This window comes from Emydura macquarii, unplaced genomic scaffold (genome assembly GCF_026122565.2).
Source record: "Emydura macquarii macquarii isolate MOO-44397 ecotype Brisbane River unplaced genomic scaffold, CSIRO-AGI_Emac_v2 contig_306, whole genome shotgun sequence".
Taxonomy (NCBI): Eukaryota; Metazoa; Chordata; order Testudines; family Chelidae; genus Emydura; species Emydura macquarii.
Genome location: NW_027130443.1, coordinates 7903529 through 8029594, shown reverse-complemented (window position 1 = coordinate 8029594; position 126066 = coordinate 7903529). Strand labels below are relative to the sequence as shown.

Sequence of the window (126066 nt, the reverse complement as noted above, 5' to 3'; positions counted from 1 at the left end):
GAGAGGGCGGTGCTGACACGCTGGGGGATGCGGGTGTGCATGTGTGTGGCTCCGTGTGGCTGGCGGGTGCGATTCTGTGCAGCAGTGCGGCTGGCACCTTGCTCAGCTGTGACCATCGCTGTGCAGACTGGGAGTCACTCTTGGAGCCTGTTCCTGTACGGCTGGGTGTTCTGCACAGGAAAGCCCGTATGCACCAGGCCTGGCTGGCACGGTGTACAGTGTGTGTTGTGTCTGCCCCAGCGTAGCCCATCGCTGTGTGTAGCCAAGGTGATTTGATGTAGCACAGGGTGGCTGTAGCTGCGTGCAAGGAGAAAGGGAATCTGTATACCTAGTGGGGGCGATTCAGTACCCTGGTATGACTTCCCATATGTGTGCAGGGAAGGAATAGGGAGGGGGGTGATTCTATGCACGGGTGTATCTGTCCCCTGTGTGGCCTGGTGCAACAGGATGTGACCTGGTGCAACAGCCTGGCTGTTGCTGTGCAGAGTGAGTGTGAGTCAATGCAGGGGCACGCTTGCCCCGTGCACAGTGGGGATGATGCTGTGTAGCCGTGTGTGTCTGCTCACTGCTCAGCTAAGATGTCATTTCCAGGTGCCCTAGTTCCGGGTGCTGTCTTTGGTCACTGAACCACAGGTAGCTAAATGAGGCCGCGCGCTGTGGTCTGCCTTGAAGGCTGCGTCTGTGAGCTGGAGCAGGAGCGCAAGGGCTGATGCTGATGGGGAGATGTGGGGGTGTTTACGCTTCTTGGTTCCTTTTGTCCCATCAGCTGCTGTGCGGCTCTCTCTCTCTCTCACCGTTGCCATTGCTGGTCTCTGGGGAGTAAATCTAGAAAAGTCGGCTGGCGGAGTGGTGGGGAAATGCCTCCAGCACAGCCTCTCCCATCCGGGGACGCTCTAGAGAATGGGATGGCGCCTTGGCTGTGAGGGCAGCTCCCAGTGTTACCAGTTGCAGTTGCTATAGGACTCAGTTTGGGAACATTAGCTGTACGGTAGCTTGTGTCTACTGCAGTGCCAGCTTATTCCAGCAGGAGGTGCTGTAGGGACTTTGCGAGGGGGAGGGGGAAGTAGGAGTGCTGAAATCCTAAAGATCCTTGATCTTTCCTCCTCCCCAAACTTCAGGGGGTTGGGACGGGCAAGGAGAAGGGGAGAATGGTCATGTGGTTCAGGCATGGGACTAGAAGCCAGGACTCCTGGGTTCCATTCCAGCTGAGACGGAGCCAGTCTGCTGGTCAATCAAAAGTAAAAAAAGCTAACAGAATATTAGGAAGTGTTAGGAAAGGGATAGATATTGAGACAGAAAATATCATGCCACTCGTTAAATCCCTGCTACCCACACACCTTGAATACTGAGTGCAGTTCTGGTTGCCCCATCTCAAAGATATATCAGAACTGGAAAAAGTACAGAGAAGGGCAACAAAAATAATGAGAAGTGTGGAACAGCTTCCATGGGAGGAGAGATTAAAAACGTGGGACTGTTCATCTTAGAAAAGAGATGCCTGAGGGGAGATATGACAGCGGTCTATAAGGTCATGACTGGGGTGAAGAAAGTGAATAAGGGAAGGTTATTTACCCCTTCACATAACACTAGAACCCCAGTGAAATTACAATGAAATTACTAGGCAGCAGAAACAAACAAAAGGAAGTACTACTTCACACAATGCACAGTTAACCTGTGGAACTCCTTGCCAGGGGATGCTATGAAGGCCAAAACAATAGCTGAGTTCAAAAAAGAATTACATAAGTTCATAGAGGACAGGTCCATCGATGGCAATTACCCAAGATAGTCGGGGACACAACCCCATGCTCTGCATATCCCTAAACCTCTGACTGCCAGAAGCTGAGACTGGATAACAGAGGATAGATCACTTGATAAATTGCCCCGTTCTGTTCGTTCCCTCTGTTCATTCAACACCGGCCACTGTTGGAAGACAGGATCCTGGGCTACAGGGACTATTGATCTGACCCACTATGGCCCTTCTTGTGGTCAGAACACTGGTCTGGGAGTCAGGACTCCTGGGCTCTGTTTTTGGCTCTGCTGCTGAGTCACTGGGTGACCTGGGTTGATTGCTGCTCTGTGCCTCAGTTTCCCCATCTGTAAAATGGGGATTATACCCACCTTACCCCATTAAAGTGCCTTGAGCTCTAGGCTGTCATTACTGCAGATGATGGGCCTGACTGGCGACACTCTGACTCTTTGCACCCCCGCAAAGCAGGTCACACTGGTGCTGGCGGAGCCTGTGGCAGGAAGCTGTCTCAGTCACTGCATAGCGCAGAGAGGTGGGGACAGGAGTTAGGAGACGTGCTGTTAGGAGGGTCAGTCAGAGCCTTAGCGACCGGTGCTGGAGACACCCAGAGAGCTGGCTGAGCCGCGCTGCAATGGGGAGGCTGGGGGGGGTTCTCCTTCTGTTGCTTTTAGCAGGTGAGTGCATGGTGCTATCACAGCTCCTGATGTTTGGGGCTAAGGTTTGCCTGATCCCGGAGAGCATGCAGGGTCTGCTTTTTAGGGGGGCTGGGCACCCGCAACTCCAGATGGAGTTAGTGGGAACTAGGGTGCTCGGCGCTGTGTGAAAATCAGGCCCCAGCTGTCTCCCATTGGGCCCCCCAGATGAGCTGAGCGAGGGGTGGCTGCTGCGGTGGCTAGAGATGGCCCAGGCAGTGTGTGCCTCTCTCTGCAAAGAGGGGCCGGTTGGACTCAGCTGTTGGGGTGCAGGCTGGTACCAGTAGAATAGGTGTTCAGGGAGGATTGGGGAGATATCAGCATCTGGTGTGAGAGGGCCTGTGTTCTACCAGGCTAGAGAGTCGGCGGGGGTAGGACCAGGACCCAGTGAGTGAGCCTCAGATGGTACCAAGCGAAGCTGTGACGAATCCCTGACTCCAGGAAGGTGCATAGCTGCTCCTGGCCACTTCCTGCCTCTTGTTTCTCTGGAGCTCGGCCCCTGGGATCCTTCGAAACCACCTAGGGTCGAGCTAGCTGAGGCATCCTGGCTGGGTCAACTGGAGATGGCTGCAGCGTGAAGGGAAGGCCTGAATACAGGCAAGGGAGCAGGGAGTGACACCCACAGCAGAGAACAGGGGGCCCCCTGCTGCTGCCGCGCTCAGCAGCAGCGTTTAGTCTCGGCTTCTCCCTGAGGATAATTTATGGTGCCCCCATCTCCCGCCCCTCCCCTGGCCTGCCTAGCAACCTTTGTCCCAGTGTGGCCCTTTTGTTCTTGCTGCTCTGCTAGAATCCATTGCCCCCAGGATTGTCCGGCTGTCGGAGTGTCCCTTCCCTCCCTCTGTGAATTGAAGCTGGGTAACTTGGGGATGTTATAAAAGACAACTCCCCCTCCCCCCATTTGCTCTAGGACTCGTGCAAAACCTATAGGGCTAAACTTACACAGGGATGCTGAAATCTCTGTGTTGTCCAAGACTGTGCAGCTGCCAATATTCCATGCCTTCAGTGCAGCCGGCGTGTTAGTATTAATTATGTCTATTACGGCAGGGCCCAGGAATCAGCCAAGATCGGGGCCCACTGTGGGTGCGAGGGGGGTGGTGGTGAACAAACAGTGGATTAGACAGTTCTCCCAAAGTGCTCACAATCTAGGCAAGACGGACCCAGGGTCAGGGAACATTCGCATTCCTTGGGTTTCCACATGACACTGCTGGGGAATCTCTGACCTTTTGGCACCTTCTGAAAATGTGGGGGCGTTTCTGACGCTTTTGGGCCAATTTTTGAACATTTCTGCCATTTTGTCCTCAATTCGGGGGGAGGGAAGCAGCGTTTCCAACATTTTTCCTGTCTGTTTCGTGTGGAAGATCTTCCCCCTACCAACTGATGAGATACAAAACGTGCAGTGAAAATGACCCTCTGGGGCTGCTTGACCCGTGGCAGCCCCAACAGTGGGCGGGCGGACCACAGTGCCTGTGCAGAACCCGGCTGGAATCAATGTCCGAGCACTGCCAGTCGCGGGATGGGGGCCACACGCTGTGCATGCTCCGGCCCTGATCAGTCATTCAGGGACTTGCCCGTGTCCTTGGAGCCCAAGTCATAGACTTGGCCCCAATTGTGCCTGGTGCTGCCCAAACACGGAACACAAAGTAGGATGTGAACAGTCTTTGCCGAATCGGAAGTTCAGGCTGTGACCCGTCCGGTCCTAGGGTAACCCGCCTGAAAATGCCAAGGTCAGGACAAGCTGAAAAAGGAGAGCAGATTCAGTCAAACTGATGGCTAACACACCAGTCACAAACAGGGCTTCTGATCCCCTACGCTGATTATCAAGAAGCTAAAAAGTTACACAGCCTCCTTTATTGCATTTCAGTCTCTGGCCTCCAATTAGCAACTACAGTCGGGAAAGAGACAAGTTATTAAAACTCTATTCCCTTTCTCCTGATCCCCAAAGGGTCACCACATTGTCAGATCAATGTAAGTTTGGATCTTACCCAAAATACCACGCTGCCAGCCAATCCTTTAGTAACTAAAAGTAAAGGTTTATTATAAAAGGAAATAAACAAGTAAGAAGGGAGATGTTAAATGGTCAAAACAATCAGATACATACAAATTATTTTAAAGCCCATATATATCAGATTCTCTGCAGAACTGTGGCGTTTGCAGGCTTGTACAGTTCCTGTGGTGTACAGCCAGTACCCGGATGGGTCTCAATCCTTTGTTTCGCAGCTTCAGTTGTAGATGAGTTGCTCCAGAGGTTGGAAGCAGGAATGAAGACAAGGTGGAGATGGTGGTTGCCTTTTATCTCCCTTTGCCATGTGGCTTGTCCCAAACAGCCACCCAGCACAATATGGCATGGAAAAGCCTCAGAGCAGAGTCCCGTGTCCATAGTGTTCTTATATACTCTGGTGACTCATAAGGCAGCCCCTGGGTTCTTTCACTTGATTCATGCACATTGGACTTCCCTTGATGGGCCATTAAGCAGACTCAGGGCTGCTGCCATCCTGCCTGGGGGTGTCACCCAGAAACACAGCACAAATTTGAAATAAAGATATACCAGACACAGCTAGAACTTTACAATACAAAACCGATACATCCCTATCAACGTGCTTATCAGTCTTAGCACATCACATCTTTTCCATCAGTTCCTTGCATGGCATATCCTGATGAGGTTCAGCAAGGACAAGTGCAGAGTCCTGCACTTAGGACGGGAGAATCCCATGCACTGCTACAGACCGGGGACCAGCTGGCTAGGCAGCAGGCCTGTAGAAAAGGACGTGGCGGTTACAGTGGACAAAACGCTGGATATGAGTCAGCAGCGTTTGCTTGTTGTCAAGAAGGCTAATGGCATATTGGGCTGCATTAGTGGAGCATTGTCAGCAGATCAAGGGAAGTGATTATTCCCCTCTATTCAGCACGGGTGAGGCCATATCTGGAGTAGTGTGTCCAGTTTTGGAGTCCCTCCCCCACTACAGAAAGGATGTGGACAAATTGGAGAGAGTCCAGCGGAGGGCAATGCAAATGGTTAGGGGGCTGGAGCATGTGACTTATGAGGAGTGGCTGAGGGATCTGGGCTTATTTAGTCTGTAGAAGAGAAGAGTGAGGGGGGATTTGATAACAGCCTTTAACTACCTGAAAGGGGGTTCCAGGGAGGATGGAGCTAGGCTGTTCTCAGTGGTGGCAGGTGACAGAACAAGGAGCAATGGTCTCAAGTTGCAGTGGGGAAGGTCTATGTTGGATATTAGGAAAATGTTTTTCCCTAGGAGGGTGATGAAGCACTGGAATGGGTTACCTAGGGAGGTGGTGGAATCTCCATCTTTAGAGGTTTTTAAGGCCCGGCTTGACAAAGCCCTGGCTGGGATGATTTAGTTGGGGTTGGTCCTGCTTTGAGCGGGGTTGAACTAGTTACCTCTTGAGATCCCTTCCAACCCTCATCTTCTCTGATCCTATACAATATTTATTGCAATTCTGTAATACTGGTATCAGTAATATTATAAATGGTCACTCATATGCCAGACAGTGTCACACAGGCTTTGCAGGATCAGGGCCTCCCCAGCAGGCAGGAGCACCCAGGAGTGTTTAGGGGTTTTGCAAAATCTCTAGTCCTCTCTTTTAGGGTTTCGTCTTTAATATAATTTAACCCTCCCCCAACAAATTCATTTCTAACTACCCCTAAACCCGGGCTAAGCAACCACTCCAGGGCTGAATTCTGCCCTCAACAATGCATCGTGCCAGCGTAACACATACAGCAGAACCTGACCCACCGATCCGAGCCCGAAAGTCGTCCCTGCTCTGCTTCTGGGTGAGAGCAACACGAGAGCTGGTTTGAGCTGCAGAGATAGGATCAAGCTTTCAAACGACTGGGGCCTGAAGCGATGCACCGGCAGGGCCTGTTCTCCAGGAGAAGGAGTGGGGCAACTGCCATGTCCTGAGAAGGAAGGGGACCTGGGACCAGGATGGCTGGTCTGGGGTTCAATCAGGCTTGGAGCTGTTCTGATGGGGTCTCAAAGGCCGCAGATGGGATTTCAGAACTGGTGCCTTTGAGTGAAGGACTTCAGTCCCAAGGCAGTGTTATCTAGTGGTTAGAGCAGGAGGCGAGCCATCAGGACTCCAGGGGTCCATGCCTGGTTCTGGGAGTGTGTGGTCTAGTGGTTAGGGCAGGGAGGTGGGTTCTATTCCAGCTGTCTCTGCTTGTGTATGTCACGTCCTGCCTCTGTGCCTCAGTTTCCCTGTCTGTAAAATGCGGGTGGTAAAACCCATCTTAGGGAGGCACTTCGAGATCCCTGGTGGAAGCGTCTCTATTCTGCTGTACTTGGTGAGGTTTCTGTCTCCTGTCTCATCCCACTCATCCTTTCTTCTTGCAGCCAAGGAGGAAGCTGGCACTCTGCAGGTGTGGCAGTTTCCGGCCCAGATCCAGGCCCCGCTGGGGGGCTCGGTGGAGCTGCACTGCCGGATCGATGTTGCCCAGCACTGGGAGCGGCTCCGTGTGGAGTGGTGGCACAGCACCTCAGGGCCTCTCTGCCAGGTCCTGCTGAACAATGCCAGTGTCTCCAACTGCTGCAGGGGTGTGGAGGACTGTGACACCCACCCCCGCTTCAGCTGGGACCCCCCCAACTTCACCCTGAGGATGGACAACTTCCGCGAAGGTGACGTGGGGTTGTACGAGTGCGTGGCCACCGTGGAGATCCCGGTGCATCTGGAGGCCAGGGGCAACGGGACGATGCTCAATGCCTCAGGTAAGGGGGCAGGGGCATTGCCAGGGCAAAGCGGGGGGCACAGCTGCAGCTCCCAGTGGGGCCAGGAATCAGCACCAAACAGAGCCAGTGTGTGTGTGTGTGGGGGGGGGGGGGGGGATCTGGCTCTGGATGGATGGAGCAGCATCTCCATCTATTCTTCTTTACAGCCCTTCTTACTGGGGGTGCCCTTCCCCTCCGCCCAGCTGCTCCCCAGTGTGCTGGGCGGGGGTCCCTCCATCCCCCTCGCCGGCAGGATGGCGGGTTTCTCACTTCCCATCAGGGGCTGCTCTTCCGTTCTCATGTGCCACCCACGTGCTGAAACCACAACGCGAGCTGCCCGGGGCCCTGCATCCTGCACCCCCCCAGCTGCCTCTCTCCTCCCCGTGGCAGGCGGCTCTGCATCCTGCCTACTGCCAGAATCACCCCCTTCTCAGCTCCCTGTAGACCTTGTGGCTCTGTGCACGCTGCAGGCTGTCTGCATGCCTCCTGCGAGCCCATGTGGCCAGCCCCGACCGCCCCCACCTCACCCAATACCCCGCACCTCACCTTATGCCCCCTTCTTCCCCTGTGCCCTAACCCTATGCCCTGGGATGCCTGCTGCCCCCTGCATTCTTCCCCCTGCCCACCACGTGTTCTGCCCCCGCGCCCCTGCCCCTCAGTTGCTCCCATTGCTGTTGTTGGGGTTTCGCCCATAGTCCGAGGTCTCTGTGGCCTCCAGGCTCATCCGCTCCAGATGTGGTAGATGTAACAGGGGCTCTTTCCCTGCCTGTTTCCCGGCCAGGGGTCCCTGAACAAACAGGCTCTGGGTCCATGGGGGGAGCGGCTGTGGCTCCCGGTTCGGGGAGCAGATTGGGGCCCCTTGGGGCTGCCGTGAGCCCTGCAGACAGAATTCCCCAGCGGGACACCCACTGGTTAATTAGCGATGGACACAAATGGCCTGTGTGGTAATTGCTGGCTGGTCCCTAACGAGCTCCCTACAGCTGGTTGGACCCATCCCCAGCTGCCCTGCGCTCGGAGCATCCTGGAGGGTGGGAGGCGAACCCAGAAGAGCTGTTCTGGCAGCACCCCATGCTCAGCTTTGGGGAGGGGGTTGACGTCAGCCCTGCCCATGAGCTGGGCTCTTGCAATGCATGGCATCGGATGGTGCTGCTGGCAAGGCACGTCGCCATGGTAAAGGAGGTGACCTAGCAGCTTGCGATGAATTTCCCTCTCGTATCACATGGTTGCCACGGAAATAGCTGATGTCGTGTTCCCATCCAAAGCCAATCTGGCTAATCTCATCCACATGCCTCCTGAGCCCATCGCTGTGGCACGTAGCTGCCCTGGCCATGGTTCAGGAGTAAGGCCTCTTTAAACCCCGGGATGATCTTCAAATAATTGCAGCTGGGTTGCGGACGAGACATGGAAAATTGTGGAAAAGTAATAATGGATAGCGGGAATTTGGAGAAGACAGAGCAGACCTGTTTGTTTAAGAAAAATTTGCTGGACTGGATGTAAACACTCGATGTAAAGTATTATGTGATGCCTGTTAAGTTTTTTTGACCATTTTGCATTCATTAAAAAAACAAAACAAAAAAGGCTGGTGCGATATAAAATTCAGAAGACTAAAGGTCTTAACACAACTGCTGGAGAAATCAAGCCCAGTCTTCCCAGCCTTTTACATTGTGCAGGCATCGAATGCTTGTGCAGTACGAATTGCACACTCAAAACGCAGGCCAAACGGTGGACTGTGCAAAGGGAGCTAATTAGCATCAGAATTGCAGGGGAAGCCGAATAGGGCGGGATCCGCAATTTCTGTCGCATTGTGAATGAAGCAGGGCCTTATTCAGGAGCACGGCGACCAAGGTAGCCTCCTGCCCCAGGACGCAGAGCAGAGAGGCGCCTGCACTGAAGGGGGCTGGGGAAGTTGCCCAGTGTCCTGAGGTGTGTTTATGTCTCTTTACAGCAGCAGGAGGAGGAGGAGGTTGGCTGAGGAATCTCAGCAAAGGTGAGAGGAGTTAAACCTGCGGGATAACACCAGTCACACCCACGCTGGCTTCCCTGCCCTGGGGCCCCAGGGTCGCGCCCATCTAGACCTCCCCCACCTTAGCCCCTCCAGGGGACCCGGGTGACATGCACCCAGACCTCTCCAGATCTCTCATTGGGCCCAGGGGCAGCTAATGATGAGCCCTTGAAATTGATTCTGGGACATCACGTTGGCTTCCAAAGCTGGGAGACCCCTGCCTCGCCCCCTCTGCCCACGTCTGGCCCAGCCCTGCGTGTTCCCCCGGCAGCAAGCTCTGGCTTCATCACAGAACATGGTACCTCCACAGGGAGCCTGGAGCAGAAGGGGTCACTGCCCCAGACTCCGGGGTGAGTAGCAGCAGGAGGCGTAGCAAGCACTTCTCCTAGAAGAGGGCTGCCAGCCTGCAGTAGGAGGGTGCTGGGGACAGTGCAGGGCGGGGTGCCCCACCCGAGGTAAGGTGGGAGGCAGGATTTCACAGCTGATGGCGCGGTCCTGCCGTTTCAGGTCCCGAGTTCTGGCTGGGCCTGGCTGGGGTGCTGGCTGTCGTCGTGCTGCTGGTTGCCGTGACCGTGATCTGCTGCTACAAATGCAGGTGCAGAGATCCAGGTAACAGAGCCCCCGTGGCGGCCCACATCCTTAGGGATGGAGCAGGGCCCCTGCACCGAGCAGTGGCTAGCTGGCTGAGACCGCCGGCCTTGGGGAAGGATGGCGATGGCCCCCTGGGATCTGTGACCTGATGCAGGTCATTTACAAATGACAGACACAGGAATTGCGTTCTCCTGCCCCCTGGAATGTGACCCATTCTGGGGCAGGACATGGCAGTTGTTTAACAGCCACACTGCACAGCTGCTTAGGACAGGAAATGAAAAAGAGTCCTGTGTCTGGATGAGACAACAGGGGGAATTTTCAAGAGGCAGAATGGAACCCAGAGCAGAGAACCCAGCTGTTCTTCCTGCACCTGGCTAAGCAATGCTGCCCTCCAGTGGCTGCAGGGACTTAAAAAAAAGCCGTGTCTAGGGGACACATAGAAACAAGGGGACGTGTGGATAAAATTCCTCCTCCCCCCAACCCCCACGTATGGGACGCGGGGGGGAGCTTCAGAACCACTAGCTGGGAGGCTGCTGCACCGGCCTCTGTACAACAGCGCCTGTTTTGGTGCATGAGCTCCCTGCATTCCCACCTCTCTGAGCTGCTCAGCTGGTGCAAACTAAGCAGGGGTGAGCTGGGTTCGGTTGCTGCTCTTCCACGCGGCAGTATCTCAGTGTGATGCTGGGGGCACATTGCTGCTAGAGGTGACGCCCTTCCTGACAGCTCCTGGTTATTAAAGGCTGCCTGGTGTATTTTGCCAGCGGTGGAAGCCGTTAGCTCCGGGTATCCTGTGCCGATTTCATTCTGCCTCTTGAAAATTCCCCCTGTTGTCTCATCCAGACACACGACTCTTTTTCATTTCCTGTCCTAAGCAGCTGTGCAGTGTGGCTGTTAAACAGCCTCCATGTCCTGCCCCAGAATGGGTCGCATTCCAAGGGGCAGGAGAATGCAATTCCTGTGTATGTCATTTGTAAATAACTCTGAGACTCCTTCAGGAGGAAAAAACCTTGGGGAAATGGAAAATCATTTCTGCTGTGTGAATTGCCCCTTTGGCCTGAGTGCGGCCTGGCTGGGCCGTTTCCAGTAGGAGGAGAGATGGATGTTATGAGACAGATATTTCTTTGGGGAAAGCCTGTTTATTACAAAGAATGTCCACAAAGTCCTGTTTCCCTGAACGCAGTAGGAACAAACAACAACAGGCAGGTTGCTTGCTCATAATTGCCAAGCCTGCCTTTCCAAGGAGCTGTACCCTGTACCCCAAGGAGCTCTGTCTCTGCCTCCCAGTGCCATGCTCACAATGGCTTCTCTTGCCTCTCTCACATGCACAGCTTTTCTGCCTCTCTCACATGCACAGCTTGCCAAGCAATCCCCTCATCCCTGCATCTACAACCAGTCCCAGGGAAACCACTTGGGCCACACAGCTGAGCTCTGCACAGGTGTTGCCACGTAGCTGATTGCCTTGGGCAGTGGCTTCTGTTGTCTCCCGCTATCTCACTCCACAAAAGGGGTTAATTGCTCCTTCCTCTGGCCCAGTCTGTGATTGCCCATGCTTGACAGCAGCCATTAACGCTTTCCAGCATAACATCTGTTTGAAATCCAGGGCAGATGGCGATCTACGTGAATGTACTGTACCGCAAAAAGGAAGCAGCCAAGAAAGGTGATGCCCAAGCCAATGATGAAAAGAAGCATAACAGCATCTACAACCTGGAGTTTGAGAGAAGGGGGCACAGCAGGAAGCCTCCCGTTCCAGAACGGAGCCCTGGCCCCACGAAAGCTTCCAGGTAGACCTGTTCCTTCAAGCAGAGGGCAACAGAAAGGCCATAGGCGGACGGGCTGCCGGACGACTTGTCCATGGCGAGCAGTGAAGAAAATGGCAAGAAAATGCAGCAAACGCTTCTCCGGACTGTTAATATGGAAGCAGAGTCGCAGTTTCAGGGTAACTGCCCCTGTATCCCCCTCTGTGGTCCCTTAAGGACACCCACTTAAGGTTTCCGGTTCCCCACGGTTACCATTCTTGGGCAGAGACCCATGTCTCTCGCCCTCCTGACTGGGATTTTAAGGCATCCCAGCTCCCTGTTGTACACTGGGATATCCCAGCAAGCTGGTCTGCCTGAAAGCCAGCGCCTGGCCTTTGCTTTCTCTGCGGGTGCTATAATCAGGATTGCCAGCAGTTACACAGCACCCCCCACCTTTAAGCAAGCACCTTAATTCTTAGAGCAAAACCATTACAGAGGAAACCTCGAGAAACGCTAGACGGTGGTAGGCACATGCTAAATGCTCCCCAGTGGTCGCCCCTCAGGCTTAGGGGGCCCTGGGAGGCCAAGGTCTTTCCAACCCTTCCGCAGGGGTTGGGGTCCTAGGACAGATGCTCCCGTCCATTGGCTGGTTCAGAGACAAGGTCCTGAGGCTGTTTAAACCCAGCCTCTGTTATATCCAAAGCCCTTTCTTTGTGTATTGATTTCTGGAAAAAGCCATTTGAGCCAGTCTATGCAAACCTCCCCAGGGCAGGGGCAGTACGACTCCGGAGGTGTTTATAACCTATGTGATTCCCCTTAAGCACCTTCCGCCACTTTCTGGTGCTGGCAGAACTGTGGGAACTCCCCTCCCCTGCATACATATTCCTGGAGGTTTTGTCACATGATGTAAACTTTAATTAAAGATTGATTTTTGATTCCTGGAGACACCAGGACAATCCTGGGGGGTTGGCAACCCTAATTTACATTTGCATGCTCCGGCCCACAGTGGTACATGCACCATTCATACGCGTAACACAAGAGGGCCTCCAAAGACAGTGTATGCAGCTGCAATAGCTGTCACACACTGTATGTAGCCATATGTAATAAGCATGTAGCAAGGCAACCTTCTCTAGCGGTTAGAGCAGTGGACTTGGCTTGGAATCCTGGCTGTGTCACTAACTCACTGTGTGAGCTCGGATATATCACCTTCACTGTCCGTGCCTCGGTTTCCCCATCTGTAATGTGGGTATAATTCCTACCCACTTTCCTAAAGTGCTTTGAGATCCTTGGATGAAAGATGCTTTTGTAAATTCAGTGTTTTATTATTATTATCTATATTATTTATATTTTTTCCTCTCAATGGATTCTGTAAAATGGACTGTAAAAGGAAGCTATATGAATGCCACACATTCCTTTTGAAGCTGTCATCTCTTGGAATCTCTGCAAACATGTTCAGATGCAGGCGAGCTTTGGTGGCCTTTTCTCGTGTGTGTCTAAAATGTGTATTGTTAAAATAAAAGCAGGAATGTTGATCAAACAAGCAAAGCTGTGTGTGGTTTTAGAGGGTAGGGATTGGGTTTCATGCTTTTTTTTTTGCCACTTATGATGTATAAAGAGGACCTGAACGTTGAGCTGGGTGAATAATGGATTTTTCTGTTCACTGGTAATTTTGGGGAAATTTTTTTTTCAGATCAAAATAATAACATTTTTCAACATTTTTCAGCAAATCAAAAAGTTGAAGAAAATTTTGAATTGAAGTGAAACGTTTTGGCAAATAAAATATTTGTCTGAAATATTTTGCCCAGCTCTACCTGACAGGTTTATTTAAAGAGCAAATTTTTCCTGTTTCTTGCTTACAGCAGGCATTGAATTCTGTCTTTCTTATTTCCTGGAAACCTCTGTGTAGAAAAAGACGGATGAGAGAATCAGAGCTACCAGGGAAGTGACATTTGATTAACTGAGGAAGGAAGTGATTTCCTTTTTCCAGGCTGTTAAAAAAACTTTGGTTTTTGTTTAATTTTTGTTAACTTATTTAACTCAAATGCCTAATGAACAGTTGGGTGGAAAACTCTCTGTGTTAGTCAATGTCCCATCTGTTCAATTACAGACAACGAAAGCTTTCAGATGCATTTCCAGATCTTCTCAGAAGTCCTCCAGCAACACTAGGGAAGATCAGACTTAACATTTGTAAGATTAAAAACAAGCTCAAACAAACAAATAAAACATTCAAATAAAACATGCAGGCTTTAGAAAGGGGCACTGCTCCATTTTCCCTCTCTGTGGGACTCCGTTAGCATCAGAATGAACTTGTGTCAGGGTCTCAGGATTTATCTAAGCTCCTCTGAGCACCGTGTCTTTTGAAGTGTAAAGCCACAGTTTTATAAGAGGGCAGCTAAGCTTTGAGACAGAGGGGCCAGAAGAAGAAGAGTCTCTCTCTACAGTGGTTGTAATACTGAGATTTATTCTACCTGTGAGGGATTCTTACCTACAGCAGATTGTCTGGCCATCAGTCCAGTGATGACAGATTCTTAACCTGCATGGAAGGGAAAACCCAGGAATGTCTGGCTAACATGGCTCCTGGATTCCTGCCAGCCCCGCCTTGGATCCAATCAGTGCTCAGTCAGGCCCAGAGGAGCACTGCCAGCCAATTACTGAGTTCTCTCTGCTGGGCTGGCTGATAAAAACTAGTCCTGCTGGGTGGAGCTGGCTGGCAAGGGGGAAGGGAGCAGAGAAGGCCTAGCAGGGAGAACCCTGAGGTAGGGCTGAAGAGGGGGAGGGAGACAGGGTAAGTCTTTGGTAAGTTTCTTCCTGACCTCTTCAGTTCAAGGCGGCCTTATGCCCTGAAGCATGACGGTTTATGTCCTTCTCTTACCTGCAGCGTCCTTTCTCCTGCTTCTCTTTGGGCACTGGTTGGATAAATGTTCTGGCCTTCCACAGGTAAAGTGCGGTATATTCTCTATTGGAACAAATATAATGCAGCCAGTTTTACAGGAGATGCTAAAAGGATCAAGACAGTTTGGGTCAGATCCTCAGCTGCTGAAAATTTATGCAGTTTCAGCAGAGCTCTGCTGCTTTACACGAGCTGGGGAGCTTGCTCCAAAAGGATTCTAAGAAAGGCCTGGAAACAATGTCACTTATATTAAAAAAACATCAACAACACAGTTTAGAAAATCAGTCCAGCTTTTGTAGTCTCACACCAGCAAAAATAAAGCTCCCTAAATAAGCCCATTGAATAGTTCAGTCTATGAAGCCAGGATACATTTTACATTAAAGGATTATTAACAGCAGCTTGTGATGTGTTTTTAAGTGCAGCCCTTGGATCAAATCCCGGCTCTGTGTTGGAGGAGTTGTTCTGCCGTGTATCATTCATGATATTTTATTGCTGTTTTTGAAAAAAAATGAAGCTGCTGGTCAGAATCTGACCACAGAACACAGGTGCCAGGCCGTGTTTGCATGGATACAGCACTCAGGATGCTGCACTGATTGACCTGACCTCAGACATGAAACAGAAAATATCTGTTGCCCAGCATAGACTGCGTCAGAGCCAGAAAAAAAACCCCAAATCCACCAGTCTGGCAGCAGAGCGCTGTGACCTGCCAATGCCGGCCAGAGGTGGCAGGGACAAGGGGGTTGCACTCCTGGCTACGCTCCCAGTGCAGACGAGGCCTGGGACGGGCCCTCGTGCTCACCACGTTCCAGCTCAGCTCACACCCACGCCCAGCTGGGATCTTGCGATCCCTGCGGCAGGATCCAGGCCTGGGCTAGCTTCCAGGCACGTGTCCCCTGCTCTGCAGCACCATAGTCCGAGCAGCCAGGGAAGGTCGGGCTTGCCGGGCCACTGGTCGGCGCCAGGGTTCAAAGGGAAGTTGGGACGGCGCAGAGCAGGACGGGGAGCTGCCTCCCCGCCACGTTTGTCCGGCCCTCCAGGTGAGGGCATCTTGCCGGCAGAGGGGCTCATGCCCTGCTCCAGAACCCACCATACGCCCACGGACGTGGGGCTGGCAGTCACCCCGACCCCCAACCGTGCCCACGGATTACGAGGGAGGGCAGCTTCGTGGGGCGCTTTGAAGGCAGCCCTCTCCCCTCCTGGCAGCTGGCAGCCAGCGTCACGCCCCCCCTGCCCCTGGTGCAGCCTGACAAGGTTTCTCTGCAGCTGCTGGAATCTGCCTCCCCGTCCTGCCAGCTGTCCCCACTCCTCCTCCGGGGCCAACCTCCCCTCCTTCAACCCCGGCCAACGCCATGCACCCGCGCCAGCCGTGCCTCTCCTCCGGGGTCGCCCCCTCCTGGCCTCAGACTGGCTCCAGCACCCCACTCCTTCTAAACGCCCCCAGCCACCTTTCCCTCCCACCCCAACCCCCGAACCTCTCCACTGCCTCAGACTGCCCCCCCACCAGTGCCTCCCCTCCTCATCCTGCCATCTCCAGGCTCCCACACCACCCTCCACCCAGGCAGCCGGGTGGCCAGAAGCTTTCCCAAGGTCTCAACCCAGGCGGCCAGCAGCGTCCCCCAGGGCCACCGGTCTCAGGCGTAACCAGGTCACAGAGGGGGCAAAACTCCCCTCATTCGCTCCGGGTTGCTCTCCATAGCCCGTCCCTCGGGAGTCCCAGGGGGCATTGGCCCAGACTCCGAGAGCTAAGGCAAGCAGTACAGGGACAGGCCCTGGCTGGCGTTCGGTGCCCGTTGCCCTGCCCCGATGGGCCTCTGGCAGCCGCACACCCTAGCAGCTCCATCACTTGCTAAACCCATGGGTGCTGCTGGCGCAGTGCCTGGCTTTGCCCGGGGAGGGCGCTCTGAGCCCACAGACCAGCTCCGGCACTGCAGTGCACCCTGGCCTGGGTGGCAGGGTGGTGTGAGAGTCCCTGCCTGGCCCGACCGTCCTCAGTCGCTGGCTCTCTCGCTTTCCGCTTCTTCTGATCTTTTCTTCCTTCCTCTTCGCCGGGGACGAGGGAGTGACAGCCCCGGCCATGTCAGTCCCAGCTCCATGGCCTGGCCCAGTCACCCCTCGGTGTGGTGCAAGCCCCTCAGCCTCCTGAGCTGCTGGTAGAAGATGCCAGAGGGGATGGGGGGCCAGGAGCCCGGTGAGGGGGGTTGCAGGGCTCCGTTGCTCTTGCCCTGCCTGGACCCAGCCCCAGAGCCGGTGGACTTGGTGCAGAGGGGCTCATGGCTGATCTCGGCTGGGGCAGTCAATAGGCAGATGTGGGTGTATGGACCGTGCACAGGTGCCCAGGGGTGGGTGTGCTGCAGTGTGTGTGTGTGTGTCCCTAGGTAGGAGCGTGCATGGCGCAGGTTGTATGTGTGTGTTGCTGCTGCTAGCGGGAGCGGGCTGACCCCTGTGTAACCCCGTTGCTTTCACAGGGCTGGCACAGCATGCCCAGAAGCAGTTCTGCCTCCTCCCTCCTCCCCGTGGTCCAGGTTTTAGCGTGTGTGTTTCCTGCCTGCTTTTTCCACAGATCTGGCCCCTCCACGTCCCCATGGGGCCCTGCTCTTCCTGATGAGGATGAATTTTAAAGGAAGCAATGGAACAACTAATGGGCCAGCGCTGGCCTGCGCGTGAGGGGCTCCCGAGGTGCGGATCCCTGCGACGTGCTGCCTTCCCGTCCTTGGACCAGGCAGCGGGAGCTCACAGGCCTGATTCATCTTGATTAGCAGAGCACTTTGCAGCTCGTTTTTCAAACAGCGCTGATCAATGGAGCTTGCAAGCTGTGCATGCTAATGGCGCGGGGAGGTGGGGAGACGGAGCAGCTGCTGCCGTGGCTGGGTGAGGAGGTTTTGGGGTTCGGGGGGGGGTGTTGGGCAGATGCCTGTGGGGGCCTGGTGGGCGTGGCTGCTGCAGGTTGGGGGAAGGCTGCCCAGTATGAGCATTGGGGGGGGGGGGGTGCATGGTAGGGGTGATGGGGCAGGGCTGCATGGTCTGAGGACGTGCGTGGCTGGCCGTTGAAGGGATGCACGGGTGTAAATATAATAGAAACGGGTGAGCAATACACACAAACACACACAGAGCGCTGTGATTAGAGCCATTAATGACGTGGGATGTAGACACATGGGCGTGATTACTGGCCTGTTGCACATGTACGTGGGTGTGATTCTAGGTGTGAATGACTGTGCCAGACATTCCAGTGACTCTGGGTGTGACTAAGTATGCACATGGGTGTGATCCTACCTGGGCGTAACTGGAGTGCATGCACGCAGGTGGGCTCCTGGGGGTGAACAGGTTTGGTGTGTACATACAGTGTGATCCTCGGTGGGCCTGACTATTGTGTGTATATACAGGTGTGATTCTAGCTGTGCGTGAACGTTGTATGTAGACATGGGTGGGATTTCAGGTAGGAATGGCTGTTGTGCGTGCACACGCGTGTGATGCTAGATGGAAATGCCGGCTGTCTGTCCACATGGGTGTGATTCTGGATGTGCATGATTGGGGTGTATACCCAGGGGTGTAAATCACCCGGCTCAATTCTACCCCGCCCCCGTCTCCTCTCGCTGAGCGGTATCCATGACAGACGGGCCTGACCCCTGCCCACCTGGGAGCCCCATCAGGCAGGCGACGCTGGGGGGGGCGGGAGGACAGGCAGGAGATGAGCCTCTTTTCTGCATTGTGCCCCGCTCCCCCTCCCCTGCCTCCACCCGCCTGCCAGCGGTTCTGATGCACTAATTGGATTCCTAATGGCAGTAATTAATTGGGAAACTTCATTAGGGGCTCGTGCGACACATCTCTGTGAGGAGCTGGCGGGGGGGTTGGGAGGCGCGGGAGCCGAGGCGGCGGCTGAATGAGTGGCACAGATGGAGATAGGCGAGACAATGCAGCCGGCTGGTCGGCGCCGTTATCGCCCGCCACGCCGTTCTCCCAGCATCCTGAGCCTGTCGCTGCTGATAACGGGCCTTCGTGGCACACCAGGTCACGCCCCGGAGACAGAGCATTCCCCCACTTGTCTCTCTCTGAGCAGCACGGCCGGGGGGGGAGGCCCCTGCGATGCCCCGGGGCCCAGCACGGGGCTGTTCCAGCCGGCGCATTCCCCGGGGCGGTGTCCAGTGTGAGGTGTTGCCCTGGAGTGGTTCCAGCCCCGCGGAACGGCCGTCACAAAGGGCCACGGCCGGCTCCCGGGGTGATTGGCTGGGCCTGAAGCACCCCTGCCTTGGTGTGAATCAGGAGCCGGTCGATTGCAGCTGGCAGGGTTTGGCCCCTCTGGAAATCAGGCCCCAGGGGTCTCCGGCTGGGCAGCCAAACTTCAGCTCCCGAAAATCAGTGGCCTCTTTAAGCCTGAGTGATTTGGCTGGAGCCACAGAGCTGCAAATAGAACCCAGGCGTCCTGACTCTCACCCCTCCCGCCAGGGGTGTGCAACCATTTTTAAACACTGGGGCAACCCAGAGACCCCCCCCCCCACCCCAGATCTGATGCCTCCCCCACAGGGGTCCACTGGGGGGAGGAGAGCGACTCAGCACTAAGATTCCAGATGCTTGGGCCAAATGTGAGCAGCTGGGGAGCCCCCCCAGCAACTGGGGAGAGGGGCAGTGAACTGAGACAAGCCCCCCAGAGCACACAGCCTCCCTCCCCCCCACATGGCCTATGGGGGCAGAGGGTAAGATTCGGGTGGGGGAGGTTTGGGGCCTTGGAGGTGGAGTCTGGAGATCGGGGCGGTCTGGGGGTGTAGTGAGGAAGGAGTTGGGTTGGGGGGGGGGCTGGGGAAGGAAGTGGGGGCAGAGGGGGCGTTGGGAAGGGCAGTAAGTCGATAGCTCCCAAAAACATACAACTGATGGGGGGCAGAGAGTAAAGAGGGGGAGATTTGGAGTCCTGGGGCTGCAATGGAGGAAAATCTGGGGGCCAGGGTGAGTGGTCTGACAGGGAGTTGCCCAGGATGATGGGTACAAGGGGGAACAGGACAGGGGCATGGAAGACAAGGTGGCATCTGGCTGCAGGGTGGGGCATAGGTCACCTACCAGAGAATGAAACCAGCGCCACCCTCTATCTTCAGTCCCATGGGACTGGCTGGGCTGGGCTCCCTGCTCCAGTCAGGATTGGCCAGGCCAAATTTGAGTCAGTGGCATTGCCAGTGGCTGCAGGGGGTCACAGTGCCACACTCTGAAATTTGGCCTGGCCAGCCCTCATCACCCGGAGAGCAACTGGGCCGAACCGGAGCACCGCGGCAACCCTGCGCACCAGGTCGCAACCCGCAGCGGGGAGCCGGGCCCAGCCACCCTTCGGCACATTGACCCACGGCTTGCTCCAGCCCACGCTCCTGCCCAGAGGTAGGAGCGGAACCCAGGAGTCCTGGCTGCTAGTCCCCTACTCCAACCACTAGTTCACACTCCCTCCTCCGGCTGGGGATAGAACCCAGGAGTCCTGTCTCTGGTGCTGGACAGGGGCCGTGCAGAGAGGGGTCACCTGAGGCCATCCATGCCCACTGCCTGCCTTGCCCAAGCCTGACGTGTTGCCCCTGGAAAGGCGCCCACTGACCTCAAGGGACTCCAGTTGTAGCCCCCAGACTGAGGCCCTGAAGTACAAACCAGAGCAGAGGACAGAGCTGCTTCCCCGCTCCCTGCGGGAGCCCTTCCCACGCTGCCCTCTGCTTCCTGATCCAGGACGGCCATAGGCTCTGAACTCAGCAACCAGCAGCGGGGCGGTGTGGCTGGGCCGGGGCTGACACAGAGGCTGGCAGCTGAGTGGGGGAATCCAGCGTTGGGAGGGGGCAAAGCAGGACCCAGTTATCCAACAGCTGCCTCAGTTACAAGGGTCCCAGAATCCTCCCCACGCCCCCCCTGCTTCGCAAGCCATGCAGGAGCAAAATCTACCCGGCTCCAGGTGGGGGGCAGGGGGTCTCTGGGCATCCCACCCTCCTGGCATCGAACCCCTCCAATAGCCAGTCTCCTGCAGCATCCCTCGGCATTCCTCCCTGCCCCCCATCAGCCCCAGGCACCAGCACGGCCAAAGGGAGTTCAGTGTCAGGACCCGGGCAGTTTACATTTGCAGTTTGCATTCTGGTTGCATTCAGTTTGCATTCTCGGACTCCTTCCCTGACAACTTTGATTAGACCAGCTGTTCGTTAGCAGCTTTAATCCCCGGTGGGAAGGGGGAGAATCCTTTTGTGCAACGGAAAACGCTCCTCTGATTTCTCCTCCGCGAAGGGGCCGCGGCTCTTTGTTACTGATCAGGGCACAGCCGGCTTCCCCAGCCGCAGCCCTCTGGCAGCTGGCACGTGGGCTGGCACCGGGCACAGGGTGTGTGTTGGGAGGGGGAGGGGAAAGCGGGCTAGAGAAGGGGGATTCGTTCCATGCCCCCCAAGCAGGTTACAAATGAGATTGCCACGCCCACTTGCATCCAGCTAATGAACTGCTGTGAAGTGGGGTCTCTGGGGATCTGCCCCATGGTGCTGCTGCATGCCAGGCCTAGCTCCCCAGGTGCCCCCCACACCTCTGTACTAGCCGTCAGCCTCCAGCTAATTATCCTGGGTCCGGCTTGGCTGAGCCTGGCGAGGGAGATGGCTGCTCTTCTGGCTCCTTTCAGCCCATGCAAGCTTTGAGTGAATGATTATTTCCCCCCCTAGTGGCTGCACAGACCCTAGCAAGGATAAAGGGCCTACTACTACTGCTACAAGCAAAGGGGGATTCTCCTTCAGCTCAAAGGTGGGAGGCTGGTGGGTCCAGCTGGGAAGAAGGCAGGTTCTAGTCCCAGTGCCATGCGCTGGGGTGAGCAAGCGAGCGAGCAATCACATGTGTGAGCACAGCCTCTCTGGACCAGTCTGCGAGCTGCTGCCTGACTTTCACAGATCAGGGACGGTCTAGTTCATCAAGCCAGACACTGCTGACCCCAAATCCCATGGGGAGATGGGGTTCTGTCCCCACCCTGGGGGAAGGAGGGGGGCTATTTAAAGCAGGTGGATGGGGAATCAGGTTCTGTTTCCTGCTCAGCCATGCAACCTTGAGCAAATCAGTTGACCTCTGCAAGACTCACTTTCCCCTTCTCTAAAATAAGGCTGGTCACCCCAACGCACCTCACGTGCAGAGCTAGCGTTCTCCTAGGTTCGAGCATTTTGAGATCCCAGGAGAGAAAACCATCCTTCCTGGAGAGGCAGAAAGACTCCTGGTGAGGGGAGGAGGAGAGGGGACAGTCGGGAGAGGAGGTGGAGGAGAGAAAGGCAGAGGAAGCGGAGGCCAAAGCTTTCAGAGCTGTGCACCCCTAGGCAGGGACGGCTAATTGTTACAGACAGCCAGGCCCCTGAGTGCCATCAATAATTCAGCCCCGGGAAGTGCCAGAGCATGTCGGCTTAATAATGAATCAGCTCCCCCAGCCCCGCGAGTGGGGCCCGTACTAAAAATACCCCGCACTCACGCTGATGCCTGCTGACTGCCTTTCAGCTCCAGTTAGTCGACAGACGGTTCCCCCAGCAGGGGCCACGGGCCGGGTGTGGGGCGTCGTGGGCTCGGTGCAGGTAATAAAGGGGAAACGGACCTGATGGGGCGGGATGTGTGTGTGTCTGGCTGCATTGCAACTGCAAGGGGAGGGGCAGCTCAGAAAGGGGAGGCTGATCCGATTTGATTTCCCCCAAACTGGCTGCAATTGACACCTCCGACCTGGCGTCCCGGGGGAAGGGGATGGGCCCAGGGGCCCCCCATCTGCCAGGGCAGTGACCCCCTCATCTCTTGCCCTTCCTGGGGAGTGTGGGGAGCTCCAGGAGGTGCCAGCTCAAACAAAACTGGCTGTGAACCTCACCCCTCTGGAGCACCGTGCGCTGGACCCTGAGATACAAGCTGTGGCCTGGATCCCAGACCCATGGCACTGTGCCCTGGGGTCATGATGCCACGGCCCAGATCGCAGAGCCACAGGCCTGTGGCCTTGAGCCCACGCTCAGGGGACCACAGCCCAGAGCCACAGAAGCATGGCCCGGTCTGGATCCCAGAGTCACCCCTCTCCAGTGCTGGCCCCTTGGACCCAGCCGCCCACGTACCCAGCCAGCCCCCCAACCCCGCCTTACAGGCTGACAGCTATGGAGTGCCATGACTCAGACGGCGTCGCTGTGCCCGGCTGCCATCGCAGAGTGGGCACCCAGGCTAGCGGAAGGAGAAAGGAGTCCTGGAGAGGGGGGAGTCGAGGAAGTGAGGGCCTGACTCTGATGCAACCACCGTTCCCAGGTGGTCTGCAGGGGCTGCTGCCTGCCCTCGGCCACACACACACCTGGGGCAGCAGTGGGATGCATTATATACAGCGTCCACTGAGACATCCCCTCCTTCCGAGGCAGCTCATCCCGCTGCAGACAGAATGGCAGGCAGGGGAGGCAGCTGCCTCCCCCCGCCTCCTTCCACCCCTCTGGCTGCTTCCTCGCCTACCTCCCGACCCTGAATACACCGAGATCCTGCCCCTCACAGTGTCCCCCTGCCCCTCCCTCCCGTCTCCGCCCGCGTTAGTTCTGTAAACGCTGAGTCGGCAAGCCGTGGTGATGGGAAACTCTCTTTCCACTGCAGGAAATCAATCTCTGCCCCCCTCCCCAATCCCTGGTGCGGTGGGCGCCTGCGCTGCCCCCCACCTCAGGCCCTCCTGCCCCCGATCCGCATCTTTGTCTCACACACACTGACAGCAGCTCTCCACAGGGCTCTGGGTCTGTCCCATTGCAAACATTCACACAAAAACCCTGTTTTCTCGGGAGTTTTTTCCTAAGATATTTCCCCCCCAGAAATTTTCATTTTTTCATTAAAATGAAAAGAAGACGACAGTGTGGCGTTGTTCTTCACTCAGGGAGCCAGGGATCAGGCCGCCTGGGGATCTGGCTCCCATCACAACAGTATCTGAAACCGGCTCTTCCAAGTCTTTAGCGTCCAAACATCCATTGATTTCAATCCCTTTGTGGTGCTGGGCCCGAACACGTCACAGCCTTTCATGTACTCAGCCCCCGTCACGAAGGGAACGGCCCCGTTTTACAGGTGGAGGGACTATGGCGCAGACAGGCTGTGGGATTTGCCCAAGGAAGCCTGCAGCAGAGCAAGGTCCTGACCCCCCAGAACCCCCGAGTCCTAGCTCAGGGCCCACCCACCCCTCTGGACCTTGCTGTTTTGGGTGCGAAAGGGAGGGAAGGAAAATCTGACATTTCTGCTCCGATGGCAAGAAATGGGTTCGCACCGATGGCCAAGTACATGTTCATAGCGATGCTTCTTTTAAAAAAAAGGTGTCGATGGCGGTGTTGGGCCCAAAGCCATTCTGCTGTGGTGAGAAACTTTTGGATGAAATAAATGTTAACCAGCTCCGGTCTCAAGCACTTTTTTACCCTTAGAGCTGACGCAGCAGCAGCAGCCCATGCTACCAGTGGGGAAACTGAGGTATAGACAGGGCGCCGTGGCCCACAGGGCGATTCAGCAGGGGTGAGCTGGGAATAGAACCCAGGGGTCCTGCCTCCTAGCACCACGCCTCATCCTACAGCTCAGGTACCCACCCCCCAATATGCTGATCCCCCCTCCCCAGCCCCCAGCCCATTGCTTCTTAAATGAGAGGCTCTTTGGTCCATGACGGAGGCCACAATGTTGCTAAGAGAAGCCAAAGCTCTCAACACGGCAGCCCAGAGGACTGGCACGGGGTCTGCGCCGCTGTCAGCTCAGGGAGGAGGGCGGTGTGCGGCTGGCGAGATGATCAAGGCTGCTGCTGCTGCTGCCGTCAGTGGCACGGCCCCCTGTGCCCCACTGTGCAGAGAGCCAGGCTGTGCAGCACGGGCACGGGGGTCTTATTCGGTGTGGGGGGAAGGCCAGGCACCCACACGCAGCTGCTGCAGCTCTCTGGTGCCGGCACTAGCCCACTGAGCCCGTGCTCCCTGGCCATGCCCTTCGGGGAGGTGGAAGGGGGGGCGCGTCGACCTGGCAAGGAACCAGCCGCCGTCAGGTCGGGGCGGAGGGAGCCAGGCCGCCCGGCTGCCATTGTTCTGCGCCAGGCATCGTTCACCTTGAAGTGACAGGAGCTGCGATTGGCGGGTGGCTCCCGTTTCTATGGAGACAGGTGTCCTGCTGGAGCCGGGATGCGGGGCTGGACCTGGCACGGATGAGAAACGAGCGACAGACAGAGGCAGGCGGACAGACGGCGGACAGGAAGAGCGACGCAATGGCAGGCGCTAGGAAAAGGGGTGGCAACGGCTTCTGGCCCCTCCACCCCCCGCTGACGGGAAGGGTGCTGGCTGCATCCCCCCCTCCCTGCTTTGGGTGCCTGGGAATTAATCAGAACCCCCCCCCCCACACACACACACACACACCCTGCCACGGTGCAGCTCCGGAGTGTGAAGGATTTAAAGCAGAGCCAGGCTAGGCAGGGGCCAGACCCGTGTCAGGAGCTTGGGGGCGGGCGGGGGTGTTGTGCCAGGACACGAGTATTTACACACATCCCCATGTCATGCAGTGTCACGGACATGCCTGTATTGATGCTGGTGTACCCCTGTGTGTGTGTGTGTCCTGGAGTCAGCCTGTCACACAGCGCTGTGCATCGGCTGGGTCTGTGTGTGTGTGTGTGTGTATCTGCCCAGCTGTGTGTGTCTGCCCAGCCGTGTGTATCTGCCCAGCTGTGTGTGTGCCTGTGTATCTGCCCAGCTGTATGTGTGTCTGCCCAGCTGTGTGTGGGTGTGCGTGCCCGTGTATTTGCCCAGCCACGTGTGTGTGTGTGTGCCTCTGTGTGTCTGCCCAGCTCTGTGTGTGTGTGTGTGTGTGTGTGTGTGTGTGTGTGTGTGTGTGTGTGCGCGCCCCTGTGTGTCTGCCCAGCTGTGTGTACGCTGTGCAGGGGGGAGGGGCGGGGAAGGAGGGCTGTACAGACCCAGCGATTGGTGAGTCTGTTTGCAAGGCGCAGTGGCCCCGACTGCCATGGAGGGAAGGGCCGGGGGGAGCAGGTATGGGGGGAGCATGTTAGCTGAGCAGAGCCCTTGGCATCTCTCTCTCTCCATCTCTGTGTCCTGGAGGCTTCCCCCATCCTCGCTCCATCAGGAGTGGTAGCCGCAGAGCCCGCGGTGTGGGGGAATCTCACCAGCCGGACATGACACCCCCCACCTGCGCCGCTTATCGCCTCTGCCCCGACACCTCCTGCCCTCAGGGGCCTCGGCTGGGCTCCTGAATCATGAGGTGCTTTGGCAAATGTCGAGAGCGGCTCATCGTCCCCTTGTGAATCACGCACAGAGCCTGGGGGGCCTGGCGGGACCCCTGCGCAGCCGGGCAGTGACAGACGGACGGGAGGGGACCGAGTCTGGACTACGGCGTTTAATTGAAACCTAGTTGCCAAGGCAGCACGAGCACAGCATGGATACGGCAGCAGCACAGAGCACACACGGCGCGACAGAACCGCGCACACACGCCGGGGAAACGGGGCGAGGGGGGGATGCCCGGTTGTGGGCCGAGCTGGTTCGAGCGAGACGACACCGGGGGCGGTAAACCAGAGGGGAGGGACGACGAACAGTGACATGAACCTACTGTCTCTACAGTTACTCTGCTCAGGGTGCAACGGAGGAGGGCGTGTCCCAGGGCAGGACGGTGGGGGTCCAGGACAGGCCCGGCTAGAAAATCCCCTCCCACGGTGGCAGCTCCCAGGGCTCCACAAAGGAAGGGGGATTCTGGAATCAAACCTGCCCAGAGGGGCACAAAGGGGGTATTGGTTGGGCGGGGGTGCAGGGGGGAAGTAACTTAGGAGTGGTTCTCAGGGCAGGATGAGGTGGGGGGGCTCTGGGACAGACCCCCCCAGAGCAAAGCAGAGGAGATTTTCAAGGGCAGGGTATAGCAGGGCCTTGGGACCGGCTGCATCCTGGAGCAGGAGAGACCAAAGTGGGGGGCCGAGGGGAAAGGGAAGTGGGAAGGACAACAGGACCACCTCCGGGACAAACAGCCACCAAGCAGGAGCTCCCAGGTGTGGAGCGAAGGGCTGACAGGCTAACTCCTTCCCCGCGTGGGACCTCCCAGGAGAGAGGCCATTACCCGGAGAAGGACCCAGGGGTTGGACCAGCGGGCGGGCGTTGGATGCAGCGCGGCAGCCAGAGTGACCTGATATTGCTGTTTGGGAGCACGAGTCCCTGGTGCTGAAAGCGCCGTTCGTCCATTGGGGGGGGACCTGCTCTCCATGGACCTGCCCTTCCCCTCGGCCGGAGACCTCCTTCAACCCAATCGCTGAGCCACTGGCTTTGGACAGGTTGCTTCTGGGGTCAGGCAGCGTGGGAGCTGCCACTGTCTTGCGCGGTCAGCAAGCATCCAGCACCCCCCGGTGTCAGAGGGTCTGCACGGCGACGGGGTAGAACAGCGAGAGGTGCTCGGCCCCCTTGACGGGCAGCTCCCGTGCCGTGTAGTAGTGGATGACCTCGGGGATGCTGTCGAAGGGGGCACTGTTCTGGCCCAGCACGTACTTGCTCTCCCTGGTCCTGGTGAACTTCATGTGCATGAAGCCCTGGCTGCTCCTGGGGACGGAGGCAAAGGGGAAAGATCGTTAGCAAGGGGCAGCCCCTCACACTGGAGCTCCAGGAGCAACCCCCTTGGCCGCGAGCACATAGTGGGCGCTTGTCCTTGCTGCGGCCAGCCACTAGAGGGAGAAATGGTCAGGCTAGGCAGAATTGCCCAGCTGTGTGTCATTGGGCCTATACTGCAAGCTGTTGCTGGGGATGCTCCCTTATATCAAGCAGCAACAGCCTGTGGTTTTGGAGCAGAAGGCACTGAGCTCTAGCCCAAGTGGCCACGGTCCTCAGCATCACGATAGCCACGTGGTCACGGGTGGCCACGGGATCTGCCACGATAGCTTCCTCCTCACGGCACAGTAGCAGAATCTGAGGCCCCAGAGAAGGGGAAGCCACTGGCGCACAGTCACAGCAAGTCAGCACCCGCAGCACAACCCAGGCGTCCCGCTACCCCCGCTTGTGTTTTCATCACTAGGCCACACTCCCCATCTTGCTGGGTCTCTCAAAGGAAGTGGTGGAAGAGGCAGGAGGAGTCCCTGCAGCGCATGCCGTGTGGGCCAGCTCTGCCCCGGCAGGACGTGGTGGACTCCCTCCAGGGCTAGGAGTGACGCCTGGCCGCTTTGTCCTGGGATCGGAGCAGGGGCCCTGCAATGCCTCCAGACCCGCGGATCCCAGCGCAGGAATGCTGGTGGCTGTGGGACCCCAGCCAGGCCAGCCAGGAGCGGGGCTGCTCGGCTATTCTGAGCCAGGCTGTGGGGCTACCTCGGAGATGCCTGGGTGGAGAGAGAGCCAACGCCAGCCCCCCATCCCTGCGTGGGGAGAAACCTTTCAAAGCATGCGGCGGGGGGAGCAAGGCCTGGGGCTCCTGCCGGGGATCAGAGCATGCTGCCGCGATTAACCTGATGAAATATTCATGCCGGCTGCTCCCCAAGCCGTGCGGCTCACTCTGTGCACAGGCAGCCGACAAAGCGCTGCCGGCCCGGCCCTTTGATGTGCATGTCGGCCGCTAATAAGAAGCAGATGTTCCAGGCAGAGAGTTCACGGGCGGCTATTTGTCAAGGGGATTGCGCCTGTGTGCGGGGGAAGGGCCTGGAGTATCCTGGGGAGAGGGGAATGGGCCTCGGGCCCCTCCCCAGCCAAGGATCTCCAAGCCCTTTACACTCAGGAATGACTTACATACTTACCCACCCCATTAGAGAAGCTTAAGGGCCTGAGCTTACAAGATGCTGACTCCCATTCCCCTGCTCTGACCACTGGATCCCACTCTCCTCCCGGAGCTGGGAACAGGAGCCTTCCCAAGACAAGAGAGGTCTCTGGGCCCGGTCCTCTCCTGTGCTAACCCATCAGACCATATATCCAGCCAGGAGCTGGGAACAGAACCCAGGAGTCTGGACACCCGTCTTCCTGCATAACCCACTAGCCTATCCTTAAGCAGACATGGGGTAACAGGAACAGTTCTCTCCTGGATCAGTAACTGGTTAAAAGAGAGGAAACAAAGGGTAGGAATGAATGGTCAGTTTTCAGAATGGAGAGAGGTAAATAGTGGTGTCCCCCAGGGGTCTGTATCGGGGCCAGTGCTGTTCAACATATTCATAAATGATCTGGAAAAAGGGGTGAACAGTGAGGTGGCAAAATTTGCAGATGATACAAAACTACTCAAAACAGTTAAGTCCAAAGCAGACTGCGAAGCGTTACAAAAGCATCTCACAGAACTGAGTGGCTGGGCAACAAAATGGCAGATGAAACTCAATGGTGATAAATGCAAAGTAATTTATCAGAAAACATAATCCCAACTATATATACAAAATGATGGGGTCTAAATGAACTGTTACCACTCAAGGAAGAGATCTTGGAGTCGCTGAAAGTTCTCTGAAAACAGCTGCTCAAAATGCAGCGTCAGCCAAAAAAGCTAACCCTGTTGGGAATCACTAGGAAAGGGATAGATAATAAGACAGAAAATATCATATTGCCTCTTTATAAATCCATGGTACACCCACATCTTGAATACTGCGTGCAGATCTGGTCTTCCCATCTCAAAAAGATATATTAGAATTGGAAAAGGTAGAGAGATGGGCAACAAAAATGATTAGGGGGATGGAACAGCTGCCATATGACAAGAGATTAAAGAGACTGGGATTGGTCAGCTTGGAAAAGAGACGACTAAGGGGGGGATATGACAGAGGTTACAAAATCATGAAAGGTGTGGAGAAAATGAATAAGGAAGTGTTATTTACTCCTTCACATAACACAAGAACCTGGGGTCACCCAATGAAATTAATAGGCAGCAGGTTTAAAACAAACAAAGGGAGGTATTTCTTCACACAACACACAGCCAACCTGTGGAACTCCTTGCCAGGGGATGCTGTGAAGGCCAAAAGTATAGCTGGGTTCAAAAACGAATTAGGTGAGTTCATGGAGGATAGATCCATCAATGGCTACTTGCCAGGATGGTCCGGGATGGAACCCCATGCTCTACACCCAACTCTGCCAATATATCACCACTGGGGACCAGACCATCCCTGCGCCATGCCTCAGTTTCCCCACTGGTGAAACATTGGGCTAACAGTTCCCCCTGGTGGGGTGCCAGGTTAATTAACGACCACCCACCTGGGAAGCTCCAGGTGCATGGATCATAGAGACGCAGCCCATTGCAGACAATCCCCTAGCAGAGCAGCTCTCAGCAGAAGCTGGGAGGGCTGGGGGGAAGGAGGAGAGACCGGGTGTCTCACCTGAGCGACAGGGAGTAGTCATGGTGGCTGGTTTCGCTGTTCCGCACCAGGTAGCTGCCTTCCTTGCACAGAGTCAGCAGGGTCTCGGCGTCCGCCCTGCTGATGGAGCCATGGTACCACCTGGGACAGGGGGAGAGGGAGAGGATCAGTGCTCATGATTTCACATCAGCCTTGCGATACCTACTGCTTTTAGGAACATAGCACACCGGACTAGTCAGGAGCTCCTGGGTCTTTGGGCCAGTCCCCTGCTATCCCAGGCCGCCCCATCATACCATCCCGCCGTAAACCTAGCAAGCTCCATCTTCAAACTAGCTGGCTGGTTTCCCCCACTACTCCTATTGGGAGGCTGCTCCAGAACCTCCTTCCTCACAAACCTTCGTTTCATTTCCTGCCTTTTCTCAAATCCCCAGCTACTGGAGTCATGGGAATGCATGAGACTGGTTGGCCTCTCTGCAGGCAAGGTCTGTGTTATCATGGCAAATGTATGACCCCTTGTCCTGTCCTGTCCTGTCTCGTCCCACCCTGAAGCTTCTTCTCCTTCGCCCTGGATCTCATGGAGAGTGGGAGCAACGTGCTACCCGATCCATTGCCCTGGTGTGAGCGACCACCCGAGACCTAGGGCAACAGACAGTGGGGCCTGTTGCTGCAATCAGCTGGGCTGCAGGATATGCAAGCCAGGCCTATCTGCACGTGACACCCTGGTATAGCTTAAATACCTGCCCCATGTGGGTCCTGGCCTTGCATTCAGGTGTGTTAGCAGCCGTGCCTTCTAGCCACGCATCCCAGAACGCCCAGCAGCGCTCCGATCTGCAGCGCACTGTGGGCAATTGCAAACGAGCCTCTGGGAGGAGAGGGTCAAACTCCCAGAATCCCTCCAGGGCCCCGATGTCTCCAACATTTTCCATGGCGTGTGACGGCGCCAGTGGCTCAAAGCTCCTGGGCTCAGCACCGCGGTCTGACCGATAACCCCCACGCACGCCTTGCCCCAGGGCACCTTGGGATGAATTCATTACGGGCTCAGAGCTCCGGCTGCAACTGCACCCAGCGTGGCTGGCTTGGGGGGTGGTACGGCCGCAGCGCCCATCCTGGCATTGGAGTGGGCAGGGAACCATGGAGCCAATGGACGCTACTGCCCAGCCAGCTGCCTGGCCCGCCCGCCCCGGGGGACTTACACCTGCTTCTCCAGGGGCAGCGAGGGGTCCACGCGCTCGGCCACGGGGGGGCTGCGCTCCGGGCTCTGCGATCGGCCGTGCTTGGTGCCTGCTGTCAGGGGCTTTGGCGGCCGCCGGTTCTCTTTGTGCAGGGAGGAGGGACGCTCCCAGTCCGGGCTCTCAAACTGCACTGCTGGGCAGGAGGAAGGATTCGTTATGCAGGGAGGGAGAGGGGCCAGGCTGCTCCTGGCTGGGCCGTGGCCTCCCACGGCTCCGAGTCCCCCTGGCAGAGGGGTGCTGGCCCCACCCTCTGCTCCCCGGGAGCCCATAGCTCCACCAGCCCAGCAGCAGCCGTGGGCCCCATGCCCGGGTCAGCTGGAGGACACTGCTCCCATCTCTCGCCTGTATCATTGCCCCAGGACCAAAGGAGGGTGAACTCCTGCCCCACAAATGCCATCCCCCGCCCCATGCCCAGCCTGGTGGGCAGAGCTCCCTCCATCGGCTCTGTCCCACAGCCCCTTTAACTCCACTGAGTCACCCAGTCTCTGCACCGGTCCATCCCCATGGCTCAGCTCCGGTGCCTGTTGTGCCTCAGGAAGACCTGGCCCCGCCTCAGATTCCTCTTAGCTCCAGCCCGCCTCCCCCTGGTGCCCGTCTGCCCAGGCACCCACCCAGCCGGGGGACCCTGAGCGCCAGGGAACCCAAACTAACAGCGGCAGACGCTGGATCCAAACTCTGCCCTCAGCCCTCTTCTCTGTGCCTGTTCCCAGTGCCCCTCTGCCGTGCGGGACGCCGCATCCGTCTCCCAGTTCAATTACTTTGCTCCTTCGGCTCCTTGGGCCGGGCTCGGTGTCCACTGAAGCCCATGGGAAGACTGCAGAGGCCACGGGTTCTGGCCCCTGACTTCTCTGCAGCAGGGGTCTTTACCCCCCCAGAGCTCGGGTCCCCTCCATGTGTTCCAGCAGCGCCCCGTGTCTCTGGCGCTGTCCCCGCTCCCCTTCCCACCGGGCCTGGCCCTTCACTGGGGCTCTCCCGGCTCAGCGGGACGGGCTGGCACACACCTGCGAAGGCCCGGGAGATGTGGTCCTTCTTCCACTCCCAGGGCTGATCATACTCGTCCGCTGGCCGCTCGTCGTCTTGGGGCAGGCGGCTCTCGCGGGCCGGGCTGCCCTCGGGGGCTGGCTCCTGCTCCTCATAGGGGGTGTCGTAAAGCTGCAGCCCCTGCTGGGACGCCTTCACCCGCCGGCCCTCCCAGTCGCCTTTGCCCTGGAAATCTGGGAGCCGGGTGAAAGGGAATTAGTTGGGCAGGGGCCGGGACAGGGCAAGGCTGGGCAGCAGGGGCCAGTGTATAGACAAGTGGGACAGGGCAGACAGCAGGTGGCCGTGTGCAGACACAGAGCGGGTGGGGAGGGCGGATCGGTGCCAGGTGCCCACATGCAAAGCGGGAGATTGGACGTCCTGCCGCCCACCCCGGGGAGTTGATAACAGCCTTGTCCTGCCGCGTGGGCACAGGCCCCCGAGTGGGAGCGAGAAGCAGCGTCAGCATCCCAGAGCCCTGCCCAGCCCTCGCGTGCAGTCGCAAATAGGAGCTGCTCTGCACCCAGCCCCGTGCGGCACAGCCTCCAGGCCCACCCATCCCGAGACAGCTGCCGCCCTGGCGTCTCTCACCTGCCACCACCCGCTGGGCGTCGTAGGGCTCCATGTAGCCATTGTTCTCCGGCGCCGTCCCCTCGGCGTCCCCTGGCTGCTCCTGGTGGGCGTCGAAGGGGTCGGAGTACTCGCCCTCACCATTGCTCTGCGGGCAGGAGGGGCTACGCTCAGCACAGAAAGGCAGGGCCGTGCCCGGCGGCAACCAAACACCCCCAGCTGCAGGCCCCACGGTGACCTCCCCATGCACCGCAGGGAGCAGTGGCCCTTTCTCCTCTCAGCAGGTCCTTTCCAGGGGCAAACACCCCTTCCCCTAGAGCCCTGGTACAGGTTACCCTCCTGCGGTCCGGGGGCAGCTGTGTCTGCACAGCCCTCCCATCCTCCTGGAGCGTAATCGCAGCCGCCGCATGGATGCACCACTTCTCGGGGAGCCTGGTGCCGCAAGGCACTGAGCGCTCAGCAAACAGGGAGACTTCCCCAGTGCCCCAGGAGCCCCAGCACGTGGGAGTCATTTTGCCTTGTACCCCACAAAGGCAGGGAATGCAGCGTGGGCTCCGTCTTCTCTGTCACCCTCCCCGATTGCCCTAGCCAGCTGGGTAGACATATCCTGAGGGTCTGACTGACACATGCCTCTTTCTGGATCTAGGCTAGGCCAGCCCATGCCGCACCAGCTCAGAGAGTCACTGCCTTTCCTTTAGGGGAGCAGAGGACGGCGCAGGTCGGAGGGTGCTGAGGGGAGACCCGCCAGCCGTGCCTACACTTGGGATGAGATCTCCCAGGCAGAGGAGGCGCACTGATCAGCTAGGCCAGCAGGAGTCCCACTCCCCCACCCGCAGACGGGTGGGAATTAAAAGATGAGGCAAGGGGAATTCGCTGGGTCAACACGGATGGAAGGTTTGCAAAACCGGACCTGTGAGGAAAGGTTAGAAAAACTGGGCATGCTTAGTGCTGAGAAAGGAAAACGGAGGGGGGAGTGGAGAACAGTCTTTGCGTCTGTGACAGGCTGTTCTACAGAGGACGGTGACCAATCGTTCTCCATGGCCGCTGAAGGCAGGACAAGAAATAATGGGCTCAGTCTGCAGCAAGGGAGATTTGGGTTCGCTGCTAGGAAAAGGGGAGCGAAGCTCCGCAATGGGCTTCCCAGGGAGGCTGCGGGGTCTCCGTAACGGGAGGTTTCTAAGACCGGGGGCTGTTGAGGTCCCTTCCAGGCCGACCGTTCTATGGTTTCTCCAAGGACATGGGAGTTTCTGAGGGTAGCAGCCCTAACCTAGCTCGAGGCACCCAGCAACCTCATCTCATCAGAGGCCAGGTGAAGAGGAGAGGTGGTGGGAGCCTAGAACACCTGGAGACCTACTTCCAGCTTTGACACCAACTCTCTGCATGATCCCAGGCAAGTCCCTGCCCCGCTCTACGCCTCAGTTTCCCCATCTGTGACACAGGACGAGTGACACCCGCCTGCCTCCCACGCACTTCTGCGAGGCTTCACTGGGGAATCTTTGCATGGTGTGATGCAGATGGAAGGCACTGAGACCCAGATCCTCCCACTGGGAGTTAGGCACCTAAATACCTCTGGGGATCTGGGCTAAGCCTCAGACCCACGGCTCGGAAGGCAGAGAGGCAGCAAGCGGGCTCAAGTCTGAGCCTGGTGTATGGCTGCAGAGACGGGCAGTGTTAGGGGCTGGGTAGAGAAGCGATGGAAAGCAAATAAATCAGTGGGACTGTGTGGCCATGCGGCTTTAGAGCCTTTCACCTCTGGGGCTCTGATCTGAATCCAGGCTGGGATTGAGAGAAATTGCCAGCCAATGGCTGCTCAGTGCAGGGAGTTATTTGGTCCCAGGGTGATCTCTAAGCGGACAGAGCATATTTAATGCTAACTTCGCTGCCTGTCTCAGCAGAACAGAGTCTGTTCTCCCGTCTCCTCCAAGCCGGGGTAGAGGCATGGAGGCTGAACAGCGTGTGTGTCGCGTGCGCATGCCTGTGGCTACCTGGCCTGCACCCATTCTGTGGATAAAGAAAACATCAGCCTGCAGCGCTGTCAATCCACCTCATTTCCCAGCACTCAATTCATAGACACAAAAGGGGAGAAATAGGGTAATTGCTTCGAGGAGCGGCTGAGAGGCAATTTCCATGTGCCTGTCTCATCTGCCTGCAGCTCTCAAAACATTTCCTGGTTGCGGGCTGTTTGAACGTGTCTAACACACCGTCGGGGGGCAGCGATCAGCGTGCCGGGGGACAAGACCTGACAGACAAAAGACCAGAGATGGGGGGAGCTCTCCAATTGGCACGGGGACGGGCTGTATATACGCTCCAGGACCTGGGAATGCGCTGGGGTGGGGTGTGGGCACCGAAATCCATGCTGCCACGGCTTCCCTGCTCTTAGTACCTAAGCTAGCTAGATCACAGAGGGCTCCATCAGTAAAGTGGGGTGTCAATCATGTAAACATCCTATCATTCCTGTAGTGCTGAGAGATCCCCACCAAGATCAGGGCCCCACTGCGTTGGGTGCTGCACGGACATACGGTGAGAGACGCCCCCTGCCCAGAAAAGCGTCTGATCTAAATAGATAGGACGGATGGGGCACCAGACGGGAAGGGACTTGCCCAAGGTCACGTAACAGGTCAGTGGCAGAGCCAGGAATAAACCACCACCCCCAGGGGGGTCGTAGCTCTCTGCCCTCTCCACTAGACCACACTGTTGCTAAACTCATATTTAAAAACTTGACAGGGAGATTCTTGCGGTGGATTAGCTACCCTTATAAACCAAACGGGAGCCTTTTTCATTCGTGCAACCTCCTAAAGGAATGCAATTCTATGCACCTTTCCCCCCACCCCCACCCTTTGGCTGTATGTTACCCAGGAGGGTCAGAATCTCATGCAGTCAAGGTCATGCCTAGGTTCTTTCTGCCTGTAGAGCAGATTGCGTTCCTCACGGCCTGTGGCACAACCTGCAGCTGCCATCCAGCCCAAGCCCTCCTGCAGGATAGCCGTGTTACAGCTATGATTAGGATGTCGCTTAGCTGAGCTGGAAATCTGTCACCGACGACCTGAATCAATAAACCGGCAACAGCTTCCCCCCAGCTCCTCCCGCCCCCTGATCTCGTTCGGAAATCCTCCGGCTCCTGGCATGGGCTGGCTGGAGTTTGGTCCCCGCAGTACTTTTGCTCCAGTATTAAACGCTGCCCACCTCTCCTCACCAATGAATTAACCAGCAAAGGCAGAGGCAAGAGATGTGAAGTTATGGCTGACGTTTGAATGTCCATGAGGAGGCAGAGCGGGAAGGTGGCCCGGGCCAGAGGAGTGGGGAGACGGGGACTCTAATCCCTGATCTGCCGCTGTCGCGCTATCACTGCCTCTTCTCCCTGGGCCTCACTGTCCGCCCCCCCGGGGAGAGTGACACTGAGCTGGCTTACAGCGGGGCTCATTAGCGATGGCTGGGCATTCTGGGATGGGCTAGAGAGATGCAGGCTGACACGGCGAAGCACAGGCCCTGGGAACGCAGAGGGTGCATACGGGAGAGAGGCGTGAAAATCCCTCCGGGCCATTCTCACCTCTGCCTGTCTGGCGTCACTGCTAATCAGGCGGAGCGCAGGGGTGCTAATGAGCGCAGGAACGCGCCAGATAGGAGCGGCAGCGGCGTGGAGCTGAGTCTGCCGACAGCCTCGTGCTGTGATCTGGGTTTCACACCATGAGCCTCTCCCCACCCCACTCACCGATGCCCCGACGACCCCCTGGCCTGCCGCACCTGCCCCACGTCACAGCCAGTCCATCCTGCGGCCGAGGGCTCTCCAGACCCATCTCCGCCCCCTGTGACCCGGACTGAGCGGGCAGCGCTGAAGCTCTCCCTTGCCAGCACTCCCGCCTGTTGAGAGCTGAGTCAGTGGCAGGAAGAGAACCCAGGCGTGCTCCAGAGAGACCCACTGAGTGCAGCAAGTTGCGACCTTATTGATCCAGGCCCGTGACAGGCTGGGCCCATCTCACCCTGGACATGCCCTGGTTGTACAGAACGGGCCACGGATGAGTGATTGCTGGACAGCCCCAGGAATACCCCGAGCAACTCTCCAAAGAGTCCCCCCCTCCCGCCTCCCCACCGCTCAGCATGCTCTCTGCGTAGGCAGCTCTGGAGGACGAGCAGGGAGGGGGCAGGGGTGGAGAGATGAGGCTCAGTGACTGTCAGAGGAACAATACTGAAAATGCCATTTCCAACCATTGGGAAAGTGTTACACAGCATTGCTATTAATGACCGGTACGCCAGGAGGACCGAGATGCCCCAGATGAGACCGGGCCCCATTGCACTAGGCATTGTACTTACGCGTAGTGAGTCCTAACTAGATGAGACAGACACAAGTGGGGGGCAAAGGAAGGCGTTTTAGCTCCATGTTCCAGATGGAAAACTGAGGCCCGAAGAGGGAAAGTGACTTGCACAAGGTCACACTGGGCACTAGTGGCCGAGCTGGGAATCCAATCCCAGATCTCCTGGGCCCTAATCCAGGTCCCAGGCTTCCTCTCCATAGCTATGAAACCAGTAAGCTGGCGCTTTCCCTGATGCTGTCGGGAAGGATCATGTATTGCAGGTTTCCTGCTGGAGGGTGAAAAGCATGGCCACAGCTTGAAATCTTTCACTGCTTCCATGGAGCCCCATGACAGATGCTCCCAGGATATGGTCTTCCCCTCCCCTCCCTCCAATTCACATGTATATCCCACAGTACTTCGCAAACGCTCCCCTTGGGAGTAATTTCACACACCACCAAAATGCAGCCACCTCTGGGGCACAACCAGCAGCTGCTTAGGCATAACAGCTCACCGCAAAACACTTTAGGACAGGAAGTGAAGAACACTGCATCTAACAGAAACATCAGGGTGCAATCAGGGAAGCCCAGTGTCACCAACCAGCGTGGGAACCTGGCCAGGATGCTGGGCAGTACACGCCAGCTCTTACAGAAAGCATTCAGGGTCAGTCGGACATCTCCCACGGCACAGCGCACCCTACCACCGCCAGAACAGCGGTGACTCAGAAAGCAGAGCACCAGTTACCTAGTCACCCCACATCACTGTATGCAGCACCTTCGAAGACCCCATCAAAGCACCAACATGACCCATCATTGCTTAGCATGAGAGATCAGATGTGATCACAGGCTGAGGGGGTACGGCCTGAGCATCATCAGACCCCTGGAGGATACCTGCTCAGTAAATCCCCTTGCCCGCAGCACCTACCTGTTCTTGCCTGCCTTTCAGCTCCGTCGCCAACAGAGCTTTGCTCCTGTTCAGGTCGGTGGACTCTACCTTGATAAGCCTGTGTTTCGGGGAGGTGTATTTCCCCTCCGCGCAGCCACCAGCAGCTGCCGTGTTTAGGGAGCCTGACCCCCCAGGATCCGGCTCCAGTTTATTGTCACTGTCTTCATAGGGGTCCTCAAAATCCAGGCTCTTCTGTGCTCTGTAAGCCTTTAAGATTTCACTCTCCGTGTAGTCGGGCTTGGGGGGCTGTGGAGGAGACCTCCTGCTCCCAAAGCTCAAGTAATCTTTCAGCCACTTGGCCATTTGTCCCAGCCTGACAAAAAACGCTGACCCCTCTGGGCAGAACAAGTGGGTTGGAAAGAATTCTCAAGCTGCCATCAGATAATCCTTAGTGGGTCCCCATGATTTATAATCCAAATTGGGTGTCATTCATCTTCCTTTCAGGAGACCCAGAGCAACAGAGAGGTCTCCAATGTTTATGTCTCAGCCTGATGTCTTATCCCAGAGCGAGCCGCTCCAGGAGTTGGAAATGAAATTTCCTCTCCCCCTTTAATAGAAGAGGGTTTCAAATGTGTTTAACAGAAAACAAAAAGCAACCCACTCCTGTCTACAGATCCTATAGAACCTATGAAATAAAATACTTACATCAAACCAGATCTCTGTGCGGGGGTTGGATCAAGAAAGGTTTTCACAATCTATTACCAGTTCAAATACAATGGAGAATTGAGGGGAGAAAAAGGCTTTTAAAAAAAAATTCATCTCCCTGCACTAAGCTTCAAAAAATAGACACACATCCAAAAAACTGTCTCAAATGAGAGCTCCAGAGTGTCTTTCCAAGAGATCGGTTTTAATCCCTAAAACGGATTTACGATCCCGAGCATTTACAAAGCATTAGCGCTTTTAAAGGAGAAAGAAAGAGAGAGAAAAGAAATTTACCAGTTCATTATGGAACAATCAGATCTAAGCAACAATAGAGCACCCCGCAAAGACAATTTTTTCTGTGGTCTGGAAAGAAACATCTTTTTTTTTTAAGACAACCCTAGACAATGAACACCTCACCAATTCAAACACCGTCCAGGCACATTCATTTCCATTTTAAAACGGCCTTGGCAAAGTTCACCTTAAATATATAAATATACAACCAACAGTTCTCTTAATTCTTTCTCTATCCAGTTAGAATGCTTTAAGAGATCCAGGGGACGGAATCGTATCCCAGCTACATTCTTTTTTCAGATACAAATCTGTATATATATTTATTTCCCATCGCCACAAAAAACTTCCTTGGGTTACAGTTAAGGTTGCTGAAGTGTCAAACGTACACACGCAATTCCTGGAAAAACAAGAAAATCTCCAGTACACACTGGCACACATCCATCATTCAGTTTTTATTTCTGGTGGGAGGAAAGACATTGATTTATTCCAAACCCCCAAATAAAACAGGGATCTTACAGGAAAAAAAAAATCTAACCTCCTCCCTCTTAAGAGACATTCACAAAAGCAGGACTGGAAAACTTTAGCAAAAGTCTGGCTTGGAAGGGTCCAGTTACAGCTTTCTTCTCCTTTGTTAGAATTTGAGAGGGTTGTTATGCTTCTCTTTAGCGAGTCTCCTTTACATGATTCGGGAAAGTAACTGCAAACACAACACACAGCTCAAACAACAGCTACAATGATCTCCAAACACCAGTAGCTTTTTGCAAGGCAACTGCACAAAGAAAAGGAGGGGGAGGAAAGAGACTTTTTTCAGCCTTTTGCATCCATCATTTCTGTCCTGTTTTCAAGGACCTGAGAGCTACTTTTCTTAGGAAGGATGGAAGGAGCTGCAGCTTCAGGAAGCCAGTCATATTTTTGATGTGGCTGGTGGGGATGATTTGGGGAAAGGCGGGAGATAAAAAAAAAATCGGTGAAAGTCCTTGTGGCTGGAAGGTCTGGAAGCCTCTTTGCAATCGCTGTTCCTGATACGCTAAGGGTTTTTTTTCGCCTCCTCCTCCTGTGACCCTAAGGTTTTTGCATGCACAGCTCCCTCTAGTTTGCAAAGGTTACAGAGACCTTCAGCAAGAAGCAAAGCAGCAGCTGGAGAGGGACAGGCATCTATCACCCACCATGCCAGACTCCCAAAGAAGTGTCATTTCCCTGCAACATGAAAAGGGAGGAAAGAGGGAAAATACCCCCTTCTCCAGGTCCCTGCCCACTGAAGCATCAATGGATTCAATTCCCCCTAGAGGATTGAGCCTAGTGAAATTGACCAGGGAAGGGGAGGGATAAAATCAGCTGAAATTGAGCAGGAGAAAGAAAGTTGCATGTGTGCAGGGAGGGGAGGTTAAATCTCTTCCTTTTTTAGCCTTCTCCATCCCATCTTCCCTGGCTAGACATGCCGGCTGCTCCATGGCGCCCTGCCCAACCCTAGGTGTGAAATTGCAAACTGTCTCTCCTTGCCAGAGAGAAGGTGGCTGTAAATAAAGAACAGAGAGCTGGAGGAGAGAGGAAAAGTGGAGGGAGGGGGGAATTAAAGGCGAGAGCAGCTGGAGGGGGTGGAGTGGGGAGAGAAATTGAGCCGATAGGAATTAAGGAAAAACAAACACAACAATGAGGCTGGCCCGATGATAAGAAGACAGATCTGCATGGACAGATTAGCAGGAGATGCAATCAGTCTGTGAAAGTGGCGGCTGGTTGCTCCATGGGGAGGGGACGAGCATCTGCTTCTCCCAGTGTTGCCAGGGCTATTTTGGGTGGTGGGGGGAGGAAATACTGTGCAAGCCCAATTTCACCTGTGAGGCCACCTTAAATTTTCTGCCTGGATGATCTCAGCGCTAGTCACAGCAGCGGGAGGAATTCAAGGCTCAGTGGTTAGAGCAGTGAACCAGCTGGGAAGTCAGGAGAGCTGGGCTCAAATCCGACCTCTGCCACTGACCTACTGCATGCTCTTGGGGGAGTCACTCAGACTGTGAGCCCTTTTGGGCAGGGACTGTCTCTCACTCTATCTCTGTACAGCACCTAGCACAATGAGGCCATGATTTCAGAGCAGGTCTATGCTGCAATCAAAGGTGTGCCACACAGGCATACCACTGCTAGCTTTAATCTAGCTGGCAAGGCTACAAACAGCAGTGAAGAGGCAGGTGTCAGGTCTAGCAATACATGTCCCAGCTAGCAGGAGGGATGGTACAGCTGGTGCTGAAGTCCAGACCACCATGTCTTCACTGCTCTTTTCAGCCATGCTAGCTAGATGAAAGCTAATGTGGGTTTGTCTATCTGAGCTCAATCACACACACACACAAACACATCCCCATTGCAGTTCAGTTGTAGGGTAGAGATACCCTTAGCGGGGGCTTCTAAGTGCGACTGTAATAGAAATACATTAACAACAATGTATGTAGCTTTTAAAAATATCCATATACAGATCCTTTGGGCTAGGTGGGGGTGTGTGTGCCTGGATGTTACAAGCCCTGGGGTCACAGGGGTGGTGTATGGAAAACTATTGAAATGGTAAAGCTATCAATGTAAACGCTATGGGGTTTCCTGGTCCTGCAGGCAGAGGACTCTGTAGGGAAGCATGAACACAGCAACCAGTTTGCAGCCAGCCAGCCAAGAGTAACAAGGCGGGGTGAGTTGAACGTACCTCTCTCTGTTTTTATCATTCTGAATTCTGCAAAACAAAGCAGTGCTACCTTGCAACCTTCCAGCAAGACTTATTTCAGGTTTTTTGTCTCATTTCTCTATTTGTATACCATGAAACAGAACAACAGGGATGAAAAACAGGCTCTTACTTTAGAGCCGGTTGGAAAATACTGAAGCAAGCTGAACCACCACCTCATTTCTCAATTAGTTCTCTTCCTAATTAAGGCTCAGTCCTGCAAGTTCTTCCATGCGGGACTGATACCAGTTGGTTTCAATAGATTTCTGCACAGACACCGATCTAAATTGCAGGATTGAGGTCCTTACCTGGTGTCCTTTGAAGCTAAGAGGGCAAGTGCACAAGGGGTCTTAAGAGTTACTAGCACTCAATGTGCTGCACGGAAGCTAGGCATGGCTCCTGCAACCCTAGTCCTGAAGTACCTGCTGAAGACAAGGCAGCTCTGTGTGGAAACAAGAGTCCATCTACCCAGAGCAGGAGCAGGGCCTTATTGCGAGAGCCTCAAAGATATTTAGGTGCCTAACTCCCAGTGGTTGCTAGTGCTCTGTGCTTGCTTTGTTTCTTGATGTATAAAGACCTAACACTTATAATCCGATCTTGTCTCCTGTCTTTCCTGGAGAACTCTATGGACAACTGGAAAACTAAGGGGATTACACAACCACATAGCAACCAATGAAGTGAAATTTGAGCCATCGAGGGAGGGTTTTTTCAGTCAGACTGATCAAAGATCTGTGCTTGTTTGTTTGTGTTAACATTTATTTAACTCACAGATCCAACAGACAGGCAGGAGAAAAGTTGTCTTTAAAGATTCTTCCCCACTTCAGTTAAGGGTGGAGAACGTTCTCTCTCCAGTTCTCTTTCTTGTCCTCCAAGGAGACACCCAGCAAAAACCAGGCAAGACCAGATTTAATCTTCCTGATTTTTCTAAGGTTAAATAAAATCTCTTTTTTTGGAGAAGAAAATGAAACCTTTCAAGTCTTCTTCGTTCATCATCAAGCAGTCAAAAAGGGCACAGCCTCATTGTTTTTTCTTTAAGGCAGAGATTTTGTCCTTTCAGCCGGAGCCCTGAACTCTCCACGGCTTCCCTTTGAATGTTCTGCCTTTGGTACATTGTAGTCCTGACCTCAATGTAGCTTTTTGTATTAGTATTCATAAAAACTGTACAGTTCTTTGCCACCTCCTGGGACACTAATCTATTCCTCTGTTTCAGAACAAAGAACTCTCCCCCCGCTTCCCAATCAGCAATTGAGAAGTAGCCTAAATGTGTTTCAAAGGGGAATAAGTGTAAAAGGCAGATAATTGTCCTGTTTAATGTGCTTGGCTGAAAAAATTCTGTCTAGCAGAACAGTTGTTGACAGATCTCATCAAATATAAATACCAGAGCCATATATAAATATCCAGCATCTGAAGTATTAATATTTGAAGAGGCTGCTAATTATAATTCATGTGCCAGGAATGTTAATTGTTCTAGTGACAGAAGAATCAAGAGGAAAATCTGATTTAGCCTTTTATGTTTATTCCCTTTAAATGCAGGGGTTAACATTTTTTCTGTCTTATTCCCCCAAGCGAGCGTATGCACCCAAAATAATCTGGGTTTGTTACATCCGTGCTGAAATAGGTTCCTGTTTGCAGTGTTTTTAAACGAGGGTTAATTAGTGAAATCCTGTTCATTAATTAGGGCTGGGTGCCTGGAGCTGGAAATACAAGGCCCGATCCCAAATCTGGGCAAATCACTAGACAGACGTCCATTGATTTCAGAGAGCTTTGGATCAGACCCATAGAACTGAGGCTGGAATTTCAGCAGTGGAAGTAGAGGCCATTAGCTTCAATGGGATCAGAAGGTGCAAAGAACCGCTCAGCAGCTGGCAGGATCAGGCCCTCCATAGGGGCTTCTGAAAGTAACATGGAGACCGAACGAGGGTCATGTCCTTGCTGGCAATTTGCCCCAATCAGTCATTGGTCGCCAACCAACCACTGCAAAACACACCCCCCCCCCCCCCCAACCAGTGCAGGCAGGCAAAGCTGCTCCTGGCACAGCCGGGGCTCACCTCTGCTTGGCACCAGGATGTGCCACAAGTTTCAGCACAGGCTAGCCCTGTAGTAACTACCCCTGGTCCCAGCTGTGCGTGTACAGCCTGCACTGAAGTGTGTGCTGCCCTGGCTTCACTGCTCCAGTCCCTGCGCTAGCTAGATGAAAGCTAGCTTGGGTCTACACACGCTGCAACTACACCCCCTGACAGCAGCACACACCTACCTGAAAGCAGCTGGGATGCTGAAGCGCTTGGCTTGGAAACTTGGAATCTGGCAAGGAGATTAGGCTGAAAATCCAGGACCAGCACCTGGAAATCCAGCGAGACACGCCACCCAGGCTGGACATTTTAAGCAGAGCCCAAGTGGCGAAAAATCAACGGGTGTCTCAGCCCACACCTGCCTTGGATATTTTGCAAAGAAAGAGAAGTGAACTCCCTGAACCGACTGCGTTTGGCACAGGCGGCCCCTTGACTGGGATAATGGGCAGGATTTGGAAGTGTCTGGCCCAGAACTGACCTCTCCACAATGGTGAATTCTCCCCCAGCCTTCATTAGCTGAAACCCCATCACCAGCGGGGGGGCCAGAGAGGAAAATGGAGACTGTGGAATGGTGTCTCCAGAGACACAGGGGAAGCTGCATCGATTGAGTCATTCTAAACTGGACAAAGCGCTGGAGATTGCACTCCAGGGAACAGCCCGGCTACAGTGGCAGCTGAGGGATGGATCAGACGCAGCTTAATGGGGATCTTTCATCTCCCTCCGATTTGCTGGAATGCTGTGAAAATGCTCCCCTAAAGAGGGAGGGGGGGGAATAATGAGACCGTTCCCCCATCTGCTCCCCAAACAGACCCAACCATCCCCACCTCCACCCCCCGAAAGCATCACCGGCACTCGCAATTCCCGTTTGCTTCCCCCAGCGCCGTTGGAAGACAGAGACAGAGGAGATCAATTGCTGCTCTGGGTAATGAAAGGAGATGAAGAAGCAAACAGCTCTGACACATCCAATTTATTACCCCAGGCCCAGCCATTTTTAACAGGGAGTAATGTGATTGTGCTGGCAAAATCAAAAGCCTCCATACGGGTTCATTACACGGCGCGCTAAGCCATGGGGAGCTGCTAACCTGGTCGAGGCTGAGCTGGGGTGGGCAGGTAATAGGCTGGAGCAAGGTTCCACGAGGCACAGCAATCATGAAGAGAGCTTCGGGGGGTGGGGGGTAGACAGGGGGTAAAGAGGGACACCACTGCACCGTACACAGGATCTTCTCAGCCACAGACTCTTCACGAGCATTGCCTGAGATGGAGAATGCAGTGGGAACACGGGTCCTGCCACACGCCTGCTCCCATTCCAATGAATGGCAGCTCTGCAGGCGGAGAGGCCTGTTGGGGGAGGGGGGGGAGGAAGAGGGGGAGCCTGCAGCCCTGCTTTTCAGATCCAGGCTCAGAGCTGATCACGTGTGTGTCGTGCACGGACAGTAACCAGCGGGACCTTGGCTCGTATTTCTGTACAGCTATCTCTGCACCGGGCACTCTCCACATTTCATTGCATAGATCAAAAGGCCAGAAGGGACCATCATGAACATCTGCGCTGAGTCCCTGCCTAACACACAGGGGTCAATAACCTTCAGGCCCCCTCGTCAAGGGCCAGCGTCCACATTACCAGCCAACCCCCGAGGGAAGAGGGGCTGGAACAATCCTGCATTGGCCAAGGGCTGAACTAAATTATTTAACTGGGCCTTGCTTTGCCATTGGGTAAATCTAGTCTGCCCAGAACCACCCTCTCCACCGCGCCGCAACCCTCCGCTGACCGTGTACCAGGGAGGCAGCAAGGTACCCAGATGGCCGCTTTGCAGGACTGAGCCTTCACGTGCAACTGTAAGGGCTTGTCCACACCGCGCCGCAGTGCAGACTTCCGGGGGTGTGAGCTGAGGGATGCACTAATGTATTGCACGCACTCTGAGAGCCCCGTGTGGACGCTGCTGGCACAAACTAAAAAGTACCTAGCTGGCGTGGATGTAGTGCTGTTTCAAAGAACACTGCGGTTTCAGTTCGCACCAGCTGGGGCAGTTCGAGCGCAACCCATTAGAGCACACCCCTGCCGCCCACACCACAGCGCTGACAAACCACAAACCCAAAGGCCTGGAGGCTCAAAGGGTATTTAAGGTTCCCGCTTTCCATTGATTTCAAAACCTTTGAGGATGGCCCTAAATCATTTGCACTGGGTTTCCGCTTCGTTACAATACACTCCTGTTACGGCTGCCTACCATTTTTTTCTTTGACATTGCCAATCTCTTAACGTTGTGCAGGACACTCTACAAACATTCACTGACCAAGCGTCACACTCGCTCTGTCTGGCAGGTCAGGCTAGCCTTTACCCAGACAAGGAAACTGAGGCACAGAGCAGGCCAGTGGCTTGCCTACAGTCAGTGGCAGAGCCAGGGAGAGAACCCACAGCACCCAGGCCTGTACCTTACCACAAACCCACACGCTATACTCCCTGCCATTGCTGTCACTGCCTCCCTCTTGCCTCATGGAAAAATAATCAGGGATTCAGAACAATCCATAATCGATGCAGGTTTCAGCCCGTTCCATCCAATTTCCTGTGACCTGGGGCTTATGGCTGAGATGGAAGGAGGCATCTATCTCAGCCGCTGCTGGGAGACTCTTCCAACCACAGCTGGGACACCTGGGCAAATGGGAGCATGATGGACGTCAGCTCAGATAAGGTTTGACAAGTGCTGCCTGCAGAGGATGATGAAGATCAAGGAGGACAGACGGTGAAGAATGAAACGATTGGGGTGGCAGAGGCAGAGATGGCTCCTGCGGAACAGGCAGTGGAATGGAAAGTCCCTAGGAGCATGCGCTCAGATGAGGAAGGAGGGGGAGGGGGAGATGTAAGAGACCATGACGGGGCAGATGACCCTGTGGAGTGAGGAGTGGTGAAGGCATGTGGGAAAGATTCACTGAAGGCAAAGAACTGCAGCAGGCAGGCAGGCTCACTGGAGGGGAGGGCTCCAAGGCCTCCCATTGAAAACCGGGCTAACTGGCTCTCCTGTTCACCTGGAACGAACTGAGCCTCTCACCGCCGGGCAGCCACGCGGAGCATCTAGGCTACGCTAGAAGCAAACTGAAGGGATAAGGACACTTCTCTCTCTAGTACATGGCAGCAAGATGCATGGGCTTGCGGAGAAGGCCCTCCTCTTCCCCGTCGTGAGACTCTGGAGAGCTGGGTTCCAATCCCCGTTCCTGCAGACTGCCTGGGTGATCTCAGGAAGTAAGTTACGGGCGCTCTGGGCTACTTGCCCCTCTGTGGAAGAGGCAATAATAGCCTTTCCCCCACCCTTGCATGCTCTTTGGGGCAGGGACATCCCCTCTGTAGGGATATGTACAGCTGCTAGCACAATGGGACCTTGATCTCGCTTGGGGCCTCCAGGTGCTCTTGTGATCCAAATAAAGGTGAGTTGCGGGGGCTAGACGTGGGATCTTAGGGGGGCAGCCTGGGGATTTCCAGGCGTGGAGAGGTCACTCCAAACTTCATTTTCTTTTCAAAGTGTCACCCGGCGGCTGGTGCCACGTGCGCTCGATGTCACGGCCCAGGTCTAACCCGCCGCCGCGCGGGAGCCTGATCCCAGACATGCTGGTGACGTCGTGATGCAAGCAAACCAGCCCTGCCAAAGGCCCCGGCGCTCCTCCAGCAGCGGCAATGTGGCACGTGCCTCTTGCCAGGCAGAGCACGAGGCCTCCCCATTGTCACCACAAAGGACGAGGCAGAGGCCCAAAAGAAATGGGATTCAGCCGAGACAGAGTAATTCCATTGATCTCCGTGAGTGAACCGGAGCCGCAGAGCAACAGGTCTGGCGGATGCAGACTGGCCTTGGCGTGGTACTGTGAGGCCAGCAAGCCCATCAGCACCTTCCTTGGCTCCCCCAGTGGTATTTTCTCACCCTTTTTAGATGTATCTCATGAGCAGAGTCCTGAAGCCCTTGAAGGTCTCTCAGCGGAGTCAGTGTCTCCTGGCACCCGGCCTGGCTTAGTGCATCCCCAAACGCACCATGCGGTTCAGACACGGGCAGTACAGCGGGGCAGCCCGGCCCTTGCCTTTCCAAAGGAGGGTTGGTTTTAAGGGGGTCAGCTCCTTTCCCCCGCCAGGCCCCCCTCCCAGAAATGAGGCAGGGGAGAGAAAAGGCAGCAGGACTCCAGCCAGATCAGGCTGCCTAGCCCCTTGATTCCTCTCCCTGCAGCTGTTGGTTTAACCTTTATAAGCCTGGCGGGAGTGCAGAGCACTGCTCCTGTGCACAGCTTGCCCCTCCTCGGGGGCCAGGGCTTAAGCCTGCCATTGATCAGACAAGCACGAGTCCAGGCTGAGCTCTGCACCCGAGCAGCCTTTGCAAAGACAGTCTCTGGCTTTGCACACCACTAACTGCAATGCCTCTAGCTAGCAGATGCCTACACTTGTAACCTCCTAGTCCTCTTTGCAGGGGTTGTTGGTTTCAGTAGCGCTACAGCTGAGCAGCTTCACCCTCCCTCCAGCGACAGAGAGGGGGTGGCCAGAGGCCACATGGGGGACACTCAAGGCTGCATTTAGCTCTTGTGGTCACTCTCGCAGCTGCCTGCCCCCGAGCGTTCAGGTAAGAAGCTGACAGCGCCGTGACTGGGTGCGCGGGCCCATGCCATAGTTAGGAATTACTTGAGACAAAGAGGTTATTGCCTGAGTATTGGCAAGTCGTTTGATCTCGTGACTCCTCCAGGGAGATAGGATGGAGGGGAAGGCTCAAACCCCCCCCACTAATACTTAAAGCGAAAGGCATAGCATGTTGCAGGAGCCTGGAGAACCCAGGGAAAGTACGTTACACACAGCTAGAGAAGGACTTGGGGAAACAGAGGAACCACACGGAGGTTTTGGTTTTTTTCTCACTCTGCTGAGATAACTGAAGGGGCTGCTGGACGCTGGTAATCCATGGGGGGTTTTCATCTTCCTCTGCAGCATAGGGCATTTGCAGGTTACAATGAGTGTAAAAGGTGGATTCTCTGTACCTTGAAGTCTATCAACCATGATTTGAGAACTTCAGTAACTCAGCCAGAGGTTGGGGGTCTATTACAGGAGTGGGTGGGTGAGGTCCTGTGGCCTGCGATGTGCAGGTCAGACAAGATGATCATGAGATCCCTTCTGACCTTAAAAGTCTATGAATCGACGAGCTAAGGACACTCAGCAATAGTATGAAGCGAGCACACTGTTGCTGAAGTCAGTTTCATGCTCTGTGTATTCTGGTGGCACAGGTTTTATCTAGGACTTTAAATCTTTTCCATCCCTCACTCTAGTGCTCCTGTGAATTAATTAATCCATCCACAACACATTCCTGTGAAGCAGATATTAGACCACAAGCGGTTTAGTGGCTCCCTGCTTCTCAACTAAAAAGGTCACACACGGAACAAGCAAGTGAAGCCAGAAGTCTTGACTCCCAATCTCCTACCCTAACCACTAGGCAACACCATCTGAAGATTGCTTTACAAAGAATGACAGGGAAAGGGAGAAATGCTCTTCAGAATCCTTTATTACATTTGAAGTTAAACAACTCAGTTAAAAATTGCATGGTCCTCACGGGAAATAGGAGGCACTAGTGCCTCTGACTTGGATTAGTAGCACAGGCTTCATGTAGCAATGTGGGGGAGGACACAAGAGAAGAGCAAAAAAAGTTTTAAACCATGGCCCCCTGCCAAGATTTCAGAGACATGGGAAAAGTTAACAGAGGGGTCTGGAGACAGACTGGACTTTACAGGAACTCCAGGAGACTGTTGCGTGGTGAGAGAACTGCTGGTATATAGAACCACACACTTCATTACTGTCCATTTAGCTGCTGATGACAAGGCTTTTGATAAACACGGCATGATGGATTCCAGCCACAGTCGGTGACCTCCTGCCCTCAGCTCCTTCAGAGATGCTTTGGGGCTTGGCTCCAGCTATCAAGCTGAGCAGTCACTTTCTACTCCCTGATCTCCCAAAATACATTGTCGGGAACCTTGCTCCAAAGATGCTGGAAACATGCCTGAAAAGAGGAAGCTTGTCTCATCTAATAGAGATTCTTCCCCTGGGCGGTTCTAGTTTGCTAGTGCCACCATCACTCATGACAGGCAGTCAGGAGCCTGGATTGATGGATGTTTAATAGGAAGGGATGCCTGGAGGCAATTCGGTTGCACTGGAAGCGGTAGGTCTGTATCCCAGTGACAGTATAGTAGGAGTTTCCAGGAAAGGAGAACAGCTCTGATTTCAGATGGCTGGCCATATGTGCAGATTGCCTGGGAACTCCACTGGGATCTTCTACGTACAAGGATGCCTGCCAGTTCTATAGCAGGATTTTGTTATTAGGACAGTAGCTGCCTGGTGGAGGGGTAAAGAAAGGAAACTCTGCCCTCACTGCACCCCATTGCCAACCCCTGGCCTCACCCTACCCCAGCTGGTTAAGGAAGCGAAGCGAGAGCTTTCAGCAGAGACCTACAGACTCAGTCACTGGTATTATCTTCGCTGTCAGAATATGCCCCCAGCAGGCTGAGGGAAGAGCCCTGGGCTGCTGCTGCAGGCTGGATCACAGCCGGTAATGAGGTGCTCCAACTTCCAGCACCTAGAAGCCAAACAGAGCAGGTTCAATCATTTCCATCCCACACCCGTTGCTGGAGAACAGAGCGCTGCACCTTATGGCTGACCCATGAAACCAGGAGTCAGAGCACTCCTGCAGCTGCATGGATGGACTTCTGCCAGCCTGCCTCGCCCAGGCTACACCCATCCTTTGCACTGCCATGTTCTGGGCATCTACTGCAACACCAGGCTCTAGGACTTGGAGTCAAGCTGGTTTCTCAGCACCACTTCTGAATCTCAATGAGGAGTTAAAGGTTTAATGTTGCAGGAAGAAGAGACCCTGGCATTTCTATGGAGGCTCTCCTCCTGCCCCCTTGTGGTGATATTGGAGAATAGAAATGTCTGACAAACCTCAGTCTAACACTATGCTTTCTGTGAGGGGCCTCTAAAGCGTGAACCTGTCTTGTCTGTACAAGCTCTCAAGCTGGAGAAGGGGGTGGAGAGACTGGTGTGTGGACCACGTAGGGAAAGCATCATTCAACTGGCTTGTTCATGAAGCACCAGGGTTGGATCAGCAACCAGTGTAATCTTCTATAGCATCTGTTATTCAAAAGGGTTAACAAACCACACACAAGGCCAGGGTCATTTCACCCACCATCAAAATGCAGCCACCTCTGAGATGGAACACAGCTGCTGTTCAACAGCACAAAGCAATCCCATGCAACAATTCAGGACAGGAAGTAAAGAATAATGTGTGCAACTGGAAGTGCAGGGGAGTTTGGGAGAGGCAGAACAACATTACCCAAATATCACAGCATACAACATATCCTCCCTGTAAAAGGAGATTTAACCACTTAAAATGAAGACAGAAGATGGCTTCTGACTAGTTGCCGGCTTTTGTTTACGTTCTTGTGCCAACATTATCATGGAAAGCATGTTTTGGAATGGCACAGTAAACTCCAACACCATGCCTGGTCTCACTTTATTATTTGAATTACAGGAGCGCATAGCAGCCTGAGTTAGGGACCACGACCCCTTTTGGCTTGGCGCTGTACCAACACAGAACAGAGCAGCTCAATGATTTTATGAGCAATAATATCTGCATATTTATGATGGTGCTTCTGTAGTTCATACCGTCAATGTATCTGAGCACCAAAATACTGATACAGAAGTTGAGACATTGACAATCAGCTCTCATGCTTCAGGGCACAAGCTCTTTGCCAGAGCAGTCAGGAAGGAATTTTATTTCCCCATAACAATATGGGAGGCAAGAGAGAGGAATGGTTTCCTCTCTGAAACACTGAGCATTGGCCCCTACTGGAAATTCAACACTAGACTTGATGCCACTCTGGCAGAAAGTTATATTGGGTCATGAATTACTAAAAGGCAACATATAATTGAAGACAACACAATGACATGTATGGTTAAGATGTCTGATGTCATCATCCTGTTAGAACCCATCCTGATGGCCTGGAGTTAAGTGGCTAATCAGATCCTGGATTGCCATGCAGGCGAGACTGCATCAAAGTTACCTGCGCTCTGTAGTATAGTTTCCTTCCCCACACCATTAGCTGTGGTGGAGCCCAGGGTCTGTTTCTTCACAGTGACCAGGCCTGCCAGCTGGGACTTGCTGTTCAGTTTGCCCACACTCCTCTCCCAGCTTTCAGTCTTTATCTTCTTCCTCTGGGGCTCAGTGTCCTACAGAAGGGAGCACAGATATTATTGTTCTTTGTCGTTGGAGTAGCTAGTGGGGGAAGAGAGGCAATGCAAAATGCTACAGAGACAACACCAAAATTAAGGGTGGTTTGGAGCTGCATACACAGAGGTATCGTGTCACAGAGCAGCAAGGAGACAGTCCCTCTCTGGGTATCTAAAGAGTGTGAAGAAAGGGTTTGGCTCAGAGCATCCTTAAGAATGAAATCAGCACAGGAAGATTTGGGCTAAATAACAGGGAAAGCTTGGTGCCACAGAGATCAAGAAGGCTGTGAAAGAGCCTCCTCGAGGGCTGATGCCCTGTTGCTTGAGGCATCCACAGCTAGCCTGGAAGAGACACTGGTAAGCGGGCACAGCTGGCAGCGGGGTGATCCAGATGTGTGCAGCAGGACTTTTCAGTGCCCAGTTTCTGTGATCTCACATGTTGGCTACTGGACCAACCACTGGATTTAACACGCTAGTGACTTAGATGGCTCAGAAGGATTAGCACTGGGACAGGAAATATTTCAAATTCAATTCCAGCCTGGCTTGCGAGTCACTTGAAAGCTTTCACTGGCCTGCACTGTTTGAAGGTCTCAGTGGACGAGGATTGACATGGAGAGACATCTGCAATTGGCACCGCCTCGCCCGTTTGCTGGCTTCTCTGTGGAGATTAAGCCTAGGACTGAACTCCCTCCGCCCCAGGGCTAGCATCAAAACAACAGGCTTGGATCGTGCAGGACAGCTCGCCCGGCCGTGGATAAACACGGGGCTTCGTTCTTCAGGGCTGTCCAGCTGGCATCTTCCAGCGCTGCTAATTTTGTACAAAGGTAAGTCACATCTATTCAACGATTGAACCATCAGAACCAGATGATCCTTTTAGGTACAAGCTGAGAACAGGGAGCAAAGTCAGCAGTGGCACGCTGACCACTGAACCATCATCAGGAATGGCCATGGGGGTGGAGGCAGGACCCTTAGCTGTCACTCACCCCCCCGAGATGAGCCCCTTTGTTAGTTGATACACAGTGAAGTTTACTTGGACCAACACCTGACATTTCTTCCTGTCAGTCTAAGACACGAGCCGCATTGTCTAAACTGCGCACGCAAAAGAGGAATTGCGCCTCAAAAACTGGGGACTTCACATGCAATGTGGTTTGCTGGGTTTTAGTTTGGCCCCTTCTGGAAAAAATCTCCCACCCCTGTGAGCCACACTGCTGGAAAAGCCCCTAACCCCAGGATTTACCTCCTGCAAGATGTCTGTAGGTTTCATTTTTGGTACTGGTCTTGAGAGCACTTGGGCAGATTCCTCATCAGAGTCAGAGTCTTCCAGGAATCGCCTGCTCTGGGCTTGTTCCAGCATAGATCTGCAAAGCAAAGGGATCCCCCAGGGAGGTGTTACGGAATGACTTGATTACAGTCTATATGTACTCACATAGGCAACACATATTTGATAATGGGCTCTTCAATCTAGCAGACAAAGGTGTAACACAATCCAATGGCTAGAAGCTGAAACTAGACAAATTCAGAATGGAAGTAACAGTGTAAGTTTCTAACTGAGAGAATAATTAACCATTGTAACTATTTACCAAGGGTCGTGGTGGATTCTCCATCACTGGTAACTTTTAAATCAAGACTGGATGATTCGTCTAAAAGATCTGCTCCAGGAACTATTCCGGGGTAGTTCTCTGGCCTGTGTTATACAGAAGGTCAGACTAGAAGATCACCGGAGACTTTTGGCCTTGGAATATATGACTCAATGAAAACCATCCACCTTCATGAGCCCTGAGAGAGTGGTGTTGTCCTGCACACACTGTAGTTCTGATATGTTATAACTGAGCTGGAACAGCCACTCTGCTAGAATTTAACAGCTCCCAGTCCGTTAGCTGCTACGGCATGTCAGGTCTGGGATCTGGGCAGCACTCCAAGTCCTCTTTTTTAGGTGCAGTTCAGTGCTGCTGGAAGGTCCTTCATTTAGCCCCAGACCAGCAGCATGGACGCAGCAGCAGGAGTTCTCCCCACACCCTGACACAAAGGAACTTTAGCCCTACACCCTGCAAGGGGCCTCCTCTCAAAGCGAGGTCAGTCTCAGAGACCAACTCAGACTCTGATCTCTTTGCCAAAGGTAGCAACTGGAACTGTGATTTTTGGCATGCAAATACCTCTCTATGGAGGAACATGTCACTTATATTTCTCTTATCTCCTTCAGCATCGGGGCCACCAGACCTCATGTGTGTCATTTACCTGACCTATTTAGACATACAGGTATCAGCCATCCTACATGTCCTCACCTCCCAACCCACACCACAGCCCCACCATGTACAAGTCCCACAACCTCAGATCTGAAGGGTTGCCTTCCTTTGGATCTCTGGCACTGTCCCTCCCGTTAAAACACTGGGAGGTGGAGGGGTGAAGACCACTGCCCAGCCCACAGGTGGCAGCCTGGAAAGTTTAATATATCCAGGTGTGACCAGAACTCAAACATGAGCAATGTTTCCAGCTGACTCACTTCATCTCCATCTCATCCTCCTCTAGCGCCCTTCGTTTCTGCTCCTCCTCATAGTCCTTATACTGCTTCAGCATGGATTCAAAGTCCACATTTGCCTGACGCTGGTTCAGCTCCTTCAGCTCTTGCAGGTTCTCCAGTACCTCCATCTCCAGCTTGGAGTCCTTCGTTCGGTTCTCCAAAACCTAGCAGGGAAAGCAGGAAAGCCCTGGAAGTACTGGGTAAGCCACACCAACAACTCATGAGCCGAAGCTTCCATTACTAGTATGGCAATTCTAAAGTGCCTGCCACCATGGTACCTACGTGACAAGGATTAGCATGAGCACTAGGCATGCAATAGCAGGCGTATAGGGAGCCTAGTTTTCAGATCTCAACAAGCACAATTAAAGATGGTGTAAATTCGTTTTACTCATTCCAGGATAGGATAGAACCTATTGACAGCAGAGACCTCAGTTACCGTCTCCGCCTATGCCAGTTCCAAAAGGCTGCTGCAGAACTGGGGCAGTAGCTTCCTACAATACACTGAAACACAAGTGGCCTGAGACCTGCCTATGTAAGCCCAATAAGAGTTGCACATTCTCCCTACGGGAATGGGAAGGGCACATTCAAATACCTTCATGGGATTGTTCAGCTCTTCCTCCTCCCTCTCCTTCTGCACCCTCTTCTCCTCTTCCTCCAACAGCTTCTCAGCTTGGAAGTTCCGAGTGGCACCATGTTCCATGGTATAGTCTGTGTTCTCGGGATCCGTCTGAGCAAAAGAAGGGGATTATTGCCAACGGTCCACATGCGTGACAGAGTGCTGACCTTGATAATCTATTCAGTCCTGGTTATGAACAGCCAGTATGATTTTCAAAGCAACGCAGAAGGCTACACACAACACTTCAGCATTGTTTTATTCACATCACTGTTCCAGCAGCTCTACCTGCCAAAATAATGATTATTTATGCTCCAGAAACACTCTTCATACTCATACATTTAAGCTGCAATAGTGCCCTACTCAGACTGTGGATGAGACACTTTACTTTTGTTAAAACGGGAATAATGATAAAGTAGTTAGGATGCAATATTTGACATGTGGTTATCTTAAAATAGTCATATTTGTTTGGAAAAGTCTAGGACTAGAACTCAGATTTCCTGACATGCAGTGCCCTGATCTAGAACTTGATGCCTCCCCAGATATCAAGAGCCCAGCTGATACAGAACTCTCAAAATCTTCACCTTGAATGTGATTTCTGCCAGGCAGCGGGTGCACTTGATGTAGAAGCGAAAGATGGGAAGCCCCAAGTATACTTCATTCTGAACAGTCTCCTTGCGAGCGTTAAACTTTTTGCCTTTATAGATGTACTCACCACATGTCTTGCACCTAAATGAAGCAAAGAAAAAGTGAATTAGGTCCACAATGTATAAAAGAAAATCTACAGAAAGACAGGAGTCTAATTGACATGCAAGGGGGATGAGCCTAGTTTTAATGGGCAGTGTCAACTTGAGAATTACATTCCCACCTGAATGTACCTATTCTTGTTTTGTACCTATTCTTGTTACACATAAGGTGACCAGCATAAAAAGATATTAGATACATAGCTATTTTTTCCATTTACTTTTTGATCAGTGTCACTTCTGTTGATTGACAGTTGCATCCCTCTCACATACTGCTCTGGGGTAGGGCACTCACATGCACACTTTGGGTATTTAGGTACTTGCACGGCTGTCATCACTGTAATAGCTGAGGGTCTCACCATCATTAATGGATATTATTATATAATTATTATTAGTGAACAGGTATTATCCCCCATTTATTAAAAAACAAAGACGGGTAATTGAGGCACAGGGTTGATGGGGTAACTTACCCAAACTCTCACAACAAATGTACTAGACCAGCCTTTCCACCCACCTGGTTTCTGAGAGGTGTTTTACAGCAACACCTGAATCTAAAGAGGCAAGTGTATGAATCAAAAGCAAAAGGCTGGGCGGACTTGAGTCCAGTTATCCAGTCATGCTGTCCTCAGGCCTGCCTGAAAGACCCTTACGAATAAAGCAAAGGAACATTTGGTCAGCCCTAGCATTTAAGCATCAGGCTGCGCATGCACATGTAGTAGTTTGGAAGTGTCTCTAGATTAAGCTATTCAAATGGAGGTTCTGCTATTTAGTTTACAGCTACATAAAGTCGGCCTGCCCCCAAAAGAGTTAAGTCAGCAGTAAATATTCTGGAGCGCACAGTAACTCAGCAAAGAAAAGGAGCCAAAGCCTCACAAGCATTCCTTATTACCAAACTTCAGTCAGTACATTCTGCAAATAGCTGGAGTCACCTTCCATCCCAGCATATGGCCAGCTTGATGGAAACCCAGTAAGAACCCAGGGGATGGATACCCTGCAAATCTTGCCAACCTCTTGTGACAGAACGGCGTTCCCACAGGCTCTTCCACACATGTACTGCCACCGTCACCGCTCTCACCTCATGTTGAAGGGAGCCATCAACCGCACGACATATTGCCGGTCCTTTGGGAGCCTGAGCTTTGGGATTTTAGACGGATCGAAGTCCGGCGGGTAGTATTTCTGTGGAAGCGAAGCAGAGAGGCGTGTGCGGGGGGTGGGCATGAAATGGGGGGCCAGAGACGGTACCACCCGTTGCTCCAGCACTTTGGGATCCGCCGGATCTCACGGGCAGGGCTCCCCGCACACGTATCAGGAACCCACCCGCTGCCCCCCCCCACGCACAGTTTATAAGGGCCTCTCAGCAGAGCGGACACGGCTGCAACCTTCCCCCTCCCCCACTACAGGACCCCCAATCCTCAGGTCTCCTCCCCCCGCCCCCACTACGGGGTCCTCGGAGCTCCCCCACTTCAGTGCCCCCAGGTCTCCTTCCCCCCCCACTTCAGCGCCCCCAGGTCTCCCCCGGTCCCCGGCTCGCCCCCTCCCCCACTACGGGACCAGCCCCGGGTCTCCCACTCACGTTTAAAACCTTCCTCTCCGACATTTTGCCCCCTGTCCGTGCCCAGCCCGCTCCGCCCCGCTAACTCTCCTCCGCCCCCAGCAGCAGCAGCGCACTGCCCCGCAACGCACGGGCACCGCCACTTCCGGGAACCAGCCGCCGCGGCCATTGGGCCGAAACAAGGCGGCGCCGAACAGGCTTGTTTTCTATTGGCTTTTACTGCGGTCCATCACACTCAAAGTCCCGCCCACTGGCCTGTGTGCTGCAGGCAAAGAGGTCCGTCTGTGCGTAAAGCCCTGCGAGAAAGGTTCCTGCTGGAGCCGAGTCCTGGCTCCTGGAGGCTGCCAGTCTTTCAGGCAAGAAGGTTCCTCAAGATTAGCAGCTCTCTGGGGTTTCGCGCGTTGGCCACATTTGGGGGCTGCTCCCCCAGGGCATTGAACACCTCCGTGTACAGATTAACCAGCCAACTGCTCACACATGAGCTTGCCAATCAGAAACGCGGGGTTCATGGTGCAAATGGCACATTCTCGCATTCGGTACCGCCAAGGCAAGAGGGCCTAGCCTCAGAAATGCAGCATGAGCTCTCGCTGCACCTTAAAAGAGCGTGCTACGGTAATGCTCCCGGTTTATCCACACACCCCTCTGCCATTCGCATGTCTTATGTGATCCAGTATTGCCAATCCCAGCCTTCCAAAATCACCAGGTGGGTTCTGAAAATCATGAGATTTTTTTTTTAAATGCATTTGGGGACCTTATCATTTGCTTTTTGGCTTTTGAGCCTTTAAGATGTACTTGGGTCACATTTCCCTACAGCCAGGAGGACTAGAAACGTGCTTTAAAAAAAATTAAAGCCAAGATTCTTACGTATTTTCTTTACTATTGCTGGTGGGGCTTTAAAAAACAAACAAATCCCAGTGCAGCAGGATTTGCAATAAAATTGCAAAAGTTAGCAACATGGCTGAGCATGCCCCAAAATGAAGGCCTGGCCTCAAACGTACCTTATAAGGCAAGAAAGGACCACTGTGATCATTTAGTCTGAATCCTGTCTAGCTGGGTTTGCAAGGATTAGATTTTTATTGGTAAATATCAGTAAACGTTGATTTCACCATACCCACACAGATGAAAAATATTTCTTTCAATAATAATCTAAATGTACAGATAGGCGAAGTAAGAAAAATGCTACTTGAGAACTTAGAGTTTAATGTAAGGGTATTTACGTTGTATATTTACACGTGATGCTGACACTTTGTGCTCTCATGGTTATAAAGCTTTAACTTTTTGAATCCCAAAGTCTGCTGTCATTAAATAATTATTGTCTAGCCCTGCAGACATGCCCTGCCAGGCCCAGTGCTTTCTAAGGTGAGGAGTTTACTTAATAGGATCATTCGTGATAGTAGGCAATGCTAGGCGCAGCAGCCAAAGCACTGGCAGGATCAGGTCCATAGGCTTAGATGCTGCCGAGAACTCATGTACTTACCTTTATGCACATGAGTGTCTTATTAAGTATGCGTGCAAGTCTTTGCAGGGTTAGGGCCTTAGACTGTAAAACACTTTAAGGAGTGGATCCTTTGCAAGGAAAGGTGCTATTTACAAGTAAGATGTTCTTTATCTTCTTGACTTGTTTGAATAGCCTCGGTTTCTTGGGAAAAATCGAATAAAAGAGATGATGACTAGAAATTTGATAAACATAAATCCCAAAAGCCAAAAGGCACATCATACAAACTATCACTTAATACAAATGCAATTTATTTCTCTTATTCATTCTCTTCTTGGTTTCTCTACAGTACACATTCTGCATTAAAGAGTATGTTCTCAGATAGAATGCCAGAGCAAATACAGACCTGCTACCTTCTTTGGCTAAAAAGTGCATCTTTTAGAGCAGGTTTATTTGAATAGTTTGGTTATTCTAATACTGTTTTAACCTGATTACAAGATGCCTTTTCTATAGGCAAATCAGATGTATAGCTAGGCCTCTAGACATGGAATATTCCTATCCCTGTAAAAGACATCAACACACACGTCAGTCAGTTAGCAAGGTCAGCTGCTACTCTCTATTAATTTGCTGCAAAGCCAGAAAATTCTTGCATGGTTCCAAGGCACTAACAGATGGGATATTAGAAGCTGGTGGCACAACACCGTGATTTGGTCCCACAGGAGTAGGATGATGGGTCTGGCACACAGGACAGGGAGAGGAAGGCATCCATCATGGGGGAGGTTGACAGGAGGGGAACTGGGTGGAGAGGGGCAGGAAACCAGAAGATAGGGCACAGGGAAGGGGATCAGCTGGCCCGGGTGGGGAACCAGGCTCGGAAGGACATTGACAAAAGGGGCGTTTGACGTGAAGGAGTGGCACCTCCTGCTGCCAGCTGGGCTTTGTCCGAAGAGCATGATTTGGGCTGAAATTTAGCCTCATCTTTCTCAGAAGCCACGTTCTGAGCTGGCCCTACTAGCAGGGATGGTTAACTGAAACACACAGTGCAGGCGTGAGAGCCACCCTCCTGGCCGACGCACTGCGCACCTCCAGAGCCGAAAGCACAAACGCTCCAACCTGAGCTACAGCTCTGGGGATGGGTCTGTGCCAGACTCATGTCCTCGGTGAATGGCCCAGAGGAGATCTCGTCCCACACGCTCACCAGTGGATCACATACTACCTCTGTGCAAAGGAAGCTCAACCGGAGCATCTGAGGCCGACAGTAGGTTGAATCCCACAGGACCCCTTAGTGGGTTACACAGGGCAACAACAACAATAAAACCCAGGCAGCCGGGTTGGCAAGAACCTGGGCTTTGTAACCCGCAGAGGGCTTGGGGCATGGAGAAGGACAGAGAGGTTTAGAGAGTTTTGCAGCATAAGGGAGTATCACGGCAGACAGACCCTCTCCCGTCAGAACCCAGCTCCTGTATTTTCTGTCAGGTGAATTACGGCAGCCTGAGTGGAAGGTGAAGGCAAAAGCAAGTCGCATCTCGACGCCGTGGGAAGGCAGATGCGAGAGCTTCCTGGCCGTGTCAGGCCACCCCTCCGCTCACTGCTGCGTCCAGGGGGTCCCAGACACCAGCGGGCTCCAGGCGCTGTACTCGCCGTAGTCCGTGAAGTCCTTGGCTGCCACTTGCACGTGGTGGAGGGCTCTGGGGCGGATCCCAGTTAGGGTGAAGGAGGTCTGCTCATAGGGCCCGATCTGGGAGGCAAACCACACATAGCAGAGGTGGGGTTAAGCCGGGAACATTCCCGTCGGAAGCCCTTTACGGCCACGTGTGAGGGGAGGTAGGGATGATAGCAGTCTAGGGGACTGGGAATCAGGAAACCGAACTCCTATACCAGGCTCTGCCACGGATTCACTCCGTGATTAAGGCCAGCCGTGCCCCCGCTCTGTGCATCGGTAGCAGGGGGTGATGATTCCAGCCTGCCGTTGGGAAGAGCTTTGAAATCCATTTAGGGAAAGGGCTGTATCAGAGGTACATGTTACAACAATATGATGCTCTGGGGGTCCTCCAGCCCCTTACTGCTTGTAGGGGCAGTTATATGGGAACCTCTCAGAGGCGGGAGCGGGGGAATCCATGGGGCACTGTGATCAGTGACACTGCACAGAACGAGAGAGGAGGAGCAGCTGCTGGATATTTAGAGGACCAGCGGCATTGCCAGAGTGGATCAGATCCGGGGCCCATCTAACCCAGCCTCCCGCCTCTGACAGTGGCCTGAACTTGTTCCTTCAGAGGCAGATGTAAGAATCCTGCAGCAGGCAGTTGCGGGATAATCTGCCCCCAGGAGGAACAGAGCCCAGGGACAAAGAATTGGGGAGATGGGACCCCACCCCCACCTCCCCATTAATTGGCTCACTATGGCTCTTCAGAACAGCTCAGAAAAGCAAAGCGGCGACTGTCTGCCCTTGCTTGTACCCTGCAGTCCTGGTGCAGGCAGTGGGCAGGACGTGACTGGAGCAATTTCTATGCCGAAGCAGATAATGGACTTGATCCAGACGGGTCCTGCTTGGACCATTGGCCCTGGGAGGGCAAAAAGGGCCTTTCCCAGTGGGTTGAGGGCTCCGGCTGCCATCCGCGAAGCAAAGCAAGCAGCTGGAGCCGAGCGCACTGGGGCATCGCAGGCACTCACCGTTCGGTAGCTGCTGGCTCCCTCCCTGGCGTAGCGGATCAGGTACTTGAGCGGGAAGTACTGCGGGAATGGCCAGGAACTGGGTGGCTGCCACTCCAGGAGCAGCTTCTTGCTCTCCCCAGGGATAGGGGAGACCCTCACGTCTTCTGGGGGATCCGGCCTTACTAACAAAGCACAGAACAATCACAGCCTGGAGCGCCTGGCGAGGCCGGTAGCCTGAGTACTCCCGCGCCAGCGGTGGGAGCAGCCTCCTTGCTTTGCCCAGCAGCGCCCGCTGGGGAGCCCCGGGCTGCGCTCTTTGGTGTCTACCAGGGTCCTGCTGGGGCCCATGTGACTGCGAAGTCCTTACGGAAAGGTCCAGCCAGAGGCTGAAGGCCTGTGTCATGGCACCCTATGGCGGGGGCAGGGGAGGCTTCCCATGCACAGTCTCACCCCTGAGCTGCAGGGAGCCACTTCTCAGCGTGGTCCCTTCGGACCCTGCCTGCAGTGATGGGCTGTGGGAAGTAGCAGACTGGGCTGAGACCCACCAGCTCATTGCACGAAGGCCTCCAAGCAGCCAGCAGGCCAGGGAGCCTTCCCATCTGTGGAGATGAGCTGTGTGAACCAGCAAGGACCCGGCCTGTTTTGGCCAGGATTCTCCATGGAAGCTCTTGTTGGGGGGGTGTCTAACTCCCGCAGGCTCTGTGGAGAATCCCGGCCTCTGTCCCCAATCCAGCCAGTCCCACTAGTATCTGCAATGTGAGGCTCAGATTCACTGAAACCTCTTCTCCTTCTCTGGTGCCCCACACTCCACCAGGTAACCTCCTCCCCAGCCCCCTTCCCTGGGTCACCAAGTGCAGGGAAACCCCGGGGGTGGAGGTGGCACAGAACGCAGGAGCCCTGAGTCCCACTCCCGTGGCTCTAACCCAGAGAGGTTACGTGACTTACTCAAAGTCATGCAGCAAATCGCTGGTAGCTCTGAGAATAGCACCCAGGAGTCCTGGCTCCCAGTGGCCTGCTCTAACCACTGTGCCATATACCCTTACGCCTGCAGCCTTGGCCCCCCCGGGATCGCTGCCCTACCCTAGCCATGACGGCATATCCCGAGGGGCTGCGAACTCTTACTGATCTGCTCCACGACGAAGGGGAAGAGGTTCATCGTCGCACCCAGCGGGTTCACGGCCGTCACGTTCAGCACGTAGGGGGTGATGGAAAACATCTGGATGTCGCTGATGGAGCAGCTGCTGGCCCCGGCCCCCGGCTGGACACACTCATTCTCCTTGGTCCCCATGCCGTGCCTGCGGTAGGGGAGGACGCAGGTCAACGCCCTGCTGCGGGGACGCTGCACTCTGGTCAGTGGGACCCTGTGGCTCATAAAGAGCTCAGTCACAAGCGACATGAACACAGAGGGTCTCAGTCCCCTGCCCACAGACTTTGCTCTGCCCCAGCTCACCAGGGTGAGCTGGGAGTTTGACCCAGGAGATGAGCGATGCCTCAGGAGGCGATGGCTGATTGCACCTAGGGACTGCACCTAGGGACTGAACTTGGGCTCCACGTAGAGCCAGGTGCTTTCTCCCTCCCTTAGCCCCATGTCCCCAGCAGGCCCCTAGCTCCAGGAGATGGAGGATTTACCTGTATGTGGTGATGAAATAAGTATCCAGGTGCGGTTCAGACTCCAGCTTCCAGGTACAGTTGACGGTCTGGGGGTAACTGACAGCCCAGCACTCAATGGCTGCCTTCTTGGGGGGCGCTGCAGGAAGAGGAAGGACGGACAGTCACACAGACATTGCAGGGGAAGCCCGACTACATCCAGGGCAGCTAAACCCTGGAGCAACCTTCCTGCCTCCGCAGAGCATGGTGCTCTGTCCCCAGCTGGTCCACACTGATGAGCCTGCCCCAACCTTCCCTAGCAAAGTGGCTCTTTCAGCTCCGGTAGCAAAGGCCTGTGCAATGAGAGCTGACGGTCCTGAGTTCAATCCCCACTTCTGACAGCCTGTGACCCACCAGCTGTGGGTGCAGGGGCCGAATGCGAGACAACAGAGCACTCACAGCCCACCCGCAGCTGAATCCTGCGCAGGGTCTTCCCAGTGCTGGTGTGGTGGCAACTGTATTCCCCTTCGTGGACCAGGCTGACATTGCGCACAGAGAGCTGGTCCTCGTCTCCGGCCACTGCATCCTTGGAGGTGGCCACCTTGGAGCCGTTCACCCTCCACTCCACCCTGCCGGCCCCAGGGGGAATGTCGCAGCGTAGAATGAGGTCAGCGCCGAGCGTGCTGTGCTGCACATAGCAGAGGTCTAGAACACAAGGAGGTGCTGTCACAGGGTGCCTGGCGTGTTACACACCTGGGGGTGCTACTTTTGGGGGCTGGGTTAAAAGCCCATACAGGAGCTAGGTGCTCAAATCCCATTAAAATTGAGGGGAATTCAGACGGGACCAGGAGATCATCCGCTCTGATCTCCTGGGTATCGCAGGCCAGAGACTTTAACCCAGTTACCCCAGACTGAGTGCGGGAACTTGTTTGGACAAAGCATCTCTGCCAGAAAGGCCACTGGGGTTGATCTGCAGACATCAAGAGATGCAGAATCCACCACTTCCCTCCAGAGTTTGTTCCAATGGTTAATACCCTCCCTGTTACACACTGGTGCCTCCTTCTAACTCGCCCGTGTCTGGCTTCCACGCCCAGCCGTTGGGTCTCGTTCGGCTTTTCGCCGCTAGGTGACCTGGCCTACGTCCCTCAGGAGCTTTTGAAAACCTCACCCCAGAATTATGACCCAGAGCGGCTCAGTGCCCGGGACGCCATGCTGGGCACCAGGACTCCTGGGTTCTGTTCTTGATTCTGCCACTGACCTCATAGTAAAAAGTCCGTGGGAAGTTCCCAAGGAGGTTCTGCCCGGGGTGATCCTGGCAAAATGGTGCCAAGACTCACTAGCTTGCGAAGCAACGGGACACCCCAAAGGGAGCAGACATGCCCAGTGGCAGCAGCGTTTCCTCCTCCCCTCCGCACCTTTAACCTAACGCTCCCAGCATCAGCTCCATGCAGGTTGTAATCCACTCGCTAGGATCAAACTGCAAGGGCTGCTTGCCTGCCAGCATCAGGCTCAAGCCGATCACCGGCTGGGGTCAGGAGGAATTCTCTCCCTGCCCACGATCTAGTACCCCCCCAGGCAGGACGAAGAGGATTTGCAGCTTCCTCTGCCGTGTGCACCATTGGTTGTGTCAGAGTCAGGCTACTGGACGAGACGGTGCGCAAGGGACCATCTGCTCAGAGTCTCCTGGAACCATGAAACAAACACCACTGCCAAAGGGCTAGAGAAATAGAGAAAGCGCCGCTGAGGTCCACGCCTTCATACCCTCCTTTCCATGTCTCCCAAGGCTGCTGCTGCAGGGGGCGGACCAGGCCGGCAAGACCAAAGCGACCAACACCAGCCACTTCATCTCCCAGCTGGAGCCGGTCAGCAGCACGGGCACCTGGAGAAAAAGCCGTCAGGAGCAGATGGATTTGATCAAGCAAAATCAGGGCCTGCAAGTGGCATCAGGGGTGTGCCTGGGAATGGGCAGTACCCTCTTGAGAGGAGCTGTCCCTGGGTAATTGCTGCAAGCGATTGATGTCGCTTATGGACGGGGTTTGGTCTGCGTGAAGGCACCGTTGTCTAGTGGTTAGCAGAAAGGGCCTGGGACCAGGGTTCTATGCCCAGCTCTGCCACTGACCTGTGAGGCAAGTCGTTTCCCCTCTCTGTGCCTCAGTTTCCCCTTCCCCCTTTCATCTATTCAGGCTGCAAACTCTTCGGAGCAGGGCCCGTCTTTCTCCCTATGTGTCTGTGCAGGGTCCAGCACAACTGGGTCCTGCTCTGGGTTGGGGCTTCTGCTTGCTGCTGGCAGATGGACAAACAACAATCCTGCCAGCTGAGCGCAGCAGATCTGACGCTGGGGACGAGGCCCCCCCTCTCGAATTCTGCGCTACATCCAGCCTGGCCAGCGCATGGAAGAGCAAACTGCACCTGCTGGCGTCTGTGCTCCAGGGGAGCAAATCCATCCACGGGATGGGTCAGGCCACCCCACATGGCTTCCGTTGGGGTCAGGCCGCCCCACACCGCTGCAGGAAGCAGCTGAATTAGCGTGAGCCCCATGCTCAGTGCCAGATGTTTTGCTGGAATCCCCCTACCTCTGCTGGGCTTTTCCCCCTTCGAGGGCCCTGCCGCGTCTCACGGGGGAGAAGAGGGCCAGGCTGGGCTGCGATGAAACGAAAGGGGGATGCTCTGCTGGACGCAGACAGACTGTGCGGCTCCCCTTGGCTCTCCAGCTACCAGCCTGTTCTCACCCCTGCGATCTCCTTCCACTCAGGCCTGGATCCCCCAGTCAGGGAGGGGACTTCGGACTGCAACCTCCTCCCCCAGCTTAGCCCAGTCTAAGCCCAGAAGGGAATCGAGCCCCTGAAGCTGCAATTGTAACCCCTTCATTACCGGCAGCCATGGCACTGCCAGCCCGAGGACGTTGGCCAGCACCAAAGAGGTTAATGGGTGGGAGGGGCGGGTGTGGCATCAGCAAGAAGGAAACTTGAACTGGAGTCATGAGTGCAGGGCGGGGGCTTCCCAGGCTGGGTGAGCTGGTGCGGCTCTGAGCCGTGCCCGGCCAGGGATGCTGCTGTCTGGCAGATGTCTTCAGGGCCTGGCACGCTCCGCTAGGTGCCAGGATCGGGGGGGCACCCCGGGGACACGCCAGAGCAGCACGAGGGCCTTTACAGGCACTATGGGGGCGGATGGTTTTACCGACAGCCCAGCGAAGCAGGGACAGAAAAGGGGGATTTTTTTGGCTTAGAGTCTTCTCTCGGTGAAACCACTCTTGGAGGCAGCCTGACCTACTGGTTAGAGCCCCGGCCCCAGGAGATCTGGGTTCTGTTCCTAGCTCTGACCCTGGCATGCAGGGTGACTCGGGCCATGTCATGGCCCCGCTCCGGGCCTCAGTTTCCCCAGCTGTACAATAGAGGTGATGACACCAACCACGGAGTCCTGGGAAGTGCTAGATAAGAGTTAGGGGTTAGCATCTGTGTCCTGCCTGGCCCCAGGGGTCATTTAGGGGGGAAAATTTAGAGTGAGGGGCAAGTGCCCAGGATTGAGCATCTCATCTCTCTGCGAGGCAGGTCCCGCCTGGAGAGCAGCTCCCGGGTGCCTGTTCTTTCTCAGAGGGGTTCTTGTTCAGTCTCCACAGCCCCTCCGCCACTGACTCTGCTCTGCCCAGGCACTTCCCACGGGGTGAGGCCAGCTAGCCGAGAGTCTCCTGCTCAGGCAGCAGTTCTAGCTCTCCTGGCAGGCAGGCTTTGCTCATCTGTGTTTTACAGATGCAGCCTGAGGCACCCGGGTAAATCGGCCAGGATCACGTGAGGAGTCTATGCTATGGCTGGGAATTGAACCCAGGTCTATCCAAGACCCAGTCCCCTATCCTGGCCACTAGACCATGCTTCCTACCCCAATCAGGCGGGCAAGTGGCAGGGGGGAATTTTGTCCTGCCCGGCACTGAGCTGAGACCCAGAAGCTGTTCTCACACCGCCATGAGAACGGAGCGGTTTTTGGTCACTGCCAGCTCCCGACGGCTGGTGGCTTAGGTCTTACCTGGACGTCTCTCACGGGCCCCTGGCCTTCGAGCCATGCCACCTCTGCCCGCGAGGGTTGACAGCTGCTCCGAGCAGGGCTAGTTGCCACGATGGCTAGTTAACCCTCCCCACAGCGCGGAGCAGGGCGTGAACGGGAGCCGATGCAATGGATTAGCACCGCGCACGGCTACACACCAACACCGTGAGCAACCAACAGCCCCACCGGAGCCAGCCCCTGCCGTCAAAGCCCAGAGGAAAGAGACTCACCCGACGCACGCCGCTCAGCGTCCTGATGCCGCTCGGAACTGGAGGCAAATGTTGCAGCTCAGCTCTGGGAGCAAAATCCCCGTCTGACCTCAACACGGCAGCGGCTCACTTCCTCGCACACGCAGCGCTCAGGAAATTCACGAGCCTTTCCCACCACAGCTCCTGGTTCCTGGAGACAACTCGGAACAAACCACAAAGGCCACAAGTTTCCTCCCCGCCCCGGGCAAGGCGGGGTCCCTGGAACGGCGCCTGGAGGGACTGCGAAGCGCGGAGGGAAGTGGTGGCTGGGGTGCGTGTGCCCAGGTGTCTCTGGGTGAGGAGGGGGGCCGCTGTGCGGGTGTTTAGCTGGTCTGGGCCCCGCTGCAGCTGAGAAAAGCGCTTTTTAAAGAAGGGTTAAGAAAAGGCAGCGGCGGGCTTATTCAGAAGTCTCGTACTCGGGCAGGGTTTGAGCCTGCCCTCAGAAGCCAGTGGGATCCCCGTGGCAGCGGGGTCGGACTCCTACGGACGATGATGTGGGGTTTGTGAGGCCAGCCTCCGGCGAGTGCAAAGCACGGGGGATGCAGCCGGGACAGGACAGCACCAGCCTGGACTCCAGGTGCCGGGATCTGCTTGGGGACAGCTCAGCCACGTTCACCCAATAGGATTGTTGCTAAATTTTCCTTTTTTTAAACAAAGTTGTTTTTAACTCCCAGGGGGAGGAGGGGCCTTCCCATATGTGTCTGGGGGCCCCCGTCCCAGGTGATCCCCCCAATCGCCTCCCAAATGGCCAGTCGTGGGGGAAACCATGAACCACCAAAAGTCTCCTTTGGTTCCCAAGTTCCCATCCTTCCAGGACTCCTCCATCATAGCCCAGAGCCACCCAGTCCTTGCTCACGTGTAAGGCAAGGATTTAATCCTGGGGATTGCTACTAAACGTCATGGGCAGGTTACAGGCAATAAACACAAACGAACGGCCCGGGAACTGTTTTTACTATAAATACCCCTGACTAAATCTTAGCTGTTCCCGGCACGCCGCTGCTCTGCAGGGGCTCCAGGGGCTGACAGCTGGCCCTGCTCTGGTGACGGGGGCTGACTCCGAGGCCCCCCCAGGGACCGTTCTCTGACAGCCTCCAGGGCCACCCCCAGGGCCGCTGCAGCTGCGGAAGTCAGGGAGGTCACAGACAGTCACGGCACCCGTGACCGACTCGCAGTCTTACTCAGATGCACTGTCAGCACGAGGTTCCCCCACCTCTGCTGAGTCAGTCCCCAGCCGAGAGTGCCCCTGCGGGAGAAGGGGGCCCGAGCCCAGCCGGGAGTGCTTCCCCCTGGGTTGACGTCAGAAGGATCAATCCAAATGTTTCCCAAATGGTATGTCACGGGGAGCTGGTCGTGACGTTTGCCAGCTGGCTGAGTGGAAAGGAGCCTCTGGAAAGCTGGGGCATGGAGTTGGCCTCTGCCACAAATGAAATGAGTTTAATGGGGCCTCAGCCTAGTCCCTGTGAAACAAGCCAGCGAGTGTTGGTTAACAGTCCAGCAGCACCAGCAGAGTCCGCTTGGTTGGGGCCCAGAGTCAGGGGAGGGGCTGCGGGTCGGGATTCAGCGGGACTGGCAGAGCCGGGGGGCGGAGGGGAGAGAGGCGGCAGGGCGGGGATGACAGGCGTTGGCAGTTCCTGGCATGGGAAAGCCGTGCAGGAAGGCCAGAACTGGGGTGACAGGTGGGGTGGGAGCTGCAGTCCAGGAGAGAGGTGCCTGGGCTGGAATAACTCCAAACTGCAGCCCCCCCCTCCCCCCGCTATTCCAGCCCTAGTCTCCCCCCACACTCAGCTCTGCCAGTACCCCTCAATCCTGACCTGCAGCCCCGTTTGGCTGCCCCCCGTCCCTCTCCCCCGGTCTGCAGCTACTCCTCACTCGCCACTCCCAGGCCTGTGCCATTGCAGTCCTGGACTCCCCCCCAGAGCTCTGCAAGCGCCCCTCACTCCTGACCGGCAGCCCCCCCGCGGAGGGACAGACAGGCCCGTCGGGGGGGCTCCAGCCTAGAATCGCAGGATGCTGCAGGGGGCAGCAGTAGAGGAGTGGGACCTTCAGCCCAACAGCTGCCCGCGTTACCCTGCCGCCGGCTCCTGCGTGTACAAGCCCCCCCGGGTCACACGTCCCTCCCCCACGCAGGAGAGCGAGCCTCCGCTGAGTGACAGAAACAGGTTTATTGCTGTGGATGCTCTGCTGAGCGTGCGGAGAGCTGGTGAGTTCCCGCAGCCTCTGCCGTTCGCTGCTCCCGTCTGCCCCGGCGCATCACCCATCCGGGAGCCCGTCAGGGCCTCCCCCAGCATCTTTGGGAGGCCGCCCCGGTGAAAGCACAGATGGAAAGGGTGGCGTGAGCTGAGCCCAAACCTGCCGTGAGGCACCTTCCAGCCACGGGCGCCTCCCAGCACAGCCTGCCTGGGAACGGGAAGCAAAGGTGCCGCCACCGCGGTCACCAAACACACGGGTGCCTTCATCGGGGGGAGGAGGTAGGTGCAAAGAGGGGCCGCGCGGCTTTAGGCTGGAGTCCAGCCGGTTCCATGTGCAAGTCCACTCTGCTCCCCGCGGGCAAGATTCCCCTGCTCGGAACCAGGTACCGGACCGGGCTCCCTGGCCCTGGGACGCTCATCTGCCTTGCTCCTGCAACCGCTGCATCATCAGGATCTGGTACAAGAGTCTCTGCACATCTTCATCCATGTGGCCCTGCAAAGCAGAGGGGGGAAGGGGGAAATCACACCACCCGAGAGCAGGGCAGCTCCTGCCCTGACTTACACCCATGGCCAGCCCCACTGGCTAAGTCAGGGCAGGCCTGTGCCGACGCCAGGTGCAGCCATCTCAACAGGCAGCACGGGAGGTTGCTGCTGGCAGCAGAGAAGCTCTCTGAGCAGAGCAGAGCCCAGACTCCTGCACCTACGCCACGGAGGCTGATGTGCCCTTGCACACACGCTCCGAATTCCTTAGAAACGGGCGCAGGAGGCAAAGTTCCCCTGCGATCCCAGCGGCCCCAGAGGTCAGGGGTGTTCAGAGCTGGATGCTGCCTCTGGCCCAGCCTTGCATTTCAGGAGCTCAGAGCGAGGAGAAAAGGGTTATGTTCCCGGGCTGCTTTCCCCGCTTTTCACACACACTGCCATGGGCGCACACGCCTCGGACACAGCACGTCACATGTACACCGCACGCCTGGGACACGCTGCTCGGCCCGGGCACGGAGACACACTGGTGAGGAGCACACACTCGACACACACACGCACGCAGGCGCACACACATACACATGGCCCACGGGCTCCAGCGTTTCACACAAACGGCCTTCTGCCCAGCACGACCTGCCAGCTCCTGTGCAGTGTGCGCTGAGCCCCTCTGCCCTTCCTCCAAACTCCTGTTCGCGCTGCTAGGAGCGAGGCCAGGGTTCCCCACGCCCAAGGAGCGCGGCATTTCCAAGGTCACGTCCTTCAAGTGCTGGTGAGCTCGGGGGCAAGGACAGAACTGGGGGAAGAGACGTCGTTTCCGTAGCTCCAAATGGGCCTTGTAACCACTGGCTGAAATGCTGGGAATTCAGATGATCACCCAGAGCACACGCACGCCCCCAATTATACAGACACACACACGTGCAAACACACACACACGTGCAAACACACACACAATTATACTGGCACACAGACACACGTGCAAACACCCCCCCAATTATACTGACACACACACACGTGCAAACACACACACAATTATACTGGCACACACACACACACGTGCAAACACCCCCCCAATTATACTGACACATACACACGTGCAAACACACACACACAATTATGCTGATTCGTCCACACAGACCCAATTCTACTGATGCACACGAGCAGACACAAGGACACACACACAGAGAATAGTGAACACACGTTTCCAATCCCAGAGAGATGCTGCACGCCCAGCCCTGCCCAGCCCAGCCCCCCATGCACTGACCTGAATGGCGCAGAGCAGGTGGCTCCGGTAGAGTAAGACAACCTTGTGGTGATGCTTCTCCGTCTCCTGGAACCAAGGCGAGAGCAGCGATCACACTATGGCACCAAAGGGACGGGCCACTCTTGGCTCGCAGCCCCTCTGACCAGAGGGGCCTCCCCCCCACCCGCCATGGCACAGAGCGGGGGGAACTGGCTCCTGCTCTGGCTCTCACACCAGACACAGCCGGGCGGAACTGGTTTCACTCCCCTTCGGGCACCCAGCTAAAGCAGCTCCCTCAGTGCAGTACAAAGATCTGGATGTTTTAGCGCCGGGGTTACAGCCCAGCCTCTGTTGTGCCCGGGGATGGAGGGGCAGAAGGCACCAGGTGAAGGCACGCTGGCCCAGATCCTTAAAGGTATTTAGGAGCCTAACTCCCAGGGGAGTTAGGTGCCTATTATCTCTTTCTGGGGCTCGGCCCCCGGACCAGCTTGGTCCATGCAGACCTCGGAGCTGCCTTCCCAGTGGCTCTGCTTTGTCCACCCGCCCGCCTGGCGCCCTCCAGACCCTGAGCTGCACGTCCGTTTCCAGACTCAGCCTCGAGCACCGTCTGCGTCAGCACCTCGCCCCTGCTGCCCCCGAGCTGAACAGGGCACTACCCAGACCACCGCCCCCAGGGCCAGCTGTTCCCGGATACCCACGGCCAGCTGCAGCTCCAGGGCCTTTATCTTGCTCTGAAGCACGGCCGCCTCCGGCGTGTTCTGCTGCTTCGGCGGCGCTGTCTTGGGCTGGGAGAGCTCAGACAAGCTGTTCAAAGCCTCCCGCAGCTTGAAGACTTCCTTGGACAGCTCAGTGATCTGCAAAGGCGAAGGGACGGGCTGGGCACGAAGGGCTGGCTGAGTTCAGCAGGGCAGGTTCGAGTCTTGGGCAAAGTCTCGCCTTGCAGCACAATGGATTCAAAATCCCAGCTCCCCACCAACACCCACCCGGCACCACGACTGGGTCTCAGGCCTCCATCTCACCAGTGCGGCTAGTTAACCCTTTATTGCTCTCTCCCATTTGCATGCCACTGGGCCATTGGCCCTCCGGGCAGCAGCGGGGCATGATCTGCTGTGGGCGGCAGATAAAACAGCTAATTGCTGTTGCTGGTCAGCCAGTTCCCACTGCCGGTTGGGCTCCTGTCCCCACTAGAACAGGCGGGGAGGCCGGCCAGTCTCTTTCGCCCCAAACGGTGAAAAAATCATTTGTTCCTTCGTTTTGTTTGACACTTTTTGCTCTGCGACAAGAGATTGTGAAAAAAAAAAAAGTCGTTTTGTTTCAGTGGGGGAACCTCCCCCTCCCAGCCTCCCATGATTTAAAAACCTCTGTTCCACCTTTTGCCGAGCAGAAAGAAGTGCAAGACGGCGGCGTCGCCCCCGGACACAAAAGTGCATTTTGGGGGAAAACAAAATTGAAACGTTTTCAACCACAATGAAAATTTTCCATGAAAAAGAAAAAAAAAAATTTCATTTTTTGCCAGTAAAACTTTGTTACCGGAGGGTTTTGGGCCACATCTAGTGAATCCCTCTAGCGTGGTTCTACCACGCATCGCCTTCTGCACGGGCTGGGATCTGGGATCACCAGACCCACCTCTCCCGCGGCTCTCTCACGGGCTGGGATCTGTGACGGCCAAACCCCAGTCTCACCCCCCTCGAGTGGATCTAGGGTGGGCTGGGCGATGGGGTTCCCAGACCCCCATTTCCCCCCATCACATGGCTCTAGCATGGAGCCGGGGCGGGGGGCCGGAGAAGCCCAGACCCACCTTTCTGTCCTTCTCCTTGACCAGTTTGGCCGAATCCTCGATGCGGCTGTGCAGCTCCTGGATCCTCCCCGACTCGGCCCGCAGGTTCTGCAGCTGCTTCTCCACAGCGGCCAGCTGGGCCTCAGCCGCGTGCTTCTCGCTCTTCATGAAGAGGGCCTCACGCTGCACCTGGAACACCTCCGTGCAGGTCTTCTCGTGCTTGCGCGCCAGGTCGCTCAGCTTCAGGCTCAGCGTGTTCACCTCCGCCTGCAGGCTGGACCGCAGCTGCTCGTGCTCCGCCTTGGGGACCGTGCTCTCCCGCGTGCTCGCCAGCTCGCCCCGCAGCTGCGAGGCCTCCTGGGCCTTGGCGGCCAACTCCTGCTCCAGCTGCTGGGCTCTGGCCTTCAGCTCCCGGACGCTGCCTTCCAGGGCTTCCTTGGCGCGGGCGTGCTCGGCCAGCGGGACCGACTCCCGCCTGGAGCGCTCTGCCGCCTGCTGCAGCGCCGCCACCTCCCGCTGGGTGACGCCGTGCCTCTCCTTCAGCTCCAGCAGCTGCTTGTCGGACTGGGCCAGCGACCCGCCCAGCTTCCCCACGATCTCCTCGTGCTCCCGCCTGGAGACGCACTCGGACGCCAGCCGCTCCTTCAGGGCGCTCAGCTCCTCTTCCTTCCGGCCATGATCCTCGTCGAGCTGCCGGAGCCGGGCCTGCACCTCCTCGTGCTGCGCCGTCAGCTCAGCCAGCTGCTGGCGGAGCTGCCGGTTTTCCTCCTCCAGCCCCTGGCTTTCTGAGAGCAGGCCCGTCGCTCTCTGCAGCTCCCCGGCTCTCTCCTCCAAGCATCTCCTCAGCCGCTCGGCTTCCGCCTCCGCTTGGCTGCACCTCTCCCGCAGGGCGGCCTTCTCCTCGGCGGCTTCTTCCAAGGAGGCGCTGAGGGAGGCCTCGGCGGAGCGGTCTCGACTGGCTGCTTCTTCCTGGGCAGCCAGACGCCCCTCCAGGTCCTTCACCCTCTGGTCTCTCTCCAGCAGGGCCGCCTGGGCTTTCTGCAGAGCGGCCCTCGCCGTCTCCAGCTCGCTCCTGGAGCTCTCGGCCGCCTCCTTCTCCTCCACAGACAGGATGCCCAACTGGATCTGCTCCTGCAGGAGCTGCACCTCAGCCACCGCCGCCTCGTATTTCTCCCGTGTCTCAGACAGCGTTTTGGTCAGCTCTCCCGCAGCCGCATCCCCGTCCGCTCCTTCCCTGCTGCTCCCGTCTGCCTGCACCCCGGCCTGGCCCAGCTCCCGGCCTTCCCCCGCGTGCGCCGACGGGGCGCTGCTCTTCTGCAGCGCCTCCTCCAGGGCTTGGATCCGCGCCTCGTAGTCAGCCTGCAGCTGCTTGTAAGCCTCCACCGGGACTAGCTCACAGGAGGCCCCAGCGGCCCCACGGCCTTCCAGAGCCTCCAGGGCAGCCCGGGCCTCAGCGTGCCGCTCCTCGAGCTGGTCGAACTCCGACCTGAGGGCGTCGTAGAGGACGATGGGGACGAAGTCTTCAGGGGGCCCCACGTCGCTCTCGTCTTTCTCGTAGTTCTCCAGGATCTGCCACGGGAAGGGGATAAAACCATGAGACTCCCTCACCGGGACCCGGAGCCGACCAAGGGCGAGCCCCCGCTACGTCAAGGCATTACAGCAACACAATGCACCTCTGCCTGTCACACTGCGAGGCTCAAACCCCGCAGCTCCCCTGGCCGTGGTACTCCTGGACCCGGAGATGCTTGCTAAGGCCTGCTTGCTCCTACCATCAGTTACACCAGCCCAGGTCCATTGACTTGAGTGGAGTGACCCCAGATTGACCCCAGCATGGGAGGAGAATCCGGCCCTGCAGTTTAACTGTACAGAGGGCTATAACATAGAGACAGAGTTAAACTGCAGGGCCTTGGAGCTGACGGGAGAAAGCAAAGGAGCAGAGATTAGGCTTTCGTACGAATTGTAGGAGTTGGCAAAGGAAAGCCACCCAGAAAGTCTGCTCCAGAGGACGGGAGCTGCATGGGAGAAGGTTCTCGCACAGCGAGACCGTAACGGTGGAGGGCAGACAGGAGAGCGGCAGGCAGGGGAGAGAAAAGAGAAGAGGCTGGAACACGACTTGGAAAGGCGTTTCCGGAACTCGAGCTGGGTCCTACAATGAAGCAAGGGAACCTGCCGGGCCATCGCGGCGGGGGGACTGCACAGCCTGACGTCTCTGCACACACAGTCAGGCAGGAGGAGGCTCCCTGCACCTCCCTGAGTCTGGGGAGATCACGGCGAAGGGGATCGCAGTCGATGTCGTCAGGGACCTGGAAGGTCTGGGGGAAGGCTCCAGACGAGATGGAGCAGGGGCAGCGGCACAGGCGGGCGGCGGCAGCAGGAACGGTTGCAGCCCAAGGAGACGGGGAGGAGAACTCAGCGTGAAGGATGATGCCGAGGTTACAGGCAGAGGCAGGGGGGCTGAGCTACAGAAAAGCAGGGTCGCTATTTTGCCCCACGCTAGGGGTGAGAAACCTGCCCTCTGGGTCCATCACAAGGCAGCAGCTGCTGGCTCGCACAGCTCCCAGGCCCGGTGGGTCCCAGCCCTGAGCCGGCACGTTAAGGAGATGCTGGGCCTGGGAGGGGGGACCGCAGAGGGCCAACAGGGGATGCTAGCAGGGGAAACCCGAAGCGCCCACCGGGCTGAAGAGGGGATGGGCTGGTACCTGTATCTTCTCCAGCAGCTCCTTGTTTTGCATGGTGAGCGACTGCACCTGGCCCTGCAGGGTGGCCAGCAGCTCCTCGGAGGACAGGCCCAGGGTCTTCTTGGAGAGCAGTAGCTCTGCCCCTGAAAGAGCAGCAGAACCCCGCCCCACACACACACACCCAGGGACCCATCACTAACTAACCTTGTTCTTTGACATAAACAACCCCACCCAAACCGCTGAGAGCTGCCCCTCCCCTGCCACCCAGGGCGCTTCCCCCTCCACGGCCTGCTTCCTGCAAAACCTTCCCAGGCATTTCCCAGCACGCGCAAGGTGCCAACTGCCAAGTGTCCTCCTCTCCGATGGGAGCCGCTCGCCCCCCGCCCAGTGCGGCGCTCCGTCCCTGGGCCAGATACCCTGGTGGAGCAGCCTGCTACGGGCTTGGCAAATACAGCCCAGGCAGCAGGAGCTTGTGCGTAAAGATCCGCCGAGCCCAGGTTCAATCCCTGCTCAGTAGGACACGCTCGGCTCCTCACCGGGCCGTGCCCGCGGTGCAGAGCCAGCCCTGCGTTGGGTGGGCACAGGTAGGGCGCGATGACTTACCTGGGAATTCCAGCAGGTCCCCATCTTCGTCCTGCAGCGTGTCGATGTTGTAGCTGGTGTTCTCCTTCTCGTTCTGAGAGACAGACAGGCAGGGGGTCAGGGACCCCCTCCCAAGGTCACAGCTCCCCCCTGCACTCTCCCACGGCGCCCATCACCGATACAGGCAGCAGCTGGTGCTAACCCTGATAGCGCCAAGACAAGGCTTAGGACCAGGCCGCACCGTCCCTATCGCAGCTGAGCCGGTGTCGGGGAGAGTCCCACAATTCACGGGCCGGCTGCACGGCTCCGTAAGACCTAGAGGTCTGTCCCCCACGTTCCCTGCTCGCCTACCTCCAGCAAGGACAGGCGGCTCTGAAGCACTTCAACCTCCTTCCCCAAATGCTCCTTTTCCCCTTCTCTGTCCGCCAGTTGCTGCTGGAGTTCCTTTATCTGGATCAGACAATGGGACGCATCATTAGACACTCACGCCGATTCCCGTCCATACCATCCAAGACAGGCAGGGTGGGTCCCTTACAAGGTCACAGGGCTAGACCAGAGCGCAGCAGGGGTCCATCTAGTCTAGTATCCTATTCCAATGATGGCAGAGCCCAGATGGTTTGGAGGAAGGGGTAACCCCCCATTATGTCCCTAATTGGTATCCCAGGGCTCCAAAACTTCCTCCTGACCCCCAGCTGGTGACCAGTTTATGCCCTGAAACATAAGGGTTCCCTCTCCTTAGCATCCACATGAAGCCATTTGCCCTTCCCAGCCCGTCTCAGAAAACATCCAGAGCTCTGTGAGTCCAGGCTCCGGAGACACAGCACCGTCCTGGCCTACCTGCTTCTCCATGGAGCGTAGGGAGCCCTCCTCCAACTCCAGCCGCTAGTGGGAACACAAGGAGAGTCCAAGGCAGTTAACACGCTGTGCAGCCTGGTCATCCCCATAGTCACACATCAGCGAGTCAGATCATGGACTCAGAGCCGCAGAACGGGCAGCCACGTATTCCCAGGACGTGACGTCCCCTCCCCAGCCACCTCGCCAGTGCAAAACTCTCTGGCAATAGCCAACGTGAGGCTAGAAGAAGCTCCCTTCGCTCCCAGCCTCCTTCCACCAAACCGCTCAGAAACCCGGCTCCTCCCAGCTTGGCTGAGTGGCCCTCGTGGGGTGGGGGAAGCCCACCCGTACCTCCTGTCTCTGCTGCTCTTGCAGCTGCTCCAGGCCCTTGATCTTCTGCAGGAACCGAGCCCGTTCCTGCCTCAGCCGGACGATCTCCTCATAGGCCTCCCTGTCCTCCTGTGGGGAATCCCAGCGGCGGAGCAGTCAGGGCAGAGCAGTGAGTACCCCACCCTCCCTATCCCAGCATCCCTGCCAGGGGATCCTTACCATGTCGGCTGGGGTGTGGCGGGCCCTGGCAGGCTTGGTGGTGACTACCCGGCTGCTCCGCTCTGTGGCAGGGGAGCTGTGGTCTGGAGAGCGTGGGACACTCTTGAAAACAATAACAGAGAGAACGAGGAGCTGCCAGGAGGGCGGCCGGCTTAGCCAATTCGCCCCACGCCCCAGTGCACAGCTCTGGTCCCACAGAAGTCCCATTATGCTTTCCACCTGTCGCCCCAAATGGCCAGAAGCTCTTTACACACACGTGCAGGGATTGTTTAGCCCGATGCAGCCACCTCTAGGGTGCAGCAGGGCAGCTGTTTAACACTGCCCATTGTTGGTTATGGAAATAAAGCAGAGTCTTGTACCTAACTGCAACCACAAGGGAGATTTCAGGGAGCGGCATGGCCCTGCCAGCTGGCATTTGGCCATGACAGTGGGACGCCTGCCTCCTAGTCAGAGCTCTGCACTGGGACTCAGGAGCCTTGGGTCCTGATCTGCCATTGGCCTGCTGGGTGACCTTGGGCAAATCACATCATTGCTCTGTGCCTCAGTTTCCCCAGATATTGCTAACCCCCTTTGAGGGCTGTACCTAAGCTTTGACAGATGGCACTTCCAGCAGCCTGGAGCCACCTAATGAGACACCCACTCAGAAACAAGCACCCCCTATCGAATCACCAGGCCATTTCCTACAGCACCGACAGGAACTCCCATCCCTCCACTGTCCAAGCCTACCCCTGCTTAGCTTAAGAGACATGGCAGGGTCATAGCACCCAGCGGCCTGGCTGCTGGAGACATAGAGGTGCTAAGACAGCACTGGGAAATCCAGCGGAGGGGAGGGGGCTGAAGTTCTTGTCCTCCATCAGAATCCCACAATCAGAATCCCGCTAAGTGGTGTATCCAGCCCTGGCCTGCTGCCACCAACCCCACCCGGGAAGGGACATTCATCCAGTGACTGGCACGTGGGGAAACTCTCTTTGCAGACCACTGACAGGACCAGAGCAAGAGAAATGAACTAGAAACCCCTCTGGCCTGCTGAGAACTGCTCATGGCCTGCCAGGGCCAGACTGCAGCTGGACTAGCCCCCTTTGTCAGAGCCAGGGGTAGCAGCCCCCCACGCCGCCCTCAACCGCAGAGGAGAACAAGCCGATCACGCAATTAGGAAAGGCTGCACAGCGTGTTAACCATCATTAGCAAGGTCCCACAGGGCAGGTACCCGCCTTAGGGCTGCACAGGGGAAAGCAGCTCAGGAGGAAGGACGGCACAATGGTTAGGGCACCACTAGCCTAGGGCTTGGCCAGCCCGGCTTCAATTCCCTGCTCTGCCACACTCGCCCTGTTTGACTCCGGGCAAGTCGCTTGGGCCCAGATCCTCAAAGATATTTTGGTGGCTAAGTCCCACGGAAATCAAGGACGTGACCTACAGGGCTGGGGCCTCACTCTACCCATCTGTAAAATGGGGCCGACGGTACAGGGGTGTCGTGAGGATAAAGACGTTTAGGACTGTGAGGTGCCCACCCCTTGATGCTAGGGTCCCCTCCCTTGCCGTCTCGGCTCCCCCACCACCACGCACCGCGACATCACGGGTGTGCACCAACGCTGCAGCCGGCCTGGTTAGTGCAGGGTGTGTTACCCCACCCCCACTCTCGGGGAAACTGCCAAGAGACCCCCACCCCCATCAGGGCTCAGCCAGTGGGAGACCCGTCAGAACAGCCCCTGGGAACACCTCGGCAGGCTCAGGGGTGCTCTCCAGCGGCTGCCAGCTGGGGTGCGGTAAGAGAGGGCAGAGCCGGTGGCCACCTCACCTGGCCGGATGAGCCCGAGGGCGGCGGGGGGGCTTTCCTCTTTCTTGGGGTGCTGTTCCTCTCGTTGGGCAGAGCCTGGCTGGGCGGCGCCGCCTGCAGACACACGGAGGGGAGAAGGCTCCAGCAGCTCCCCCAGCAAACCCTGACTGTGGAGGGGGCAGCAAGGACAGGAGCCCCCAGCCCCTGCGAAAGCCCCGTTTTCCAGGCGGGCTTCTAGGGGCCTCTATTCTCCCGCGAGCCCAACAAGGGCAGCGGTCCGAATCCAGAGAGCCCTTCCCCTGCCCTCCCGGGACGTGGCCAGTCCGAGTCAGGACGGCCCAATTCTGCCGAAGCCCCTGAGCGGCTGGAACATGCCCCCGGTGGCTACCACGGGGCTCTCTGCTGGGCAAGACCCCAGCCAGCGTCTTTACCTGAGACAGCTGCTCAGCCGACTCCTCTTCTGTGGGAGGCAGAGAGGGGAGGAAACAGAAACCAGCAGGAGGTTAGCGCGGCCAGGGGGACTAGGCCACCCGCGGCTCGACGGGGCGCCGACAAACACCTCCCCGGGGCGCCATGCACCACGCTGCCATGTGGCAAACCCAAGCCTGGGCCCAGACTCCCACCCCTCAGCTGAGCCCAGCCCAGCTCAGCTCAGCATCTGGAAAGGGAGCGCTGCCCATCACTCTCCAGCGCCCCCCTCTGGCCAGTCGAAGGAGCGAGACGTCCCATCCAGAGTGTGCGGGGCAGGGCGAGTAAAAGGAGGGGAACTGCAGAGACCCCCTGGGAAAACACCCACGCTCCCTGACCCCACCCAGCACGGTCATATGCCACCTGCAAAGCAGGGACATTACCGCCCCCCATCCCCGGCAGGGGTGAGACGATGCAGCGTGGACGATTGCGAGGTGCTCCGAGACCTCGGGAAGGATGGGGTTTGGCCTGGGACCTGGTGCGGGTGCCTTACCGCTGGCGCAGGAGTGGTGCTGGGAGGCATCCCGCAGGTAGTGCTGGATCAAGGCGTTCCCCGTGGCCAGGTTGTAGCGGGCTGCGTCCTGGCCCCTGGCATCCACCATGCTGACCCGCGCCCCGGCATGGATGAGGACCTCCACCGTCTCCACGCTGCCGCTCTCGCAGGCCAGCATCAGGGCTGTTCTGCAGCCGGGGTGGGGAGACAGAGAGGGCCCTGCTCACCCTCCAGAGTCAGGCGCATGAGGCTGGGGAGCTGGATTCGAGCCCGGCTTCTCCGCTGGGGCCCCGATCTCCTTGCCCTTCTCTCCCCCTCCACCCTGTCCCCATCTTCCTGCTCCTGGCCACTCTCCCCTCTCTGCCCTGAGGACACAACCGCCCAGGGTTGCAATCAGGCTTCGGGCAGCCACCTGTTACCTGTTACAGCCAGAATATCCCCCAGTGACAGGCTGGGAGCAAGAACACCCCCCAGACTGCAGCAGACACTGCAGGGGGAAATCCCACCTGCCTGCCCTCCAGGCAGGAGCTCACTTGCACCATCACCTGCCCACCTGGGGCAATGGCAGGATCTGTGTGGGCCCTTTTGGCTACAGCATTATAAAAAGCTTCCTCGCAGATCCTCAGCCAGAGCCAGACTGACTCAGCCAGACCCCCCAAGACGGATCCAAGCCCTCCGCCAGGCCCTGAGCAGCTCACCCAGAGGTTTCCAGCTGGAGACCTCTGGCCCCCAGTCAGCCAGGCTCTCAATGGCTGCCCAATCAGCGCCTGGTAGGACTCAGTTCTATCCCCATCCGCAAACTTTAACCCTCTCCAACCCCCCTTTCTTCCAGGCACCTTTCAGAAGGAAGGAGCTCACCTGCCTTGCTGGTCTCTGCTGTTCACAGCAGCTCCACGATGCAGCAGGTACCGGCACAGCTCCGAATGGCTCATCTTGGCTGCCAGGATCAGAGGGGTGAAGCCATCCTATGGAGAAGAAAGGTCAACGGTGGGGAGAGCAGCAGCGGGAAGCCTGGCTCTGATATAGTCTAGTTGATTCAGGTTCTTGTACAGTTGATTCAGGTTCTCCTTGCTGTCTGGTAACAACCTCCTGGGAGCATCCTCCCAGCTGTCCAGAGCCAGATCCCACTGCAGACAGACAACGAGCCCATGGAGTTTGCACTGTCCCTTCACCATGCAGACGATTAGGGATGCAAACCCTTTTGCTTTTAAAACCAGCCCACCCATTAATAATAAGGACACCTGAGTTTTCTACAGCGCTGACCTGCAGGAGATCTCAAAGTATTTCATGATCTTTAAACAGCCCCGTGAGGCAGGGCAATACAGTTATCCCATTTTCCAGAGGGGGAGGGGACACACAGAAAGGCTAAACGACTTGCCCAGGGTCACACAAGAAGTTCGTGGTGGAGTAGGGAACTGATCCCCGGCCTCCCAACTCCTAGGCGAGGGCTCTAACCACTAGGCCATCCTTCCCAGTATGGGACAAGCTTTATTTTGCAAAGTGAACACCCTGTGTAAAGAAAGCAAACTAAACAGATGTAAAACCCAGGGCCTCGTCATGCATGGTCATTAAAGATCCCAGGGTACTTTCTCCTGCCTCCCTAATTTCCCCTGTAGCTTCAATTTGATGCAAGATTCCTCTTTGCTTCATGTCCTATGCCACTGGACATTACTCTGTCTCGCTTGGATACTTACACAGCAACAACTGCTAGGAGCTGAAGGTATAATAGGTATCTCTGTTATTGCGTCTTCTGTTAAACCGCTGTTATATTCCACCCTAGAGGTGGCTGCATTTCAAGTGGTGAGTGAGGTGATCGCTGCACATTTGGGTCTCCGTTACATTATACCTGCTTTCCAATGACGTGTAAGGGGCGCCTAGGCTTGTGCTGGTGAAATCAGACCTCTGCAGCGAAGGGCAACAAAGCACATACCTGATGGAAAGAACAGCCTCACCTTGTCCTTAGTATTCAAGGAGGCCTTGAAATCACAGAGAACCTCTGAGCAGGAGATGCAGCCGCTGACAGCTAGAGAGGAAGAGAGGAACTCTGAACCCCGGTTCACTTCCCCTCCACACCCCTTCGCCTATCCCCAAACAAGGGTCCGGCCCAGAATGGCAAATCCCAGGGCACTGCACTGGACAGAGCATACCCTTCCGTCTAGGCAGGCTAGATCCACGTGGCCCCATCACCGGGGAATCTGGGCACATTCCTGGCCCCTTACTCCCTTGCGCATTCACCCTCTGCACAGCCACCTGCCTTCGAAACCCTCCCTGTAAGTCGAGTTACCAGCAGGCCGTTTACCCAGCTGATCTGATGTTTATGATGTGGGGGGGATGCAAGCAGGGTGGGGGTCACCTGCTGACCTGCATGGTGGAGCGCTGTCTGACCGTTGCTGTCGGTTCCATCAACCGGGCAAGATGCCTAAGGGGTGGAGAAGACGGTGAGTGAAGAAAGGGTGACACCCACCTTTCCAGTGGCCAAAAAACAAAGTGGGCAAGGTGACCCAGAGGCCCAAGGGTCGGTTACTGACACACTCACTGCACCTAACACACTGCTGTCATGACATATACCCAAAAGGTTGCATGTAATATATCATTGGGGAACGAATAACTCATTGATCATTAATATTCTGGTGTGATGTAGGTACGGGGTGTGTACAAAGAGTTAGAATTGCGTTCTTAAAATGTGTTTGGCAAGCCGCACGTAAGAGCAGTCTGCCTCTGATAAAGGAATGTGTATTTGCTTGTCTGACCAGCCTGGTCATCAGGCAGAATGAAGGTACATTTAAATAACAGGTAAACAAAGCCATCAACCCAAGTAGCCTCAAGTACAAAGACAAGGGGTTTGAACCGCAAATGAAAACCAGTTGGTTCAGCTGATTTTTTACAATGTTACTGCATTATAGAAGGGTACCAGGTAAGGTGTTTTATGAAAGCCTGTGACACACTGGTGAGTAATATCATTTTGAAATGTCTGCATTCACACTACATGAGTAATTATGGACACTCACTGACAGCAGGTTTCCCCCCAGACAGGGGGGAAGGCAGCTCTCTACCTGTCTCCAATGTAAACTAAGCAGCGAGGAATTAAGAAAAAGGAAGGCCTATTTACATACGAAGCAGCAGAGCGGTGGAAACTGCCCCCTAGGAAGCCTTCCTGCCTCTTGAAACAGAGTCAATGAACTTAGGGCCTATGACAGCATGGGGTCTGCACCCCAGCATGACAGAGAACCTTGCTGTGGACTTAGCTGTTGAAGAATACTTTGCAAAGGTTTACTGGATTATAAAAAGAAAGGGGAGAGAACCCCACAGCAGGCCATCACTTGGGGGATTCAAGGGGCCAGAGCTCCTGAAATCACTGAAGGTTGGGTCCTTCAGCCAAGGGGGGAGAAAGTTTCTGGGAACTAATTTTAGGTGAGAAACCTATTTAGGCCAAGACTGAACTTTCTCACACCAAGTTTTAGTCATAGAGGCATATTTTTACTTCAGTTTGTTTGTAACCCTTCCTATCTTTATTGCTTACATTTGGGATCACCTAACATTGTTTAATCAACTTGTTTTACTTTTTATAAACCAATTCAGTGCTGTGATTGACATAAGAGTGTCTGTCAAACCCCAGTTAAATTAATCAGCTGTCGTGTATTCTCTCTCTAAAGGCAACAAACTTAATAACGTCTGTGAGTTCCAGGTGTGGGCTGGATGCGACGGAGGCAGGCGGGTTTGGGGAAATTGGGGACTGGGAGATGTTGGGGTCACTCTGCAAATAATAACTGGGCAGTGGAAGCCAGGAAGACCTGCTTGCTCATTTGCTGGTGCTAACAAGGCGTTGCAGGGCACCCGTAACGTCACAGGTAAAATAACCTGAACTAAAAACCACATTCCCCACTTGAGAAGTGGATAAACTCCCTTTCCCTGCCTTTACCCTCGATTACGCTACTGCACCCGCCCCTCATTCATAGGACCAAGGCACTGCTGCTCTGTGGTGACACCTTCAGCAGGTCCCTGGCTGGCTCAGCAAGGCAGTGTCTGGTTTAACCAAAGGCACCCACCAAAGGAAGGGTAACATGCCAGGATCAAGGTTCCCTTTACCGTGCAGGTGCCCACAAGGTAACGCTAAGCAGCAGAGTTCTGCTGCGTCCAGTCACTCGGTGCTGGATTCAATAGAGTAGGCAGAAGAGAAAGGCTGGGGGTGGGGGGGACGTATTGATCTACATTCTATCATGCTGGCCTATTCATTTAAAGCCTCTGGAGGAGACCAAGCAGTTCAGGGGGTCATTCATGGACTGGATAGAGCTGGCCAGAGAAAATTTTCATTTTTTTCAGCAAAAACTTGCACACTGAAAGATTTTGGTTGAAAATTTAAATTTCTCAAACGCTACCATGGTGCCTCATGGGAGCTAAAGTTCAGGCGCCCCATACTCCCATTCTCTTCTATATGCAGGGCTCCCTGGTTGGACTACAACTTCCATGATGCACCATGGTTTCCCTTCTTGGAGAGGGGAGGCAGGTGCATCATGGGAGTCCCCAGCCATCAAGGAAGACATAGTCTGGCCAAGGAGCTAAGCATATAGAGGAGAATAGGGACGTGAGGCAACTGAACTACAACTCCCATGAGGCACTGTGGCAGCATATCCCAATCAAAATATTTGGGTTTTTGAGAGATTCCATTTTTTGACAAAAAAAATCAATTTTTTCCCCAGAAAGTGCACACTTTTCACAAAACACTTAGTCATTTTTCCATCGAAAGACAGTGTAGATGGAAAACAGCCCTAGCTATGGAGATATGGCAGTTCCAACCCTGCCTAGATTGTTCCCGAGACTGAAAGATCACAGGGACAACTTCCCTGTATGCCCAGGAGCTTCCGCAGGAGGTGAATCCCATGAGGTCTGAAGGCTGCTATATTTCCCACAAGCTTCCTATTTCCCTCCCTGATCTCCAGCCCTTGGTGCCTCAACATCAACACATCCTTCCCTGTCTAACTCCAGGCTGCCGCTGCTCATGCTCGGCTGCATTACCTGCAAGAGTTTGCTCACGCACTGCGGGTGGCCGTGTTTCGCTGCCAGGTGGAGCGCATTGTAACCTGGAAAGAGACAGACTGGCATGTCAGGAGGTAATAATAATGACGGTGATACTTTATATGTGCACCCAGGGAGATCAAAACAAATAATCAGCATTAATCAATTTCTTCTCAAGCCCCCCTTCCTGAGGCAGGTAATCGATATCGGTGGATCACGTCACCGACCACCAAATTGCAGCCACCTCTGGGGCAGGACGCAACAGCTGGGTAATAGTTCCCAGCAGCACTACGTGGTGGCTTAAGAAAAGAAATGAGGACTCTATCCGATAAGAACTGCAGGAGAAAAGTAGGGAGGCAATGTAATTTGCCAAGTTGGAATTTGTCTAAGAATCGAGGGTTATCTCTGCTAGTGTGACGAAAAGCACCATGGAATCAGATCTGGAATCAGTGTGTGGTCAGGAGCCAAATGATGGGAAATCCACCAGCACGGTGCCCCCTAGCAGCTTGGGAGAAAAAGAACACCACTCACTGATTCACCAACACCCCTTTCCTGAAACACCTCAGTGGCCCATGGAGGTCTCCCATCCAAAGAGCAAATTGATCAGACCTTGCTTAGCTTGTGAGACTCAACAAAAGCCCAGGACAAAGCAGGCTGCAGGGTCTCACTGGCGCACTCTCTAGCATGTAAAATGTTGAGACCATTTTTATTCTGAGTCTAAAGCATGCAGCGCGCATGCCACTAGCCCTGTACAGAGAGCCCATGAGGCCTCCTCTTAAGAACACAATGGAATCTGAAAGAAGTCGGGGCCTGACATGCCTTTTATGCATCACTGCCAGAACGAGTGATAGCAATTAGCAAATGCATGATGATTCTTATCAGTCTGGGACACAGTCCACTTCTTTAACCATTCAGGCTAGGCCTGCTGTGGAATGCAGGGTCCCGACACACAGTCGGGCGCTGACAGACACAAGCTTTCTCATCACCACTTTTGCCCATGCTTAGCTCAAGCCTGCCGGGGAATTTTTAAGGTAAGAAGGCTGAGCGGATTTGACACGTTCTTCCAAGGATTAGCAAGATGATTCAGCGGCTGAGCTGGAGATGGCAGGGATTTGGAGGGATCTGTCCCTCTTATCCCAGGCGAGGGTTGGGGGACAAACAGGAGAACAATGAAAATTGGACTAAAGGATCCCAGAGGAGCCTGCCACCCCTGTGCATCAGAAAGGGGAAACTTGGCAGCTCCCCAAGAATGGGCTTGATCCACCGTCTGGGCAGAGATCTCTGAGGCCCCGTTGAACTCACGTCCCATGGACAACACAGGAGTGGTCCCTACAGAATATTTTCTACTGCTTTGTCCAGTTCTGAATGGCCCAAGTCAATGTTCCACCAGCCACACCATCGAATGGTGCTACCTACCTGAGCGGTCCGTTGTCATGGCGTCCGCTCCGTGAGCAAGCATCACCTCCAGGCAGTCCACGTTCCCTCTCATTGCAGCCAGGTGAAACCTGTGGCACAACCGGGGAGCCCCCGTCACCATTCGCATTCCACCGGCTCCTCCCACGCACCCCTCCCCCCGGACGCTGGCTCTGCTTAAAAGGACAGTCCGAGAATTTTCCATCTTTACCAAAAAATCCTTCAAAAGCCCCAACTCGTTACTAATCTCTCCTCCTCTGGCTTGTTCTTGTAGGGTTGCTGATAAACTTTTGGCCACACCCACTGGTTTGTTACCGTAGGGCCACTCGTGGCATGTCAGAGCAGCCTTGGGACTGCTCTCACATACTGCACAGCCCAGGCAGGGCCCCACGCTATGGAAAGCACAGCGATGCCCTAAAGCTGTTGCCCTGCACCCAGGAACAGGAGGGACAGAGGCTCTTGCCCAGTCTCTCCAGCAGGGGAAGCGACTCACGCGGATTTGCCCTCCGAGTCCAGTTTGGTGGGGACCAGGCCCTTGCGGTGGAGCAGAGATGTCACTTTCTCGGGGTCGTTGTAGTCCACGGCCTGTAGGAGCTTCTCATCATTCTTACCCCAGTCCTGGCTCTGAAACCCAAACAGGAGCAAAAATCAGAGATTTCAGAGCCCTCCCCCAGCCCGTCAGAAGTGGTGGGGGAAAGGATACATCTAACAGAGGACGCTAGGGTGCTAGGCTGGGACCTAGGCACCCCAGGTTCAATTCCCTGCTCTGCCACAAGTTCCAGGAGTGACCTTGGGCAAGTCACGTAGGCTTAGATCCTGCTATTAGGCACCTAAATACCTTGGAAGAGCTGGGCCTGGGCCTTAGCCTCTCCATGCCTCAGCTCCCCATTCGTACGACGAGATAATAGCACTGCCCCACCAAAATGACTGAGGAGTGCTCCCATACTACAGGAATGGGGCAGAGGCGTGCCACAGACAGGCAGAGCACAGGCCATTCTGCTGAGCTTCTTCAGCTCTTGCATGAACTCTCTGAGGGGTGCCCCCTGCAAGAAGGATTGCACTCAGCGCCACAACAGAGTCCCCCTGCTCAGAGCATATGAGGGGTTCAACACTGCACAGAAGTTAGAAATGGAAAAAACTCATCCACGCAGCTGGTGCGGTCCCCCAGCCAATGCAGGGCTGTCCCCTATATTTTCTTATGCTTTGTCCCAGCTAGTCTGGAAGGGCAGGGTTGCCATTCCACAATCTTAGAAGGCTTTATTGATATTTACCCAACATTTTCTTAATTTCATCCAATGGCTTCTAGTTCTACCACCCCTATCTGCCAGTCTAAATAACTCTGCTCCTTCCTTGGCATTCAGGCTCTTCCCTACATGGGTCCTGCTTTCGCTGGGTGCCCTGATCCCATGGTGACGGGCAATCCAAATAAACAGAATAACACAGAGGCAAAACTCCCCTTGAGTTCAGCGGCAGGCTCAGGCCCACTTAGCCAAACTGGACAAATTTTGGCCAATGTCGTCAGAAGTGTCTGTTGATTGTGGGGGTCGCAGCCCTGTTCCACACTTAACATTTAGATCCACCTAGGTCTGGTCTACATGAGGAAGTGAGGTCGGAATAACTGCGTCGCTCACGGGGGTGGAATAGCCACACCCCTGAGTGACGCAGTCTCCTCTCTGGTGTAGACAGCGCTAGGTCGACGGGAGAATTCTTTCATCAACCTAGCTACTGCCTCTTGGGGTGGTGGAGTACCTACATCGATGGGCAAACCCCTTCCGTAGCTGAAGGAAGCACTGTAGCGCCCATAGTGTAGATGTGCCCTTGGTCTTTCACTGCCCCACTTCAGACATCGGTGGCCTGATTTCCAGAACTACGCAGCACCTGGGGCTCCCGTTGGCTTCCATGGCTGAAATGTCTGGAAATCACAGAGGAGCCACTAATTGAGGTGCTCAAAATTAGTGACCACTTTTGAAAAATGGCTTTCCTTCTTTTACTCCGTGTTCACAAGCCAGTCCTTCCAGCCCCTTGATCCGTTTGCTGTTCTTCTCTGAACTCCCTGCCGTTTGGCTGGCAATGTGGTTCCCGGGAATCCCAGCTTTGATCTCTGTGCCTGCCAGAGAAGTTTTCTTTTTGTCTTTTCAACTACTTTGCATTTTACTTTTCTGTAAAACACTGAGAATCCACCGATCTGTGGTGCAAGTTGCCATCAGTACCTGGAAACCAAGAGAGCTGAACTCTACCCTGAAAACTCGCTGCAGATTTTGTGGGAATCTGTGGGAAACCATCACTTTCCATGCCCATCCCATGCCACCAGATTAAAGAACACCTCTCATGGGTTTCACCATTCACAGGACGCTTGTCTCACTGTAGCCAAGATGCAGCCACAGTTCCCCATTAAGGTCCTGACCCTGCAAAGACTTACAAAGGTGCTTAAATTTGCACACCACGGTGCACACAGCTAAGCACAAGCCTTGGCAGAATTGGGGCCTAATTGCCACCGCATCAGGGCTGTGGGGTTTCACATTTGCTCTCCTGGAGTCCTGAAATGCGGGATGCAGATTGAATTCAATGACACAGAGCATCTGTGGAGGGAAAGCACTGAAGCTCCTAATTAAATCCAGAAAGTGGCTGCCTATGAAGGCCAATTCAGCGGCAGTAAAAATGGGAGTCACCTTTAGAGAGCTGGTAATGTCATCTATCCCCGCAGACTGGTCCCTAAACTACTCCTAATCACAGGGCCCACACTACCGCGATCCACCTTTGAGAGTCCAGCCCTCAGCATCCCCGGGTTGCTCTGATAACACCAATCCTGAGGGGGTGCTGAGCCCCGCAATTCATACTGAGGTCAATGGAAGCTGCAGGCACCCAGCACCCCTTGGGAGCTGGTCCCACTAGGAACAGCTGCCTTGTTCTTAAGGATCTCACTAACCTGAGCTCACACTGAAGCCAGAAGCCTAGAGTAACTCAGAGGCAGGTACCTAGGGAGCATGGCATGGGGCGTGGGGGACCAGCCTCCCTCGGATAAGGGGACTGATGGGTAGGCTGGAGATATAACCCGTGCTCCCCTAGGTTAGACAGGTGCAGGAGAAGGAGAAGGCGCCTAGGTCAGGTGATAGGGTGAGCCGGAGGGGAAGTTCAGGTGTTACAGCACAGATGGGGTTTAGCCGATCCCCTGGTTAAGGCTGTCCCCGAGACAGGTCCCATGTGCTGCCCCTTCCTGGCACAGGCAGGGCCGAGGGCTTGTCCCAGAGCAGGGGGCAGCGGGTGGGGTGAGAAGTGCAGCAGGCGCAGGTCTGGCCCAGAGGTTGGGGGTTGGAGATGCAGGGAAAAGGGAGAAAACGGGTGCAGGCAGCTGGGGTTGGGGGCAAGGGGTGCATGGAAAACCCCAGGAGAGGAGGGTGGGGTGTGTGTGAATGGGCATCCCGGGGCTGGGGGGTGATTCACAGCCCGGGGAGGGGGCGGGGAGAGAGGCGTACCAAGCACAGCACAGGGAGAAGGGGGCACCACCTGGAGAGGGGCACAGGAGGTGGGGCATTGCACAGCCTAGGGAGCTGGGGGGCAGGGCCAGGGGAGGCAAGTGCACCCGGAGGAGCTGGGGTCAGGGTCACGGGGGGCACGTGCACCCCAGGGAGCTGGGGGGCAGGAAGGAGCACGCGCACCCCGGGAGCTGGGGGGCAGGAAGGGGCACGCGCACCCCGGGGGGGCAGGAAGGGGCACGCGCACCCCGGAGAGCTGGGGGGCAGGAGGGGGCACGCGCACCCCGGGAGCTGGGGGCCAGGGAATGCACCGCCCCCGCGCTGCAGATGCCCTGCGGGAGGTCGGAGCCAGGCGGCCGGGCCAGGGCAGGCAGGGGATAAGGAAGGTCGGGCGGGACCGGACCGGACCGGACCGGACCGAGATCGGGACGTACCACGAAGGAGGCGGCCGCGCACAGGCAGATCTGCTTCATGGTGCCCGGGAGCTGGCGGCCTCCCAGCCACAGCTTCAATCGCAGCCCAGGATCCGCCTCCCTCCTCGGCCGGCGGCTGGGAAGCCCGGGCGCCGCCTGCCCCCTGCCTGCGGAGAGCGGCGGGCGCCCCCCCCCTCCCACACACACACACACACACACATAATGATTCCCCCCCAGGGCCAGGACACGGGGAACCCGCCCACTCCCAACCCTGCTCTCCCCACCCCAAAGCCAGGGGGAAGGAGACACCAAGCGTCAGGGATCCCCCCCCCCAAAGCCAGGGAGCAGAGACACCCCAAATCCAGGGGATCAGGGACCCCGGGCAGTAGGGACCCCCCCTCAAGCCAGGGAGCAGAGACACCACAAATCCAGGGGATCAGGGACCCCAGGCAGTAGGGACCCCCCCAAGCCAGGAAGCAGAGACACCTCCCCCCTCCATCCCAAAACAAGGGGACAGCGACCCCAGGCCATAGGGATGCCCACCCCCAATATGAACTCTAGTTTTACTAACATCTGCCTGCTACCCTGTTGAGGACGCCAGTCCCTGTTTCTGTGCGGCTGTGAATATGGCTGAAGCAGTCGGGACGCCTACATTGGAGCGACAGAGTCCAGGGACCAGGAATCATGGAAAAAATACCCCTGAACCAGTGGTGTGAGAGGATGCACAAGGACTTCCAGGACCCTGGTGAGCAAAGGGTTAAGCTCAGCTCAGCTTCACCTTGCGCAGGTGCCCAGGGGAAGGAGTGTACCATAGTTGCTATCAGGGAGTTGGGGGGAGAATGTCTGTGAGAAGACTGGGCTTCCTGTCCAGGGGCACAGAGTTTGCATTCCCCCTTTGAGCAGAGGACCTTGCTGATGACCCCTTGTCTTCTGCTGAGCCATTCCATCAGTTAATAGGTTTAAAGAGCAACATTTCAAACTAACGCTATGCACCTTTAAATGCTCACAGCTACCACAAGGCCTAGCACTCTGCGAGCTTTTAATTCATAGACGTATTTTATAGATGGGGGAAACTGAGGCACAGAGCGGCTAAGTGGCTTTTCCAGAGGGACAAAAGGAGTCAATGAGAGGGCTGAGACTACATCCCAGGAGCACGAGCTCCCAGGAACAGGCATACTGCTTCCACTATGCTACGCGGCTTGGGAAGTTTACATTTAAAAAACGGTACCAACCCAAACCCATTTGTGTAGAATGTGGACACCGTATTCAGTTATGCAGATGAGAGCTCTGTGTGTGCTAGGTAGGAAATCTGCAGCCCTGGCACCCAGATGTCCAGGTTAGAGAGATCTCTCTCTCTGTTGTTCTCATTTGAGGTTGTGGATTTGTTCCGAGCTCCATCTCTCTGCATGTATGGGTGGTCCACACACAGTCTGCTCCAGCGCTTCCATCAGCTCAGCCTCTGCCTTCATCTTACAGCTGGGAGTGGAAGCCCAGTTTATCCACACTGTATGCACAAAGCTGAAGCCGGAGGTCCGGATTCCTCCTGCTTGTTGCTAAATAATTGAAGAGTGTTGATTTTCTCTGTCTCCTAGGCTTAATTCCACCCCAGTGGAAACCTGACTCCATTGGCCCTGCGGATCTGGAAACCTGCGTGAGAGAATTTTTAGGTGCCGCCTCTCTATACTGCAGCAAAGCCCGCGACCCTGTTCCACCCAGCAGCAGCTGGGGAGCTCTCTGTGCCAGGTGGTGTCTACGTAAACCACCCAGAACAGCTTGTGACCACAGCGAGAGCAGACATAACTGCATGTCTGGTGGATCAGGGAGTACGCATTGACATCCGTATTCCTTGACCATTCACACCTTCCTTGTGTGAACGCAATACAAAATCCCCAACGCTGCAGCTGGCTCTGCCAGGCAGAAGAACCTGTCCATGCAGAGTCAGCTGTAGAATCGAGACCTAAAATTCCACCTCCACTCTCCGCACTTCCTCTCCCTTACTCAGCTTTGTCCTTCTTTTATCCTCTCTTTACTTCTTTCTTTTCCTTGGGTTCCTTTCTCTGGAACAATCCTGTTTCCACTTGGAATTTGATCTGTTGCACAGAAGCAGCCCCCTCTGACAGCTAAAATCACTGTTATTGCACCCTGCCATGCTGTGTTGTTATAGATAAATGACCCTGTGTAAGGGCAAACCAGTCTATACACTGCACTCCAGAGAGAGTGGGAAGAAACAGCGTCTTTAAGCACTTTGCAAGCTTTTAATTCATAGACATATTTTATAGACTGGGGAAACTGAGGCACAGAGCGGCTAAGTGGCTTTTCCAGACTAAATCCTGCTCATCCTACTTCTGGGAGTGATGATAATACTTCACACTTTAGAGCATTTTGCATCCATTGGTCTCAAACCACTTGGCAAAAGTGAGTGAGCAGTATTATCCCAGTTTTACAGAGGGGGAAACTGAGGCACAGAGGGGCAGTGACTTGCCCAAGGTCAAACAGTGAGTTAGGGAGCTCATTGGGAACAGAGGTCGGTTCCCCTGGCTCCCAGCCTGGTTTCCTGTCTGTTGTAGTCTTAGTGACTTCAATGGGAGTAAAGTTGGGCCCAGTGACTTCAGCTATTCCAGGTCAGCAGCCTTTCCCAGCAGGAGCAAGGGGCTTCTACTGGCTCACTGAGTCAAGGAGGTGGAAGTTCCTCTTTCAAGAGAGGATCTAGAGAGTGGGCTGAGCACTCTGGAGGGAGGAATGCTAGGAACAGCCAAGCCTGAGCAAAAGGTTTAATCTGAGCCTTGTTGTGCTAGTGTTAGTTTTTTGCTAATAAAGCCAAATTTCAGGGATCATATCTCTACAGTTTTTTGCTAATAGAGCCAAACCTCTACACAGCATGTGGACTTCATAGAGCAAATTGGGAAAAAAACCTGCTCACATGGCATATGTAAAGAGAGCAGGTCATAAACAAGTCTTGTCAGTTGTGTGCCTTCTTTCTCTCTGTTTCCTGTCACTCCCTGCTTTCTTTTGTAGTCCTCTCTTCAGCTCTCCCTGGCTCTCTTTAGTTTCTTACTCTCTCTCTCCTCTTTTGTTTCCTACTCACCTTTCTCTGTCCTTTGTTTCCTCTCTGTATAGCTGATTTATTTCGCTTTCCCTTCTTCCCTGTGCATAGGGCCATTTTAAGACCTTCGTAGGCCCCCCGACCGAAATAACTAATTTGATTTTAAGCTATTAATAAATAGTTTTTTAAATAAAAATAAAAAAATATATATTAAAAACGTTTTCGTAGGCCCTGAAAAGTTCATAGGCCCTAGGCACTGTGCCTGTTGTGCCTAATGGATAATATGGCCCTGCCTGTGCAAATGGGGAAAGCGGACTGAAGCCAGGTCTGCGCTAAAAAGTTACGCTGGCTCAGCCACATCGCTCACAGGTGTGAAAAATCCACACCCCTGAGCGATATAGTTAAGCTGACCTAACCCCTGGTGTAGACCACGCTAGGTGGGCAGGTGATTTTAACCACAGCAGCAGGAGAACCCTGTACTGCTGCAGCATTTCTAGTGAAGACAAGGAGACTCAACACTGTTCAGAGAAGTCCACCAACCGCACTGCACTCAGTGGAGGGTAGGGCTAGGCAATGCATTCAGAATTCAGCGAACAGTTCTGTGGCTGTGGGAGAGAGAGATGCTGGCTCTCCCCTAGAAGATGGACCAGCAGAACTAGAGCACCCTATTGAGTAACACATGCAGGCGAAAAGAGGGAGCAGTGGGCCAACAACAGCAGAAGAGCGGGTGATGAGGCCATCATTCAAGCCTGGCGAGGACATTTTGAACCAATAGCCAATGCCTGGGATGTTCAAATTTAGTTCTGCTAAATCCTTGGCCGGAAGATAATGACTTCTTCAGGATCTTTTTCATACAAATAGATCCCAGAACTCTTCACAAGCTGACTGTATGAAATACACGATGTGTGACTCATAGGTGATGGATCGGGAGTGGATAATACTGTATTCAGTTGAAACTGCAGGGGTGGGGGAATTTAGTTGGTGAGAATGTAAATGACCCAAGCTGTCATTTGGCCAGAGGTGGTAATATCCTTACTCTTGCAAAAATGCCATGGGATTGTTAACGATCACAAGTGGCCAGGGGTTCCGCTTAGTTTCTCATTAGAGAAATAGCACCTCCAGCAGCATAGCATCCGCAAGCATCACGTCCCCTATTGAATCACCAACCCCACTTCAGCAATACTCACTTCAATCTTCTTAAACTTGGCCTTCAGGCTTTTCATTCTGGCCTGAGTCCTCACGCTCTGTCTCAGGTTCAGTGGACGTCTCTAAACAAATAACAGAATGATGACTTAAGATAGCAGTGAAGCCCAGTCTCTCTGTCTCTCATAAGCTAAATGATGGGTGTAAATTCCAAAATTCCCACCTCTCACCACATCCCAGACAGCGAGGCAATCAAAGCCCTTTCAGTGTTTAAAGGTGGAGATGGCTCCTGTCATGAAACATGACACCAGGCCAATCCACTCAATAGGCTGCGGTGTAAGACGTAGCGTAGCCGTCGCCTTCATGGAGGCTCAAGACTGTACAGCACAGAATGGTGCTTGGCCCTATCCAAAAAGTCAGACTCATGCAACCTTTCTTTACTGACTTTGTCACCCAAATGAACCGAACCATAGGGGGTGCCAGTTGCTGATTTCAAATGCACACCTCCCTTCTCTTCCGTTTGTTTTCTCCTACCGGCATCAACTGCTTCAGAACGCTTGACTTCTCGCAGGCTGTACTTGGGTGTACAGTAGGCTGTACCTAACACTGTACTTGGATGGCATAGGGACCTGCCAGCCTGTCGCTCTGTGGTCTGCCACTGAGATGCATCATGGCACTCTGAGTTGTGTGATACTTCCACCAAGGTACCATTAGCCTGCACGCTGTGTTAGAAATGGGATGTCTTGTCCTCTTGGCATATCACGCCATGCCATGTCAGGATGCATGCCACACTGTGTCCTGTTACCTTAGCCTCTGCCTAGTTCACTGCACACTATATTACATGTGTTTCTGTAGAACCTTTCACGTAAGGCTCTCAACGCAAATGAAGTCTCAGAACACTCCTTAGAGTTAGGCTTAATCATCCCATTTTGCCGGTGGGGAAACTGAGACACAGAAAAGTTAAGAGTGGCCCAAGATCGCCTGGCAAATTGGTGGCAGAGCTGGGAACAGAAAGCAGGATCCTGATTCTGAGTCCTCTGCTCTAACCACGAGGCAGCACTCCCATGCGCCCCATTCCACACCATATTTTAAATCTGTCTGGACCGTGCCTTCTATCGCCCCAAGGCAACCTGCCAGGAGAGGAGCTGACTCAGTGCAGCATGGCACATCGGCATTGCCTCCTAAACATCAAGATCACTTTATTTTGTAGGGGACGGTGCCGCTTTGCTAATCTAGCTCTTCTCAGCAGCTTGTAGGGTCCCCCTCAGGACATGGTGCCTAATGCCCTGGGAAGTGGTATGCCTCTGCAGAGTGGTATATATGGCTTAATACATTAGACCCAACACTTACTGAGTGCCAGCAGCAGAGATTCCCTCATTTCTGATCTTAAATATGTGAAGCCCCCATTGGAATGGCTCAGCAGAATGGTGTGGCTATTCACTCAGCCCCGGGGGCCTTTCCATCACCCCCCAAGTCCCTTCCCTACCTTGCTGATAGTGCTGAGCGCAGCGGGGGCCTCCTTCTCGCTCAGACTCAGTTCTGTGTCCAGGACAGAACAAACGGAGAAGTGTCTCCTTACTTCATTCTCGACTGAAGGAATCTCATCCTATCAGAGGTGGCCCAGCTGGTGTCGCCACCAATGAGGATAGACAAGAGGTGGGACGTAGTTGCAGTGAGAATTAAGTTACTCACCTGCTACAGGTAACGTTACCTCTGGAAAGCTGCTCAGTGGTGTGGTGGCAACCGCACTTGACTGAGCTGAATGCATTTCTCTACATCGGGGCTGGACCCTGCCATCCTGCCTCATCCTGTTACTTCACCAGGAGCTGTGGGTGCTCAGAAGTTCTCATGACCAGGCCCTACACATCTGCCTGACTGCTTGTTCTCATTTTCTGCTAGCTCCCAAAAGCCAGGCTGAGTGTTCTCTGCTTTTTTCATGCCTTTAAGGAAGTGGAAGGCAGCAGCAAAAAGAAATTATTCACCTGGCCCAGGATCTTGTTCATTTAGGGTCTTCTCAGAAGTTCTGGGCCTACATACCTTTGAGGATCTGGGCCAAAATGTTTAACAATTTTATTACATGATACATTTCCTTTTCATAGCACCTTTTGTGAAAGGCTCTCCGAGGGCAGAGTATGCCTCACGCACCACCTCTGTGCGGTCAGGTGTTGTTTTCCCAATTTTACAGCTGGAGAAGCTGAGGCACAGAGAAGTGAAGTGAGTTACTGCATGAAGTAGTGGCAGAGCCAGACAAAAAACATGTTTCATAACTCCCAGTCTCCCATAATCACTAAGCTGTAATTCCGAGACAATGCTATGGCCATGCTTCTGTACTGATTGCTATTAGGTGGACCCCCTACAGCCAACACAGAGTTTCTTGCAAGATTGGGGCCTGTTTTCTATTTATTTACTTTCCTCTAACATCCATAGCATGGTGGGCATGTTGCAGATGGACAAGGAGGTACATTCCCTCCCAATTGAAGGTACAGTAAAAATGTCTCAGAAAATATGATGGGCAAAAAACACAAGAGCCTAGACTTTATTATAGAGAGGGACCTGTCTGTGCACTTGCATTGTCCTTGGGAGATGTCTGGAAATTACTTGAGAACTCCAACAGTAAAACCAGCTTTGTCCTCTCCCTATGGTTGATGGGAGAGAGCATGAGGGCCACATTTTAGGAACACAGGAGATCTGTTTTAGGACTCTGTGGCTGTATTCCGTGCACTCCATGAATGCAGCCAGTCACCTTATGCGTCCCTTAGGCAGCATAGCCTTTGCTGGTGAGTTTATTGCAAATCTGTGATATTTGGGGTATTTCTTCAAACCCCAGTTACCAGAGTCCAGTGTTATGTGGGGATCTTTCATTTCATAGGATTTTTTTGTTTTGTTTTTTTGTTTTTGTTAAAGATCGAGCCGTCCCGGCTATGGAGGAAAAGTGGAAAATGTGCCTCCCCCAGATTCAAAACCAGAGTGCGAAGCAAAATAATCCAAAAGGTATTATTAAAAAAAAACTAGAAAACCCTAATTTTTCAACCAATCCCTGCATTTGTGAAGCCCAACACGTGATGTTTGAACCCTGGGGCTGGCAGTGTTGCTCGGGGCGGGCTCTGTTCCCTAGGGCCTGCCTTGTCCCAGTAGCCCCACCAATCCTAGGAGCCAGATGCACAGATCCACTAGGCACAGGCCTAAGGCTCCATCTCTCAGTTCTGCCCCGCTAGTGGAGGGGAGGAGGAGAGATTTCTTGCCAGGAGCTAACATGGCGCCGGCCGGCGCGCTCCTCAGAGATCTGCGCATGCGTCTTCAGAGACGGTGACTTCAGTCCGCCCTGCCCGGCCGCTTCCGCCCTTCTCTTCGCTAGAGGAATTGACAACAAGGAAAACTTTATTGGCAGCGGCGGCGCTGCTGGGGCCGGCGGGAGGATGTCGGTGAACTACGCGGCCGGGCTCTCTCCGTACTCGGACAAGGGCAAGTGCGGCCTCCCCGAGGTGAGAGCCAAGGAGCAGCGCCCCCTCCTCCGGGCCGGGCTTCCCACTGTCCGCCCCCCGCCGGGCTTCCCACTGCCTCCTGGGGTTCCCTCGCCCAGCATCGGGGGCCTCCCTCCGGCCCACCGGGGTCCTGCGCTCCCCTCACCTGGGGGGCCCTCACCCCCTCCCCCCCCTGGGGGGGCTGCTCCGCGCCCCGCCCCCCCCCCCCTGGGGGGCTGCCCCCTCCCCTTAGGGCGCTTCCCCTCCCCCCCGACAGGGCCCTGTGCTCCCCTTACCCCCCTGGCGCCCCTGCTCCCCCCACCTTGGGGGCGCTTCCCCTCACCCCCCCACGGGTGGGCCGTGCCCACTCCCCCTGGGGCCGCTGACTCCTCATCCCACCCGAGCAGGTGCGAGATTTCAGTGTGAACGCTCTGAGCCCACTTAGCTCCCCTCTTCCAGCTGGAGGCGAGGAGTTGGGCAGCCGGGGCTCTTCCTGCTCTCCCCTACTCACAACTTTTTTTTGTCCTTAGACAGCTTGTAATCCCGTCCTCCCTGCCTGCAGGTCAGCTCTGCGGCTCAGGTCAAGTGGCTTATCCCTTTCTGTGTGCTGGGCTGGCGGGCAGAGGATATGTCCCTCTGTCTCGGATATTTACCTCCGTCTCTCCCTTTCAATTTTTCTTTTCCCCTCAGATTTTTGACCCGCCCGAGGAGCTGGAGAGGAAAGTGCGCGCGTTAGCAGACTTGATAAAGAGTTCGTCCAATGTGGTGTTTCACACAGGAGCTGGAATCAGTACAGCTTCAGGAATCCCAGACTTCAGGTCAGGGCACCAACGGAAAGAAGTAGTCTTAATTACTGAAACTGCGTGGGGTAGTGGTCAGAGCAAAGTGCTGCCCTATTCCTGGCTCTGCCACTAACTCACCGTCGGCAAGTCACTTGGTGCCTCAGTTTTCCCACTTGTAAAAATGTGTCTAGCATGCAGGAGTTTGGCAAAAGGTTATTGTTTATAAAGTGCTTGGAGATCCTGGGATGGAAGATGCAGTAGTAGGAGTGACTGTTATTTTACTGGGTTAGTGATGGTATAGTGAAAATTAATGAGAAATGAATAGTTGTTTTCAGGCTTCATCCCCAGTACTTGTCCAGTTAGCCTGTGTATTAAGTGCTGTAGGGAAGATAGTCCATTTCTTGAGTGTCTTACAATCTTTACTTTTGGAAAACGTCCCTCTGTCTAATCTTCTGATAAAAGGGGGTAAGAGTTTTCTTGCCTTTCTGTCTATAGTCTCTCCTCTAATTAACTCCCAAAGTCAAAAGCTTGCTATTCTGTGGCTAAGATGTGCTGTGATTAGATACTGAAGTCAGTGGGAGGATTCTCTGGGGTTAGCACCTACACACTAACTTTCACCAACCCAAGCAGTGATAGTACTTGGTATCTGATGTCCTCTCTTTCTTCATGCATACTGGTTAATAGTGTAACAGCATCATAGAATTACCACAGTAGTACTTAACTTCAAAAAGGGGAAAAAATGAGGAAGCTAGTTAAATAGAAATTAAAACGAACAGTCACAAGGGTGAAATGCCTGCAAATTGCATGGAGATTATTTAAAAACACCATAATAGAGGCTCAAACTAAATGTATAACCCAAATGAAAACACAAGAGGACTAAAAAAATGCCACCATGGCTAAACAGCAGAGTAAAAGAGGTGGTTAGAGGCAAAAGGGCTTCCTTAAAAAATTGGAAGTCAAACCCTACTGAGGAAAATAGAAAGGAACATTAACTCTGCCAAGTCAAGTGTAAACGTATAATTAGGCAGGCCAAGAAAGAATTTGACGAGCAGCTAGCAAAAGACAAAAACTAGCAGCAATTTTTTTAAGTACATCAGAAGCAGGAAGCCTGCCAACCAATCACTGGGGCCACTGGGCAGTGGAGGTGCTGAAGGAGCACTCGAGGAAGACAAGGCTGCTGTGGAGAAGCTAAATGAATTTTTTGCATTGGTCTTCACTGCAGAGGATGAAGAGGAGATCGCCAGATCTGAACTATTATTTTTTGGCAACAGATATGAGGAACTGTCCCAGATTGAGGTGTCGGTAGAGAACGTTTTGGAACGAACTGATAAATTAAACAATAAGAAGTCACCAGGACTAGATGGCATTCATCCAAGCGTTCTGAAGGAACTCGGATATGAAATTGCAGAACTACTAACTGTGGTGTGTAACCTATTGCTTAAATCAGTCTCTGTGTGGCATGACGGGAGAGTAGTTGCCCTTCTGTTTCCAAGACCCATCTCTTCCTCTTAAACACCAGGTGGCACTGTTTTTCTGCGGACCTATCTGAAGCGCCCTGAAAGCAGGTTATGCACACTGGCTTTCTGGGACCCAGCAGTGCAATTCCTACTATGCTTTTGCCTGCAAACTTCGTTTTTTGGCCCAGTAAAATGTCCCATCGTGCTTGTTCCCATCTGGTTACTTTCACTTCCAGTAGGTGTGGCTACCGTCAGCCTGTCTTATTAGTGAGAGGATGCTGAGTTTAAACTGATGGGGTTAGTCTGGAACATCCTACGGTAATGTAATGGTGCCCAGAATCTCCCTGGTGGTGCCTCTGGACTGCAGACTTGTGCTCTGCTCTGGGGAGTATTACTATCCATGTTCAAATATGGGGAAACTGAGGCACAGAGGTGACATGACTTGCCCAGCGTCACACAGTAGGTAGCACAGTCTAGAACACACATTGGCCTGGGTTCTGGTTGAAGGGTGTAAACAACTGGGTGAGGGTGGGGGGCATGGAGTGTTTTAAGGGGGAGTAGCCAGGAGTAATGGGATGCAAGTGGGCTCCACATTAGGAAGCATTGATACTGGAGAGCTCTCAGACTGTGGGCTAGTCTGTCAGGGGAAGTAATGGAAGTGCCATTGCTCAGTTAATTTAAGATTGGGCAAAGCTCTGGAAAATATTCCCTACAGCATAATCCTGCTCTGGAGGTGACCTACAAGGCCTCTTCAGTCTCTTGATTTCTGATTCTGTGTCCAGCTAACCAGCTGGTCGGTGCTCTCAGCTCCCAACACACACACGTTCCCCAGTCAGTGAATCTGAGATACTCTTCAGACTGAATCTAGAGGCCACTTAAAGAATAAGTGTATGTTACACAGAGGTAAATGAGGGGCAATTTACGTGCCCTGGGCAGAGTCCTAGCAGGAAAGTCAGCTGGTGGAGGGAAGATGAAGTGCAGGGGATGGAGCTACTTTCTGATGCCCTCTTGGTGGCTGCTTCTCCAGCTACCATCTCCTCAGCATGCAAGTTACATGTTAACTCTGCGTGGTGTGGCTCATGTCACCATTGAGCAAGCCTCTGGATTTGGCCCAAATGAGACTCCTGTGGACTATGCCATGGGCTGCCCTTCCCATCTAGGCCTCTCATTTGCAGAGATCATGCTCTTCCTGATATCTCAGGCAGTTATTTCTCCCCTGACTGCTCCTAATTAAACCTAATGCCATTGCACCACTGTCATGCCCTGTAGTCCGCACTCAGCTTTGAGCTCTCCGCATTGGACTTTGCTCTCCATTGAATGCCCTCCTCCCAGCACTGCCCGCTCTTCATGCCTCTCCTTTCAAGTCCTGAATGTGATTTGGGGCAGGGTAGAAATTAGCATTCTCATTTCCATCTTGCTAGTTACTTTTTAATATTAAAATGTCGCCTGCAGCAGCATCATTGATTTAAGCACCAAGGTTACAGCTGTAGGGCCCAGATGTGTTCTCATCACATCGAGGACTGAAATACCATGGTAACAGGTCACCTTCATTTAGCAATTCACTTTGCTCTCTCCCCCTTCATTAGGGCTCGCGTGGTGTCTCCTGACTGCTGCTTAACTTGCTGGCTCCAGTTACTGTATAACTTGACTTCTTTCCCTTCCCCCCCAACAGAGGGCCCAATGGCGTGTGGACTATGGAGGAGAGGGGATTGTCCCCCAAGTTTGACACTACCTTTGAGAATGCGAGGCCTTCCAAGACCCACATGGCGCTGCTGGAGCTGCAGAGAGTTGGCATCTTGAAGTTCCTGGTCAGCCAGAACGTGGATGGCCTGCATGTGCGTTCTGGATTCCCACGGTACTGCACCTCCCTTATCCACCTCTCTACCAGCAGGGCCCGCGTGCCGGCAGCAGGCATCAAAGCCTGCCCTGTTGTTGCTTTTTATCAAGTGCGGCTTTGGAGGATTCTGTGTGTGGGTGCTGCACAAATCTCTGCTAATGTTTGTAAACAAATAAGTATTAATGCTTTGGTGCTTTCCGGAGATGAAAGCAATTCCTGGGGCCTGAACCCCTTCAGCTATAGAAGCAACAGGGCTTCTTAATCATGTTTGTATTGAAACAGCGATTAGTCCCAGGCAACAGGAAGGGTGTGAGTGGGGGGAACTGTGTGATGCATTTGGGGAAAATAAGCTGAATTGGATCTAAAGAGGGCGAGGGGCTGTGGGACTGGGATAGAGGTGGATATAACAGCATCAGCACCATCTAATCTTCTTGTGGTCGTTTGCTGGAGCAAGCTAAATCCAATTCTTCCTTTGTTGCTGTTTCTAACAGAGGATCTTTCTTTTTTTTAAGGGCAGTGACCCATATAGTTCCAGAACTACTTCCCAAAGCTGTGCTGGGGCTCAGTACAAATGGATTTGAATTGCCCCCCGAGATCGAGCCCCCACTCTCTCTGTTAAAGGGCAGACATTGGTTTATATAAAGCAGCCGGTATAGCTTGCCATTGGAAGCATGATTCACAATGTTGGTAAGGGCTGAATTTGTGGACTGGCTACATTAGTCCATTCTGCCATCGCCTCCCTCTATGGTCTTATGGGGACTGTTGGCTTAATCTGCTAGTTCTGCTCTTTGTGCATCTGTAGGACCCTTTCACGTGAAAATGGGAAAATTTCTCTTTGGTCACAGATCTAAATTGTCTGAGTATTTACAGAGCACTGCTAGTGTGCAAGGTGCTGGACAGCTCTGTGGGCTGCACCTCTGTTTGAAAGGAGGATAACTCAAGGCTGCATTGTAAAATTACTGAGATTGCGCATTGGTTGCCAGGCCTCTTAGGTTGGTAAATCTGTGCTTCTGACTAGTGTAAGGTCAGCTTCCCTTTACTAGTGTAATGCACGCACAGCTAATGTAATGCTTGTGACAATGCTGGGTTGTTCCTCTTGGAGAATGAAGTCCTCTCTGCAAGATCAGATCCAGCAACCCTCCCCCATGCCATCCTGTACATGCACCTTATTGCTAATCTAGAGGGACCCTTTGGAGAAAGGGGAATGTTTGTATTGCTAAGAAAAAGAATTAAGCTCTGTACCCTATTCAGTCCTTGGCTTCTTTATGAAAACTGCCAACAAGGATGCTATTTGTGGCCTATTGTGGACACCTGTCCCCTGGAACTAGACGAAGAACATCAAACTAATTTCAGTTAGGCTAACTTGGCTATCTTAACCCTTGCGCTGCTCTGTGCAAGTACAGCTTTTCATATGATTCGTCTCCAAGTAGTGGATTTTGCAGGAGTTTTTGTTTTAGGTAAACTGGGTTTCGTCAGGTAAGGTTAATAAACACCATCCCAACCCCATCTGTTCAGTGAGATCTTTACTGGATCTAGAGTGCCTTTAAATTATGCTTTGCCCCATGCATTTGTAACGTTTCAGAAGGGGCACAAGGGGGAGATGTTCCTGCATTTCAGGTTTATCTTCAGTTTATCAGTGATGTGGTTTACTTGATTTGTTTGCTTCACTTCCTGCATCCTCCTTGTAATAAAGTCTAAAACAACACAGCGCTGTGCCCCCAGCTGTGAGCTGTGCACTTAATTGACATGTGGATGCAAGCTCTCTAATCCCCATGTGTATGGAGGTAGAGACCGAACTGCACTTAGTCAGGTAAAGACAGCTTCAAAGATGTCCTCAAAGGAACCTGCCTTTCCATTAGCTCAGGCTGGAAAAGACTGCTTCTTCCTTCAATAAAATAAATACCCTCCAATAAAAATACCCCTGACAGAACATATCTAGCACTTAAAACAAATGGGTTATTTGCCTTGTGTGCTTGAGTGCTTGGATCGGGTTGGTAGATGAGAATGCAATTTTAATTCAAGAAAGAAAATATAAATGAAGAGGCGCTGGGGAGGGTGTGTGAATGGGAACTTGCTTCTTTAGAGAAAGTATATCTCACAAACAGCATGACATGGTGTTAGCTAGGTAGCAAATCTAGTAGCTGTCTGGCTTGAGGAGATATTTGCTTGTGTTCTTGTCCCATGAGGAAACTCGGAGTTTAATTATTTTTCTTAGCAATACAAACCTCTCTTTTACAAAGTCGGCTCGGTTTCTTTTGAATGTGGGGGAGCCAACTTCATGCCTCGAGAAGGTTCTCATGAGAGCTCTGGGATAGCAACTGGGCTATCCCAACTGGGCACTCTAATTTTTTGGAATTTCTGTGGCTTGTTGTGAACATACATATGCATCAGATAGATTAAAGGTGGGAGGTGTTGGTTTTTTTAAACTGGCTTAGTTTAACTGGTGCAATTTCTGTGTGTGGGCAAGGCCTGCGTGTCACTTTCAAGTACTGATATGAACACATTTTATATGAGAAACAGGAGAGTCTCATTTCAGTCTGTGAATTAAAATGTTAACAGTTCTAAAATGATGAAGAAAGTGATCAAGGTTCTTATGCCTGCTAGGAAACAACAGGAAACCAATTGAACTGCCTAAAAAAGCCCAGAGCAGAAGGGGAATACATTAAACTGCTGGTTATTGAGGGGAATGTGGCTACTGGGTGGCATTAACAGTCTTTGGATGTTAGAGAAATGTGTGAACCTGCGAACAGTTAGGGCTTGGTTTACTAGATTCTAGATGATGTGGACAGGGCAATTGATGATGTGGTTCTGTACAAAACTGGCCAGCTCAACTTATTTTTAGGCTTTAGTATTGAATTTGGTAGGTAGCATCCGAGCAGTAGCAAATGTAAAGCTATTGATCAATATGGCAAATGTTCATCAATTGTCAAATATCAGTGTGTGAATTTCTGACTAAAAATGGGTAGATTGAAGGAAGTGGTAGAAAACAAGTGACTGGAGTAGTGAAAATACACAAATCTTTCTAACTGATCATATTTACACTGCCTGGAGTTGATAAATAGAAAGATAGATAGTGTCCACACTCATCTTGGAGTTCAGGAAATCTATTTTTTTTTCAAGATCAAATGTCATTGAATAAAATTTTGCTCATTGAAGTGGAAGAGCAGAATGCTGAGTTTGAGCCGGCAAGTGAGATGCTTTTCTTGTCCCACTGTTAGGCTTTCCAGCAGTTCAACATCAGTTTTATTCAGGAGCAATCTCTGTTCATCATTAACAGCAAAAAAGGGCAAAGATCAAACAGTGATTGTGCCATGAAAAAAAGGCAAAGATTTGACCTTGATAAGAGTCGCAATCTTTTCTTATTCTAATTTCGCTATGTAGCAAAAATGGAGCAGTCTGAAGAAGGAATTGAAGCAGTTTGCTCCGGATATTCTTTTCCAGACAGATTTAAATTCCCAGGCCCACAGCTAGAATTGTAAGCTAAGAAACCAGAAAAAATTACAGGAAGAACGAAAACAATTTACATTGCCATTAATGCAAGATTGTTGCTTCAACATGAGAAATGACCCTATCATAACTAGATGCATCCATATGTTCTACTCAATAGTCCTGACTTTCATATTGGAACCATTCCTCCTTCCTAAAAGAATATTGTTTCCTAGTTGTTGAAGATACTATTCAAAAGTACAGAGCAAAGTATGACAAAGGCCCTTTGCCATTTATTCAGACAATGTATAAAGTGGAGAAAAAGCGAGATCTCTGGAGCAGTCATCCTAAGCTACTCCTGTGTGAGGGCTGGACATTGTAAAATGGGTGACTCTCCCCTCGAGGGTAGTAGAGGCTAGGAGTCAGTCAGCACCTATTTTGTGATGTGCCTTTAAGGTTCCCTGGACTTCTAGTGTGGAAGAGGAGCAGGCCCTTAAAGAAACAGTAGCCTGGATTTTCCCCAAGCATTAACTATTCCTCTGGGATCATCCTCCTCTCTCCCATTTCCTGCCTCTGTCCTTTCCTAGGCATTTGTCCGCTCTAAAAGTCCCAGGAACCTTAAAGGGACACATCACAAAACAGATGTTGAGTAACCCCCTTGTCCCTACTATCCTTGTTACAAGCACATTTAAACCTCACTTAAGCCCTGACTCAGCAAAGCACTTAAACCCACTGAAGTCAACGTGATTTAGGCATAGACTTAAGTGCTTTGTTGAATCGGAGTCTAACTGTGTACATTGTGCTTGCAGAAGAATTATTAAACTTCTACAGTCAGCTTTGTGGTTGCTGTCCCAGCTTCCCCCTGATGTCTGCAGAACGCAGGAAGGCTGCGTCTTTACATCTGCATCCCACAAACTTCAGTCTGTTGAAAGTTGTACTGAGCACAAGGGGAACTTTGATCAAAACAAATGCACTTTCCACAACAAAGGACTTTTACAAAGAGGCACTGATCTTACAGAAGCAATTGAAGGTGGTTTCCGAGGTACTCGACGAATCACGCTGACGCTACTGTCGCAGTCTTGGTGCAAATCTCTTGATGTAATTAACAGCAAAGAACTGGAACCATACAAGACAAAATAATAATAATAAAAAAGTCAGAGACGCTATGGACCCATTTATTACTGATCTCAAATAAAAATCACAGATCAGGTCCAGAACAGGGGAAAGGAATTAGAAATGTGACTGGTGTATATAATCGGAAACTCCTCCTTCCTTCTCCTCTAGCATTTAATACTGAAAATTGTACCTCAATTGTGCGACGTGGTGCTGTGCCATGCCTTGTTACATCTAAATGGTGGCAGGATAATCATGGGAAAACAGGACAGTTCAATGCCAAAAGTTGTCTTTTTCTAATTTTTTTAAGGCCTGCTCTTAGCACAAGTCAAGCGGACAATCAAGTCAATCGGTGGATTTGGGTTGGGTGAAATTTCATAATGGGCTAGGTGCTGAACGAGCAAGCAGGTTGGTAAATGTGTATCATCTGTGTCTGAGTCCATATGGGCAGTAGGCCTAACTAGTTAGAGGCAGAATGGTCTAGTGCAGCGTCTCCCAGACTTCATTGGTTCATGTGCCATCTTCTCAGAAACTTGTGAAGTGAATGGCTGGAAAGTCGTGTATCACCGTTTGGGAGCCCTGGTCTAGTGGATAGGACACTGGACTGGAAGGCAGGAGACCAGGATTGTATTACTGACTCTGCTAGTTACCTGCTGTGACCTTGGGAAAGTCACTTCTCTTCTCTTTGCCAGTTTCCCCCTCTCATCCTTTGTCTTGTCTATTTGGATGATAAGTGCTCAGGCAGGGACTCTCTCACTACATGCACAGTATACAGTGGACCCTTGTGATCCGCCAAGGCGGAGGATTTTGTGGTTTGATATCCCAGTAGCAAGAAAAGAGCAGCCAGATGAGGAAGTACCTTACACTGTTAGTTTATTTAAGCAGCACTCAAACTGTGAAAGTTACAAATCTTAGGCTATTATTACAACACTCAGCTGCTGGGGATATAAATCAGGCGCTTACCACAATAAGGAAGGGGAAGCCCATCACCCCCTTGTAAGCAGACTGCAACCAGGGAGCAAACCTGCCACGCAGCACCCGCTGGATCCTCTACGGGTCTGCGGAGAGCTTCAGGGCCGGGCAGCACCCGGGGGGTCCCAATATACTTCTTTCCCCCCACTTCTAGCAATAAGCTCATTGGTTATGTCTCAATCCACTTGGGGATTGGGTCCTAACATTTGTTGTTCTCTCTGCTATTGGCACTTAACTAGGGACCCATCCGCTATAAGCTGTGGTTACTTGTGTTCCTCGCTAGCTGCTCTATTTCAAGCTCTCATCTAGGTCATGGTGCGGTTAACGTATTTCCTGAGTTTATGCCCAGGTCATGAGGCACCTGGCTTTGCTTGAGAGGCCGACCTTTGCTCATGGGGCCTAACTATTATTACTTATGCTAACTGAGGCCTAGCCTGGTCACTATGCTGCCCCCGCGTCACAAAATTCTTCCGCTCCTTACAACCCTGGTTTTGGTTGGGGATGCTAGTACTTGTATTACAGTAGCAGCTAGAGTGGGAACTCTGTGTAGTGTTTAACTTACAGAATTGCTGGTTTTTCATTTGAACCTACTTAGACTGAGAGCTCTTTAGGGCAAGGACAGTCTCTCTGTTCTGAGTTTGTGCAGCGCCTAGCACAGCGGGGCCTGATCTATGACTGGTGTATATTATCTGAAACTCCTCCTTTCTTCTCCTCTAGGATTTAACACTGAAAATTCATACCCCACAATAAAGGTACATTATACAAGCTGCCATCATACAAATACATAAAAAGACACATTATTATTTATTAGGAATAAATGTGCTAACAAAGGAATCCCATCAGCTGTGTTTGATTTAGACCTGTGGGCTTATTGGGTTTTGGGGAGCTCTGGGGAAATGGCAGCAATACTGAGGGTGCTGCTAGCAGGTGGCTCTGAAGGAAATAACATGGCTCACCTTTGGGGAGATTCAACCTGTGGCGTTGCCGTCCAGAAACCTTTGGACCACATGGCCCGATCCCTGCCAGCACAGAAGTGTTTCATCCAGAACAATATCTTTCATCAGAGCTAGAAATTGTCAGACTGTTTGGGCATGATCCATCCATGACAGCTGGAAATAAGTCTCTTTAGCAGCCTGATGTGTCACCAGGAGGCATTGTTGTCTCTGGGTTTCTGTTAATCTGTGTGGTTTCTTCTGCAGGGACAAGCTGGCCGAGCTGCACGGGAACATGTTTGTGGAGGAATGTGTGAAATGTGGCAAGTACGTCATCCCCTGCTGCTCAAGACACGTTTGTTTGTAAAATGGCAGCGTGAGTGAATCTCTCCCCTGCCGTGCCGGCTGATAGATATCGTAGCCCTTCCGTGTGTCTCTGGGGGTACAGATGGTCGTGGCAGTTTTGGATTCTGTTGTATAACTATTTGTTCTAGCATGAGTCAAGATTGATCACCACATGGGCTTCTGGCAGATAAGCACATGATGCATAGAGGACAGGCATGTGTTATGAGTAAATCCCTTCCATGCAAATCCTGAATAAATACTTAAATCTCACCACTTAATGGGAGATCATTAACTCGTGCCCCTCTAGAAGACCTTCACAGCTCCAGTAATCAATTCATCATGTTATATTGATCATGCGAAGGCTTAAATATCGGTGGTCTCTCCATGTAGCAAAGTCTTGTACGTGTTTGCTAAATAGGAATAAGGGGTCGCAGCAGTCTGCATTTTGCCTTTTGAGTCTTAGCAAATACAAATAATAAGTTCTGAAGTTATTGCTCTAAACTCCTTGAGAGGGAAATTGCCACAGGCAGAACCGAGGTGGAGGGACAAATTAATGCCTGGTGTAAGTGTTTCCTTTCCCTAGTTACACTGGGGATGGAGTTGGCCAATAATGTTAGTCTCCAACTTCTCTTAGCGCCAAAGGGGCATGATTCTCAATCTTTTTCTGCCTTTATATCTTCCTTCCAATTACTCAGTCGCATGGTCTGGAATCTGGCTGGTGCGTTCTAGCGCCTGCCTTATCTAGGCACTTGCATGCTAATTGCTGTGAACAAACTTGGTTTTTTGTCTTGCACCCTGAATCGCATCCTTTCTTATTGCATCTGAAGACAGTACGTGCGGGATGCTGTCGTGGGCAGCATGGGCCTCAAGCCAACAGGCAGGCTGTGCGATGTCTCCAAAGCTCGAGGGCTTCGTGCCTGCCGGTATGTATCATGTAATGACAGCCTCGGGGGGGGAGGGAAGGGCAGAAGTGCGTCCTGCCGAAAGGCACCATTTTGAAAGGCAGCATTTCCTGGATGTGTCTCACTTTGGTTTGTACCGCATGGTACAGTCTGAGCATACCAGGAGGGCTTCTCTAGGTACTTAATGTAGGGCCAGTGGCTCGTGTTTGCTTCTCTGTGTTAGGAGTGAGTGAGTTCGTACACTCAAACCCCCTCGGGTCAGGTTACGTCCATTAAACTCTCTCCTATGAAAAGCGGAGACTGTGCGGGAGATCTTCAAAGGTACAAATGGGAACTCTGCACCTGATTCACATTGTCCGTCAATGGGAGTTAGGTGCCCTTTGCATCTTTGCAAATCTCCCTCCTCTTGCTCCCTGAAGACAGGGCTATGTGAGGGTCCGTTGCGGCTGCGTTGTGCGATTGCTGTGTTGAGAAGGGCATTATCTCTCCTCCAGCAGATTATCCACGGCTCTGCACCTTCTGGGATCATTTACACCAGTGCCAATTGGGTGTAAGATACCACCATTCCGACTTGGTAGCTCTTTGCACCCAGTATGGACTGGTTTCAATGACTGCCCAAGGTCCAGATCAGCAAAATGTCAGGCCCATGGACTCCATTCCAGCTCACCCCTCATCACAGAATTGTTAAGCAAGTTCTAGTTGCAGGGCCACGTTCTGTCCCTCAGTGCCGGGGGCTGTGCAGGGGTAACTGAGAGCAGAATCATGATTGCTGAACCCAGCTTGACTCTCAGATCTCAGGCTGAGCTTACGCAGGCAGGAGTTAGAAAATCCATCTTACAAATGGAGCTAATTGGAGATGGAAATCAAGAGCCAGTAAACAGGAAATGGCCCAGTGTTGTTTGATAAGCCACTCCTCAGCAGCTCTGCAGTTGGGTCCCTGTCTCAGATTGTCTGAGAGCAAAACTAACCCTGTTTCCTGTTGGATTTTTTTTTTCCAGAGGAAAGTTAATAGACACTATTTTAGACTGGGAAGACTCCCTGCCTGATCGGGACCTCAGTCTGGCAGACGAAGCCTGCAGGTATTGCTTTCCACAGCGCTGTGTTTGGTGCCTTTTGTTTAAAACTTGGTACCTCAGTCAAACCACCTGATAACTCATTCAGCAAGCGAACCATTGCTCTGAGACCTCTCCAAGCCGCTTGCCTTCTGCTGGGATGAAATGGGCTGTTCAGGTACTTGGAATCTGACCTGCCATTCCCAGTTCACTGATCTTTTACTCCAGGATTTTAACCCTGTCTAATCATGAAGCATGGCTGTAGCTGTCCAGAATTATCAAATGCAATGGGAGCTTGTTACTACTGGATTTCAGGGGTCAAAGGAAAATAAAGTGTACATAGAGCATCCCCTGAGCAGACCCACTCTTCCTCTTGAGACTGAGTGTGCACCTGGCCTATCACCAAAAGGCTTTGCCGATTGTAGGGAAAAGGCAGCATTCAGAAGCCAAGAGCTTTTGCCAGTGAAGTGGTGGTTGAATGTGAGGATGTCCCCAGGGGCTTGCGAGATTACCCAAGAGGGAAGGATATTTCTTGGGATTCGTTGCTCATTATTGATCTAGCACCTTAAGAGGACGTAGCAGTGAACATTAAGTGATTAGTGCCAAGTAAATATGTCCCTGCCTCACAGATCTTACAGTACAAAGGGGCAGTATGTGGGAGGAGATGAAAGGATCTCTAATTATTGCAACTAGGGGTGGTGGATTTTCAAGACTTTCCAAGGCCTGGTTCATTATTATATTTATACTGGTGTAGTGACCAGCGCCCCATTGTGCTAGACAGTGTACAAGCACAGAAGAGAGAGAGTCCTTGCCCCCAAAGAACTGCCAGTCTTAAGACTGTTGATCATAATTTGAAATGGGGGTTTTGTTCCCCGATTTCACATGTTCCAATTCTGAAACGACGTCAAGATGCAGTTTATTAGAACACTTGTAACATATGGCTCGTCAGAGGGGCAGTAAGACCAGCGTCTAGCGTGCTGAATGGAGTCTGGCTTTCTGTCTTCTTAGAGAAAGCAACTGCAGTCTTTGAGGCTGGCGTGGCTCTGTTCCCTTTCAAGGGCTTGCTGTTTTATTTTCTGCCTGCAGGAAAGCTGATTTGTCAGTCACTCTGGGGACCTCTCTTCAGATCAAACCCAGTGGCAATCTCCCGCTGCTCACTAAAAGGAAAGGAGGGAAGCTGGTCATTGTAAATCTGCAGGCAACGAAGCACGTGAGTTAAAATGCTTTGGACGGCACCTTGAGCTCAGAGCTGCACAGCTACAGCCGGACGGGCCTCGGTTTTATTCCAGCAGTAGCACCCAGCATTTGTGGGTGCTTGATTGAATCCTGCAGAAGTGGGTCGGTCCAGGAGCCAGGCGGCCCACTTACAATGCCAGCTAAAAGAAATCAACCTAGTTTAGTAAAGGTACGTCTTCACTGACGGCGGTGAATTCACTGCCGTCAGATCGATCTATCCGGATCGATTGAGCGGTCAGTGAAGACCCGCTCAGTCGATCCAGAAGTTGACTTGTTAAAAAAAACCCCTCAAGTGGCGCGTGCACAATGGAAGTTAAGAAGTCGATGGGAGTTACGCAGGCTACTCTGCGTAGCTTGTGTAACTGCCACCGAATTTTAAGGTAAGTGTGGACCAGGCCTAAGTAAACATGCTGGGTCACCATTGTTAGACCTTAGATCTGCGATTAAAATAAACCTTCCAGTGGAATCAAAAACCCTCATGTGTCCTCAGGTGAATTGGAATCCTGAGGGCTACATAACCCCTCCAAGTTAAGTCCTTGGGGCGAGACTGTAGAATTTGACCAGTTTTATTTCTGTTCAGACCTCCCCCACATCATTAGAATCCTGTTAAGTAACCAAGGCAGTTTGTTTTCAAGACCATCAAAGTGTATTGAGGTTAGAGGTTTAAAAACCACCCGGTTAACTAGTCCCCATGTCAGCCTGTGTAAGATCCTTCATTACAGAACTCTTTCTATAGTGATTCAACGAGTCTATTTCGACAGGTTACCTTAGAGCCCCCCATAACCCCTCCCAAAATATAGAGGCCCGTAGTGCTGCTTTTCACGTCACTCTTCTGACCAAAAACATGGGGTGTTTGTGAAAGTGGGTGGTCAGCCTGAAGATACCATGTGTTAATGGGGTTCCGCTATGCTGTCGGGCTTCGTCCATGCTATGTAGCTTCTGGACCTTTTCACATCCTGGCTGAAAGACTCTCCATTTCTAGCTGTCTTGAGGGTGAGACTCACTGTGCACTTTGTGTGGGTATGTTCCTGAAATCCACAGGGATACTTGTTTCTTAAACTTCAGGAGGAATAATCCTGCCTCTTTAAACCACCAACTCATCCCTCATTTCTCCATCAAGATAATAGTAGGGACAGTTCTGAAATCTGTCCCGAATGTTGCCCTTCAGTGCAGAGCTGAAAGTTACTCCAAGATGTGATGCTTAGGCAAATTGCCAGGTGTTGCAGGGCCCCACCCAATTCACGTGCGCACACACAGCCCTTGAAAACCAGAGCGAAATCATTGGGGTCAGATCTCCCTTGAGAGAGACCTCAAATTGCTTGGTGTTTGGAATTCTCCCAGAGCTGGTCAGTTTTGTCCTCAGCCTGTAGCAACAGTGAGAGAGCAACTGCATGTCAGGGCTTTGTGGCCCCCAGACTGAATTAGTAAAAGGTCACCAGCTCCTTTCATCTAGGTGACCAGAAAGCGATTGGTTGGTGACAATTCTGGTTGCTCCAGCGCTGGGCTGGATTATGGCCAGTGTTGTTGAGCTGAAAGGTTCCTGCCCTCTGGACGTGCATGTGAACACTAAGGCTGCAGAGCCGTCCACTTTCTGAGCCTGTGACCTTTCCCTTGACCGTAGGACAGGCAAGCTGACGTGCGCATCCATGGCTATGTGGACGAAGTCATGGCAAAGCTGATGAAGCAACTTGGTCTGGAGATCCCCGAATGGGCAGGGCCGGCAGTGGTGGAGAGATCTGAGCTCGTGAAGCCTGAACCGCCCCTACCACTCGACCCAGGTGCTCAGCGGCCGGCCAAGGAAGAGCCCTGCTCCCACCACAACGGCACAACAGAGGGGCCTGACGGGGCATGCCTGGGGCTCGGGACCGCACGCAAGGAGCACTCTGGCAGGCTGAAACAGGAATGTCCTGGCTCAGGCAGCAGTCCAGTAGCAGCCAAGAGGGTGAAAGTGGAATCGCTGCTCACCTGACAGACTCCTCTTTGCTGTTTGTCGTTCGTCTTAGAAACTAGCCTGGGCCGCTTTTCTGACCGTCCTTTTTATACCTTTAAATATCACCCCCCCCTTTTTTGTAAGTATTAAATATACTTAAATGGTGTGTGTCTGTGCAGCTGCGTCACCGGTCAAGGGAGGGCTGGTCTCCAGTTACCCAGCAGTGGTGAGTTACAGCTGCCCCGTCTGCCGTGGGGATGTCTGACTGCTGAGCCAAACCCTGCCGTCCGCGTTGCTTGTGGGAGGACTGCAGAATTCCCTTGGCTTCTCTGGCAGATCTGGGCTAAGGGCTACAGGGTATGGAAGGGCGAGGGGAACAAACACTCCCAGAAAACCCAAAGGAGTTGTCCTTGAGTAAAGGCAGCAGCGCTTAGCCAGAGGAGTGCGCCAGTGAGCTGAAATTCTGCCGTGCTGCCCCTGGCACGTGAATTGCAGCTGGTCAGGAGCCGCGAAGTGTGTATATGTCTGTTGCACGGCTCATGAGCCGTTCATCTGAAGATCTCGAGGTTATGCGCGCACAGCCTCACAGGAAGTGTGAAACTGAAGGAAGTTTATTTCCCATTTTACAGATGGGGAAACGGAGACGTAGAGAAATGAGGGTAAAATTGTCAAGAAATCCCATTGAAAGTCAGCAGGACGCAGGCTCCACTTTATAAATTGTTAAGTCAATAAGCACTTTGGAAAATGTTTCCCTCCATGACTTGCCCAGGGCTCCTCCAAGTCAATGGCGGAGCCCGGCTTATCTTCCTCATTGCCCTTTCCCTGCTGAGCCTCCCTCCCTCCCTCCCTCCCTGCTGCGTGACATTAAATCCCATCAATGACGATAGTACAGGTCAGGTTAAAGAGATCGATCAGCTCAATTGAAGAACCTGACTTGCACCAGTTTCTTTTTGCTAGTTCTGTGTCCTTGCTGGCTGAAGGCTCGCAGATCTGCTCTCTGGGCCCGTCAGAACGCCTGCGGTCTAGCTGTGTGTACTCCTGCCTTGTACACTTACTGGCTGAAGTTCCCAGTTGCAAAAGGGCAGCCGCTGTTGATCAGCCAGCATGGCTGTGTGTGATAGTTAATATGCTCTACAAGCAGGGACGTCTCTTCTTTGAGCACGGCCTGGTAGTGGCACACAGTAACCGGAGCACAACAGGGGCAGATGCCTTTGTTGAAATAATGAGATTCAGCGATTGCCCTTTTAACGCAGCCCGGACTCTGCTAAGGTAAACAGATGGTCATTGCAACTGGCCAATAAGAGACAGGGCAGAGATTTGCTTTGTGATCAGAATCTGCCTCTTCCTCATGACATATGGTGTGATAATTTTTCTGATTGAAGGTGGGCTGTAGGGAACGCAGCTGTGTGGTCTCAGCTGTCTACATTCTCCTATTCAAGCCTGCCACTGGGGACTGGCTAACTCCACTGTAGGTTAGTTGACTTGCAGCAGTTTGTGTCTTAGTGATAAAGAGAACTAGAAAAGGTTGGGGCTGCAGGTCACTGGCGGAGGATAAATCCTCTGCGTTTATATTCCTGCCAGTTTCCCAGTGCAATCTGTATGTTAAACAGCCCAGATGCAAGTCTTTGAAGTCACTTGGGAGAGTCTGGGTTGAGATGCAGAAACTTTCACTGAGTAATCTCTCCAGGAGCCAGTTTCCAGTCTCAGTCTCCTGGTCAGAATTTGAAATGTCCCAGAATGTGCTGTCTATGCAGCCTCCAATATATCCCAATGGCTAAAACGTAGGAGGTTTCCCGTAAGATTACCTCAAGGTGCTGTATAAAAATATAGCTTGACAAAGACTGACTGTTAGACAAACCTTAAACCTCAGGCCCTGCCCATCTGTCACTTAAAGATCTCATGGTACTTGGTATAAGAGTTGGAGTTAACTCCAGTGACTTGACACTCCACTCTGGTAATTATTCTGCCGACTCCATTTCTCCCCTGAAGTTTCTACTGGATGTAATATTCTTTGCTTCCTGTCCTAAACGGCTGGAAGCATTGCTGTGCTCTGTTAAACTGCTGCTGGGATCCACCCCAGAGGTGGCTGCATTTCCGTAATCCCTACACTTGCACAGCCCTTTCCTTCCTGAAAGGGAGGATGAGACCCGTCATTGAAGTTTGTAAGGGAATTAGAAATCCTCTGAGATGCAAATTACTAGCTACAACGAGGAAGGAGGCCATAAATAGAGCCCTGCAGATACGGCTTTATATCTGCAAATATCTGTGGATGCGGATATCTGCAGATCATTTTTGTGGATTGGATGCAGATACAAACTTTGTATCCATGCAGGACTCTGGCCATAAGCCCATGGCTAGATGCAGATGGCTGTGGGATGGGATGCCTCAGAGTCTGGTGTGTGATCTACATGTGGCCCCAGAGTATTAAAACCCAGCTTGCGGTTATCCCTTTGCCTTGCAGCTACAGGTGGGGATCTAGCAGAACAGCTGTAGTTCTGGGGCATTCACTCCATATGCAGTTGCTATTAAGGGAGATACAATGATAGATAAAATGAATATTAGGATTGGGCTCATTTATTTTAATACTATGTAAATATCTATGCAAACTAGGTGCAATTTTTGGGACCCTGGTAAGTTACCTATGTGGCCAAATTTTGGGCACCCCTGCATCATGGGCACTCTTAACGGGTGGAATTGGACATCAACCATCAGTGTTCTGGGCTGAGAGTTTGGGATAATGGTTTAGAGATGGGAGGGTGCTGAGTGCCCTTTCACGTTTGTGCCTTTGACTTCTGCTGCCCTCCATGGGAACGGGAGAAGTTCACTGGAGGCTTGGCCCGTGCGTAGTTAAGCTGCTAGTTCTGGGCACCAGTGGCTCTGAGTGCTTGAAATCCACGTTCTCCAGCAGAGCTTCCCTTTGGAGCGTCCTTGTGTTTGGGCCTGGAGCCCAAACGTCCTGATGAGCCTCATTCAGAATGACAGTATAACTCGCTTTTCCTGTCTCCTCGCTGCCTTTCCCTGCACCTGCAGTGCTTTCCTTTCCACATCAGCGGTGAGGCACCAGCCGCATCGGGAATCTGCTGTGATGCTCTGTGTTAAGGGCAGTAGGGCTAGCGTGGCTGTCTGTCCTGCTGTCGGTGTGTCCTACTGCTTGGCCTGGAAAGCTTTCAGAGTGCTCAGGAGGGCCGTCGGGTTCAGTGAGCTCTCCTCTGTCTGATCAGCTGGCAGCACAGTGCAATCAGAGGGACCGTTCCAAGAGAGGGTAAAACATTAGATTTTGCTGCCATGACGCGCCCCTTCTTTAAAGGTTTACACTTTCCACAGCAAAGGGCTGCCTTCCTGGGTTCTTGCTATAATACGAGGCAGGGCCATCACCCAAGATTAGGATCCCGTTGGGCCGATACACGCAGGGGGAGTGAGTCCTTGCTCTGAGCAGCTGAAATTTAAGTAGATGAGGCGAAGACGGATGGGAGAGAAACAGGTGCAGAGAGGGGAAGTGAGTTGCCCAATTGGCTTGTCTTTATTTTTTTTGTTAAATGACACTTTAAATAGTGCAACATTCACCATGGAGAGGGAACCAGGTAAAAGGACCCCACGTGTTTAGTGTTGAACACCAATGTAACACTAGATACAAAAGTAGAAAAGGGAAATAGGATTTGAATTGAAAGAATAGGAAGTGAGGGCTATAAGAACCCACATGCGTGTCAGTGTAACGGATAGGGGTATTGAAATGTATTTATAATTGTACATGAAAACCATGCCCTGAACTAAAATCAGAAGCTGAGTTTTTCTCCCCAATCTCTGTCTGCGTGTGGAAGATTTTATTGCTTTGTTTCAGCAGCCTGAGTGCTGTTCACTCCCTGAGGGGGGAAACTTGGCCTTTAAGACAGGCGTTGCCTAGTGAATCTCTGACTGTTGCAAAGAAAATATGAAGCAAGTCTGCCTCATGCAGCAGCATCTGCCTGAGTTTGCAGAGATCCTGAAACAAGAGATTGGGGAGGTGTGACCTAGCCTCTGAATATCAGTGAGTGCTGCTGGTGATGCCTTAAATGACAATTTTTAACTATTTCAATGCTCATTAAAGTATGTTAGAAAAGAGAGGAAGGATCATATAATGATTTACTCCAAATTTTTAGAATTTGTTAATTTTTCTTTTCCTGTGTGTGGGAGGGTGGGAGCAGCATGAAGGACTAGCTCTGGGTGTGCATGCAGATGATGTATAAATTAAGATACTGGCCTTGAATACCATGCAGGACTTCCATTTTCAAAGCCCTGTGAAAAGCTGGGTGCACAGTCTTTAATGCAGTAAGCCTTTCAGCATCCCTGTGCAGCGAGGAAGTCCTGCACACCCATTTCACAGATGGGGAGGTGAGGCCCACAGAGAAAAAGGCCCAGATCCTTAAAGGTGTTTAGGCACCTAACTATATTTGCACATCTGGGGCTAAGGGGCAAGCCTGAGGTCACCTGGGAAGTCTGTGGCAGAGCAGGGAATTGAATCCAGGTTCCCACGTTGCTCCCTGACCTCTGACCAACTTTCCCCAGCAAAAGACTTCACCCAAATCCTTTGTCCTTTTCCCGGGGAGGAAAGAGAAGTCTAGCAGATGCACCTACCATTTTCATTGGCAGGCGGCTGGTGTGTGAAACCTCTGGCATGTGTCCATCAGACGGCCCCTTTGGGTCTTGCTAGGTTCCTGGGAAATACAGTTCAATTCCACACTTGTCTGACTTTGGTTACTCTTTGCGCTGTCTGAGGCCGTGCTGCAGATTCCATCCACCATGAAGCGTGGTCTCTCGGGTACCTGGGGGAGGGGGGTTTCGTGCGTTATTAATCTTTCCAAGTGAGATATCTGAGAGCGCTTGTTTGAAGAGAGTTGGCAAAATTTAACAAGGTGTCTAAAGGCAAATTGATCTTGTGCCGGTGCCGTCCCATTGGTGTGGAGATCATGTTGCTGCCAGTGCCTGGGATAATCCCAGGAGCTCAGGGGTGCAGAATTCTCTTGAAATGAGAGTTAGTGACATGTTGAATATTGATGTATTCCAAGGGGGTTCTTGCTTGTCTTACTGTGTCAACATCTTCTTCCTCAGCTGTTAAGCAGAACCAATGGAGAATGGCCCCACTCCCAAAGCTTGCATATCATCATCCGGCATATCATTTCAAACCGATCTCAGTGGGAGTGACCCAGAGGGTGGAATTGAAACAGGAGCTGTCTAAACAACAAACTCAAACAAATTCAAGCAGGGCTCACTGCTATGATACTTTCTTGTATTACAGTAGCATCCGGGAGGCCTGGCCAGAGTTGGAACGTCTTTGTGCTAGGTGCTGTACAAACAGAGTGAGACAGTTCCTGCCCCAAAGAGCGTACGATCTACGTGGACAAGATGGGAGGGGAAACTGAGGTGCAGAGGGGGAAAGTGAATTACCCACCGTCACCCAGTAGGCCAGTGACAATGTTGGGCATAGAAACCAGGTTTCCTACCTCTCGGTCCATGCTCTACGTTACTGGCAGCGTGTCCATTCTTGCTGTTCTGATCCCCAGTTTAATAGATTCAGCAGGCATCACTGATCAGCGGCTTAATGATATCTCCTTCAATCTTGATTTTATTAGAGAGAAGGGGGACAAGGAACAAGTTAGTGGCAGCAATGCCAAAGTTGCACATAAGGTATTAATCCTGGGTCACATGCTGGCAGCTCTGCTTGTTCTTCGCTGGACAGCTCTTACGGTCTCTGATTGCAAAGTTCCTCCCTCAGGATGCTGGGCTTTGTTGGATTTCAGTCCTGCTTTGGTTTAGGCCACCTGTCCGGGGAGGCAAAGGAAACAGCAGCTTTTCGTGCTGCTTGTTTTTGTAGCTCTACCTTCCTGTTCCTGGAGTGGGAGTGTGCTCCAGTGGTTAGGGCTTTACCTGGGGACTTGTGAGCCTTGTGTTCAGCTGCCCTGCTCTCCCACAGACTTCCTCTGTGACCTTGGGTGAGTCATTTCAATTTTCTGTGGCCCAGTTCCCCCCTCTGTCCTTGGGGGGTAATAGCCCTGCCCTGCCCCAAGGGTGTTGGAGGGATAAATCCCATACAGATTGTGAAGTACTCCTGCTACGTTAATAGGAACCAAATAAGTACCTAACATGGCTAGAAGGTAACAAACACCGAGAGGAGCCCCACTGCTGTGAATTGTAGCTGCTCCTCTGGATTGTCTAGCAGCAGGTGCCCAGAGTCTGTTTAGTCGGGGCTCTTGGCCATGCATCAGATCCACTGATCTGAGCGAGACTTGGCTGATCCCTGAGGTATGTCCCTATTGCGTGAGATGCTAGTTCTACTCCCACTGCTGCCTCTGACCCACTGAGTGACATCAGGCCCCTATCTGTGCCTTCCCCAGCCCCGCCTCCCGATCTCTCCCCACCCCCCGTCTGGTCTGTTTAAACTGTGTAAGTTCTCTGGGGTAGGGGCTTCTCTCACTGTGTCTGTGCAGGGCCTGGCACAGGGGGACCGGGATCTCACTCGGGGTCTGTAGGAGATGGAGGGCTGCCAGATCCTTGCTATTTCCAGGCGAGGCCCAGCGCTTTGCTATATAAGAGCGAGGCAGTGACATAATGGTTTGGGCCATTATCCGTCTCCCTCTATTTCTGCACTTCGAGTGGGTTCGCCTCCCTCTGCAATTGTGTCAGATCACAGCGAAGGGCAGAATTAGCTTTTGATGGCTCCTGATTGAACAGAGAGCGGAGCCGCCCGCAGAACAATCCCCCCGACAATGCATGAGAAGGAGCAATGAAAGCCGACCGCCATGCCCTGTTTCTGCAGGGCAGACAGGAGCAGGTGGTTATCTCCCTCTCTGGAGCGGTTGCAGCCCACAGAGGGTAGGGCAGCAGGCCAGTTCCCCAAGAGGGTGTCATTTCGCAAGATCGATTTTCCCCGGAGGCCATTTTCTCATTTACACAGAGGGCCATTTAGTCTGTCAGTGTAAAGGGGCCACGCCCTGGGTGGGAATGGCCGTTTGCTGCTGCTAGAGCGTTGTCCAGGGGCCTTTGTGGAAACTGTCAGATCAGGGCTGTTTATTTGCCTGACATTTTCATCACAATTGGCGAAGTCCCTGCTGCATTGACAGGGGTTCTGCATTTTGTGGGTACGGTCACATTTATTTCCCTGCATGCTTCCTGCAGGGGTGCAGCATTAAAAATCTAAGGCAGCTGCGGTGAATCCTAACCCGTGAACACTCTGAAATCCCAGCCTGCGTGGCTATGGCTTTGAGCCGTTTCCGCACCGCAGGCCTGGTTTGATCCATCCTCCCTTTATTGCTTCCTCTGGCTTTGTTTTGCCGGGCTCCCTGCTGTAGTTTCCAACACAGCAACCTCGGCTTGAGTGTGAGCTATCCCCACTGGTTTTAATCGAATTGCGCGCTGAGAGCTGGAGCTGCCGCCGCCTCCCTGAACTGTGCGTGGCTTCAAGAACAAGGGAATTTCCAGCCCCCGGTTTGATGGGCTGCTGGATGGGTTCTAGCAGATGGGGAGAGGCAAAACTAATGGGCCAGCTAGGATAGCGTTTGTGGGGAGGGATCAGGCCTCCGCAAACTGCTGCGGGGATGGGCTCAGGACGTGGTAACTGAGTGTATTACAGTTAGCAAAGATGCACCGAGCGTTATGGTGCCTGTACAAGCTGGACGTAGAGCATCCTCGAGGGGATTGGGTTTTGGAGCCATCTTTCACCATTGATCCGAATCCTGAATCTGGTCACCAGCACAGCACGCTGCACCCCCCCTCCTCTGCCAAGGCCTTTCCGCCATCGCTGGGAAAATATACAGACTTCTCTGTTCCCCTGGCAGAGATGCTTCTGCGGAGGAGAGGCGAAGGGAAACCTTCTCTGGAGTCCTCTAGTGCAATCACCGTGTGGATCTCCCTGACATGGGAGGCACTTAAATACGGCAGTGATGGATGTTACGGGACATCCTCAGCCAGGCAGCTGTTTGTCCCCCCACAGGCTTTCACTGACGTGGGACATACCAGTCTCAGCCCAGAGAGAAAACCTTTGCCGCTAGCATGGCAGGTGAAGAGCGAAGAAGCTTGGGGGGTGTTCAGGCTGCCCTGGCCTTGACAGTCGTTTCCCCGTTGTTCAGGGGGGAGCGTTGCAGGGGTCTCGTTACTGTTTGTCTGAAGCAATCTGAGTCTGGGGCTCTGCCAGTGACGTGCTGGCTGTGCGTGTCGTGTAAGCCAACGTTTTCCTAAGCGGCCAGCGCCTTGGGGTCTATAGGATTAAGTGGCAGGCTGGGGAAAAAGCACTTAGAGCAGGTCTGTGGGAGAGCAGTCGCCAGCCTTCAGTTAGCGGTAAAGACACCATGGGGCCAGCTGCCTTGGAGAAAGCAAGGAGCCCTCTCCTATGCACTGCCCCCCGCCCCTTCACGTGGGCACAATTAAGGCAAACACTGGACCGGAGGAGGAGGGAAGGGTTGATTAATGCTGAGCCCCAAGTAAACAAGGAGGGGACAATTCTTCCCCCACCCCCACCCACCTGCCAGCAGCCGCCTGGCAAAGGCAGAGCGGTGTTTGTCACCGATGGCATCCATCAAACTGAAAGAGCAGGCAGTGTGCCCCCCGAGACTGTCATTTTCCTACGGGCTCTCTCTTCATCCCTCTAGCCCAACCATTTGTGCGTGCATCAGGCCTGCAGCCAGAGCGACCCCTCATGCTGCTGTTCTCCCTTTTGACCTGAGCCATCAGTCAGAGTTCGGGGCCCTGCAGGTTTTTTCTGTTGGGAGGAGAAATCAGTGATGGAGTCAGGTACCGTGTGATGCAATCCTGTTTACTTACAAGGAACGTACAATGTCTTGTTTTCCAGAGCACACAAGGAAGCATGCAATAGCAGAGGGTTTCTTTGCTCACAACTCCACGCCTCTTCCAGTCAGCCCTCTGCCCAAAAAGCGCTCTCTAGGCTTTTCCCGGTGCTGTGCTCCCAGCACTTGCTCACGCTGTGCCTGGCAGTTTTTTGATACTGCCTTCTCGGGGTCTGTTTCTCTCCTGCACACAGACACGCCGCCTTCACCAAATGCACCCGGCGAGGCCCTTCTGCCCCTGTGGTTTTAGTTCCTGAGCAGACTCGCATGTTGCCTATGTTGTGGTTTGAGGCCGCCATTGTCTCTTACTTTTAGCCCAAATAAAGGGCGGTGGCTACAGTCCCTCATTTCAGTGAGGTTTAGCCCAACCTGTCACAACATTTGACCCCCTTTTCCAATGAAAGAGGCTGCTGTTCTCCTCCACTATAGGCAGCAATACATGTCTCCTCCAGGAAGGACTTAGACCAGGTGTCCACTGTGAACTAACCCCTTTAGGAAGAGGCAGGAGTGGGGGCTTCTGGATTCTTGGCATTCCCAGGAGAGGCCCAGCAGCACTTTGCTAGGCATTATGGTTATTGCCAGGGCCATTATATATCTCCCTCTCTGTGCCTCCCATGGATACACCTCCATCTGCGACTGTGTTTGCTCTCAGAAGCTAAGCAGACTCAGGTGTGTTGGTCGTTGGATAAGTGACCTTGGTGCTGCAGGAAGCCAGGCTGGTAATTTGGTACAGTGGATGCTAATATAAAGGGAAAATTTGCAACCAGCCACCGTGCACCTGGTGGCAATTCAGTATCCTGGGGAATAGAGATGATAACCCTGATGCCTGCCCAAATCCCAACCCAGGTGATTTGCATCCAGCTGCCCTACATTTCATCCTTCCCTTCCATCCATCCGGTCCGTTGTCACAGGCATACATGTATTAAGTGTACTTGTAGCAGGTATGGGGCGCTTTTTACCATGCTTCACTGACAATAACCCTGTCCTGGTGCCTTCGTTACTGAAACAGATCTCTGGTCTTATTGGGTAATCGGATCGTGGCTTTCTCGATCGGCTACTTGCGCAGAGCTGGGACAGCATACGCAGTGGGAGAACACACGCAGCCAACACTTGATGGTAGGTACCTGTCTGGTCTGCATGCAGGTCCCAGGGAGGGCGGCCATGTGATCCCACACCAATGCAGGTCAGCACAGCGCATCCAAGCTGACTCAGCCAGTTCTGCTGGTACCACGTATTTACACAGAGGAGGCAGTGTGATCTAGTGGATAGGGCATGGGTCTGGCAGTCTAGGACTCCTGGGTTCTATTCCTGGCTAGACCTACTGTGGGAACTTGGCTGAATTGTTTCCCCAACTGCAAAATGAGGATAATGACTCTGACCTGCTTCACGGGTGGGGTCGTAAAGGCTTAATTCCTGTCTGTAAAATGCTTTGGGATCCGCAGATGCAAGGTGCAAATGATTAGTTATTGGTGGGCTTGGTGAGCTAGTCTGGAGGTGATGTCGGAGGGTCACCTGGGGCTAAAGGCGCATGAGTCTACACCAGTGTAACTGACTGTAAGAGAGGCTGAGTCCTCCCTGACATGCATGACCATTTATACCTGTGCCTCGTGGCCTCCCTCGCTCCTGAGTTACATCAGCTTTACTGTGCCAGTGGGACTAGACTGATTCACACCAGCACAACTCAGTCGTGAGCCAAGCACGCTGTTGGTGTAATTTGCACGCCGTTGAGGTGGAAAGTCAGTGTCAATTAGACCAGCTCAGACTCCCTTAGATCCACCTGTGAATTTGGCCTGATGATGGGTCTCTTCTTGACCCCTGTGCTCCTCGCTCACGGGGTGGAATTCTGATCCCATTGGTGCTGGTAAACACCCCTGACTGCCCGGAAGTGACTCCGGATTGACACTGAGATCAGAACCTGGGCCAGTGGCTGGTGCTTCCCCATGGCCAGGAGACAATCACTTTCTACCCTTGTAGAATTGTGTTGTGTGTGTGGTGGGGGTGGGGGGTGCGTGTGGTTTGTTTCCCTCTGCAAATCTGCCTCACTTTAGACCCTTGAAAAATCTTTGGGAAAATGAATTGATTTTTAATTCAGAAAAGTTGATAAATGAGACTCAAATCTCAATTGAATTTAAAAATACACGAATCGGCTGACTTAGGGTCCAGTCCGCCGGGGTGCCAAGCGCCTGGGCCCTGACCAGGGAAACTTCCGAACTGTAGGACAATGGACCAGACGGCCAAGGGAGCTAGAAGCTCCTTCGCTGGAGGTTATCGAAAGGAAGCTGGATGCCATCTGGCTTGGATGGTCAGACACAACAACACCTCGGATTTAGTACGAGTCCGGCGTTCCTCCACTTTTACACCTCAGGGACTGAAACAAAAGCCAGGCTCTGAGAGTTTGAGGTTGCAGCTCTGACCTTTGCTACTTTCTCACCCTTTCCTCCACCTTACCCCACCCCTTCAGGCCACCCCGTGCAGCATATACTGCCTATGGCAGAGACGTCTGTCTCCCTTGAGCACAGAGGACAGTGAATCAATGTCTTTAATCTCCAGCTCAGAGTTTGCTGGCTCTTGAACTGCAGGGACGTGTCACGTTCAAGGCGATTTGGCTGATCACTGATGCTGTTTATTAATCTCGCTTAAACCGTGGAAGGCTTTGATGGGTGTTTTCCCAGCAGCCCGCAGCAGCCTTTTAAACAGAGCAGAGCAGAGCAAAGCGTGCGTGTGTGTAGATACCCATCGGCTCCATCTGTGGCCACAGCAAAAGGGAGGAGAGGAAAGTGTTCTGCAGCTGGTTACGGTCGTGCATTCAGAGGGGGGGTCGCATCAAAGGGACATGTAAAGTTCACAGGTGCAGCGTGCTCGAATCGCAGATGAGCAAGAAAATACTTAATTAGAATCAAGGCGCTGACATTTGAGTTTGCATTTATCCGAAAGGTTGCCGCTCCCCGGATCTACGAGCAGACAAGGGCTTCTTCTGTCAGAGAGACTTGTGATTTCTTTCTGGTGGCTTCATTAATTCACTGAACCTTGCACCTCCAATCCACCTGCCCTCCCGCATGAGCTCCTATCAGCTTCCAGTCATTGATAAGGGAAGCTGCACTGTACAGCACGGTCTCCAGGGCCTCAGGGACTGCATTGCTCTACACAGGGTGTCTGACGAGATAAAGGGATTGGAATGGAGTCAGAGCCCTGGCCTAACAATTACAGGGCTTTGCAACGTCAGTTCAGCCTTACCCACACACTGGGTCAGTCTCATTATCCCCCTTTTGCAGAAGGGAAACTGAGGCACAGAGAAAGGCCATGCCTTGCCT

The 126066-nt window shown here is 53.6% G+C and overlaps 6 protein-coding genes across 7 annotated transcripts; 2 read left to right on the top strand and 4 right to left on the bottom strand.

The window, feature by feature from the left end:
- The first annotated feature begins 6664 nt into the window (after nt 1-6664).
- On the top strand, nt 6665-11538 carry TMIGD2 (transmembrane and immunoglobulin domain containing 2). Its single transcript, XM_067562154.1, has 3 exons — nt 6665-7160; nt 9670-9771; nt 11354-11538. The coding sequence occupies exons 1-3, from the start codon at nt 6665-6667 to the stop codon at nt 11536-11538; spliced, it is 783 nt and encodes a 260-aa protein (XP_067418255.1).
- Nucleotides 11539-25684: 14146 nt separating this feature from the next.
- SHD (Src homology 2 domain containing transforming protein D) lies at nt 25685-38261 on the bottom strand. The gene is made up of 6 exons (XM_067554523.1): nt 37611-38261; nt 32422-32548; nt 31815-32027; nt 30775-30943; nt 29603-29722; nt 25685-26879 (listed from the first exon to the last, which is right to left on the bottom strand). Exons 1-6 carry the CDS (start codon nt 37932-37934, stop codon nt 26693-26695), a joined length of 1140 nt encoding a protein of 379 aa, XP_067410624.1. The 5' UTR covers nt 37935-38261; the 3' UTR covers nt 25685-26692.
- Nucleotides 38262-48820: 10559 nt separating this feature from the next.
- Nucleotides 48821-57120, bottom strand: YJU2 (YJU2 splicing factor homolog). Its single transcript, XM_067558221.1, has 8 exons — nt 57003-57120; nt 56505-56605; nt 55271-55415; nt 54666-54800; nt 54056-54237; nt 52793-52913; nt 51390-51555; nt 48821-49903 (listed from the first exon to the last, which is right to left on the bottom strand). Exons 1-8 carry the CDS (start codon nt 57024-57026, stop codon nt 49785-49787), a joined length of 993 nt encoding a protein of 330 aa, XP_067414322.1. The 5' UTR covers nt 57027-57120; the 3' UTR covers nt 48821-49784.
- Nucleotides 57121-58706: 1586 nt separating this feature from the next.
- On the bottom strand, nt 58707-63400 carry EBI3 (Epstein-Barr virus induced 3; the record flags this gene model as incomplete). The annotated part of the gene is made up of 5 exons (XM_067562142.1): nt 58707-60154; nt 61087-61250; nt 62191-62363; nt 62698-62815; nt 63115-63400. Coding segments are annotated over 5 exons (894 nt in total), but the record flags the coding sequence as incomplete, so codon positions are not given.
- A 5477-nt stretch (nt 63401-68877) lies between these two features.
- ANKRD24 (ankyrin repeat domain 24) lies at nt 68878-90429 on the bottom strand. Of its 2 annotated transcripts, XM_067558203.1 has the most exons (19): nt 90333-90429; nt 86919-87049; nt 86429-86517; nt 85013-85077; nt 82361-82418; nt 81952-82022; nt 80858-80964; nt 80000-80187; nt 79060-79152; nt 77265-77347; nt 77067-77174; nt 76719-76763; nt 76233-76331; nt 75903-75975; nt 75321-75442; nt 72643-74190; nt 71543-71698; nt 70866-70931; nt 68878-69620 (listed from the first exon to the last, which is right to left on the bottom strand). In XM_067558203.1, the coding sequence occupies exons 1-19, from the start codon at nt 90369-90371 to the stop codon at nt 69543-69545; spliced, it is 3219 nt and encodes a 1072-aa protein (XP_067414304.1). In that variant the 5' UTR covers nt 90372-90429; the 3' UTR covers nt 68878-69542. The 2 variants fall into 2 exon arrangements, with proteins under 2 accessions (XP_067414304.1, XP_067414310.1); XM_067558209.1 differs by lacking the exons at nt 81952-82022; nt 82361-82418; nt 85013-85077; nt 86919-87049; nt 90333-90429 and having other exon boundaries at nt 86429-86470.
- Nucleotides 90430-97839: 7410 nt separating this feature from the next.
- SIRT6 (sirtuin 6) lies at nt 97840-114108 on the top strand. Its single transcript, XM_067554510.1, has 8 exons — nt 97840-97979; nt 98649-98776; nt 101870-102052; nt 108745-108804; nt 109650-109745; nt 110723-110803; nt 111863-111986; nt 113634-114108. The coding sequence occupies exons 1-8, from the start codon at nt 97914-97916 to the stop codon at nt 113979-113981; spliced, it is 1086 nt and encodes a 361-aa protein (XP_067410611.1). The 5' UTR covers nt 97840-97913; the 3' UTR covers nt 113982-114108.
- The last annotated feature ends 11958 nt before the right edge of the window (nt 114109-126066 follow it).

Bases quoted from the DNA above. Each gene is read 5' to 3' on its own strand.
- SHD (XM_067554523.1), bottom strand. From the start codon at position 37,934: ATGGCCAAGTGGCTGAAAGATTACTTGAGCTTTGGGAGCAGGAGGTCT. The intron at 30,944-31,814 runs GTGTGTGCCAGC...CCTGCCCAGCAG, and splicing joins CATCTCCCGGGCCTTCGCAG to TGCAGTTTGAGAGCCCGGAC. The intron at 29,723-30,774 runs GTAAGTCCCCCG...CCCCTGTCCCAG, and splicing joins CTGCCCCTGGAGAAGCAGGT to GTGGTACCATGGCTCCATCA.
- SIRT6 (XM_067554510.1), top strand. From the start codon at position 97,914: ATGTCGGTGAACTACGCGGCCGGGCTCTCTCCGTACTCGGACAAGGGC. The intron at 97,980-98,648 runs GTGAGAGCCAAG...TTTTCCCCTCAG, and splicing joins GCAAGTGCGGCCTCCCCGAG to ATTTTTGACCCGCCCGAGGA. The intron at 102,053-108,744 runs GTACTGCACCTC...TTTCTTCTGCAG, and splicing joins GTGCGTTCTGGATTCCCACG to GGACAAGCTGGCCGAGCTGC.
- YJU2 (XM_067558221.1), bottom strand. From the start codon at position 57,026: ATGTCGGAGAGGAAGGTTTTAAAC. The intron at 55,416-56,504 runs GTGAGAGCGGTG...TGCTTCATTTAG, and splicing joins ATGGCTCCCTTCAACATGAG to GTGCAAGACATGTGGTGAGT. The intron at 51,556-52,792 runs GTAAATCCTGGG...TCCCTTCTGTAG, and splicing joins CTACAGACATCTTGCAGGAG to GACACTGAGCCCCAGAGGAA.
- ANKRD24 (XM_067558203.1), bottom strand. From the start codon at position 90,371: ATGAAGCAGATCTGCCTGTGCGCGGCCGCCTCCTTCGTG. The intron at 74,191-75,320 runs GTACCAGCCCAT...TTCCCGTGGCAG, and splicing joins AGCTGCTGGAGAAGATACAG to ATCCTGGAGAACTACGAGAA. The intron at 69,621-70,865 runs GTCAGTGCATGG...TCTGCTTTGCAG, and splicing joins ACCTGCTCTGCGCCATTCAG to GGCCACATGGATGAAGATGT.
- TMIGD2 (XM_067562154.1), top strand. From the start codon at position 6,665: ATGCGGGTGGTAAAACCCATCTTAGGGAGGCACTTCGAGATCCCTGGT. The intron at 7,161-9,669 runs GTAAGGGGGCAG...CTGCCGTTTCAG, and splicing joins GACGATGCTCAATGCCTCAG to GTCCCGAGTTCTGGCTGGGC. The intron at 9,772-11,353 runs GTAACAGAGCCC...TTTGAAATCCAG, and splicing joins ATGCAGGTGCAGAGATCCAG to GGCAGATGGCGATCTACGTG.